This window comes from Hydractinia symbiolongicarpus, chromosome 9 (assembly GCF_029227915.1).
Source record: "Hydractinia symbiolongicarpus strain clone_291-10 chromosome 9, HSymV2.1, whole genome shotgun sequence".
Lineage (NCBI taxonomy): Eukaryota > Metazoa > Cnidaria > Hydrozoa > Anthoathecata > Hydractiniidae > Hydractinia > Hydractinia symbiolongicarpus.
In genome coordinates, this window is record NC_079883.1 from 24291038 (window position 1) to 24393999 (window position 102962).

The window sequence follows — 102962 nt, forward strand, 5'->3', positions numbered from 1 at the left end:
TTTTTATTGAGAATTGGAGAAGTCAGCCGAGTTTGTGGGATATTAAATCCCCGTTCTATAAGGACAGAAACGAGAAGGCAAGAAGTCATAAGGTATTCAAAGGTATCCCACATGATAAAAACTTCAAAGTTGCGGCTATTTTGACTTTAGCAGGAATTTAGTCACGTGAATGCGTTGTTTTTCTCTCAATGTTAACTTCTATGAGATTAAGGAGCTCATCAAAAATAATCGGCGGCATTCTTAAAAATCGCTTATACTCTGCAATTCTCTCCACGAGCAGTTCATGCATGACAATATTGTAAATGCCACGTTCAGTTCATCTATTAAACCACGGCTTCACCCATACATTTCCTTGCTTTCTTTTCCTACGTTCGGCTCTATTTTTTGATAACATATACACATGCTATTTCTTCTTTAGAGTCCATGTTGCTAAGAAAAACATGCTCAAGTTTCATGTTTTTAATGATAGTGTATTCGCGCCAAAATGTGTCATTTGTGATGTCATTGGAATGTATCATTGAAAAACGGTCATTGAAAAATGATAGTGTATTTCAGCTTTAAGATCGCAGGAGACCATTGCAATAAAGCCCTCTCCTTCGGGACATGATGAAAAAATAATCCTAGCCTATCTTATTTTTTGATAAGGGTGGTAAATGACCGATTAAACGTCAAACGCGAATAAACGCCCACCCGAAGGCTAAACATTGTTAATAAGCTCTCAGTTAGTACAGATATACGTGTGTCGCGTTAAATCCCTCTTAACCACGTCGCACATACTGGTGGAGCGCTCTAGTATAGATATATAGCATGTTGCATTTCCGTGAAGCACTCACGATGCAGCAATTCGTGTGTAATTTATATTTAAAAAAAAAACTTTTCTGCAGCTTTAGCTTAAAAATGCCACCTGGCCGTCATTCAGACGGCTAGCATTTTTTTGGCAGAATAAGTGCCTTTGAAAGTCATGTTTGACAGCGGGCTGAGGGCTTAACAGGCAAAACGACACATATAACACAGCTCCTCATCATCTTCAATGCTAACCTTTTATATAGGTTGGGGGCTTGGTGATAAGGCTATTATAGCCTTCTTCTCGCCCTGCCATTTTTTACCTCTCTAGCTAATATTTTTAGCATATGCAATCCTATCTTTAGATTATACGATATAATAGCTTAAGATTTGTATTTTATTCTTACGGAAAACTGTAAATTCTTCAACGGCAAAATAAATAAAAAAAAACAAACAAACAAACGTATATTCGCGTGATGTGGTTACTTTTAATTGCGCCTTTCTAAGGTGCATAAAACTTTGGTTTAAATAACAATACAAGAAAATCTGCTTTTGCGCCGCACAACTAAGAGAGTTATCCATTCTTGAACACAAAAATACTTGCATATCACCTAGCCATAGTGAAACATTACAAACAAATCACGAAGACTGTACATCTACTTAAATACATTTTAACACAAAAAACACAAAAACATCGGAAAATTTGGTAGTTTATATATATCTATTAGGTTTAGAAATCTTTCATTGTTGACTAGGATAGTTTCTGATGACGCCTAACCTAGTTAACATTCTCTTCTTCGAGCATATCCAAATTCAGTTTCTCTCATACGAAAGCTTAGACGCTAAATACAACCTCAATAAAAAAAATGGTAAAGCAAATCCCTAATTTTACCCTATTCATGTCGCGGTACAGGGATCAAGTGTAGTCCCGGGTGTGTTTTGCCCCATAACTTGTTGTTTTGTCAGCTGTGTTGTTTGGTGAGTTCTGTGCGAATAATGGTATATCATTGACTTTCTGCACTGTCTCTGGTGCTGCCATTGCTTAAGAAAGATTGATACAGACAGCCCAAGTTGCTAAAGTTATATCTGTCTTTGTAGCACTCTCAATAATTGTGTAGAGGCTGAAGTAATTTAGAATAGATTTCATTTAGGTGGTGGCTATAGATTAAAATTTGTAGTATTATCCCATTTTATTGGGCGTAAACTGGCTTAAGAAGAGACTGCTGGTGATCGATAGAAATTTTAGAAAAGGACATAAAACACTCCTCCAGCAGCTTAATAAAAGGAGTTGAATAGATATCCAGAATTTATATATTTTGGAATGCATAAGTTTTCGTAAAAAGTCCGAAATTAATCGCATAAGAAAGTTAGCCTGAAGTATTATAGGTCTCTATTACAGCTGTTATATTTCGCGCCGAATACCTGTCATTGTATCAAGACGGTTAAGATTTCGCTCAAGTTTAAAATACATTAAAAGGAGTAAGTATAAACCTTCTTTAGCCTATTTCTTAAAAATCAAAGTTGAAATAACTTGGATAAAAGAAGAGTTATTGATTTTGTTTTAGACCTTGAACACAGTGTAAAAACAATTTTGTACAAGAAGCCCTGGGGGCTCTAAGAATTTCCGCGCACTACCAAAATATTTGATAAAAACCTGCTAATTCGTTGTGTTATTGTGCCAAACATTCGAAGGGGTTTGGTGCATGAACCTCTGAAGATAAAGCACACCAGTGACATATCTTACAACAAACGCAAACAAAACGAAACGTGTCATAATAAACTCACATTTTAAAAGAAATTGCTAACAAAAAATACAGCCTATCATTCATGGTTGAAAGTCTTGCGATTGAAACGTTTATGGTCTTAAACGGCATTAGTTGACAAAAAATCAAAATTTTGATGTGACCATCATTTTCAGTATACTTTTTTTATTAACTGTGTCAATTTTTGTCGAAAATAAAGCAGTTTTAATTTTTGGATAAATTTTGGCCTGAAATGACATTTAGGTTCCAAAAAATCAAACTTTTGTACCATCATCATTTTCAGCATACTTTATTTGTTAACTGTGCCAGATTTAGCTGAAAATGAAGTGATTTTAATTTTTGTACTAATTTTGGCCTAAAATGGCATTTAGGTGACAAAAATCAAAATTTTATGTCACCATTATGTTCAGCATACTTTTTTTGTTAAGTTTGCCAATTTTTGTTGAAAATGAAGTAGTTTTAATTTTTGGACCAATTTTGGCCTAAATTGACATTTAAGGTGGAAAAAAACCAAAATTTTGATGTCACCATCATGTTCACCATACTTTTTTTGTTAATTGTGCCAAAATTTGTCAAAAATAAAGTAGTTTTAATTTTTGGACCAACTTTGGCCTAAAATGACATTTAGGTAACAAGAAATCAAAATTTTGATGTCACCATCATGTTCAGCATACTTTAATTGTTTACTGTGCCAAATTTTGTTAAAAATAAAGTAGTTTTAATTTTTGGACTAATTTTGGCCTAAAATGACATTTAGGTAAGAAGAAATCAAAATTTTGATGTCACCATCATGTTCAGCATACTTTATTTGTTAACTGTTCCAAATTTTGTTGGAAATAAAGTAGTTCTAATTTTTGGACCAATTTTGGCCTAAAATGACATTTAGGTGACAAAAATCAAAATTATTATGTCACCATTATGTTCAGCATACTTTTTTTGTTAACTGTGCCAAATTTTGTCGAAATCAAATACAAATTTTGGCCTGAAGCGTCAATACTAGACTTCCCAGTAGTTAAGGAGCTTGGGTACGAAGTTTACATCTGTGACGACGTGAAATCCCAGGGTCGATTTTTTCTCAAAAAATGCTCCGAAAAAAAAAACGACGGTTTTAAAGAATTTCCTACGCCTTCGGGCGCGGAAATTCAATTAGCTATACTTTCCGAGTTTCAGAATTTATGTATTTTCAAAATGCTAGAAAGTTTACATAAGCTTTTTTTTTACAGGATGACTATCCAGTATTTGTTCACTTTTAGTGGCTTAGTGCGACCCCTTTAGTAGGGAAAAAAAAAGTTTTGTCCTTTTTGTGTGAACTTATTTTGTTAAAAAGGACAGGCACAAAGCTGCGCTGTAATAAAAATAAGATTGTGAAATATAACACATAAAAACAATTATTCTACCCGGGAAAAAAGCATATAGTGCTAAACTTAAGATTAAATATATACAAAAAAAACCGGAAAGGAACAACATTTAGACTGCTACCTGGTTGGCTAGGCTGTCACGATGTACTTTTGTGGCCAAAAACTTTAAATCGGGAAATCGGATTAATCACATGTCCAAATTATGCAAAATGATTCTTCTTAATAAAACAAAGTTGTGTTGCGAGTTTCAAGTTCTAAGGATAGTCCTAACAGAAGTTATTAAATATCACCCTTTAGAAAGATTTCATAGAGATTGTTAGGGGTAGTTTCGAGTAATGGCCAATATCAACGTCTCTGAAAGGTATGGGACCTAAAAATTCGGCATTCAAGTGTCTAATAGATAAATATTGAAATTCAATAAGTTTCATGGCCATACAATATAGCAATAAGGAGTTTTTTAAAAAAAACCGTCGGGGGAAGGGGGGGGGGGGGCGGAATCCGCCCCCCGGACCGAATAGGGTTAAGATTTAACTAAGTCTTCAGAGTTATTAGAGAAAGTTTTTTTTTCTCTCTACAGAGGCCAATTTTTTTGTTCTGATAGTTTCCGTTGTAAAAGAGGTTTAACTGTATTTGCTTTTTTCGCAGATATTATTTTACAGACCCAATTCATCAACCTCGTACCTAGGACTTGCTAGGCGTTTTACAGTAGAACGCCTAAACAAGCCTCTGACGGCCAGACCACTTAATTGTAAGAAGCCTACAAAGTCTTGGGGATGAGGTTAAATACAAATCAAAGTTCGACGGTTTTACGTAAGAGTTTTAGGCAAGTATCCAGGACATTTATATATTCTGCAGGCGTCATTCATTGAACCGTCGAAAAAGTTGTAACGCCGATTACTAATAGTTACGCTGATGGTGTTTACGCCGATAACTGGTGGTTACGTCAAAACATTTGTTGCAAGGCCTTCTGCAGCTGCATTACATTAACTATATCTATGAGTTAACAGTGCCCGTTACCGTATTATGATCTTAGTTGTTCGCGAAAGCTAGTGTTGGTGTTTATGTTAAACCCTGTGTTTTCAAGGGTTGTTCATACGAATGATATCCATCATCATCTAGATGAAATTTCTCCAATGTAAACAGTCCCTTATGCTGAGGTGTGGTAAAATAGTGTATCCAAAAGAAATTAGGTACGCTAGCCTGCACTGTACAGATGCTCTAGCCTGTTCCCAAACAGAAAAATCCATATAGGTGAAGCAGACGAACAATGATGTGATGAACAAAGTAGTTCTTCTTTAATATGACTCATACGCATTATATTCGCCCGTCATGATCAGAGGTCTGATCGGGGTGAAGCATTCTCTGTTGAGAATAAAATACGGATGTGCTATGATAAGTATTCACGTATATGTACACACCATCCGGATAAACTATCTGAGTTCATCACTAACATATTGCTGCACGTAGTGTAGTGTGTTCGTCTGCAGCTCCCAGTTCTGGAGACCGCGGATCGAATCCCGCTCACTGCTTGGCAGTATGTTAGTGATGAACAAAGTAGTTCTTCTTCAATAGGAAAGTATTTAGTTTTTGTACCAACTAACTTTGAGCACTGTTGCATTTCCACATCATTTAGACAAAGAGATCAAATGGATTACTGAGAGAAGCTGTAAGGAGGAGAGTGTTTTGAGGAGTTCCTTATCGGTTTTAATTAGCAAATCATGTGTAATTGCTTGTCAGATGTCAGGGGGATGAACAAAAGAAAATTTAATCACATTTCAAAAGATTAATGTATTATATATCATAAATACTTTTAATGCTTACTTTAACATGTAATATGCTGACAAAAACCTTCTAATCATGTTTCGTTTCAACTCGTGAACAAAAAAGTTGTGTTTTAAAACTTCTCCGAACAACAACTAAAATGAACGTAAGAAGAAGATAGTGTACTTCGAGTTGGACATGAAACGAAAATGTACCACTTCGTTTTTCTTGTGTCTTTCAAGTATATTTTTAGTGTTTGGAATTGCCGGCCTATATGGTAGTATATTTGGATACGCTTGGTGGGTGGATGATTTAAATGATGATGGAAAGTTTGAATATGGAATTTTGCGAAACAGATTTAAGTATAAAAATGGTTCAACTTACCAAGGATTTGTAAAAAATCTGTTTAAGTTCAAAGTAGAACAGATAGGGGGTTCGTAATAATTAATTGATTGATTGTTCCTTTATTTTGCATATATTTTACATATAAAATTTCTTAAGTGTGTTTTATGCTATGTATAAGGGCTTGTCTACACGATGAAATTTTAATCTTGCGGTTAATCCTGTGGGTTTTTTTTTAATCAAACGTTTGCTTTTGTGGTTTTGTTGCCAGCAGCATTGACAACACTTATATAGAAATCAAATAAGGCTATGTGATAAAACTAGCTTCCAACACCGTCAGTTGATAATCTAACCTAGGCTTCTGCTTTTAATGGACTGTCACCTTACTTATTGGATTTTTGTTTTGTTGAGGCCTTTATTATTAAAATCTTATACCAGAAGCACAGTAGAGCTGCTGGTACAAAGAGCTTAACCTTGGGAATGAGATTAACCGCAATGCTAAAATGATCTTTTACTTTTTTAGTCATCAATGGACAGCAGCGTGACGTCATATTATTATGCCTCATTGTATCCGCCATGTTTGCTACGTTCGCTATCGTTCCCGTAGTATTTGGTATGTGTCGAATGAAAGAATCCTCGTGGGAATTTTATAGCCTAACAACAGCGTTTCTTACTGCAATGAGTGGTAAGAAGATTTATCCACAAAATTTATCCTTTTATACTCACTTTAACTGTGATGCTCCGAACGCTTGAAGTGTTTATTAAATTATCAGGTTTTCAAAGAGGCGTCTTTTTAAACGCCTGTTAGAAACAAAACAAAAAACACATTAAAACGAGGTTCCAAGCCTCACCTTCACGCTCCACTTCAGCATACAAACGGAGCTACCATGCGTTTATTGTTTTCAGAACAATATAATTAATCACACCGGGAAGCGTTTTCTAATCTCCAGTCACATCCATCACAAGCACAATGGAGCTAGTTTGTAAACTTCTGGTATTGTTCTTTTTAAAAAAGTATCAAATGGAATTGGAAGAGGTTGATACTTATCTTTCATTTAAAACTCATAAAAATAGAAGATTTTCAACAGACATATATTTAAAGAAAGATCATTAAAAGGGAAATTCCATTTCTTAGTGAAACAGGCAAGAGTTGTGGATGAGGAAATTTTTTCTCCACTTCCAGTTTCTCTTCAGTAGAGTGAACATAATTCCATTCCCTCTCCTTCTCTAGCTGCATGAATTTCGAGTTGTGCTTCTTCTGCAATTGGTCCATCTCCAAATTGTAGTTGTTTCTGTTGTTTATACAGTTCAAATGCATATCCATTAACATTAATAGGTTGAGAATCAACAAACTTTAACATGTTGCTGCGAAGAGTCGGCCATCTTGAATATAAAGAATTCTATCCTTGCGAACAAAAACTTTCTCAGTGTTTGTTTACGTTTTTGTGCAATTTGATTTGTCGAAAACTTAGAGACAAACTAATTAAGTTTAGTCGCTTCGACGAGACTGTGACACCACTACTATGCAAAACATCATTTGCAAAACAATGGATTGCTCGGTCGCTCCGCTTGCACTCTCAAGTGGAGGTGACCCTTCAGGCGTTCCTATTCGACGCATGGATTATATATAGCCGTACGCGAATATCTTGTTGATCTGTTATCAGTTCTCGTTGGTTATTATTAAGTATTTACAGCCAATCTTACATAACTATCTAACGCTGGCCCTGTCATTAACATTGGATTAAAATGCGAATAGATAGGTAAACACAATATACGAGCTAATGTATTAGCCTGGAGAACCGTGTCGCACTGTCAATGCAGTTTTAGCTTATACGACTGCACATGGACTTGTACAACAAATAACGATTCTAATTCAGTAATAGCGCTGATGCATGTTGTGCAGTGCTTGCTACCATTATCTGTGTTGAGAGCGACAAAGGTGGACTTCATGCATGTTGTTTTAAGAAATTGGTGGCACCAGTCAATCTTTTAAATTGACCTAAATGTTCTAAAATGAAAATTACTTTTTACGGACACAAAATTACAACCTTGAATGATTGTAGTTGTACTATTTTATTCTAGCAATACCTTCCATTGGTTCGATGGTGTACATCGAGGTGAAGTATCGAGACGTCTGGAAAAAAACAATTGAACGAAAAAACAGTTGGTCTTACATGTTGGCTTGGATCGGTGCCGGCAGTATGTTTCTCTCTACCGTGTTCTCCTACGTATTGCTTTGCTTACATCCGAGAAAACGTTACACAGTAAAGGCTGCATCCAAACCAAAGAAGAGCTCATTCGCGAAACGAAATCGTGCATACGAGCAAGATAGTCCTGACAAACCAATCAAAGTAATCGCTGTTAAAAAAAGCGGGAAACATGTGACGTTGGAGAGTTCAGCATAAATTTAATACGGTTAAAGTTAGTTAGATGATGTTTGTCTCAATCAGAATAGAATAAGAGAGAAATAGAAAATTAAGCAACGCTTCAGACGTTAGGGGGGAGGTATATATGGTCATTCTCATTAACACCAACTTTTGAAATGTCGAAGCGCCTTTTTGGTACCAGAGATGTTTTTAAAGATTTTACATTTTCTCTATTTTGCATCCAAATAAGCGTCTTGGTATTCAGAATGTTACGTAGGAGATGATTGGTGAATTTGTGATGACATTTTGCAGGGCATAGAAGGTGTTGACAATTTTGGCGATACGGAATTTTAAGAAGGGTTGATTGTCATGAGATGAGACATCATCTTTGTAAATTTTCTTTCGACAAAAGTTAATTGCTTCAAAACTACAAAAAGTTAATTTTTACTGAAACATCGTCAAAGTTGAAGTAAAATTGGGAGAAACCGTGTATATAATAAAGCGAAGGTTTTTCAAAAGAATAATGTGAACTTAATTTATAATTATAAATATATCAATTTTTTAAACAAATGGGTTGACTTATTTCTAATGTGTAATGCGATGATATTTTTCCGTAGCAAGATTCTTGGGTATAAATCCAAAATTAATGGCTATTTAATTCACCTGAAAAGAGGAAATGATTTCGGAAAAAAAAGATTGAGATTAGAAAAAACATTCCATGCAGGATATGAATATTTTTTAAAAGAGAAAATTTAAAATTTTAACCAATTAAAAAAAAATATGGTTCATTTTTCGAGAGAAATGGTTATTTGAGGTCTATTCAACCGTGTTCCAAGCGCCTGTTGTCTCTTTTCTATAACCGGAACGGTGAGACGAACATTACCCTGGAGGAGGCTTCGTCACGTGATCCTCACGAAATACGCATACAATATCGTATTTCGCAGTCTTGTTGTATTTTCTGTCTGTTATCGATTTTGTTTGTCGTTTTGCGTTGTCTTTTTGGTGTACGCCACCAAACAAACTGTGCTATTCAGCAACCTTATGTCGGAAACTTCATTAGCAACATTATTATTCTAAAGGTTACTTGATGTGTTTCAGAGTACCAAATGGTAATCGTACCACCTTTCTCCCCTTACTGGCATTTTTAAAGTTTTTTTAGACAAGTAATTTAATTAAAAGAATAAAGAGCAATGTTACACTGCAGTGGCTTGTTATTTAACTGAATAAAGTAACCCCTTTTCAGGCCGGTGAAGTTTGGTGTTCTTTTTGAGGCTCCGGAGGATTTTTTGTTTAACGGGAGAGCTGTCAAAGATTCGACTGTACAGCTCACCGTGGCAAAAAGCTATTTACCTATTTACCTATGTTCAAACTGCTATTCGAAACTTCAGTTCTATAACATTAGAAACCTGAATTTTATGACTTAGGTAGCTTTTACATGGACTCGACCTGTAATGAGATTTCAAACCGCAATAAATTTTTGTTGACATCGAGTTTTACATTTTGACGTTGTGTAAAATGCACATGCGCCATAACTTTGTACACATGCGCAGTAACGTTATACACATGCGCAGTAACTTTTTAAAAACGCGCAGTAACTTTGTACACATGCGCAGTAACGTTATACACATGCGCAGTAACTTTTTAAAAACGCGCAGTAACTTTGTACACATGCGCAAAAACTTTAAACACATGCGCAATAGTTTTTGTTCGGGTGATTCTTGTTTACATAAATATTTTGAGGATGAAATGAAATTAGGTCTTTTAGATCGTTATTTCGTCTCCGAAATGGAACTGCATGTAAAGACTGGTTTAATATTTACTTTAAATAATGTAAATTACATGTAAAGTACATATAAAACGCGCTGGTTGCGTATGTAACAAAGAAAATGGAAATACTTATGTAGAAAAGTATAAAACTGCTTATTAAAATAAATATATTTAAGAATTTGTATATGACCAAAAAACGTTAGAAAGTCAAAAAAATATACAAAGAATGTAAAGAAGCTAAAAAAGTAAAAAAAACTGCAAAAAAAAACACATCAAAAGCCATGACTACTTTGATATTCTTGTCAACATATTCTTAACTGTCCATGTAGCCTATATCGCTATATTTAATACAGATTGAAACGACGCGTAGGCAAGCTGGAATTCGTGATAAGTCAAAAAAATCTTAAAAGGGCTAGTTAAATGCCAAAGAATCATGAGAATTTACCTTTCTGAAACATAATTTTTTTGATAAATTTATATACCAATATGCTTTGAATAAATTCCTCATTCTCGTCCCTTTTAACAATTTAAGCAATAAATGCTGCCTCTATATGAATTCCACCTTTGAAAGTGCATTTTTTCACCGATAAAAACACTTTATAAAATACCATAAGTAATATCGTGTTCGTTGCTAACTAGTGTCGTATAGGAACGTTTTTCTTTCGAGTTAGGCTTCAAATTATTGTATCAAGAGGTCGAGAAAACGATATTGTTAATTTTATGTAATTTTTTTAAATCATGGGGCTAAGCCTCCCCTTGGCGCCCTCCTCCCCCCTGCTTCCTGCGGGAGAGATTTACGAAACAAAATTGAAAGACTCTCTCGTCGCAAATATTAAGAGTTTTTTGTTCGCACATTTTTGTTGCGTCATCGTATATATTTCTTTTTTCTTCTGTTTCTCAAAAACGTAAATGTTTACTTAAGAAGTGCTCACTAAACACAAATTAACCCGTGACTGTTGTGATAACATAAGTTAATAAAATAAGTTATACTTTTCATAGCTTTGTTTAAATTGAATCAAACTTGGTACAATTATAGTACATCACAAAAGGTACAAAATGGCAACAATAAATTTTTGCTTGCGTCAGTGCATTTTCTGTGACGTCATCAAAAGCTTGAAACTTGTTCAAAATACCACTATTTAATTACTTTAGTTCTAGAGCGAATTTTTACATTCTGTTTGAAGTTTCTAAAAGAAAAAGAGAAGTTATGTAACCTATTTTCCGGTTTTTACATAAATCGCATGAAAAGTTGCCAGAAAATCCTATTTTTTTTCCTATTATAAAGGTTGCTAAGAAATATCTTAAAAAATTGTTCCAATAAAAACGTTACGTTGATGATTTTTACTTTTAGACGTGAATAAATGTAGTACAATAAATGGAGGTTGTAATCAAATTTGTATCAATCAACCTGGAAGTTTTCTTTGTCAATGTGGACGTGGATATAGGTTAAGTAGCAATCCAAGAACTTGTTTAGGTAAAAGAATTGTTTATTTCTGTCGTGCTATACTTCGCGATGACGTCATTCTTGCGTTATCAGGCTGTACAAAATAGTTAAATGTATCGTCCAACGCGTCGGCGTATGAAAAGCTTTAGGAATTGTGTTACATATGTTGAAGAGTGATTTAAAACACATGTGTTGTAATAAATCACATTTACTCTCTACTCCATTAGACTTCAAAAGCTGCTAAGAAATATATATTATCTTGCTTGCCTGACCCACAAACCGGTCTGCGATCATTAGATGGCTCCAAATGGACTGACAACATTATATTCGAAGTGCGCCAACACCCTATATCAGTTTCAAAGTCGAGAAAATAAAGACAAAATTTGATTTACGTTGTAGGCTCCATCTTTGGCCTAAGTTTCTTTTAGGTAATTGTACCATGTATGAAGAATGAACATGAGGTTCTAAAGTGTTTACTAATTAACAGGTACGGATGTAGTTTATTTGTCACTGATCAAGGAATACCCGAAATAAAAACCTTGTGTCACCTGATATTGAACTTAGAACATACCTTAAAGCTATATCAAATTGGATATGAGTTATGACCTTATCAAGTACGATCTCATTTTTGCATTAATACGTTTGTTGGTTAACTTTTCTGTCCCGTAACAACCCTCCTCCTCTTAATATTTCATCCATTTTTTTATCTACATTAAAGATCACAGCACCAACAATAAATTTTTTATAAAATTTGCATTGATTTTCGAACATCTAAACCCCTAAATTTGCAAATTTTTCCCACTCTCGGGGTTAATCTCATCAGCCACACTAACATCCTCCGTTCTCCCTCCCGAAACGATGCTGCTCCTACGGGGGTGTTTTTTTACTTTGAAACTAAAGAATGCGTGAACAGCAATAAGGTTTATTATTATTTACGGTTGATCTCATCCGCAAAGCTTATTATTCACGCTATCAAAAAGCGCACACACGACGCACCAATGTAGAAATAATTTAGAAAAAATAGATGTTCTGATATTAAAAATACACTTTTTTTTGATAAGGCGTGCACTGAGACACGGCTAAGTTAAAGCCACTTATTAAAAATACTTTTTTTTTACGTTGCTATGTTTTTTTACTTCCGCTTCTAAAAAACGTGAATATTTACTTAAGAACTGCTGACTAAACAGAAAAATTGACAATCTCGTTTCAACCTCTCATTTGTTTCACGAAGCGAACACCCATATGAAATGTAAAAGACTTGGCACAAGGTTAGTATGAGGGTAAAAAAATCAATAATATCAGAGCTGAGTAAACAGTCAACGCAGTATATAAAACAAAATAGGGCGCAATATATCATTAGTTTTTTTTCGTAAACCGAGCGGTGATGAAGGGGATAACTTTTTTTGAAATTTTGGTGGTTTTTGGTTTTTATTTATATTATGCGCATGCTCAGTTGCGTCCAGGAGCGTGAGTAAAATTATTTGATTTGGTATAAGTATTTAATATTTACTACCAGTTAAAATTCTGATTTGACTGATGCTTCAGTCTCTTTTTATAAGAATTATCTGAGGAAGGTATTCGTGCTGCAAGAAAGCAACATATAATATTTTAATATGTTTTTATTGTTTTTAGTGCGCATGTCTGCAGTCGGACTGTTTCCTATAACACATACATAGCGAAGACATTTACACGAATCGGTTATGATAATTATCGCACATGTTGTAAACGTGTGTTACGCGCATGCGTGGACCGCTGCACAAGATACAGGTTTCTCTTGCTAATTTGTAGAGTACTTCTGGTGTTCTTTTGCTTAAAAAAAACACATAGATAAGAGGAAAGCTCTTTGCTGTATTTGATTAAATCTTTTTAGATCTAAAATTGTGTCATACACAAACTCTGTTCTCCAAATCAGATATAAGCCGCAGTACTACTGCTGTCCGAAATGGGCGAGATCAGGAGACGCTTGTACAATTCGTAAGTTTTTTTTTCGTCCTAAATCGTTTAAGTATTTGAAAACTTAGCATGTTCAAATGTTTATATTTATTCCATAGCTATATGCAACCCTGGATGTAAAAATGGAAGATGTACCAATCCTGATACCTGTTCGTGCAATGCTGGATTTCATGGCAAGTTATGCGAGCACGGTACGTAATTCCTGCACATCACGACGAAACAGATGATCTTAAATCTTAAGTCATTTTCTCGTGACTTATATACTATTTTCTTGCCTACAGACATCAATGAATGCGCTAAGAAGCCTTGCTCGCAAATATGTAACAATCTACCTGGAACCTACGCTTGTGTGTGCAAAGTTGGATTCGTTAAACCAAGTTCGTCCGCAACAGATGGTCGTTGCAACGGTAATTTTTTTTTAAAAAAAACAAGATCGACCATATCAGTCAAAGATGGCAGCTGCAAATGGCAACGAGTGAATTTCCGTAGATTTATCTACAAGCTACTGATTAGAATAATTGTAAATTTCTTTTTTTTTCTTTCTTTAGATGTTGATGAATGTAAAACCACTCCATGCAAATGTGCTCCAAACACAAGAGGTTGCTTAGCAACATGCTCAAACACAATTGGTAGTTTCGGATGTTCATGCAACGCTGGTTTTCAGCTAACCTTTGACCAAAAAACTTGTATAGGTTTGTTTGGACAGCTTCTATTTTTTTTGTCAGTTAATTTTTTTGTTATAACAAAATACGTCGACTTTAGTGACTTACACGAAAGTCGAGCTGGAGGCGGCGAAAAACAAAAATGGCTATTTTTCCGGCATGTATGTAATTTACAGACTCGAACATGTAGATACATCTAGAATTTTTATCTTTTCTAGCCTTAGTCATGTTTTCATCCAGAATGAGCCTTGCTGAAATATTTCTTTGTAATATACTTTTCGAAAAAAAATATTGAACCAGCGACCAAAGTGCGCTGGTCTGCTTAATGCGCAAAACGCGTTTGCCAGATTTTTAATATGTGCGCGGGATTTGCGGAATGTGAGCATTTTAACCGGTTCGTAGCCCCTTTAAATAGCTATTTATTGACACAGATGTTTTTTAGATATTGATGAGTGCAGTTCGTCATCGTTGAACACGTGTCAGCATAAATGTCATAACACACCAGGTGCTTACACCTGTTCATGCAACACTGGATATTTGTTAAACGCAGATAGCAAAACATGTCGAGGTAAAATGTTTAAGTTATTAGTTAGTCTGCCAACTTGGGTGCATAAATTTGTTTAAATAAAAACCTTACTTTGGCGATTTTTACTTTTAGACGTGAATGAATGTAGTACATTAAATGGAGGTTGTAATCAAATTTGTATCAATCAACCTGGAAGTTTTCTTTGTCAGTGTGAACGTGGATATAGGTTAAGTAGCAATCAAAAAACTTGTGTAGGTAAAAGCATTGTTAATTTCTGTTGTGCTATAATTTTCCCATGTCGTCTGGTTTCTGTGAAACTTTTGCTCGTATGAAGTGCTATAAAACAGCCTGAGAGACAAAGCTATCATTCAGTGAACGTTCATGTCATTTTTATGACATTGTCTGGAAATAAAGAATCAGGCTAAGAAAAGTCGAGAAAAAATAAGTTCAAGGTAATATTTAGTAATCTCGTTTCCCCGAAAGGGTAGCCACGATACAAAAGTGGCCTCAGTCGAATTTCCGATCCAAGTGCGATTTTATACCGCATTTGTTAAGTTGCCATGAAGATTCAGTTGAACAAGCAGAGCAGTTACATTTGGAAAATCCTTATAAATAGTAGTAACAAAGAATCTCCTCAATGATAAAACTGCGCTTACATATAGGTAAAAAAACAAAGAATTTCTTTCTTCGCATTCCGATACCTGGCGCGAATAGAAAGTAACGCACAAGCTCCCGTAACAAGATTGAGAATAAGAACGATAATTTACTGTCTGAATTCTTCACAAACAACTGACAAAAAAATGCAAATCTATTATCACTGTACACCCTGCTCTTGGTCTAAGTCCCGTTTAGGTGATTACATCGAAAGACTGGAAATGAAGTTTGTAATAACTTTGCATTACATTAACCAGCAGTGAAGTAGGTAGTTTAGATTTTTTACTGATACAGATATCAACGAGTGTACGGAACAAAAACCTTGTGATAACCAGCATGGAACTTGTACAAACACACCAGGAAAGTATACATGTGGCTGTCAAATTGGATATATACTAGGAACTGATAAGAAAACATGTTCTGGTAAGAATTCAATATTATATTCTGTAAGTAAAAAACGACAAACTTTTTAGATCTTAAGGATTTTTTTACACAAGACTCTTCTTTATTAAGTCAACGAATAACTAAACCTTGTCCCCAGGGTCTTGTGGCCCCTGGGCCGTTAATGCCTTAGAAACGCGGTTCAAATAACCAGCTTCCAGAAACTTGAGCCTCGGTTGGTGGACAAGGCCTAGATTGTTCATCTTTAATACTGTTGGTTTGTCCATTTAATTTTCTTCTAAAACAATGGAAGAACATTTCATGACAACCTAGTTCTAAGAAGTTATGTTGATTTCCCCCCGGCTTTTTTCTGTCCTTGAAGGGTAAAATTGAGATAATAACCATCCTTGTCCCCAGGGTTTGTTGTCTATGTCAAAGCCGCTGGCGCTTACTTGGCGTCAATGTCAAAAAGGCAAAACTCCCTGGGGAAGAAGTTGGGGAATAAGGCGTGTAGGGACATTTTGTTCAAACATTTTCGCAGTATTAACTCCAGAATTTCCAGAATTATTTTACAATCCAATTATCTAGATATTAACGAATGCGCAAGCAACACGACGAACGGATGTGCTCACAATTGTCACAACACTGACGGAAGTTATACGTGCAGCTGTAAGATCGGCTACCGGTTAAATAGTAACCAAAGAACATGCGATGACATAAATGAATGTACAGAAAAGACGCATACATGTGCACACAATTGTCATAACAATGTAGGATCATATACATGCAGCTGTCGTCCAGGCTATAAATTAGCATCAGACGGAAGAACTTGTATAGGTAACAGCGTTGTTCCTTTCCATCAAGCCTATCATAACTAAAATGGTTGCCTAAAATTAAATCTCTTTTCTATCAAAATCTAAAGAAAAAAAGTAAACAGGAAATGTTTTTTACGGTTACAAGAACTAAAGGGTGCTTCGTTGAAGCCCTTGAACCGTTATATCTGTAGATATACATGCGCATTAAAATTTCTATAGCTATAGCATCTGTTATGAGATTTAGTTAGCTTCAGAATTTGAAGGGGAGATGTTTATATCAAATTCTGTAAACGATGGCATCCTTAGCGTCATAAACGGTTTGTCATATTCAGCGCTGACGCCTAAACTTTCTGAAGTTTTAAAAATATTTTGATCGTAGCTGACTTTAAATAATACTTCTTCTAGCTTTGCCTTGTGAGACCATAACAAAGCCTCTTCATGGTCAAATGTCGTGCACCGGCTATGTTACGGATGAGCACTGTACATTCTCATGTGATAGTGGCTTCTATTTGACTGGGTCAGCCTCAAGAATGTGTCAACACACAGCCACGTGGTCAGGAACACCTTCTATATGCAATCGTAAGTCCACAATCTCTTAACTCTCGGTACCAAGAACTTTGCCTTTTTTATGTTAAAACGCCAAAAATTCCTGGTGACGAGGGTGTAATCTCCCAATATCAATGTTTTATGGTAGTAAGACAATTAATTTAATCCTTAAAACAATTGGACCTTCATTTTTCAAACTGGCTATTGTGATATTTAGAAAGAACATAAATTTTATATTTAAGAAGAACTACTTTGTTCATCACTAACATGCTGCCAAGCAGTGAGCGGTATTCGATCCGCGGTCCCCAGAACTGGGAGCCGCAGACATCCGTATTTCAGTATGCTAGTGATGAACAAAGTAGTTCTTCTTCAATATGACTTACACGCATTAAACTCGCCCGTCATGATCAGAGGTCTGATCGGGGTGAAACATTCTCTGTTGAGAATGAAATACGGATGTGCTATGATAATTATTCACCTATAAACATAAATTTTATTATATTTCACCAAAATAACCCTTGTTTGCTCCAAATGTTACCTTTGCAGATTTTATCGAGGATTCAGGAGCATAAAAGTCTAGCATAAATAATACTGAACTACTGACTCTCAAACCTCGCTATAAAATCGTAATAATAATATGTATTTATTTCAGGAAAACCATGCCCGAATCTTGCTCCGCCAACTCACGGTTCGCTTCTTATCCCATGTATTCAATTATTTGGTTCATCCTGCGTGGCCAAATGTGGTAAAGGGTTTTACTTAGTTGGAAGTAAATTTTCTGAATGTGTAATGAAAGATGAGAAAACAGCATGGCTGCCAAACAATGCAACGTGTAATGGTATGACATAGATTCAAGTTTCCTCGTTTAACCTCGTTTAAAGATATGTTTATGTATTTGTGAACTTAATGTGGTACCCAGACTTCTTAATCGAGTTTTTCAGTCCTTGTTAATTTAAAATTATTATCTTTTTCACTCTCAGCATCCATGCCATGTTATCCCAACCCGTGCCAACATGGTGGAACATGTAGCGAACAGTCAGAAAACTCATTCACATGTGATTGTTCCGGTACAAATTACGTTGGAAAAACATGCAACACTGGAATCGTCATAATTCCAAGCATCCCACAACTCATTGTTGGGCGACAATCTGACGAGTTAACAATCCTTGCGAAACCTGACGAAGCTCTCGAAATAAGACCTGTGGAGGAGAGCAATACATTAGTGTTTGAGCCTGCAAAGTTTATTGTCTACCCTTCAGATGGTGAAGCTACATTTAAAGTTAATGCAACCAAGGCTGGTGTATTTAAAGTTAAGTATAATCTCGTTGGCAAAAATGCTCCGAATTTTAACACACCAGAAGAGAGTACTGTATATGCATACAAAAAGTCAACCACGATGGAGAAAGCAGTTGATATTTCTACTGATTTTTACCGTGATGGTTGTGAGGAGAAAAAATTACTGCAATGCAACAGAAAGCTAACTTTGATATCGACTTGTGCGTGGGGGAAGAGTTCGTATGGATTTATAAGCGCTAAAGCTAATGGAGTCCATGTGCCTGTATCAACAATAGGAGTAAGTGAGACAGACATGGACAGATATGATCGGAGCAATGTATTGTATCCCCTTTCACACACGAAAGATTATTTGGAAAACAGAAAACTCCCCGGAACGTGCCCGAATGATGAAAAGTGCCCAAATGACAGAAGGAACTCAGAAAGTGTTAATTACATCGTCAATAATAATATCTTTCAAAGATCATATTATAGCGAAGCAAACAAACTACTTCCATCATGGCTCCGTGTAGCAGTAAACATGAAAGAAGGGTATTTTGCAGCTGAGAACTTTCAATCAGCCTTAGCAAAAGGAAACGTTGCAAAAAATATCAAAGAATGCAAAAATTTACCGATCAACGACAACGATGAATATTCTGTCTACCTACCAAAAACTATCACAATAATATCATTCTTGTCTTCTCAAAAGTCAAGTACAAATGCTGACTCAGCATTGTGTATATTAATCAACCTATGCAGCAAAGACGTCAATATTGCATTACCAAGAGGTCAAACTGCGAGTTTCAATGCAGATTTTGCTAGTGTTGGATTAAAGAATTTAAAGTTGGTTGTACGCGGCTTGGGTCATCAAAGTCGAACATCACAAAAGTGCGTTCTGATAGACAGCAAAAGACAATGTGTGAACGTGGATTTGTACCTCGATGCTTCAACAAACCTTGCGACAGCAGGAGCATCCCTCAACATGAATGGGAAATTTTGGGTAAAAGCAACAGATAACGTAAGAGAATAAAACTATACTTATTTTTGCTCACCTTCCTATCATCTCCATTATTATTATCTTCATCGTCACCAGTATGTACTTTTTAGGCGTTGACTGAAAAGCTGGAAACAAGGAGAGAGTTTATCTTCGAGGGAAGCGCGGGTGTCAAGTTGGATTTTAAGATGTTTGGTCGACGTTTGCAGCTTCAGGGTGACGATGAAAGAGCAACCAGCTATATTAGAGTCGGCGGTAAGAGACGCCTATTTGGCTTATTTTCGTAGTATATTTAAATTATTTGTTTTATAAATAAGCAATTTTATCTTTAGAGAGTGCGTCATGCCCCGCGTGCGACGACAAGGGACTGCAGCTCTCAATGAAAGTTGCATCTTCAGCATTTAGATATGAATCGAATAGATTAATGTTTGAACCAGAGTCCGACACAAAAATATACATGCCGTACGATATTGCTGGCGGCAAAATATCGTCGGTGAAAAATGAAAACGAAATCAAATTAAGAATGCGGCTTTATCAAAACCTTATTCCACCGCAATTTGTAGAGCTTAAGAAAATTATTATTAGTACAGGTCACACTCACGATGATGGAATCATAACCAAATATTGCGACAAGGTTTCAGCAAGTTTGACTGCGGTTCAAGCGACAACCAGCGGTAACCAGACGTCCTATATTCAACTTAAAACTGAACTGGACCAACTGAAAGAGAGTATTTACGATTGTTCAGCGCAATTAAAATCACTTCGAAATCGTTTCCAAGACAACAACCAAGTGAACTCGCTTATTAGAATACTTCAGTTACAATTGAAGCAAGTTGACTTGCTGACAGTTGAACCCAATCAGCAAGCAGTGACGAAGAAAGATCAAGGAAAAGTGGTTTCCTTTAATGGAAAAATCTGTCTACATCGTTTATGCTTTGATCATGCTGACGTTGCAATTTATGATCTCGATGAATCACTGTTAACAGACACAGAATGTTCCAGCGCTTGCCGGACCACGTATAAACAACATATTGTCAAAGACGCTGTTGTCGTAACGGCGAAAGTGCAGAGAGATATTCAAGTGGCGTCGAGAATAACGCTACGCAAAAATGACGGAATACGACTCATAGTAAACAAAAACACTGATTCGATCCATGGTTCATTCAACGCATCGGTAAAATTCTTCGGTGTAAATTACAGAACAACATTTATGATCAAGGATGATGATATCATGTTTGAGAAAGATAGTGTTGTAATGGCGTCTGGGTTGGCTTTTACGGTGAAAGGTCGAAGCAGTATATTGACTGCAAGTTGGAAGTCTATAGTGTATAATATTCGAGGGGTAAGTTATAGTTTCGCAAAGAAGCTGAAATCAATTGCGCAAGAGGTATTCGAAGAGACAGCCAACACAACAAGTCACAGGTTAAAGGGAGCAATGGAAAATGTCAAAAAATCTTACAGCAATCTGTTAACTGGTCAAATGAGTTTGGCCGAAGCCGAAGAGAAAGTGAAAATATCATCTGAAAAACTAAGATTATCAGAAGCTGCTTATAAGACTTCCATGAACTTGCTAAACACAAAACAAACAGAATTCGATTCGTATTTAAAAACCTTGGACCCGTTATTTATCAAGAAAAATGTGGAAACTGTTTGCAAGCTGGAATCGTGCAAAGAAACCTGTGTGTCAATGCCTATATGTCAGACATGTCAAGATCCGGTCATTGTTGATGTAAACACGTTGAAATGTGAACAAAAGAAGGAGAATATCAAAACGAGCACTGTACACCAAGTTGACACCAAATGCGATCTCACCAAGTACGCATTCATACCTTATTACACCGGATCGTGCAGTCCCGATCCGCGCATGCAAAAAATAGCAGAGAAAGAACTAGAGAAATCTCTCGTGCAGACTGGCACAGCTGTTGGTACTTTACTTGGATCTGTTGTGCCAGGCTTGGGAAACCTTATAGGTGGGGCTATTGGTGGATTGATAGGGTACGTAGGAAGTTTATTCAATTCGTGTGATGAGAGTTATGAAGTACAAACTAAAAAGTGGATTGTACAAGAACCTTGTACGTTACTGCAAACAAAGGTGACTACAGTGACTCGACCATTCTCCGTGTGTTTTGATGTAAAGAAGCGTGTTCAAACTAATTTTGATGCTCCGCGCACGTGCAAATGCAAAGTTAATAACTGCATCGCAAAAGCTAAAGAGATTACTTGTTTAGTGAAGAACCAGAATTGTCAAAAAAATCGTCAGTTGTTTTTGAAAGCTTCCGATAAAATTCCAAAGAAATTTACTACTCTTTATACAGAGATCTCAGAAAATCAAGACCAAGTAGCGACATTTTTAACAGAACTTCAAACTCTGAAGAATACAAACGATCACAATAAAAGAGAACTGGAACGAATCAAGAATGACCTTAGGGTGCAGAAACAAGATTCGATATTTGCTAACAAAAGTTATACTGACGCTGTTGGGCTTTTAAAAATGGAGACGTGCATTATGAATCATCATATGTCCAATAACAATGCATCCAGTCTCTTGAATATTAAAAATGTGCAGTTTAACATCAACCTACCCTTGGTAAACAATATTCGCTTGAACATTGACACCAAACATAAAAATACTAATACTATTGTACCATTTGTTTACGATTTGGAAGCTGACCATCAAGATATGTTGAAATTTGCTGCTCAAAAGGTTGTCGAAACAACTTTATGCCGGTCATCACGACGTAGAAGATCTGTCGAATCAGTTGAGAATGATTTAGCTTTCAAGTCTTGGGTTACTGATGGTGGTAATAGCACTGCTACAGCAGCTCAACTATCTTGTGCCACACTGAAGAAAATAATGGATTTCTTGAGAGATTCTCTCAACAAGCTTGATAATTTAACACACTCCGCGATGCGACTTCAACATCAAATAAAAGCCTCCAAGAAAAAACTTTTCCCTACATTAGTCGTAACCTTCTCCGCAGATACCAACACCAACGATACATCTGGTTCTTTAGTAAAAGCTAACCGTGAACTTTTATCCTCTGCTTCAAAAGAATTGTCTGACATTGGAAAACAAGTGATTGTAAAAAATGTATTAAAACTTTGGAAAGAAGAAGTAGAGGTTTTCACCGGGCTGAATAACATCACTGTCTGTCTTGGATATGAAGATTGCGTGAACGAGGCAATCACAACGTTGATAAATCTTCCTGCTATATACAAAGTATCAAAAGCTAGGTACGTGCAAGAAGTTATGGAAGTGAGAAATAAATTCAACTCTCTTCTCTCTCACTCAACATCCTTAGAAAGTATCGGCCGAGTCATCCACAGCTTACGTACATCTCTTACAGCTACAGAGCATTTAAGTTTACATTGCGTTTCTGCTCCCTCTGTTTCTCTCTTAACTCCGTCCAATATAACCTTGGAAAAAGGAGGAGTGGCTACCTTACGGTGCGCAGCAACAAGTCAGCTACCTGTCAAGTACTACTGGATGCATCACGAGACATTATTAGACGAAGAACACACCAGTACTCTTACTGTCACAGCATCGTCGAAAAGTGATGGTGTTTACAAATGCATTGCTAAAAGTCTTGTTGGAAATAGTACCGCAAACGAAACAGTACTCACCGTGTTTCAGCCTCCTAAATTTATTGAAGAGCCGAAAGATATAACGCATGTTTTCCCTGTGTCCGACACTGCAGGTCTTGCGCTAACATGCAATGTATCAAGTCACCCAAAGTCGACTATTGAATGGTATCATTCTTCTTTGACCTCCGAAGCATCTAAGCTATTAGTAAACGAGACAAGCACAATACTTACACTCGATAATTCAACCAAAAACAACAGCGGGTCTTATTTCTGTAAGGCTAGCAATAAATACGGTACCATTAGGAGTCGTCTTGCACGTGTTGATGTTTTACCATCAACATTAACTCAATCGAGGTTTCAAATTAATTTTGATGTAATCGAGGCTAATATTACCGACTCATCCTTTACAAATTTGACACGAGCCATAAAAACACAAACATCTGGATTTCCGTCAGAGTTTAAAGTGAGTACTCTTCAAAGGGAGTCAACAACAAAAGTGGAGATCAGCATAACAGTTTCACCAAGCATTCATGGCAAGAAAAACGTTAAAGATATGCTAAAATTATCTTCTGGAGCTCGACAAGCCATCGCAAATGCGGCCGCCGTCTTTGTTAGCAGTCTTATAAAAAGCGGATCGACACTATCTACTGACAATGGAAGAATGGTCCGTGTGGATAACGATACTTTGAGTTATGACTTTAAGCTTGATATTTGTCAAAAGGGATCAAGTCTTCATTCAAACGGATTCCTATGTGGTATGTATCTATCCAAACATGTTTTATAAGGGTTATAGTTCTAAAGGTTAAATTTCCACTGCAAGGTTAGTATCAAAGTCTCCTAATGATTTCTTGCTAAAAAAGATTTTGTGAGAAAATTAGGCATACCATCAAATCAAGTCCTGGGAACAACTGTGTCAAACATGTGACACTATAGCTATTTGTTATAAATAAAGAATTTTAGACTCCAAAAAATTCTCCTTGACGTCAACAGGAAAGCCGAAATATTGACACTCCATCTATTAGATAAAACTTGTAGCCGCTCGATCATAAAGCTTGCATAACAAAAAATTGAATTACCTTTTTTGGTGTTTTTGTGTCTGTCTCCTTTAATAGCAGATGAATAATTTAAGAATAGAGGTTGTCCGCGAAAAATCATTGACATACAAAATGTGTTTGGTACTCAGAATAGTCTTTTTCTAGTCACAAAAAAGTTGGGTGGTCTAGTACTAAAATTTCCTGTGTAAATTTTCTTTTTCTTTTAATAGGGAATAAATAACAAAAGGTGGTCTCAGGGCTTAGTCCCCAATCTTTTTATCGAAATGCTTATTAGAGAAAAGATTAGACAAAGTCTTTTGTCAAAAGGTGCTTAATAAGGGTTACTTTGTAGTCTAACCGTTTATCCTTGTCCCCAAGGTTTCTATAGTCCCTAAACCGTTATTACGGAGCGTCATTAAATCCACCAAAAAGGCAAAATGTCCTGGAAGCAATGTTTCAGGCGTACGTTAGCGTACCTTTTACGTTTTATAACTTCTTGCAATGGTTTTTATTTTAGTGGCATGTCCTCTTGGTAGCGCTGGTGCTAACTGCAGCTCGTGTCCTGCCAATACATTTGCTGACAAAGTCGGACAAGCAACCTGTACACCATGTAAGGATGGAGAAATTACGGAACAAGTTGGATCAAGAAGTCAATCCAAATGTATTGAAAAAAGTAAGTTAGAGATTTGAAATGTTTAAAAATATTTGACTCGATTTATTTGAAGCCGTAGTTATTTGCATAAATAAGACAAAAAATGGTCCGTGCGTTTTCATACTGCTTTTGTTAAACACCCATACAGTATGAAATAAAACGAGCTGCGCGATTAAAAGTTTAACGTGACGAAAAAAAAATCATAATTATTATTAGTAACAGATATAAACAATTTTACATATAGAGTATACTTCTTGTTTCTTGTGTTGATTTATATGTATAGGACGCTCAGCCTTTGTCTTTGGCGTTTCTTATTTCACTTATATGCGAGAATCAAAGACAATGGCTAACATACTCGTGTTCACATATATATGTATATATATTTCTTGTCCATCAAGCGTTGCGAAAGCCCTTTTAAGGGTCTCACACGCACCTCTTGTTATCTATATTTTTATGTAGTTTATTACATTCATTATTTATTATAAAGAACCTTTTTTTTTATATAGTATAGCCTGCAATTGTCCTCTTTGCATCAAAAGACAAAATGTAACGCTCTATGGGCGTAAAATAAGCTGTAATAATTTTTGGATATGTCGTCAACCTCGTCCCCAGAGCTAGTTAGGTCTTTTATCTTTAAACGGAATCTCACCTGGGGACGAGTTTGATATATCGCCAAACTTTTTGGTTTTGTAATGTTCTGGCAAAGCGCTAAATCATAGCATAGTCTTTGCATTTGCATGTAAAAATAAGAACAATAAGTTGATAACAAATTATGGTCATTGCGGCGCCTCAATGGAACCACACCTACCGAATTAAACAATCTCAATGAATGCATAGTTGATAAAAAACAATAACAAATAATTAGAAGAATAGAATTATTTAAAGGTAAAATTCTGTTGTATTCAAAAATTTTACAGCTTTTTTATAAACACAAGAATCTCTCTACGATGTTAATTCATTTACAATCTATTTTGCTGGATGTCAACGAATTAGCGGTAACTTTCACTAACAAATGTGCCTTAAATCTGGTGGAGATGTTACGTGCACCCGCAAAATTAGTTACTTGGCAACCAAAAAACGCGTGATGATGAGTAAACGAGGATATAAAATGTTGAATCAGAGAGTTGAAATGCTTTATGTACCGTTTTGGATTATATGGGATTAGAATTTCGACGATTACTTCGAGTTATCATGAATCTTAAAAGAATTTATTTTTGATTGGTTTTTATATTGAAAGCTTTCAAATTTGCAAAAGAAAGCTTCTGATCAGTCACATCGTTATCCTAAGTTACGTTAGCCGCATTTGTGGCAGACCTTGAAGCCAATCTCTAACCCTTCGTGTCAGGTGCTTCAACCCAGTATTATATTGACACTCTTTGCAGTTGTGAAAAAAACCCGTGACCCAGCAAACTTGTATTATCACAGCTGAATACTGCGAAAGCGCGAAAGTGCTGAAACAAAAACACAATATGAATGTCCTATAACCATCGAAGAAGGTTTCAACATTAAAATTTAACTTGTGTTTTTAAAATTCAGAATTGGCAACGCCTTTTTAAGTTGTATGTAGACTAAATGACGTCACGGTTACGGTTTAGAGATGTTAAACGAACTTATCGAGTTGAGACATATTCTTCTAAGCAATACAAGTTGTCTCCAAGTTCTTCCCAAAGGCTTGCTTTTTTAAATATGAACGTTTAAACAACTGCTGCAACAACTGCTTAAACAAGTCCTTGGCATAAAGTTGGTTGTCCGCGATGACAATAACAAACAGCAACAACAACATATGCCGTGCCACCCTGGTATCACACCATGTAACATTACCCATTGTTTAGCTGAAGTCTCCCTTTGCTAGTTTCAGAAGAATATCTACTTTTGCGTCGACTAAAAATGCGTTTATTATTTTTAAAATTTAGTTGACCCTTCCTTATCATAAAATCTCTCACGCAATGTATTATTATCATTCTAATGAACATATTTGAACTCTAATTGAATGTCTAAGCGTGTAGTATAAACTAGAAAATTATAAGTCTAATTTGCACGTTAGCCGAATTTGAATGATGATAAATTGTGGTATTTGAAAAAGTTTTGATTATTTGTGTCTTTTTTCAATCTAGGACTTCGACAGACTGATATTGTGTTCTTGCTCGATAAGTCAAGATCATTTTTAACCAATAATGCATACGAGTACGAGATCAAGAAATTTATACCGGCCTTCATGAAAGCTTATAATGACGTGAACAACACTAGATTTGCCTTGATTACTATTGATACCTACGCGGACGAATATGTCAGCTTGAATGAGTACCAAAACCCAACACAAATTTCCCGACTGTTGAAGTTCGTGAATATTGGAACCTACCATAAACACCTTTCGTTGGGGTTGATGTCTGTTAAAAACATGTTTGAGAAGGAGTCTGGAGAGAAGCGAAAGAAGATTGTTGTTGTTCTCACGAATGGAATGTCGAGACGTGAGTTTGACTTTTTAGTTGACTATCAACGGCTACCATTTTAAGTCTGGGTAATGGTCAAGTTTATTATTTATTCTTACAAAAACAAGAACATTTGAATATCGATATTTTAAGTTTTTTCTAATACTTTAAGTTTAGGGCAGGTGTCAAAAAAAATCATCTCTTAACATGTTTCGATTTTGCCCGATAAATTCAATTAAAAAATAAAAATGTGAGGAAAAAATGCAGAAATAAAGTTATTTGTCAACCATGGTTATTCGTCAGCCGTTGCTTTAGTCAAATTTCCATCCAAAGATTTAAAATGTTTTAGAAAGCTTGTGAAATTATATCCCATTCCTTCTTCAATTCTCTGCGTACTTCCTAGTTTCACATTTTTGAAAACCAAATACTCAAAAGTGTAAAAACTTCCTCGAATTTATTCCACCAGGTAGTCGATGGGGGGATGGATTTGAACAGAGTCGCAAAGCATCATTTGCGTTGCAAAGCATCAATGTCCATGTGATTGCAGTTGGTGTTGGAAGGAGAATCGATTTTGCTGAAATTCAAGCCATTGCATCGTATCCCAAGAAAATTAACGCTATTTTACCTAAAAACTTAAAGATGGGAGTTAATCTCGCTTTGAAACAGGTTGATGCATTTTTACTTGGTAGGTTTTCATAATTTTCTAAGTGACAGTTGGTAGGATAGGCATGTGTGTTCTCGTTCCCAGGTATCTTTTTACTTTACGTTTATGTAATCAGCACATAAAAGAAGCTTTTGGATGATAATTGTGTGTTTTCACGAACACAAAGTGTTCAATAACTTTTTTATTAAAATACTATAACCCTATACACAGCCAAGAGAACTATAAATTAAACAAAATTAGCTTTAGAAAGTAAAAACAGTGACTTTATATTAAAATATGCATCTTGCCAACCTCATTCCCAGGATTTCACAAAATGGCCACAGAATGAGGTTTTTTTTATCTGAAGTACAACCTTGTTCCCAGTATTTCTATTTAGTACTACATGAAAACATATATAATATCTTTATTATTATTAATATTATCTTTATTAAATTTATATTATAGGATCTTGTTTCAAACCTTCTCTTGACATCGGTGTTCTTATTAAACTCAACAAATATAGAAAATACGACGAGTACAACAAAGACGAACAAAAGCTTCTCTCCCTTCTCAAACGAGTTTATACATCCTTCACAAGCACTCCCTACTACTTCCTACCCCGACAAGTATCATACCACGACGAAGGTTTTGAAAAGATGACAAGATTAACGTTCGAACAGCATGTCATTGCGTCACACCGTCATCATAAATACGACAGAACTGACGTATATAAACGGATCGAAGATGCTGAATTGTTTGATTTAACCGAAGATTATCGATCGCTTTCTAAAATCAAAAGTTTGCTTCTCATCACGGAGAACCCTCTGGATGGGTTACAATTAAAACGATTGCAAAATTTGTCCCAAGATGATTTATCATTGGTTAATTTGGTTTTTAATCAGCCAATCATAGATCAGGATGGAGATGCGTTGACAGGTACAGCGGCAAATGAGAATTTAATTATTGGCTACAAACAGGTGGAAACGTTTCTCATGAAGATGGAGGACAAGCTAAACAGACAGTATTGTATTTAGTAGAATAAAAAAAAATGTTGTCTCATTAAAGTTTTCTCTTTTTCCCAGCCCTTGATTTTTAACAGAAAATGGTTAAAAATTTGGAATTACAAGACATTTATTGAACGGTGTTTACTAGTCATATGATTCACACAAACCTATTCACAATTTCAGTGTAGTAGCCATTTCTGTAACTAAATTTTCAACTCGAACTGAAGGAGCGAGCGGACTACTTCTGTACACTACTGAGCTACCTGGACCATAAAAACAACATCGGTTATTGGACTTGATCATTCAATCAAGGTGTTGTTTGATTATGAATAAAAACAACAGTGAATTAGATAATCGAGACATCAGCAGACGAAAAACTCTACTAGCACTTTACTATAATTCTATATCCACTTCCTTGTTATTTTACATATCTTAAGCGGTCTCTGTTACTTTCACTCACGACATGCATTAAACGGATTAATTCATAATAGGTGTAATTCTATTAGTGAGTTGAAAATCGTATTTTTCAAGAAATTCTTTTTTTTCGAACAACAACATTTGAGAACTTTAAGATGTTTAAATTTTTGGGATTGTTGGTTAAAGTTTTCGTCCAAAAATCTTGAATACAAAAAATGAAGCAAAAAACATTTTTTGCGTATTTTACGGAATTTCCGAAGACAAGTACAATTTTTATTAGTGTAGCACCACTCAAAGTTAGTGGTTATTCGTAGTGCGCAGTTGTTTCTGCGCACTACGAATACGCACGCACTGATTGGTTCAAAAAAATAGTTTAAATCATTGACTACATTAACTCTCTTCCGACTGGTTATATTACAGAGTTTAGCAAGATTTTGTACTTGCTCAAAAAGTAGTATTATTTTTGATTTTTTACTAAAGTGAGACAAAATAATGTCATTTTTTCATATTGGTCAGAAAGAATATCCTTCTTACGTCTGATGCTATGAACCCTAGTTCACCATTCCCGCCCTTCCACTCACCTACTACTGGGCGTAGGCAGAAGGGCGTTGGAAACGAATTTTGAGACAGGACAACCACTTTGCATAATTAATCAACTTTTTATCACCATATTGTGAAATTTAGTGAAGTTCTTCAAAGGGTAACCCAGTCTAACAAAATCCATAAAATAAATAATTAAAACTTTAAAATAATGAATAAATAATAATAGATCAATAAATAAAAAGTAATATCTAACATGTAATCACTCCTTCAAATAGAATCATAGAAAACTCGATTCAGTGTTTTTTTTCTCGTTAGTAACATCAATTGATCATTGACATCAACTCGTTATTGAAGCTTGCGACACGAAGATAAGCTTAGTGCGAAGAAGAAAAAGAAAGAGAAAAAAAAAAAAGAAAAGAGATTTAAAAAGAGGTATTCTGTTTATATAAAAATTACGTCGTGAAATTCAAATTATAACAAATTTTTAATCTAGGTATTATTTGTGTAATTATAAAATTTTACTTTTTATTTCTGACATCTTTAAATAAGGACGTTTGATAAGTTTCAATTTTAAGTTAACAGCTACCATTTTTAAAATTTAAATATATCTAAGTGTAAATCCTAGGCAGGCATGATATTCTAAAAAAAACTCAGAAATTAAGAAAAATATAAAATTGTTAATGGCATTACTAAAATGTGACCTTACAATATGGCCTATTAAAATATAATACACGCTTTTTCTTATAAAAATATCGAAATTCTGACTGTTTGTTCTTCCAATTTACTGATCTAAACAATATTCCTGTTGAAATCCCAGTTTGATATTCTTAAAAAGCATATTCTTATAAAAAAATTAAATTAAACAAAAATTTTGCCGCGATGATTCTTTTCTCTTCAAGTGTGTTATGAGGTTGATTTAACAAGTGCCTTTAGACCAGTCTCGTACTCAGATCTCTTTAAGGCTGATAATGTTTTTGTACAAATTCTGGACAATTGTTAAATTTATGTTGTTACCATCTTTAATAACTTCCACCACTTCTGCAAGTTCGACCTCTTTTTACTTCATGTTAGTAAATTAAGCCTGAAAAACAAATTTTTAATCTCCCTCTCGAAATATCTGCCGCAGAAAACATAAAACACTTAAAATTAATTTTTTTCAGACACAAAAAAACTCCTCTCTAACGGACACCGTAAGGTAAAAAAATACCACATATAGGAGAGGTAAGGCCTGGGACAAGGCTAAGAAGTAAGGTCTGATTTTCGTAAAAATAAAAACCCAACAGCAAAAATATGTAAAATATTTTTTTCTATAAATAAATAGAAAAGAAACGAAAAGTAAAGAGAACAAAGACATCATTTACCTTTCAAACCCTGCCACCCCTGGGTGGGTGATTTTGGTTAACATTTTTAAAAAGTTATATCTTTAAACCTTGTGATCGTTTTTTCTGAAAGTAGACTAAATTTTCCACAAGATCAATAGTTTCGAAGCTGCCCTACCTAAGTGTAACTCCACACACGGCGAAGCGACGCAACGAAACTTGTGAATTACTTTTTTTCGAAGATGTACGACTTTCCGGTAAAGAAAGGGTTAGCTCTTTTGGGGATTGGACTTGAATGACGCGATTCACATGCAATAAACTTTAACTATAATTTTGAGTCAGAAATAAATTTACGCGGTTGTATATTCTAATTATGTAGCTACATCATGAAATATTTTTGTCGCCGAGAGTAATTTATCGATATAATCGATAAATTACTCTCGGCGTGTCTTTGTTCTCCTTACTATTATAATATCTTAAATACTGAAAGGTAGCGAATTTTTAATTGCCCATCCTCGTCCCCCTCGTAGAGGTTTTTTCTTAAAGAGCTTCGAAGACGAGAAAAGTAATTGCCGAAATACCAACACAAGCGTAAAGAGATGCGATATTTGAATGTGTTGGCAAGTTAGTTAAACACAGGTCACGTATACGAAGATCCTCGTGTCTAGGGCTTTTTGCGAAATCACCACAAACAGTTTAAAACTCTAGCAACAATGGTGGTATGTATGTATAATAATATTGATCATATTTATGCACCTACAATCAATTTTCTGATCCTTCAAAAAAAACGATAAAAAATAATAACCACATATTGTATTTGTTCACACGTTAAGGCTGTCTCCAGGATCTGAGATTTCTCGAGGGGAAACAGTTAAAAGACCGGTGGTAGATCAGTTAAGTTAGGCATGCATGCTACCCTCCATGCTTTTTTATCATCGGCGTGAAAGTATGAAATAATATATAAGATTAGTTATAAGCAAAAAATCCACGGCAATTCATCCGTCATAAAATCCACAGAAATTCGCCTGCCGCTACTCACAACCACCATTTTTGCTCCGAGACGAAAAGCTGAGTATTACAATATAGACTAGTTTGTAACTCGTAATCAAATCCATAGATTTTTCCGTCCTTTATATACCACATTTTGTGTTTCGGTAGAACGACTTTTTCATACAGAATACGGATATTAATAATATGGAGATAATTTGTCAAAATCATTTGACCCTTGTAACTAGGTTATTGTTGAGTTCTAAATGATTGCAACCAGGTTATTGTTGAGTTCTAAATGATTGCAACCAGGTTATTGTCGAGTTCTAAATGATTGCAACCAGGTTATTGTCGAGTTCTAAATGATTGCAACCAGGTTATTGTTGAGTTCTAAATGATTGCAACCAGGTTATTGTCGAGTTCTAAATGATTGCAACCAGGTTATTGTCGAGTTCTAAATGATTGCAACCAGGTTGTTGTGGAGTTCTAAATGATTGCAACCAGGTTGTTGTTGAGTTCTAAATGATTGCAACCAGGTTATTGTTGAGTTCTAAATGATTGCAACCAGGTTATTGTTGAGTTCTAAATGATTGCAACCAGGTTATTGTTGAGTTCTAAATGATTGCAACCAGGTTATTGTTTAGTTCTAAATGATTTCAACCAGGTTATTGTCGAGTTCTAAGTGATTGCAACCAGGTTATTGTTGAGTTCTAAATGATTGCAACCAGGTTATTGTCGAGTTCTAAATGATTGCAACCAGGTTATTGTCGAGTTCTAAATGATTGCAACCAGGTTATTGTCGAGTTCTAAATGATTGCAACCAGGTTATTGTCGAGTTCTAAATGATTGCAACCAGGTTATTGTCGAGTTCTAAATGATTGCAACCAGGTTATTGTCGAGTTCTAAATGATTGCAACCAGGTTATTGTCGAGTTCTAAATGATTGCAACCAGGTTATTGTCGAGTTCTAAATGATTGCAACCAGGTTATTGTTGAGTTCTAAATGATTTCAACCAGGTTATTGTCGAGTTCTAAATGATTGCAACCAGGTTATTGTCGAGTTCTAAATGATTGCAACCAGGTTATTGTCGAGTTCTAAATGATTGCAACCAGGTTATTGTCGAGTTCTAAATGATTGCAACCAGGTTATTGTCGAGTTCTAAATGATTGCAACCAGGTTATTGTCGAGTTCTAAATGATTGCAACCAGGTTATTGTCGAGTTCTAAATGATTGCAACCAGGTTATTGTTGAGTTCTAAATGATTTCAACCAGGTTATTGTCGAGTTCTAAATGATTGCAACCAGGTTATTGTCGAGTTCTAAATGATTGCAACCAGGTTATTGTCGAGTTCTAAATGATTGCAACCAGGTTATTGTCGAGTTCTAAATGATTGCAACCAGGTTATTGTCGAGTTCTAAATGATTGCAACCAGGTTATTGTTGAGTTCTAAATGATTGCAACCAGGTTATTGTCGAGTTCTAAATGATTGCAACCAGGTTATTGTCGAGTTCTAAATGATTGCAACCAGGTTGTTGTTGAATTCTAAATGATTGCAACCAGGTTATTGTTGAGTTCTAAATGATTGCAACCAGGTTATTGTTGAGTTCTAAATGATTGCAACCAGGTTATTGTTGAGTTCTAAATGATTGCAACCAGGTTATTGTTTAGTTCTAAATGATTTCAACCAGGTTATTGTCGAGTTCTAAGTGATTGCAACCAGGTTATTGTTGAGTTCTAAATGATTGCAACCAGGTTATTGTCGAGTTCTAAATGATTGCAACCAGGTTATTGTCGAGTTCTAAATGATTGCAACCAGGTTATTGTCGAGTTCTAAATGATTGCAACCAGGTTATTGTCGAGTTCTAAATGATTGCAACCAGGTTATTGTCGAGTTCTAAATGATTGCAACCAGGTTATTGTCGAGTTCTAAATGATTGCAACCAGGTTATTGTCGAGTTCTAAATGATTGCAACCAGGTTATTGTCGAGTTCTAAATGATTGCAACCAGGTTATTGTTGAGTTCTAAATGATTTCAACCAGGTTATTGTCGAGTTCTAAGTGATTGCAACCAGGTTATTGTTGAGTTCTAAATGATTGCAACCAGGTCATTGTCGAGTTCTAAATGATTGCAACCAGGTTATTGTCGAGTTCTAGAAGAAGTGCAAGTTTATAAGATAAAAATTTTTATTAAAAAAATGTGTTTGAATCATACATTCACACTCAAGAGTTTTTGTACTTATGTTCGTGTGTAGGACACGAACACAAGTACAAGTACTTATTGGACGCGAAATTTTGGACAAAAGTGGGTGGGTTAGGGTCAGCGTTAGAAAAGGTTTGACGATGATAATATTGTTCGACGAATTGTGTATCCAAATAGTAACTTTAAAATTAGTCTAGAGCAATTTCATGCCATCATATATAAAGTGTCTATGAAAACGTAACAAAAAAATTTAAAATGTGACGAATAATTTTGTCCGACATTTTTTGGTGCAATGAGATGTTTTTATTTATGAAAGCTGCGACTAAAAACTTGTTGTAGAGTTGTAGCAACTAATGTATGCGAGTTTTTATTGCTTTTTCAGAGTAAGCTGACTGTTTTACCATATTTAAAAATTTCATAAACAAAAAAACATTCGTTTTGCGGCGAAATGTTGGCACCGCAAAGAAATTCATGTTTGGTGTGAATTTAACTTTACATACATGAAACGATAAAATAATGTTTTATTTTGTAACCTTGTCAACAGGATTAATTTTTTATGCTTTTCTTTTTTTGGAAATGTTTATATATGGGTCAGCGCTTCAAAGAAGATTAATTTAAAAAAATTCTTCAAGCATAAGAAATTATTTTCAGTTTGTTAAATGACTATGGTATTTTTACAAGTTTTTCCTCCACTGGAAAGTCAATTCATGTTGATAAATTTGTTCCTTCTCCGAAGATAACTTAAAAGTTATATTGCTGATTACTCCACTACAAATTAAAATAATATTATAGATTGCGAAATGTCTAAAACTTTACCGGAGAAACTTTGAATAATTTTTAAGATGGATGTGAAAAGAAGTTAATTTAATTTCCAAAAACGGAGCAACCATAGAGGTACAAATAATAATATTTCTACCTCCATGGAGCAGACTTCATTTACAAAATAACTTTGTGACGCGAACATAGCATACACTTGGGTACAGTTAAAGTCGTTATATTTCAGATATATTATCTTCTATATTCATATTACAGTAGACTAGTTGTTAGCCCATGGAAAAGTCCACGGGTTTGCGCAGCTAAGGCACCATTTTGGGTGACAGACAGACAGACAGACAGACGTATACGGGTTTTTTAATATAGACAAATCGCCATTTTATACTAGAGTTGCACGAAATAGAATATGTAGAACAGGCGTATATACGAAGATTGGAATATACGCAATTTTTCCACAGAATCACAAAAACATTTAATTTCACCAGGACAATCACCAAGAAAACCTTTATTACAAAATGAGCCGTTTGCAATACAAAACGCGTCAGCTTCTTCATTACAAAATTAGCCATTTTTACAAAACACGGCAGGTATTACAAAATAACCCATTTGCTACAAAACACAGCACAGCAGCAAAAACAATTTTCTTATCAATATTACTTAAAAGTTTTGTCCATTACAATTCTACTTTCCTTAGTCATCTTACATATTGTTAAAATTATGAGGAGTATTCTAACTGTCTTGATCTGACTGCATTGTACAGTTTCATCTTGTTGCCCTGTGTTGCGGATGCACTAAGAATGGCACAAATTCTTTTTTTCCTTTTTTCCTTTTTCTTTTTGAGAGAAATTTAAAACATTTTGGAATGACTTTTGTAGTAAGGATCACACAACATTATTTTTAAAAAAAGTTCAGATTAAAAAAAGAAAAGTGTCTTATGAACATACAAACCATAAGTGCAATGAGACATTCATTTCTGAAATCAGAAAGGTAATTTTCTTTCAACAAAGCAAGCGAACAGTATAAATATAAGTTGATAAAGCTAACTAACAGCCTACGAAAAAGTAAACATACCACAAGCTTTTGATTGATTTTAAATTAAAGAAACATTCTAAATTCTTTATCGACTAATACCCTAGTGGTAGAGCGTTCGCTTCCAGTGCAGGAGGTCTTGGGTTAACCTTGGTTAAGTCATGCCAGAGACTACAAAAGTGTGATTCTATCCTTTCTGCTTAGCGCTCAACATGAGATTAAATTGATATCTTAAGCGGTTGTCTAGTTGAGCGATTCCGGTGCTCGCACGACTTTTGTAGCTGAAATGGGAACTTTAAATGCACTAGGACCCCCATTGCAGGACCTTCTTTGATAGCAGTACTAATAAAAATTGAAGAAACTAAAAACTGGGTAAGTAAGTTCAGTAACAAAGCTAGTGTATGGTTAAGAAGTAAACATTTGCATCTCCAGCACGTGTTATTTTTATATAGGTCGAGAAAAAAAAATATAACGTATATACATACAAACTAGTTAGGTTATGTGTTGTCTGCTTAGGAAAAAACATTAGAAAACCATTCGTTTTGCGTAAGCGCTGGGAAGGAGATTACCTTGCAGATTTAATTATTTAGACATAATTTATAATTCCTAATTTTGGTTGTACATTTTGTAGGTGCAGATTGAAAAATGGTTGTTAAAATAGAAATAGAAGAAAACATTGACAAACTGACCAGTTAAGTTGCGATATAATCGAATTGTTGGTATGCCAGCAGAGCAAATGTGGGAGCCACATTATACCTTGTACAATAACATTCAACAGGCCTCAAACAGAAAAGAAGCAAATGGATTAAAAACCCGAGAAGAGCTGCAAAAAAAATCGGATGATATAAAAAATGAAAACCCTCCAAAAGCTGACAAAGCAGAAAACGCCTCGAACAAGCATGAGACTAAAAAACACAAAAAACCAAAATCACCGAAACGTAACAATAAAATTTTACCTTCAACAGACAAAAAAGAAAAGTCAAAACAAGAATCTAACGTGTCCGAAAAAAAATATAAAAATACTCCGGCTGCTGTTATGCCCGTTCAAAATAAGGCGGATGAAGTTAAACCAACGACTGAGATAACTGACAAAAGGGCGGAACCACTTGCAGGTAAGCCTGATGAGTCTGTAAAGAACAATGAGACGAAAACAAACGCAGGAGATAAAGTGAAAGCGACAGAGGAAAAGAAAGAGGGAAAGAAAACAGGCAAGGATGAAAATGATAGCTCTGAAAAGAAAGCGAGCGTGCCAACCAGTGCGAAAAAAGAACCAAAAGAGAGTAAGCCGAATGTTTCGAACTCTGGGAATGTTAAAAGTAATGACGCAAGAAACATAAAAGATCCCGATATAAAAAATAATGAAAAACTAACGGAACCGAAGAAAGAAAAAACGTCACCAGCTAAGACAAGTAAAAATAAAGCTGACACAAAAAGCGAAAAGGCTAGCGATACAAACCATCAGAAAAAAATTACGGAACCGGAAAAAGAAAAGTCGTCACCAAATAAGAATAATAAAACTGAAACTAACATAAAAAGTGGGAAGGCCAGCGATGTAGAGAATCAGAAAAAACTAACGGAACCGAAGGAAGAAAAATCGGCATCAGATAAGATAATTAAAGCGTACACAAAAAGTGAAAAAGCAGACGATTCGAAAAAAAGTACGGAACCGAAAGAAGAAAAAACATCACTAGATAAAACTGAAATTAACAAAACAAATCAAAAAGCCACTAATGTGGACAATCAGAAAAAAACAACGGAACAGAAAGTGTCAAAATCGTCAACATTCGTCGATGAAACGAATAAAACCAACGCCTCTAATAAGCATCTAACAGTGTCAACTCAAGGTAAGGAAACTAACACGCCTGGAAAAATCGATCAAAAGAAAGATAAAGTAATTAAAGAAAAGAATTACACACAGACAACGATCGGAAGTACTGAAAAATGCAAAACATCTCCTAGAATGCATTCAGCTAGAGTAATAACCGTAAAAGAAGCAGAACCTTCAGAAAAAGTTGAAGCAAGTAATAATCTTCACTCTTCTTTAACTTGGGAATCATCGTATACCCCTCCAACAAGAAAGGTGAGCTCCGCTCCTGTGAGAATCACCTCAACAAACGCGCGAGGCGAAAAGCCGCTTTCGCCAACAAACACTGGACAAGGTGCAAATGTGATTTTAGTTAAACCAGCTCCCAAACCAAAACAAGTTTGGCTACAAGCAAACCATATTGTACCTCCTACTCCAGAGGGACCAAAATTTCAACAGAATGGCTCCAGTTTGACGTACACTCATCCTGGTGTCCAAGATGACATGCTACAAAAACTGAACGCTCTTAGAACGACTGGTGAGCTCTGTGACGTTGTGATTAAGGTTCAGGGTATAGAATTTAGAGCACATAAAATCGTTCTATCGTCTTCTTGCGCATATTTTGCGGAACTGTTTAAAAACATAAAAACCGTTCGCATTGATCGATTAATATTAGAAGGTTTGACCGCGCATTCTGTGGCAGCAATGCTTGGTTATTTTTACCTGGCTAAACTTATAATAGATGCGGAAGATATTGAGGAGCTAATAGATGCTGCTTATTACTTTAAGGTAGGTCTATCAATAAAACACCAATTTTCGACATACAACATTTTTATAAGGATTCTTACAATGTATGTTAAATGTTCAAAACATATTTGGGTAATTCAATATTTTTCTTGTATTGCTCCAAAAAATAATTATAACAGACGCCGGTCTTGCTGCTCTAAAAGAGCTTCTTATACGTGTATTTTTCACTTTTATTTTTAAAAAACATTGCGCCTTTAAATCAAAGTGTTTATTTGAGTATTTCAGTGGACAGAATGTGCTATCCCCTTTGTTCGATCAAGAAAGACGTCATCTAACACATCTTGTCGTCTCGTCAACTGACGTCAACTAACTCCTCAACCTCGTATCCAGACCCTGCTATGCTTTTCATCAGGATTCATTCTGTTGAATAGCATTCTGTACAACATCAATAAGTTTTTATTTCTTTATTATAGTCTTCAGAAGTTATCCAACTATGTACGGACTACCTTCAGTTAAATTTGAACATACATAACTGTTATAACTACTACAAAGTATCAGCCAAACATGATATCAAAGGTTTGCGCGCGAAGACGTTTCGTTTTCTTTGTTGGAACTTCAACTCGATCGTAAAAGAACGACCCTTCTTAGAGATCGATGTGGAACACTTGATCCAAGTGATTTCCAGTTCGTCAGTAAAAGTGAAAAGTGAGGAAGAGGTTTACTCAGCTGTGTGGGAGTGGTATCGTTATAATATTGAGGACAGGTACGAAATTGCTCAATTTGTGAATTTAAAAATATTCTTGTTTCAAGTACAGTATGCTCTTGTTAGGTCGGGTCCTAGATAAGCAGGACGCCTGCTAAAGTAGGAAAAGGACACTTTCTCTCGGTCCCTTGAGCGTCTCACTGAACGGGAGTATACTGTATATATAGAGATACCATCAAGAATGTGGAAACATTCCCTTGGGACTTTTTAGGTCAGTTTGCGAAACATTTTAAGCATATGCTAAGCATATCTAAAGTTTTTAATTATAATTTTATAATATTTTAATAAATTATTTGAAAAACTAATTTTTTGCCAGTTGACTGGACTTTTTTAAAATGGATCTTTGCGCAAATTCTGAAATTTTAGTAATACAAAATATTAAATCTAAGCCTAAATAAGGGCATTTAGGCTTGGATTCCGTTATGGATATTTTATTGAAATGTTTTTTTTTAAGGTTGCGAGAAAAGAGAGCTCTGAAAACACAAACTATATTGTTTCTTTGTTTCCTATTGTAGAAAATTTCATGTTCCCAAAGTATGCATTCACCTGCATTTTGAAATTATGAGCCTCGAGTTTCTCGAAGAACGTGTTAAGAAAGAAATGTACGTAGCAAGCGAGTTGTGCCGGAAAAAAGTGGATGACGCAATCAATATGATAAAAAACAAAGTAGACATTGAAAATCTTAGTGCATACAGACAGGTAACATGATAGATTTTATATACTTACTGATAAGGTACTCGGCTCTAAGTTATTATAAATCAAAACAATTATTTAAATTAATTGCATCTGATTTTTTAGGCCTCCGACAATGTATATATATTCGACGGCACATCTGCGAATTGCAAAATATTGGACTTGAAAACATCTACGACGGAGGATGCGCCTGAATTCCTTTTACCGGCTTTAATAAACAACGAATATCACGTGACTATAAAGGCTGGTAAAAACCTCTACACTTTATCCAAACAGTCAGTGTTATTGTTTGATAGTAGCAGGTTGCAATGGGATCAAGTATGTGAAGGTCAGTTTGTTTTTTACATGCCTTAACTCTCTTGTTTTCAACAGCAGACTCTCTTCTTTGAAATTATTCTTCGAACGTTCCGAACGCTAAAAGACCCATTTGACTACATTTTCAATTTTAGCACAAAAAAACAAAGGAGTTTTTCGTTAACGCGTGGGCAGTCAGACAAAACTAAAAATAGTGTCTAAGTGCGAACGTGCTAACAAAAATAAACTCGACTCTTTACACTCCAAATTTTTCTGCCTGTTTTAGTGTGCAGCCTATTAGAGAAAAATTGGCAAAAAAATATTTGTTTTTAGTAACAACAGGGTTAAAACAACATTTAAACTTCTTGTTTGGAAAAAAGCTTTTTGGCGATTGTCTTTATTTTAGAAAGGTGTATTTAGCAGACCAGAAAATTAACCTATGAAAACCTTTTGGAACAAACAATTATTTTCAGTTTAAAATTATGAAACGTATTTATGTCGATAAGATTTTTGTCGAAATAAATTTTCCTTCTTTATTTTTTTTGTTTTTATTTATTGTTTTTTTACCTGCCAGAAGTTTTACTAAGATGTCGCACAAATTTTAACAAAATATTTCAAATTAGAGCTTTCGATTGTCACATTAGGTATTTCAATTGAAGATTCTGCAGTTTGTAGCTCAAAGAAATCAATTTTTGTCGTCGGTGGAAAAACAAATGGAAAACAACTTTGGGAACTGGATACCAATACCCTAAAATGGAATCGATTGCCCGACATGAAACATGATCGGAAATCTCCCGGTAAGAGAAACGCCTGATTTATTAAAAAAGCTTATTTTACCGATAAAAAATTGACCAAACCCTTAGCGATTTAATTGATGTGTTACATGGAAGCTTGAAAATGAACTGGCAGGCTAAAAGTTTCGCGAAAAAAGTCACGCGAAAGTATACGCAAATAGATTTGAACTTATGGTATGATGACAAATAAATAAAGAACAAAGGCTGAATCTACTGTAAATTTAGGAATGTCGCACTTTTAAGGGCAAAAATTTTGCTAGCAGGAAGTTTTATGGGAAAAACCACATTTTGGAAATTTCGCGGAAATTCATGCAAGCAGGGTTTTTTATTTCCGGAAAAAGAAATTTAAATTTTGATGCTTTATGCATGTCGCGGCTGTTTCACATCCCTTTGAACACGACCTAGGACGCCAAAAAAAGATGAACTCCTAAACTTTCCCCAGACCTCTCACACGCTTGAGTTATGTTGAAAAGATTGCGTATCATTGGCGTAATAGAGCCCTAGTAGGTTTGGTGGAGCTCGAGGAGCCTACATACTTAAAATGTAACCTTCTTTCTTTATTTAGCATTTTGTCGGCCATTTTGCTCTGATAATATTTCCTTAAATATTTTGATAAGGTTTTGATTTAAATACCTTATTGATACAAGGATTGTTGGACAGGCCAAAAAAAATATGCGCCCTCTCTTTAAATGTATAGAGAATGGTGGAAGTATGATGAAGAATTTGAGCAAAAAACATATCTGTTTTGTTTCTTCTTTAGCTGCAGCAGTTATGGGAAACACGAAGCCAAGAATCTTCGTAGCAGGTGGTTACTCAGTCACCAAAACAACTGTGTTAAACACAATGGAATGTTACCATGTTACTGATAAACAATGGAAACCAATCAAGAACACAATGTGCATGCCTCGTTTTCAGGCCTCAATGATAGTGAAAAATGATAAAGTATATGTTGTAGGGGGGAAAAACATGGAGAAGAGTTGGGATTCTGCAGAATGCTATGACAGAGCAACAGAAAAGTGGAAGTTATGTGATGGCGAGCTAACAGAACGAAAATTAAGAAGCCCTTTAATAAATTTCGAAGGAAAGATATACTCCATAGGCGGTCAAGAATGTACCTCGATTGAGGTTCTGGAGGACGCTGGTAAATCAAGCAAATGGAAGTACATTGGTTCGCTCGATGATTCAAACAAAGAGATGCAATGTGTGGCGTACCAACCGATATGACAAGTCTGTTATTCATATCAATTTGAACTTGACCGCTCAAATTAAAAAGATCGACGCCTTTTTTGTTTTTAGAACTCAAGAGAAAAAACACCGTAGGTTTGACCTTGTATTTATGTTCCTCTGAAAAAGGAAGTTAATAAAGAGAATATATTTATATATTAAAAAACATCCTTTCCTGTCGTTCTTTAAGAACTTATACTTAAATCTGGAGGCTATAATCAATATTTCGTTGGGATTCATAATCTGTCACGTGCAAGGTTAAAAGACTTAAAACCAACCAAGACCATTCTACTCTCGTGAATGAACTATTTTTAATTAATTGATTTTACAGCAAAATTTGAATGTGTGACACTGCGTAGTTCAAACATTTAGGACTAAAAATCTAATGAAATGCTAATTCGTTGCCACGGAAACAACCTAACAACGGACCAATGATTGCAAGCTTTTTAAGGTTATTTTTGAATTGTCTAAGTTTCTTAGTTAGTACGCTGGAAAATTAGAACGCGCAAAATATAGTGCAAATAGGGTGGATATGACAGATCACTTTTTTTTTAATTCATAATTCTTTTAATTTGGATTATTTGCTAGCTTTTGTGAAAAAATAATAAGAAACTTCGAGTCCTCATTTAATAACAACGTACGCAAAAATAACAATAAAAGTTGAATACGAAATTTCTTCCACTGACTCAAAAACTATCTACAAGCTTTCTTCTCATCATGTGCGTGATTCACCTTCTTGAACAATCACTCTTTGATTTCCAATACCTTCTCCCAACTCAGTGATAAGCGAGCTTAAATTCATCAGAAATGTCACATCGCCTCTTTTAGAGAGTTGGTCTGGCGATATACCAGCAGATTTACCGCCATTCGAGTCGACGAATACGATATTGGATAATAAGTTCTTTTCCTGTGGAGTTATTTGTGGTTGCGTGATGTTTTCCGGCTGAGACGCATGTGTGTCGACGTGCGAACGAATACTTTGTATCATAGACGGATTTACGCCAGGTGTCAATGCATCCGATGATGATGTGTCTACGTTGTCAATATGATACACTTCAACTGGCGTCCCTCCCTGACTACTTATACCTGTCGTTATAAAATCGCCATGATTCATCAAATCGTCGCCTAAAGTCGACGACAGAACATTACTTGCGTCATGCGACGAATTTCTTATTTGTAGTTCGAGATCGGTCAAGTCAGTCGTGCTCTCACCGTGTTTTATTCTCAAATGCTCGCGTAACTTGTGAGTAACTCTATAGTTCTTTCCACAATGTCGACAACTGTATTTCCGCTTGATGTTGTGAATATGACGGTGTTGACTCAAGTTAGCTGCTACTGAAAACGTTCGCGAACAGAAATCGCATTGATATCGCTTACCGTCATTGTGGAATTCTTTTCTGTGACGGAGTAAGCTACTATGGCTGTCGAATATTTTTAAACACGACGCACAACGTATGATCATTTCGCCGTTGGAATCGGTTTGATAAAGCGTCGTTATATTCGACGGATCCTGTTCAGCGTTTCGTAAGTCAATCTTCGGCTTTATTACTTCCTTAGAAAACTCGTCGCCATCGTCCGACTCAACATCCACGTTCATTTGATCCGATGCGACGCCGATAGGGCCTGCATCAGCGTTCATCAAATCCGCCGCCATGTCCGACTCAAATTTATTCTGATTATTAACTATCGGTGTGTCTGAAGACGTCATAAAATTAATTTGATTGCTGGCTGTGGCTATGTTGCTACTTGAAACATTTAGACCATGCTTTTCTTTTTGTCTTAAGTCATTTTTATTGGCAGCTGCGGTTGTTTCCAGACGTTCTTTAACTAACTCTTCCACCAATAGACCATCGTCGCGATGATACTTCTTCCCGTAATTTTTATTGCCTGTTCGAAGATGAAAGCTCATGTGATTGGTCAGCGCGCATTTATGCATAAACGCATGTTTACAGATCTCACAGATGAACTTCTTTTCGCGATGCTCTTTCCTCATGTGTTGTTTCAAATAGTTGTCGCTCGAAAATGTCAACGTGCAGTACGTACAACGAAATGGCCGCTCTTCACTGTGACGCGTCATGTGAATTTCTAATTCCCTTTTACGACGAAAGGTATTAAGGCACTGTACACACTTGAACGGTTTTTCACCAGTATGTGTTATCAGATGTTCTCTTAAATGCCACAAACTTTTTAAAACTTTTTGACAACACCCACAAGTTCTGTTTGTATTCAGCTGCATGCAATCGTGGGCGCAATATTGGCTAGTGTCTGGAAACTCCAATTTGCACACGTGACATATTAACGGTTTCCCGCCAAAGTTTTTACAAATATGCGTCTCGAGATCGTTAAGCGAGGCAAAAAAAGCGTAACACCTTTCACACTTGACTGACTCTTGTTCGTTGTGTGTTTTCATGTGAAGAATGAGATTGGTTGGTTCATCGAAACATTCCTTACATACGACACAAATAAATTTACCATTTACTGTGTGTCTGTTTGACATATGACTTCGTAGACTGTTCAAATGCAGAAACATACGCCCACATATACCACATTTGAAACGTTTCTCGCCAGTATGCGACTTTATATGGGCGTTTAGAGCCGACGCCCACGCAAACACTTTATCGCAACGGTCACACTTATGTTCAAGTTGATCTAAAAATGTTTTTTATTAGCATACACTTTCTTATATGATACATGAAATTTTCCTTGTTTTTATATTAGCTTTAATACACCATACATGGATTAGCATGCATGCTTAATTTCTAGTGAATCTTAGCCTGATATAATTTAGCAGTTTTTTAACACCTTCTTACAAGGGAGGCCTAAGCACTGAAAAAATCATTCGAGTTTTCCAGGTTTTTCCAGAGTCGTAGAAAGTCCCGAAAGTCTATGTCAAATTTGAGCCGACAGATCGCAACCCAAAGGAGTTTAGTATATATCTGGTTGCATTTTCACTAAAAGAATTTACGTTTTTAAATGTTTAGGAAAATAAGCCGTTAAGGGAAACCCACCTTTTGGGATGTGGATTATAGCGTGTCTCTTCAAATGAGACTTCGTTAAAAATGTTTTCTCGCATTTGTCGCACTTGAAAGGGCGTTCACCGGTATGTTGCATCATGTGTCTGTTTAGTTGAAAACGCTGTTTAAATGATGCCGGACAATACTGGCATTCGAATTGATTGTTTTCATTCTTTGATCGAATACATTTCCGCTTCATGTGTGCTTTCAAATAAGTGCTTGTGGCGAAAAACGCCTTGCAGCGAGGACAAACGTGCAGTTGACCTGAAATAGATAAATGGATGTGTCGTAAACTGTAGTTCTGAAAAACGGTAATAAAAAGGCTACGTATGTATAAAGTACATGTACCATAAATGTTTTTAAAATATATATGTAACTCGTGTTAAAAACAAACGTACTGGGATCATCGCCACTCACGGTTGCATCTATACTGCTTTGTTGAGTAGCGTCAATATCATCTTTATCTAAGATAATTCCCTTTTCATTTTCACTGATTGTACCCTAAAAAAATTGAACAACCTTTAGACATAAACATGCAAACTAACAACATAATCGAACAGGTCTGTAAACAAGAGACACATCTTTATAAGAAAAAAAACCCGAAAACTTAAAACCCTTGGTTTTATATGACTTCATGTATAAATTATAAAAATTAAACAACTTTAAATCAGCATTTCATAATTTTTTATCTTCTAATTTCACATACGACTTATTATATACATTGAGCATTGTTGTAAAACACATCCCAAAATCCACCTTGCAGGTAAAACTTCATTTGAAAAAGGGCAGTAGAGGAAGCGTTGATAATTAGGTAGTCATTGAAGAAATATGGTAAGAAGATTGTTGTCCTACTAGCTCATGTTTTGGTTGATTGTCTTCAGATGGTAACAACTGATCCTGCTGGGCAACCACATTAAAGTAAACAACACCAGATTCATCTACATGAATGTTGGATGGTAAAACAGGAATTTGGATAGAAGCATCTGAGAATGACACAGCGGTTAAATTATCTGCTGGCAAGTACTCAAACGTCACGTTACTTTCACCTCCTTCACTGGCCTAACATGTAAACAATTAAAATTTTAGTTCACACAGAATTTTGAATACCATTTTGTTAATTTGTTATAGCTTCCTGGTACCAACAACGTTCTAAAAAAACCAGACAACTTTAGTCACATATGTAAATAGTTTTATAAATGTACGTACTGTAGTAATTAGAAATCTAAAGAAAAATCTAAATAAAGATATATACCTGTGATATTGACTCTTTTAATGAAATATCATCTGTTTGGTTTATATTCATACTATCCTTATTCTATAAAGCAATATAAAACATAAAATAAATGTAAACGGAAATATTTAACAGCCCATTAGAGTAATATAACACCGGAACCCTAGTTAAATAAATATTAATTCTCTTCGCCATTTAGTATTTAAAATCAATATATATTTTTAAAAAGCAAAAGCTTTTCGGCTTACGCCATTATTAGTACTATACAAAGTTGTAGTTGTTTGTCTAGTTAAATTTGCCATTATGGTGGGGATAAAAAAATATACAACTATACCTTGAAAATTTTAGTATTGTTGTCTTCACTGTTTATTATTTGAAAATCTGTATGATTATCAGATGACATCTAAATAAAATATTCATATTTTTTTAGACTGCTTTATCACTCACAAAATAGGTGAGGGTGTTTAAAATGCAATGCACCGATTTACTTACACCTGCACATAAACATTCCTAATTGTCTACTTAAAAGCTCTTTCTACTTCCTTAAGGATACTGTAAGGGTATAGACACATATTCAGTATATTTATTACTTCTCAAAAATTATGTTTTTTTCTTTAAAATTATTTATTGAACATAAAAGCAAATTAAATTGTCTATAGGATAATATAAATATGATTTTTTTCCAGGTAGCCATAAATCCACACCTTTGTTTTTTTTACTAAAACGTCCGAAGCTCCCCTCCGTTTCATTTTCTTTCTGCATCATTTTTATCAATCACTTTAGCATTACCATAGCAACAATACTTTGTCACATTTTTTCGAAAAAGCGTTTTTGCTCGCTCTTTTGTGTTTTAACCTGTCTTTTTCTTTAAATAATCAAAATATACATGAAATGTGACAAAGTTATTTGCAGCAGGTATCGATGAGCACATGTGCAAAGATTTGTTGAGTTTCTCCGTCGTAGAGGGAAGTTTCGGACATTATAAGTCATGTATACAACGTGAAAAACAAAGGTCTAAAATTCCTCGTAAAAGAGTTTTTTCTCAACCTAACCTTTACAACAATAGCCTATTCAAAGATGTAAAGGTGTTAAGCGAACTACCGACAACTCATTAAATATTTATATTATGTTAGAGAATATCAATCTCCACATATTTTTAATAAAAAAAAAAAAATTTTTTATACCATTACAGTATCCTTAAGACCTTTAATGATTATGAATCCTAGAATGTTTTTATGTTTTAAGAGGCTCAAACATAAGAGCCTTGAGCAATTGAGAATGCCATTTTTATAAGTCTGTGAAGGTTCACATAAAATGTTCTCTTAGTCATTCATTTGGTTGCATTATTTGAAAAAAAAAATTTTTTTTATACCATTACGGTATCCTTAAGACCTTTAATGATTATGAATCCTAGAATGTTTTTATGTTTTAAGAGGCTCAAACATAAGAGCCTTGAGCAATTGAGAATGCCATTTTTATAAGTCCGTGAAGGTTCACATAAAATGTTCTCTTAGTCATTCATTGTTCTCTTAGTCATTCAGAGACGAAGTTTTCTTCTATGTGGTGTGAGTGTTCAAACCAATTCGGTTTCTTGTTCACACTTTGTTTTTTGCACTTCGCTCCTAACATTGTTTAGCTACTTAAGGAAAAACATCAACAACAAAAAAAAAAAATATATATATATATATATATATATATATATATATAATAAAATATATATATATATATAATTATACAAAATAATTATATTATTGGTCCACTTTATGAGATAAATTTTTGCGAGATAAATTTTTGTGAGATAAACTTTCACTAACTTGGGTGAAGGGTCTCCTTAAGAGACAAGAGAGGAGTTGAACGTCCTCCACCATACCTTAGTTTAAAGGGGCGATTGTGGAAGTCCCATGAAATGCCACATAGTGATGGTGTCACTTTAAAAAACACCCAGTCCGGTCTGTGAACGGTTGGCGCTAGGAAGGGCATCCAGCTGTAAAACAATGCCAAAACTCTTTATTAATGGCCGTAAGAATAGTTAATCAGACAAACTGCGTAAACGGGGCTGGAACTCTAAGGAGTGAAGGTGTCGCGCACGGTAGGACAGATGTCAGATGTGAGCATCGTCAGACCGTTACCCAGCTATCACATCACAAGGTAGATAACACTAGGTTGAGGATGGCTAGTGTAAATGTTGGTACTCTGAGAGGTAGAGCAGGTGAAGTAGTTGAAATGTTAGAACGTAGATCTGTTGATATGTGTTGTGTTTAGGAAGTTAGGTGGAGAGGAGCTTCAGTGAGATTTGTGGAAGGTAGGAGGGCAAGGTATAAGCTTTTTTGGATTGGTAATAGTGATGGATATGGAGGAGTTGGCATATTCGTTGCAGAGAAGTGGGTAGAAAAAGTAATAGATGTTATCCGTGTTAATAGTCGTGTTATAGTGATAAAGTTTTTGATAGGTAATAGGATTGTCACTTTTCTGTCAGTTTATGCTCCACAGTGGGGACTCAGTGAGGAAGATAAAGATAAGTTTTATGATGAGTTAATAGCAGTCACATCAAAGTTTGGAGACACTGAACTTGTCATGGTGGGCGGCGACTTTAATGGTCATGTTGGGAAGTCATCTGAAGGTTATAGAGGTGTGCATGGAGGCTATGGATTTGGGAGCAGAAATAAGGAAGGGGAGAGATTGCTTGAGTTTGGAATGGCAACGGACATGGTGGTTTGCAACACATCATTCAGTAAGAGACAGAGTAGGCTGACAACATATGAGTCAGGTGGTTGTAAGACACAGATAGATTACTTTTTGGTTAGAAAGTCAGACAAGAAAGTGGTGAAGGACGTGAAAGTTATATCGGGGGAAGAGTGTGTTTCCCAGCATAGGTTGCTGGTTTGTGATATTATCTTGAAGAGTGTCAGAGAAGCCAAGGGAAAGTACAGGCCCCGTCGAAAAGTCTGGAAGCTGAAGGAAGAGATTGTAGCAAGACAATTTAGTGCAAAAGTTCAGCAGTTAGCCTACAATAGTCAATGTGATAGTGACAATGTTGAAAGTACTTGGACTACTTTGAAGAATTGTCTTCTAGAAGCTTCTGATGATACCTGTGGGTGGACGAAAGGACCAGCTAGACATAGACAGACCTGGTGGTGCTATAATGAGGTTGACCAGTGTATAAAGGAAAAGAGGAAACTTTGGAAAGAGTGGAAGTCAGGTGGTAGTAAAAATATTTACTTAGAAGCTAAGCCGCGGGCTCGTACAGCAGTGTATAAGGCAAAATCAGAAGCAGAGAGAAACAGATTTGCAGATGTGTTAAGAAGGGAAGACCAGCGCAATGAGGTATTCAAGATAGCAAAGCAAATGAAGAAGACTAATCAAGATATTGTAAGTGAGAAGTGTATACGTAATGATGAAGGTGTTTTGGCTAGCACAGAGGAGGAGAAAAGGGTAGCTTGGAAGAATCATTATCAGAGGTTGCTTAACACTGAGTTTGATTGGGACGAGGATAATTTGTCTGATGATGATGTCGTAGAAGGGCCAGCCATGCAGATCAAGACAGAATGGGTAGTGGAGGCTATTGGGAAAATGAAGATTGGCAAGGCTGCAGGAGTATCGGGTATTGTTGCAGAGATGGTAAAAGCATCTGGATATATTGGAGTTGAGCTTATTACAAGTCTTGCTAACCAGATTATAAAGGATGGTGCTATTCCGAGTGAGTGGCAGTCGAGTGTAATAGTGAATTGTTTCAAGGGCAAGGGTGATGCATTAGAAAGGGGTAACTATAGAGGTTTGAAGTTGGTTGATCAAGTAATGAAAGTTATTGAAAGAGTGATTGATAAGTTACTTAGAGAAAGAATTGATATAGATAAGATGCAATTTGGTTTTGTTCCAGGGCGTGGCACTACAGATGCAATATTTTTACTCAGACAGCTTCAGGAAAAGTATTTAGGAAAGAGAAAGAATCTCTATTTTGCCTTTGTAGATTTAGAGAAAGCTTTTGATAGAGTGCCACGTAAAGTTATTTGGTGGGCTATGAGAAAATTAGGTGTGGATGAGTGGCTAGTTACGATGGTTCAGTCTATGTACAGAAATGCTAGAAGTCGTGTCAGGATTAACGATTCACTTAGTGATGAATTTAGTGTAAATGTTGGTGTACATCAGGGTTCTGTACTTAGTCCTTTGTTGTTTATTCTAGTCTTAGAAGCGCTGTCGATGGAGTTCAGAACAGGTTGCCCATGGGAGTTATTGTATGCAGATGATTTGGTTCTCATAGCAGAGTCGATGGAAGAATTAGTTGAAAAGTTTGAGAAGTGGAAGAAAGGACTAGAAGAGAAAGGGCTGAAGGTAAACACAGCAAAGTCTAAAGTCATGATAAGTAGCATTGCAGCCAAGTGTGACCTTGTAGTTGGAAAGTGGCCTTGTGGAGTTTGCAGGAAAGGGGTTGGTAGTAACTCAATCTTTTGTCAGACTTGCAAGCATTGGGTACATAAGAAGTGCAGTAGTATTAGTGGAAGGTTAAGAGCTGGCATACAGTTTGTATGCAAGCGTTGCAAAGGTGAGATTATAGAGAATGAAGTATTTCCAGCTTTAATGATGTACAACAGTGGCTCGTTAGAGATAGTTAAGAACTTCTGTTACTTAGGTGATATGTTGGGCAGTGAAGGGGGTGTTGGAAGAAGTGTTACTTGCAGGATAGGTTCTGCTTGGAAAAAGCTTAGAGAGTTACTTCCTTTATTGACTAGCAGAGTCCTGTCAATTGAGGTAAAAGGTAGGTTGGATGAGGCCTGTGTAAGAAGTGTTATGTTGTACGGTAGTGAGACATGGGCAGTGAAGCAGGAAGATCTTGACTGTTTAGAAAGGAATGATATGAGAATGGTTAGGTGGATGTGTAATGTCAGTCTGAGAGACAGAAAGAGTTCAGATGAGCTAAGAAGCAGGCTAAGTCTCTGTAGAATTAAAGATGTTATCCAGATAAGAAGATTGAATTGGCTGGGGCACTTGGAAAGAATGGAGGAGGATAATTGGGTAAGAAAGTGTAAAGACTTGATAGTTCCTGGGGCAAAGCTTAGAGGCAGACCGAGAAAGACTTGGCAGGAGGTTATAAGGACAGACTTGATAGAGAGGAAGTTGAGTTTAGATCTAACACAGTCTAGATCAGATTGGAAGAGGGTCATTATTATACCCCGTCCAACCCATGCTAGCATGGAAAACGGACGTTAAGCCGAGAATGATGATGATGATGATGATAACAAGGATTTTTCAGTTAGAAAAAACTTCTAAATTCTTAGCATAATTGAAAATGTTATAAATTTTCTTTCTTGAAATAAGATTTCTAAGTATTTTGTGCATAGCTTAGTGGATAAACTTTTGCGAATGAAGAAACTCGCACATTTTCACTAGATAAACTTTCACGAAAATAGCGAAAACCCGCGAATGTTTCTCTCGCGAAAGTTTTTCCAATTAAAGTATGCAAGATGCTTATTTGAAAAATAATGTATTGTGCATTTTATGATCAAAAGACCAAGCAAACCTCTTCTGAACCCTGAAAGGACACTAACCAAACATTTTTCTGACAAGCCTTGTTGCTAAATTGTTAAATTAACTCTGCCAGGAGGTCAAAAATAAAGTTGCGTGCAATTGTTTGTAGTGCAGAATAATTTGGTTATCATTGTTATAGTCTTCTTGAAAATGACTAATTGCATTACATAAAATTAGTTTTTAACTTGTTTCTTTTTTAAAAATAAGTTTCTAAAGGGTTAAAAAGAAAGGTTTATTTTCTTTCCCCAAAAATACTTTCAGCATTGGCATAGGTTTATTTTCTTTCTCCAACAATACTTTCAACATTAGCATGAAACCCCTCTCCCTTCCCCCTCCCTCCTTCCATTTTCAGCAAAGAGACAGTACATTGAATACAGTTTGCTGCAAAAATATTAACAACAAGAAGCAATTGAGGAGTAAGGACACTATTATAGCTATTTCAATCGTGTTTTAAGTTAGCTATAATTGCTAATGCTACTTGGAACTCTAATTTTTTTAATAAGAATACTATTTATAACCTTTCTCCCAATTGAAAACTGATGGACAGAAATCAGATCGAAGATCTTTGTTTACTTTCTCTGTCATGCACCATATGTTTGAAATGTGTGTGCAGAAGGTACCGTGGATGCTTGACTTCTAAGAAACGTCTCACGAAAGACCGTGTATATTCGGACGGCTGTGCATGTTAAAGATCAAATGCAAAAATAAAAAAACGTAATACTTATTAAAAAATGCTACCTTCTTACTCTGTTGTATTATTCCAAAATTATCTAAAAACCCGTAGAAATATCCACATCTGTTTTACGATGTAAAAAGCTCCACTATCTGGCCATGATGGTTCGTGTATATCGAGCTTGCTAAATTATTATATTCTCACTCCCCAAAACTATGGTCAGGGAGTTCGTTTGAAATTTAGTTTAGTAAGTTGGCCCATTATTTACAAAAGACCTGCCCAAAGTTTTTGATTCCAAGACAAACAATGGAGGAAGCGATAGCCCTAGATAGCATTCAAGCGATTGCTGCAAGTTTTGGTGCCTCGTTTGATGCAGAAAAGATTATCGATACCGTGCTTGAAAAGGTATTAGCAGATTATAGTTTGTAGCAGGTTTGCTGCAACTTCAATGTCATTGTTCCAGTCACGATACAGTTTCTGAGAACCCGTCCACTTTTTCATTCTGTTTCTTCACTTACTTGCAAGCTCACTAAAAATACCTTTCACTTTCGTTACTGCCAATGACAGGTCTGTATTCTTTAGGGTAGGGATTTAAGAAAAAACACATTGTTCACACTCTTGCAACTCTTAATAAACCCAGGGAGATTTAAAGAGAGAAGGAGATACATCTCAGAAACGTCCATTTAAATTCTATTCAAATTTATTTTGTTTATGTGTTCCTTTAAACCCATCACGGCGCCGCTTTTGCTGTATTTTTACATGCCAAAGTGAGACAAGTGTTTTAACGACAAAGCAGAAGTCAAAAAACGTATTAAGAACTATACCCAACATAAATAAAACACATGGCTCTGTTGAGCTATAAGAATTAATGCTGGAGAAGTTTATATTATCCCCACTTGCAAAACGATTCAGCTGGTATTTGGAGCTTAAAATGTGTAAATTGTTGCCCCCAGATATGATATAATTTTATATCTTGTAGATATTTCTGTATGTTCCCTCCTAGCACAGCGTCAGTTAAAAAATTTTTAAAAATATTACTGCAGTAGGGGTTGCATATTAGTACATATTTTTGTCTTCAAAGTAGATAGATAGATAAATGTGCATATTTTACATGGCTAGCCTCACAAATATCGAGGGATATACCCTGTCTATTATTTCCAGGAGGGGCCATGGCTTAGATGGAGAGTCCTAGAGTATTTAATGCTCATTTTGAGCGACGCAGACCCAATTAGGGCCCGCGCTCTACTAGACAACTCCCGGCAACATCCAACGGCCCACACAGTGTGCCATCTTCCCAATTTTCCTCACATGGCTTGCGTTAACCCGGGGCTATGGTAACATTCACTCGCCCATGTTGAATCGCCGTCAAGAGGAAATTATTGAAAGTTATTGAATTTTCGGTATAGAATCGGTGTTCAGTGGCTATTGTTTCTTTCATAGAACAAAAGAAAATATTATTCATTCGTTACTATCTCTAATTATGTGTTTTTATTTTCTAACATTGTTTTTATATATATCTTTATGTTACCATAATTTTCCACATATTCTGCTGTTTTTAACTTATTTTTTGCATATACCACCAGAAATGTTTAAAAACTGATTTTAAACGATCAAATACAAAGCAAACAAGTTTTTACCGCTAGTAAAATAATTTATGATTATGCAGAAATAACAATGAGCAACAGTTACTTTTATAATTTACGCGCAAGATTTTAAAAAATTTTGTTTACAAAACTGAATTTGAAAACAATAAACAAACCTGTAAATCGGCAACGGATGGTTCTAATAGAAACTGAGATGTATCTCCTTCTCCCTTTAAACCTTCTTGATAAAACACAGGCCTATCATTATTGTTCTATTTTTTATTTTTTCAATAAATTATTTTGAACTTGAACTATATTTTTATCTTTCCATCATTAGATCTTTTTGTTGTGTTTAATTTTCCAAATCATTTTATAGTTAATTTATCTGTGGGTAAGAAATTTTATTAAAATCTTTATCTTTGCTTGTTTGTTTCAATGGGATGTATCACACTTTAGATGATATTAGTGCTATGTACAAAATGTTATTGTACCCCTAAAAATATACTTTATGTAAAAGGACTCCATTAAACTTAAATTGGTGATTCAATATGGGCAAGTGAATGAATGTTAGGGAAATTGAAGAGATGGCACATTGGGTGGGCTGTTTGATATTGCAGGGAGTAGTCTGGTAGAGAGCGGACCCTAATTGAGTCTGCATAGCTCAAATTGAGCATTAAATAATAGGTATATATATTCCTCGATGACTCAGACTTTCTTGTACATGTTTTTCTCAAGCCTAACTATTCAGCTTAATATTGTAAAACGAAAGCAATTTCTATTCCATCATCAGGATTTTTTTTTACTATCATTTTTTGATAGGTATAGGAAAGGCTACTGAAGTCTCATTTAAATGCTAAAATTAATTCAAAACACTCTCTAACGGAGTCAGGGAAACGTCACATAATACTTCAAGCAAAAATCATTTTATCCAATTTTCCTTACCCGTGTCTTGTTGAAATTGTTAAAGCCCCTGGGTTTCTTGTTTAGCTTAAAACATACTATTGAATTTGCTATCAATTTGCTTTAATTGCTATCAAATTAAACCTCCTTGGGCATATTAAAAACATATGCAGAAAAAATTTATTATGTAATATGCAAGTGGAAAACAAATGGCTCCACAAGTACACATTGGATTTATTCGCTTCTTAGATGTGGCAATACAAGCGGAGACCATACCACAAACTATGGCAGATGATTTATGCTAAGTGCGTCCTCTAAACCAAACCATCCTTAGGGGTTCCATTTTTGCATTCTAAGAATCCATTAAATTTTTTGTATATGTTTAATAATGCTTAAAGTAACTATATATAAGATTATATTGAAGAAGAACTACTTTGTTCATCACTAACAAACTGCCAAGCAGTGAGCGGGATTTGATCCGCAGTCCCCAGAAAACATCCGTATTTCATTCTGTTGAGAATGAAATACGGATGTGCTATGATAAATATTCACCTATATGTATAGAAACCATTCGGATAAACTATCTGAGTTCATCACTAACATATTGCCGCACTTAGTGTAGTGGGTTCATCTGCGCCTCCTAGTTCTTGGGACCGCGGATCGAATCCCACTCACTGCTTGGCAGTTTGTTAGTGATGAACAAAGTAGTTCTTCTTCAATATGACTTACACGCATTATACTCGCCCGTCATGATCAGAGGTCTGATCGGGGTGAAACATTCTCTGTTGAGAATAAAATATGGATGTGCTATGATAAATATTCACCTATATGTAAATATAAGATTCTTTGTATGTATTTAATAAGGCTTAAAGTAGCTATATATAATCTTCAGTTACAAAGTTATTTAATGTTCCATGCTACAAAGTTGTGTGTGTTGTGCAGCTGTTTTTTCCTATCTGAGATAAACATGTGCCATACTTTTGTCTTACAGGATGGTACAAGATATTATAAAGTGAGATGGGTTAAGTATTCGTGGGAACCTGCAGCAAGTTTTACTCATTTGGAACATCTTATTCGTGAATTTTGGAATCAATTTGGCCAGACTCCTGAAACCTTACAAAATGTTGCAAACAAGGTACATGTACATGTGTAAAATGACAGAAACCTTTTGAATACCTGAGGGGATTAATTTTCGCAAATTTTACAATTAGCCAGTTTTACAATAATTTTTGCCGGAACTTGTGGACTTTGCAAATTTTTGTCCATTTTGCGAATATTAATTCCTGCAAAAAATATTTTGCGGGAATTAATCTGCTATTTCTGCTATTTTTTTAATTTTTTTAAAATAATTTACAATAATTTTTTTCGTCTGATTTACCTAGAAAGGCGTATAATATATAAGTGAAGCTCTATTTCAGCAATATTATTTAATGTCTTCTACATAAGGCCTGCAAGATTTTATTTTTAAAGAATTGCTCGCGATAGTTAGTTCTGAACATTTATCAACATCTACAAATAATAGCTTGCTATAAAAAGAAAAATATTTAGTGATTCACACAAGCCATTTGGAAATGTAAAAACAAAATGTTCGGTAACACCATTTCGGGGCTGTTCAAAATTTTAACGATTTTTGCGGAATATATCTCTAATGGTTTGTCCTTCAACAGTTGTTGTTGTTTTTTTGTAGAGACAAATCACGCCAAGTAAAATCTCGCTTACCCAGGAATTACCAACACAGGTGCAATCGTCAACAGATGAGCCAGGCATAGCATCAATTCTTACGTCGAACCCCATCGCCGATAACATAACACAAGTGCAATCGGCAGACACATTGCAGATTCAACCTTCTGCTATCCAAATCCCAACCTCGTTTACTCATTTGACAGCGTTATCAGCTGCTGTAACACCACAACATGTTGAGATCATGCCGCAAATTCAACAGATACCTTTGGCGGAACCAATACAGCAAGCCTCACAAGGTAGATTTATCTTCACTAATTTCGTGTGAATTGTGTCTCTTTTGCTTTACTTTACTTTTTGACTGACTATACACCTTTCCCGAATTAGTTTTCTTTGATGTATATACCACTGCTATTTCTCAACTTGTCAAAAAAAATGAATGTGATTTTTGAGATTATCACCCAAAACTTGATAAACTTTAGATGTATACAGCAAACAAACAGTGTTTTTAATTTTGTACTAATTGACTTCAGCTTGAAACAGAAGCTTATTCGTACAAGTAGAAAAATAAGAAGACTTTGACCGTAACATTACCACCAAAAAAGCATTTTAATATGCCCAATTAAGTTGAAAATTTATACACACACCAATTCAATGATAATGAATATGATCTTAAAGCCAAAACATCAAAATCGCATAATTTTTAAAAACATGCAATTCGGGCAACATGCATTGACTGTCTATCCTTGTTATATGTTGTTACGCAGGTTTAAATGATGGTAACCCGACTATGAAGATGATTCCAGATAAAAGAACGCGTGGTTCTGGCTCAACCAAGAAGCGACGAAAAATACCTGGAAACTGTCCTATTTGTGGGAAATTTTTTAAGTCTACCACAAATATTGCAGCACACAAGAAGCTTCACACAGAAGAACGACAGTACCACTGTCAAGAATGTGGGAAAAAGTTCCGACGGAAGTTGCATTTAAGCCGTCATCTGGAGTCGCATGCCGGCATCAAAAGTTTTGTCTGCGGTATCTGTGGTGCATCCTTTAGCAGTAAATGGTAGACTTCGTTGTTTCATACTTGTTTTAAATTTTTTCCGTTCTTTGTTTTTATTTTAGTTTGTGCCGTCTTAATTGTCAAACGTTGTGTTTTCATTTGTTCATTATTTCTTACATTTTTTAATGATTTTCTAATTATGTACTTTTGCGTGTTTCAATCGTTTGTCCTACCGATTTCTTATTTGTTCGTTTGTGTATGTGTTCTTTAATTAACTCTTGTTCTCAATTTTTTTGTTGCGTTGTTTCGTTTTTCCGTCCGTGTTCTCTCTTCAAAGTTCCATTTTTATCTTGAAAGCTGTTCCCTACTTGAAGAATCACAATAGAAAGTAACTAGTCGGTGGCCTGTGGATAAATTCACGGGATCACCCGTTCCTTGTTTACCGCATTTCGTGCGTCTCGCTACTTGCGGTACCATTTTGCGCAGAGACAAACTGAATACGGCTATTATAAATATAGAGGCGTTGTGATTACTTTTTAGGTACATGCAGGCTCATGCAGTTATACACACGGGAGATAAGCCTTTTGAGTGCGACACGTGTCAAAAGCGTTTCAACAACAAAGCTAATTTAAATAAACACAAACTCATCCATGCGAACAAACGGCCATTTGTTTGTAATATATGCGGCCACACCTATCGTCAGAGTTACGATTTGAAACGACACATGACCACGCATTCAGAAGCTAAAGACCATGCTTGTGAACAATGTGGAAAAACCTTTGCGCGTAGGACATACCTCCAGAGACATTTACTAACTCATAATGGAGAGAAAAAGTTTGCTTGCACGCTATGCAACCGAAAGTTTTTCCAAAAAGGTCACTTAAACTTTCATATGAAACAACATAAAGACAAAATTCGGATAAGCGAGACTAACATGTCACAAAAATCCGTTCTCTCAAATATATCAGTATTGAGTGTTCTGCAAAAAGTTAGTCATCCACCTGTAAATAATATATCTCATATAAACAACCAATCGCAGGGGAGAGAATTAACTAATTGTACTTCAGAAACAAGCACAGCCTCGTCGAAAAATAGTGATCAAGTAACTGAAATGTTCGAAGGAGCAGTCGACGCACAAGACCGATTAACAGGTGTACATTCAATCCACACTGGTGCAATCTCAACTGAAAGCGAGTCTAGTCTGATTACGCAAAAAGAGGGAATCGTAACCGTCGTCGGTAAGATTGATCACGTGGAAGACGGAAAGAAAAATGAGAACAACATGAACGCGTCTTCTCCAACTAATGGTCCTTCAACAAAATCAGAAGAAACGTATTTTACCGAACCGCAGAATGGAATATTGGAGTTTTCCAATTCCAATCAAGTAGTGCATATGTATTTATCGTAAGTTAAAATCGTAAATAAATAAAATATTTTCAATAATTTATATATTTATGGTTTTTTTTTTTGCGATTTAATATGTATTATAATTAATATATCCTTGTCGGTTAGTCTAACGTACTAATTTTTGCTAGTTTCGCAAAATTCTGGAAAAATAGTAAATTCAGTGCCGTGACCGCCGGGAGGAGGGCACATCCCCCCATAATTTTCCTACTAAAAAAAAGAGAGAGAGAGAAAGAAAGAAAGAGAGACAGTTTTAGTGTCATTTCTCCAAAAATTAGATAACCCAAGAAAACTACTTTTATTTCAAGTTATAAAAGTTACAAATGCTGTTAACGAACGATGTCTTTCAGCTTTGAACCGCATCAAAACTTACCTTCGAGCTACAACCACTGATACACGGATGGATAATCTGATGGTATTACATATTCACAAATCATACACTGATAATATGAAGTAGCTAACAAATTTATTAAAAAGAGAAAAAGTCGTTCAGGAATATCCTTCCCATAGATCATTATTATAAAAACCATTGAATGTTTTAGGGGGCTGGCAGCACATTTTAAAAAGTCCAAATGCGATGTAAATTTTCTAAAAAACGCCAGCACTCTTAAAATTTCTAGTGTTCTTGTCATCTTTTATATTGTTGTAATCGTGTAAGGTTTCTGATGAAAATTTTTATCTAAATTTTGTATCCAATTAAACAACGCAGCTTTTCTAAACTACTGAATTATCGAAACATTCATTGTGATTTTTAAGAATGAACCATGAGTTCATTTTTAGCCAATCTAGGAATGTAAAATTTAAAAATGTCCCACTCTTAGGCTTAGGCTTATAAATATGTCAGTCAATGAGTGTTCATATAGATAAAAAATAATATATACAATATAATAAATCTTGTAATAAATAATGATAATATTTATAACAAATTATGACCAAATTAATTAATTTTTCTTTACCTGCTCCATAGTTATTAAGATTCTTCCAGCTTATATTTTTTGTGACATTGGTGCCCTGTACTGAGACATCAAATGTATTCAAGTAGCATCAAATCAGGCGGCGGAGATCTTTATTTTTTTAGAAAAAAGCATCGGCTAGGTAAACAGTGTCTAAATTAAAGGCTTTGTTATAATAAGTTGGGATACTGAAAAAAGAGACACGAATTCACACAACAATAGCGTTGAAAAGTTTGATTACACTATTTTTGAGACTTATATATTTATTTTGTATATCATTTTTTTGTGATTTCCAACGCCTGAGCAATCTATAATCATCTATACTTGGACAAATGATGCGTTTGTACTTCGTCTGGGAGGTTAAAATGTCGAAATTGTCCCTTGCCACCCACCCAAAAATAATGGGATGGTCCTATTTTCTAAAAGCTGTTATTGTAGTTGTTGTTGTTGATGCCTTTATTACCTACAGTTTTATCACAGACTTAAGTAATTTGAATCCTTATCTTCAGTTTTATTGACGTAAGTCTCATTCAGGTAACACAATAGGGACCTCCCTTTTCTTCTCAGCAGATGGATATTGCTACGAAAAAGTAAATTAACTTTTTAATATAGGATAGGTTTATATTACAACTTAATCTTATAAAAGGACTGCGACGATTATGTTATTGACAGACATGTAATGATGCAAATTTTCGTAATTTCTTACTGTCATGTCATTCCGAAAACAATTTAGCGTCAAAAATTTTCCTAACAAGAAAAATGACGTGGGACACTGCAATTGTTAAAGTAAACCCATTGTAACTCTATATTAAGGGCCCGTTGTGATTCTTTATATACTTCTAATCACATATGTCAAATAGTGTATCGTGTATACGTCCTTTTAAAGCTTTTTATTTTGAAATTTTGGATTTAGAGGAAAATTGGTTGCTATACAAAATATTTTTAAAAAAATGACGTCAAGTTTAAAGTGCTATTGAGCATTGTAAAAATTTTGCCGGAGACAAGTAGTTTTGAGTCAAAATTTCGACTAGAGCGGTGTGTAGCTTACAAAAATCAGCAGTTGGTGTCTCTATACATCTTTCCCGGACCATGAGTCACACTTTTTTTAAAACTCGTAAAATATGAATAACATATTTGAATTCAGCATAGTTTGTTTAATTTATGTGTAAAGTTTAACTTGATACGCCAACAGAAAGTGCTATTTTGAGGAGACATATATCACAGTTAAAGTCTTAATGTTCAAGTTACCATGTCCCGCCTCGTTTTCAAAAAGAGGTTCGACATGCCACAAATCTTAAAATTAGAATAGCAGGTTGTTTACTTGCTGCATTGTTTCGAAATTTTCTTTGTTTATGACATTTTTGATAAGGAATTTAAGTCTGTTGTCCGTTTTTCATAAAACTCAACAGAAAAAGTTGCGGCACATCAAAAGAATAAGTCTCGGGAAAGGTGTTTTATGTTCAACATGTGTCGAAAACGCAGCAGTTTTAATTTTTCAGAATAAAAGAGAAATAGAGCATTACATTACATTTTATTTCTCTCTAATTTTCTCCATAAATCTTCCAAAACCGTGGCTTACCTGGGTATAAAAATGTTTTGCGAATTGACTCACTCGCTGTGAAATCGCTTTCCTCTGACGTTTTTTATGTCTTTACTGACAGGGTTGTTACAGATTTGTGTCTGATTTTGTCAAGATTTTTAAAATGATACAGGAAAACCCAGATAAAAGTGTTGTTTTTGTCGGAAGTCAGGATTATTTGATAATCCGTGATTTCGATAAAAAAAGTTTGGGAAAATGTCTGGAATTAGCTTTATAAGTTAATAATGCACGTGTTTCAGTAATTCTCTCGGAACCTATTACTCATTAACCTCGTTCCCAGAATTCTTCTACGCCCATAATATGCTGACAGGACGTCTCCAACCTTGCTCTTTTTCTCTTACTGACATTCTTGGGGAGCAAAATTGTCAGAAAGGGAAAAAGAGTCCTGGAGGTGGCTCGGTATTATCCTTGGCCAATCGAGAGCCCTGGGCTCTTTGTCTCTTTTTTATAACGGCCTTCCCTTCTACCTAAATCAAATCAAAAGAAGAAAAAAAGCCTTGGAATCGAAGTTGATCATTGGCGTAAAAAAATCGTATCAGCGAGGTGACTTTTCGCACAACAAACAAATCTTTTTGCACACAAATTTCTCCGGCGTTATTCAAAGATAAGGCGGAACAAACACGTAAATAGGATTTTGTAAATTTGTGTGGGAAAATAAAATTTTGTGTCCTGATGTAATTAAGAAATTTAAATAGTATTTAATTGGTTCACAAGCAATTAGCATTATGGATTGTATTAAATTTCTTTATAAACTTAATCACAAACTTAAGTGGGTTAAAAACTTTCCCACAGAGGTTGCTATTTTTTAATACTTTTATTTTCTCATGCTTTCTTTCTGGGTATAAACAAAATGTTCTCAAGAAGGCGACATTGGATTTCTTACCTTTAATTTTACCTTCATTGTACAATATGTAATAATTGAGATAGTAAATCACCCACAATCTCTTTATCAGAGCTTTTTTTTTAATTAGCGTCCAATACTTTGAGAAGCGAAGAAAGCGTTGGAGGTCAGGTTCGGTCGAACTTACCGACATAATCTAAACTTAGTAAACTCATGAAAAGGTAAAGTGAACCTCCTTTCATCCTTAAAGTTGTTTTTCATTGTAACAACTCTTCACAACAATAGAAAAAGATTCACACGTAACAGAAGAAATTCGGGGGAACAGTTTATGTATCTCCGATGTTCCAGGATTTTGGTTGACGCGAGCTAAGACTAATGAAGGAAAAATTTAGCGATAAAATCTATTCCTAAAAAATAATATACAAATATCCTTTTTATATCAATATAAATACATTTATAAATTATCTAACGTAATATACGAAATAAAATATTCAAAAATGCACACGTAGTAGAACATGCATGCACACGCATGCATAGCAGAACATGCACATGAAGATAGGATCTGTCTATCGGCAACTATACATAAAAGCTTGAGCCCAAAGTTTTTCTTTCGTGTAAGGTAGCCGTTCTGTTTCTTTACAGTCAAAATGATCAAAGGTTTTTCTTAATGTGTCAGGAGAATCGAAATTACGTTTTGATGACAACTGACCTCGCAGCGAGCCTGCGCGATGTCTTGATAGCAATGGTGATAACTGACTCGAACGCTCGCTGTGTCGCGATGACGTACGTGGGCGATATTGAATCACATGATCACTGCTTCTCAATAACGATCTGCGTACAAACTTAGGTGATTTTGGGTCATCAATGGGTGCTTGCGGAAGCTTCATAGGTCCACATAAGTTTTTCGCAGGTACTTTTAACTCATATGGAAGTAACATATCATCATTGTGTTTTCTTCGAAAGAAACAAGTCGCCATTTTGTTTTTTTCTTGTCGGTGTGCCACACTCTAGCGCAGTTGTTTACGTTATGTGTATAAAAATAAAAAGTATAGTTATATAATTTGAACTTCATACCGCATAATAAGCTGTTGGAATCATTAATTATTATAATCTGTTTAACTGCTCTCCAGTCGCTCTCCGTTGCAGCAGTTTTATTCGCAGGGGAATTTTTAATGAAGGGAATTATCAGAAGCACAGCATCAATTAGGGTATTATAAGGATAAAAAAGCGTTTTATTGTTCTTATTAGAGGGTAAAAAGTCAGCTAGTTTCGAAAGTGGGAAAACAAATTAAGCTTTTGATTTACGTAGAACGATGCTAATCCAAAATTCCCCTTTTTTGAATAAAAAATTTAAAAGTGTGGGCTCGAAATTGAAAATCAGAATGTTGCCGAATCAGTGGATATTGCGGCAGCTTAATCGTACAAACCTGATATTCAACAAGCTGTAAAAAGAAGAAAGAATTAAACTAAAAAGTTAATCTACAACCAAAACTGTTATGCAATCTTTTTTGAAAAGTTTATTGTCACTTTTTGCTCGACACGGGCAGAGAGAAGAAGATCAAAAAACACTGGATACTACTAAGAATGACTTCACGAACAGTAAAAGGGGTAAACTTAGCACCAAGAATGGAAAGGTGGTTAAGGGGAAAAAAGCAAACATCGATGCTACGAAAATTATGAACGTGAACGCCCATATGTTTTTTTTGTAAATGGCCAACTTGATGTGTAAATATGTTGAATAATATGTATATGAAACTTTGTATCTTTTTTTTTTCAAACTAATAAATATTCTAGATATTTGAAACTTTCATCTTTTATTGAGTTGTTAACTTTATGTATAAGTAAATTGAAAGAAAATATATGTGAGAAAAAACTTTCTTTGACTGCTATATTTTAGAAGAGATGGGTGAGAAACCTGGAAAACGTCGGTATTTTAATCTTTCAGGTTTCGCCAGCGGGAAACCAGAGTCAAGACACTAAAGAAAGATGGAGAGGAATGCTGAGTGTTTTTTATGAACGCAGTGCAATGTTATCATCTAGAAATTATAGAATTTTTACCACTATTTTGTTTTGACAGCCCATAGACTACGTTACATGTCATTGAGTTGCAGAGAACAATATACATCAGGAATAATGTTTATCTTGGATCTTAGAGTCTGAGAGAAGAACAGAGATTGCCTAATTTTTTTAAGATTTCATTGTTTTTCAATTTTAAAAATAAGGGGTCGAGACTGAATTAGGTTAATCTATTTCGTAATAGCCCTTTTTCACATATATGTCATTTGCGTTTACAGATACTGTCTTTAACAAAAAATAAAAAGTGCGCTTTTTATCGGCACAGAAAACCTTTTTTTTGTTCACCCTGGATTAATACTTGATACCATATGGCCTGGCATTGGTGTAAAGATCCTCGAAAAATTGCAGTCGGACATATTTATAGCTATAGTGAACCTGTAATAGAGGACTCTTTTTTCGTGAATCCAATCAAATCACGTTCAAACTCTCACATGTGTAAAACTTGCAAATTTAGTATTATTTTGATATTTCTTGCCCAGTCCCAAACATAAATACTTTTAAAAAACGTTCTTTGTTATTCTTAGATGAGTTACGCCTCTACAGCTTTATTTACGCCCCAAAAACGACGCAAGGAAATCCAGGTGGGTGTTGTACAAATACATTGTTATTTACGAAAAAAGCTGACTGTTTTTAAAATACTGGCGAGAATAGTTTTTTAAATGCTTGAAATGCATTAAATGCTTGTGAAGTCGGGTTTTGAACTTTGCATGATGATATAGCTAGAGCTAGCTAGCTTGCTAGGTCCTAAATGGTGGTATTGGTTGTAGCTATGTTACATTGCTGAATTCTTGGCGGAATGTCTAAAAACTACCCGTCATTTTAGTATGACCCGGAAAAAACCGATAACGATGACGAACGTAAAATAAAAGCTATAAAGCAAAGATCAAATAAAGTATTTTTAGTGTCACAAAAAAACTGCATAAAAAGAAAAAAAATATGTTTGCAATAATTGAAGAACATATAGAATCTTGCTTTTTTTTATAAGTTTACGGGGCCAACGATGACAGAAGTAAGTTGGAAGTGTCAAAGTTGTGAAAGGACACTTAAGGTTTAAGGAATCATCAACGATGTTGCAAAAAACATGATATTGCAGAATTTTAAACTGAGAAATATGATCGAGAAGTTTGCACAATTACCAGATAAACCTTTTATGGCAAAAACTTTTGCAAGACAAAGATAAACGACAACAACGCTTATGATAAAATGAACACGTGGCGGTGAAGTATTTTCGCCTTACAGAGGCTCTTCAAGGAAAGAATTTACAAAGGACATAAGGAGCCGAATAGAAGCTTGTTGCTCTAATTCTTTCACGTAAACATATAAGTTAAGGTGTTTGTAATGATCATTCCGAATTTTTTGTTACAACAAACACCCGACAAAACACCAAGCAAAGATAACAAGAAAGTACTCGCTGCTAAATACGAAATTGATGACAGTATTGCACCACTTATGGAATGCCGAATGATACCCTAAGCGAAAAATCCAGGCTTTTGTCGTACTAGAATAGGGGTATTTCTTAGACGAATTATAGGACGCTGTGATATCAATACTGCGAGACGACATCCTTAAAACATCTGGTTATAGTCTACTAGTGTATGCTGGCCTTTAGGCAGGTTTGGAAAAATTGCTATTCATGCAACCACTGTCATGTTTAACAGCAAACTCGTGGCATGTTTCAAATCGATGCAAACAACGCATTTAACTCAATAACAGAAAAGGTGTTCTTCAGAAAAAAACTATTTTTTGCAGACTTTTAAACTACTGATCATTTTTGGGTGCAGATCTTGATAGAATAAATTATACAGAAAAGAAACTAAAATATTGGGTGCAATATTTTTAAACCTCTTGAAGACGCTACCCCACAATTATTTTCCCGGCCTCTTTTAACACCTACATTTGCAGTGATTTGAAAGCAATGATTTTTAAGTTGTTTTTACTTCCAGCAAGATCGAAAGAAATAGGAATTTTCAATCCTACAGGAAACTGCTCATTTAAGCAAGAAAATTCTCATTTATTTACTGCTGACATTGTAGACAAAGTGTGTGCCCAGAGTAAAAGATATGAAGATAAGATCACACAGAAACAAAGCGCTACTTAAAGAGACTGGGTGAAGTAAAAGAAAAGCCCAAATTCTTTGGTTTAGCGCTAAGTAAACCAGCTTTCTGGCACTGTATTTACTCTTGCTTCGAAATATACCAGATGTTTGTCCAACAAACCATTTAATGTTCATATGCCCTAAATTCTCACAAAGGCGGTTTTATATAACGTGATAAGAGATTTTAACGTCTGAGCTTTTTTACGAATGTGATAACAAATCTTTTATCATTAGATGGGGAACGTATTTCACTAAGTGCATTAACCACCAATGAAGTTTAGAGCAGATATTGCTGCACAAGGAGTTTTAATTTAGAAGCAAATAGCTTTCTATGATGTGAAGGTGTTTAAAAACGGCTAAGATATATCTGAAATCCAGTCAGCAGTTCTCTTAGATCAACCGAGCAGCAAACAAGAAGTCGTACAATAGAGGGATTTTATCCAAAGGTTATTTACATTCTTTAGTGCTCACTTTTGCTTAGAATGTATGACAGATCGTTTCTAGATAACTGTGGTAAAAAAAACCTTTTAGCGATGTTCATTTGATAACCGCTGAAGCAAGATTAATCGATAGTTCCCATCTATATCTTAGCTGCATCTCTTTTTAATAAAACTAAAGTTGCTATTATATTAACTAAAAAAAATTGAATTATATAAAAAAAAAATAGATTCTGCAGTGTGTTTCTGAAGAACACTCTCCGCAAATCTTGTTTTAGCGAAAGCTTTTTGTTCTCTTTCCAGAACCCCCGTTTAAAGTGCTCACAGAACCCCAACTGTTTTGCCTTCGGTCATGACCTACTGCAAAAATCAGCTTGATTCACCCCTCAAGTTTAATGTATTGTAAAAAATAAGCTCGCTTGTTTTTTGAAAAAAAAATTTTTTGAATTTATATTCCATTCAAAATTATTTATCTTGTCTTCTCTCCAAAATTAATTTACTAAAAATTCCTTTTTTTTGCTGTTCCGCCAAATTACTTCAGTTTTCTCCCATCCAAAATTTCTTCTCTTTAATAATAGCGTATTCCGTCTGTCTGTTCGTGCATCTGTTTGTCTTTTTTGTTACGGAAACACGAATATCAAATGCAATACATTTTTATCCACTTTGTTGCGACGGGTAAATTTAAAGGACGGGCAAGCCCGTGGATTTTTCCACGGGCTAACGACTAGTTTCTTTATACTTAGCTAAAATAAAAAAAGTCAAAATTTAACAAAAAAGAAAAGCATGACAGCAAAAAATAAAGAAAGTTTTACTTCAAAAATCTGCTTGCACTTAATTTCACGTGTATTTTTTTTATTTTTATTTTTAGTTAGCTATACCTGACACTGCAAATATCCAGTATATAGAATTATTTATCTCTAAAACTCGCAAAGCCGGAGTGTTTTTAGACTTTTCCATTCTCTGCATGGCTAAAAACCGATAGGCAAACCAAGGGATCGGAATTTTGTTTAGTCAGCACAACTATAGCTGGCCCTTCTTTTGTCACTTATCAAAAAAAGGTTCACAAATTTACAATCTCGTCCCTTGAAATAAAAATCTGTGAAGTATATTTTTTGTAACATTACATTTGTTTTGGTATTTAATTATACACTTTTTCTTTCGTTCACTTCCACTAGTAAGAGATTACTAGTTTTCTATTTTTCTCTTTTTTTTCTTCAGTTGCTATAATATTCTGTATTCTGCTAAGGAGGTTTAAAGAGATACAAATACCGGCTGAATCGTTTGGCAAGTAGAGAAAAACTTTACTAGCATTAATTCTCATAGTTATACAGAGCCATGTGTTTTATTTATGTTCGATATAGTTCCTAATATGTTTAATATACAGACCGGAAACATTCAACAACAAATCGAACGCGCAATATGGTGGCTTTTTTTTACAAATCTTTACTTTCTTTATTTGTACTCGCAATGTAAAATATCAATTTGCTCAGTACGTTCAGTAGCATAAAATAATAAAAATGTTCTTCACATGTTGTTCAACATTTTTTGCTGTTTTGATCTTTGACTGCTTTGGATTCATTATTTTGTGCGTATATGGCTTTCTCTAATTCAATGATGTAATCGTAATCTCGGTTTTAAAATTTGGCCCGTATGGACAGAAGTGTACACAAGATGGCGGCAAGCGAGGTGGATTTGCAAACTCTGCAAGTTATCAAAAAGACATAGATGTTGATGTTGAAGTATTTTCCAATGTCAGTTGCTTGCATTTCTCATTGCATAAATTTAATTTTTGTTCCATTAATGATTTTTGTGAACTCAGTGTGTCACTGTCACTTCCTCTATATTGTTAAAATTTCTTAGCTCTCATGGTCATCATCCAAATCTTCATTTTCACTGTCAGTGGCTGAGAATAATCTCAAACGCTTACATGGGGATTTTCTTGTCTTTTTCATTTGTGGTGTTTTAAATGAAAATACACTAGGAACTGTTCCTGGTTTTAATGTCTTTATTCCCCTTCCAAGACTCACTCGAATTTCCTCTGGTTTGGAATTGAAATTCACAGACTTTGGTGTACTTATTAATTCGAAAATTATCAGCACCACCTCTTCTTCTATATTTGTAAATTTCTTTGCACCAAGCTCTGTGTAGTTCGTGCTTGGTGTCTTTATTTGGAAACAAGAACAGTCCAATATTTGTCTTTTGTTTCTTGTTATTGTAGAAAGAACTTCCACATTCTGGAACACAGCAATACATAGAACATCCTCCAGATATCACTTTTTCAGGAACAGTTGTTTGTGAAGTGGAACAAGACATTTTTTGTTGTGGCTTGTAAACAAGTTCAACTTCAAAAATTAGAGCTACACGTACTGTCGCTGCGCTGTTGTTTTTGTTGTGGTCCATACGGGCTTCGTTTTGAATTCGACATAAAAATTACATCATCGAATTAGGGAAAGTCGTATTGACCCGTGACCATCACAATAAGGAGAAATATATTCCACTGTTTCTTAATTTAACCACCCGTTTGCAAATGTGTAAAGATACTAAATTATAAAAAAAAATCAGCACTCACAAAGATGTAAACAGACTGTTTTATATTTTAGGTCTAGTGTGATGTCGTTCTGCAAAGTTTTAGGTGAAAATTTAGCGTTTTTATGTGAAAATCATCACATTTTTATAACCCTACGAAAATTTTCAATACAAACCATTTTAGTCTTTTTTTAAGACATTTTTTGTTATGATGGCTTGAACATGTAAATTAATAAATTAATTATTGAGCTGATTATGCCAGTCGGTCTGATCCTTGAAATCAACACAGTCATCACGAACTTTTATTCCGCAGGCGTGCCGTGCGCAGTTCGCCTCTTCTATAAATGGACGTTGGTTAGATGTATCTCCTTGACTTTCTAAACCTCCTTGATTCTGCCAATTACATTTTTTGCGGCTTTGTTATGTATTATTGGTTTCTTATTTCACATATTCTATTTTTGTAGCCTAAAAAGATTGTAACCTGCCTTTACAATTACATTCTTCTTGGTTTTTAGAACTCCCCACCGTAAATTAAAATATTTAAGCGATAAAATTTCTAGCTAAGCTTTATTTTCTCACGTGATTTGTTACAGCCAATTAAAAAAGTATATAAAACTTTTATAAAATTGGTATAAAGGATGTTTTATAGGCGCTTTTAAAGAAAATTTAAGCGACTTTGCTGATCACAGACGGGCACAGCTTTCGTATTAATACAATAGACTAGTCATTAAAACCTACTTAGATTTTTTTAAAGTTTAAAGTTGTTCTTATCACAAACTTTTTAAAACAATTTGACAAAAACAATGTATAATTGCCGCGCCTTTGCCCGTGTATCTTTTTATAACAAAACATATACATTGCTCGTGATTTTGAAACTTGTCACCGCACAATTTGAAATATAATAGCAAAATTCTTAGCTATTGAAGTCATTTTTTTATCACGTGATTCATTCTAGCCAATTAAAAACGCGTAGAAAACTTTTTAAAAATACAGACAATACAGACATTTTTATAGAGGATGCTTGGCTATAATCGCTTAAAGAGATTTATGGAAAATATAAAATCGGCTTTTCCGGTCGACGAGCACAACATTAGTATTAATATAATGGATTTTATATTATGATTAATAAGCCTTTAAAAGATGTTATTCATAACAGTGATGATAAGGATTTTATAAGTTCAAACAACAATACGCCGCTTACCTGAAACATATTTACTTGATCAAAAAGAATATAAAAATACAAATAAATCACACAAGTGGGCAAGATAATTCTGTAGTCTTGTTGTCTTTTTTGACTCAACACAAAAAACAGAAAATCCTGTCACCCACTCTGAACTTCTGTCAAGAAAAATAATCTTGATATCACCAGCAAAATATGATGTCATAAAAAGTGACATTAGCCACTCAAATCACACATTTAAGACAAGCAGTGAAAAGAAAACAAATATCGATATTATGGAAACTCTAAAAGTGTTTTTTTTTTATTTTATTTTATTTAAAAATTAGAAACACAAGTAGCATGCTACTAAAGGATTAAAATACAATGGCCGCAGCAAATAGAAGACGCAAATCGTCTTTTAAACCCCTTTAATGGTTAAGCTATTTACAGTTATTGAATTTTGTGAAAACGTAAAAATGTAAAATCACACCAAGACATAATAAAATCGAGATACGTCATTGCAAGGACGATGTTCTTTACAACCCTTTTGAATCTACCTATACTAATATTCATTTTAAATTTATGGTCTTCTGTGGTCTTCTAATTTTTATAGAAAAGCCACTTAATTTCAGAGTTGTTTTTGATATAACGAAATTATCTTTGGAATACCTTGTGTCGTATTTAGGATCAATGAAAGAAATTTATTAACAAACACCAACGCACAGAAAGCTTTTTTTATCTTGAACATGAAAACTAAGACTTGGTGGATATTGAGTTTGTAGATGTTTAAAACTCTAAATTTCATATAAAATCTCGGATGGTGTGTAGCTGTCTGCACCGAATACTATCCTACAAGGATATTTATGTTTGCTGAAGAGCTTACTCAGTTTAGTGGTTTGTGCTTGCTCATACAATATTCAGTATTGATTTAACTGTAAAAGTTAAACCGATATTTTAGAAATTTTACTTAAGTTTGTATATATAAGATTGTATATATTGTTTCCAAAAAGATGGTCTGGACGCCGGCAATGGCTCATTGTTTAGCCTTTAGCTAATTATTTAGTTTGCGCCCAGGCCTCCGAAAGTACACAAAAACTTGAAATGGCTGATTATTAGTGGGCTACTCCCATCGTTTCAAGCTCTTGTGCAATATTTGAGCATATTTACAAAATCCATGGTGTAAATTGCCCGATTTATGGTTGTTTTGTTTCTTGAAATCTTCTAACAATCATTTTAACAAGAAATAGAGAAGTGAACTATTGAACAATTTTAATGTTTTGAATTTAAGATCATAATCAGCATCATTGAATTGGTGTGTAGTAGAAAATTAAAAACAATGTTTTAACAGGCTTTTTGTTTGCTGTGTAAACCTAAAGATTTCAAATTTGATAAATAGCAGCGGTACATCCAAAAACCTAATTCGGAAAATATGTATTACGAAAGATCGTGTTGTTGACGACTTGATAAAGAAGAGAATTGATGCTAGCCAAGTTTATATATTTGAAAGACACTTCAGAGAAGACCAGTTCTGCATATATACCTACCGAGTATCCTTATTTGTAATCATCATTGTTAGCTTTTAAGTGTGTCTCCTCGACTAACAAGAAGCTGCCTTCTGTCTTTCTAGCTTATTTAGCTAGCTAGCTAAAACTAAAACAAAGACTACATGTCTAAAAAGTGCTAAAAGCTATCTTTTTATTAATTTTATATATCTGGCATGCTTCTTCCCTACAACCTGAGTTTGAATTAACTTGTATACATAATTGCTAATTTATTCTTTTCTCAATAGATTTTAACACAAAAATCGTATGCATTGTTTTCTGCTCGTCAAACCAACTGAGACTATTATCTCATACGCCATACTATTCAAGCTTTGCCACAAGAATTTCATGATCTATTGTGTCAAAAGCTTTAGAAAGGTCAATGAATAATCAAACAGTGAAAAAATTTCTAATGAATGCATCAGTAACATGGTTGACTGAATAAAGTGAAGCGTGATCGGTTGAGTGTTTCCTTTGAAACCCGCCATGTGTGTTGTAAAGCATTTTATTGTCAGTCAAATATGTATAGAGTCTGTTATACATAATTTGTTCTAACAATTTAGAAAAACGAGGAAGTGCAGCTATAGATGGTCCTGTAGCTTGTAACTTTGGCATTATGTCCAACTTGGAAAATTGGAGTGGTTTGCGCAAATTTTAATTTATCTCTGAAAATTTACCATTTTTAAATGAAAGATTGGAAACTTAATGAAGCGGAAACATGGTGATGTCAGAAATATACTTTATTACATTATACGCTAATGCCATCAATGCCTGCATTTTTTTATTATTTTGAGACTTCCAAATGCTGTTAGCATTCTTTAATAGTTAACTCGGATTCTATTATTGTTAAACTGAGCGTTTTGAATAAGGTTGATAGTTCTTAATTTGAGCCAACGTTTACAAAAAAATCATTTAAACTATTACAAATACCTGCTTTATTGTAAATAAACTTTTTTGGGTGTTTTTGGTAGGTTTTTTTTCTCACCTCTACTTATTCTAAAAATTTCTTTGATAATGTCTCAAATCTTTTTTGCATTTTCCCTACTTTTAATAAGAAGGTCTTAGAAATAAAAATTTTTAAAAACATTCTTGTAGCTTTTGTATCTGGTTTCAATATAAAATGACTTTCATATAAAAAATTTTCATATAATCTTTATCGTATTGCTTATAGAAAAGACGAGAATATGTCATACGCCTCATTGACTTCGCCAACTACGGTTGCCATGCTCCAATCAATATATTCATTAACTAAGAGGTTCTTCATTAATTTGTTGGCCGTAATTTTTTTAATTGGGTATCTTCAGTTGTCGTCCTGTCTGTTTAAAAAAGTTGGAAAATGATCAGTAAGGTCTGTTCTTATTATTCTTGTAGCTGAAGTTATAAATATTGTTGGATATAATATTATATAACTAGTCGATAAAGCCCGTGGAGAAATCCACTTAGGCAAAAGGTCAATAAAAAAAATTGTTTTAGATGTTTTGCTGACGTTAGGAGTGCAGATGGGAAATATCGCGAAATTTGTTTATTCTTTGTCTGTAATTTTTAGAGGTGAAATGGCTGATCAAAATAATGTACAGGATCATATGCTCTCGACGAACGCATAAGGAGATATCTTGGATTAAAAATTTTGCTGACGTCAGCAATGACCCGTCAAAACCCTTAGAAATTTGCATACCTGTCGCTTTCATCGTATAGATCTTGAAACTCTGATTAAGAAAATGTATAGCATCATGTACTGTTGATAAACGGTTGCAGAGATATTAGGGTTTGAAGTTTTTGGATGACGTCATCAAACGGTCCATTCCGAAATGGATTCAGGGACCCAGGTTTGGGAAAATCACCCAAATTGGTCCTAGGTTGACTATTTTTTACGGGGGGTATTCTATAGTTTAGTCCAATACTGCTTTATTTTCCATTCCACGAACCTGTTATGCTTCTTATGGCCTAATGGCAAAAAACATTTTGTCGCAGGCTGATCCTGCATTCACATTAAACGTTTCGGACAACACAAGGAATAATAACAACGATAAAGAGATGTGGCAGATACTGGAAGCAAAACTTCCTTCTTCAGAGCTGAAGAAGGAAGGGCTAGGAAGCTATGATACTACGAAGAAAGTTATACCGTTATCTAAGACTACGATAGAACAAAATCCCGAACCTCCTAAAGCAGAAATCCACATTTGTTCCTGCGGAAAGGTTACAAAGAGCGCCGGTGGTTTAAACAACACAAAAAGAAATGCATTTCTGCTGGAAAAGAAGTACATCAGCGGACAAACAAAAAATGACCGTTACAAATGAAGCTATTACACGGCAACCTAATAAGACGTCGTGCGTACCCATGGAAGATATTAGGAGATTAAAGAACGAAATTGACGACATATATGATGCTATTTGCCATTGGAAAAAGAACTTATAGCGGAGCTTTGGGTAACAGGTATATTCGAATTATGACATCTTTAATCCAGGAATGGTCAACCGACGTCAGTAAAGGGATTGCGTTGAAAAAGATGATGTCCATGCCCGCACTGCTTCTTCAAAAGAGTTCAAGCAGAACGAAAAAAAGATGATGTCCATGCCGCCACTGCTTCTTCAAAAGAGTTCAAGCAAAACGAGTGCCCAGCAAAACAAAAGCAATTTGGAGAGAAGATTAGACCAATATGATAGAGGAGAATTAACAGAACTCTTACAAGAAGAGCACTTTTATACAACAACCGAAGAACCATCGCAGCAACATATACAATGATGACGAATATTACTGTGGAAAGTTTATCATTTCTTGAACATGATAGTTTAGCAGGCGACGTTTCGGAAGATCCTTCTCCCATCATCGGGCAAAGTAAAATGATGTTGAGAATGTATTTATATAATTGCAGAGGGTCGGAATTCCTAAAAATTAACCAATCAGAAACGAGCTGATAATTGATTTCCGCCGGCGAAGGCGGAATCTTTAATATCGCCTTGGAAGATAGAGAGAGAGATAGAGAGATAGATAGATAGAGACAGCCCAGAGCCTGGACGCCTAAAACTTATCCAGGCTATAGCTTAAATCCTCGTTTTGACAGAATTTTTTTGAGAATAAGGCTAAAATGACTTTTAAGCCAATAAGAATCCTAACAGTGCAACAAATTGTTTTATTATCCAATGAACATTACTTTATTTTAAAGTTTATAATCGAAAGTTAAAGCTCGTGCAGTGTAGCATAATGAAGATCGTCTTATAATGCACCATCTTTGATGTTATATAATTACGCCATTTCCTTCTGTACTACAATTTTGTAAGCACGTAGACTAAAGCTATATTCAGCAGAACTAGTTAATTATCAATGCATTTTGATTTAAAGAGGAATTGTTGAGGCTGGATATTTTTGGTGAAAGATAATGTATTATAGCTATAAAATCTTGACATATATGTCGGGATTTTATATCTTTTTTAAGATTATTGCTAATGACGGAAATCTTTAAGCCGCAGGGCTTCTTGTTACAGTTAATTACGGTATTTAACATTTTTGGACCTATGTAGGTAACTACTTCTTCTGTAGGACTGGTAACCAAATCTCAGGAAGTTGATACAAGATGCTGTTTATGTGTTTGTTACGTGCTACACTGTTGATGGCTTCTTTAATCTTCCTGGCCGTTGTTCTGGATTCTCTGTCAATGATTTTCTTCTCATCCCAATTAAACTGATGACTTCTGCTCCAGCTGTGGTCCGCAATTTCGTTTTTCTTCACATCTGCGTTTCTCACTGCGCGCATATGTTCTTGTACTCGTTGCTTAAACTTTCTTTTTGTTTCGCCTATGTACACTGCATCACAATCTTTACACGGGATTTCGTAAATTTTTTGTCTTTTGGTTTAGACAAAGTGCTTCTTACGGTGTCTTTAGAATTAAGAATGCATTTGATCTTGTGTTGCCTTAAAACTCGACGAAGGATCTCGCTAGTACCTGGTACAAAGGGTAGGAATGCTGAAGCGATAAGTTCCTCTGATGTTTCCTTGTTGTCTCCGTTGCATCTTCGCTTCATTTTATTTTCTACTTGCGTGATGAATTTATGACTGTATCTATTTGCGATTAATGCATTTCATGCACGTCAAATTTCTTCTTTCCTCTCCTGTTTGTCACTGACTACACTGTTGGCACGATTCAGTAATGAAGATATGACTCTTTCTTTGCAAGATTTGTGATGGTTTTATTCGAAGCTAAAGTACTGGTCAGTGTGTGTTGGTTTGCGATACACTGAAACTGAAATGGAACCATTCTTGCGTTTGACCAAAGTGTCTAGGAAAGCGATACTTCCATCGTATTCAAGCTCAACAGTGAATTTGATTTGTCGATGTAGGCCGTTGATGTGTTCATGGAACTCTTATAGATGAGATCTTTTGATTATGGCAAATACGTCGTCAACAAATCTTTTCCAAACCTTTGGACGTCGGTTTGATGTAACTAATGCTGTGTCTCGTGTGCTTGCATGTATATTTCTGCGACTACTGATGATGCAGTGCCTCACATGGCAACTCCGTCTGTTTGAGTGTAGAAGTTCTTGTTAAACAGATACCATGTTTTGGTTAGAACAAGTTCCACCAAACGCAGAAAATCCGGTACTGGAATCTTCATCTTTTCACCGAATGCAGCATCGTTTTCGATAAGGTCTTTAATGATGTTTAGGGTGTCTTATGGGAACATTTGTGTAGAGTGATGTGACATCAAATGATACCACCGAAAATTCTTTTGAGTTTTTGCTGTGGTCACTTGCTGTAAATTTGCTGAGGATAGAAGCAACAAATTTTGATAGGTTGTATAACGGTGTTCCAGTGCAGGAGACTAGTGGTCGAATTGAATTTCCCTGTTTATGAATTTTTTTTGGTAGTCCGTAAAATCGCGGTGGTGGTCCGTCACAAGGTTTCAGTCGGTAATACTGCTTATCGTCGATGTATTCTTTTTTCTTCAACTCCATTAAGATGTTTCTCGCTTCTCGTTTGATGACTTCTGTAGCATCTTTCTTGAGAAGTTTGTAAGGCCCTTTGTTGATGTGTTCGTTGCACTTGTCGATGTAGTAAGGTGTATTCATGATAACCGTTGTTCTCCCCTTGTCTGCTGGTAGGATTATGATATCTTTGTCCTTCTTTAGATTCTTCAATGACAGTCTTTCAGATTTTTGCGAATTGTCCTTTGGTGTTTTGCTTTTCTGTAGCGTGAGACTTACTTTAGCTCGTACTGTGTCTGCATCTTCTTTTGGTAGATCTTTAATTGCCTCTTCCACTTTTGCAACTATTTCTTTCTTTGGATTTGAAGCTGGTGTCATACAGAAATTTATTCCTTTTGATAGAAGGTTTTCTTCTGTCGTGAGTTGTCTGTTGGAGAGATTGACAATCCATTTGCTCTTGTCTATACCCGTTTGTGTATCATCATTGAATCTGGTATTGATTTTGTTGAACTTTTTAAGGTATCTGTCTTTAACCGATCTCATTTCTTTTTCATACACGCTATCGTGAATATTTTTAACCTGTTTATATTGGTCGATGGAAAGTCTTGATTTGATAGTGTTGTCAAGATCAAGGATTTGGCGATGTAGGGTGTTACGTGTTACGTGATTTACGTGGATTCTTTCTTGCAACAACTGGCGGCTTGCGCGCTGTAAGATTTTTTTACTTCTTTCAGTCTTTACTCTGCAGGTAAGTCGAAGATCTTTAGGTGTTATTTCGTTGACAACGTAGAGAAAACCAAAGATGGTTAGAGTATCGAGCGTATTTTATTCTTGATTTCTCTAGCGATCTGACTTTTGCCAAGATGGATTCTCCATATTACTGTTTAATATTATTGATGAGATTATTTCGGTTTGTCTGTTCAGTATTCATATTACTGTGGAAAGTTTGTCATTTCTTGAACATCAATTTTATGAATTCCGATCCTCTGCAATTATATAAATACATGCTCAACATCATTTTACTTTGCCCAATGATGGGAGAAGGATCTCCCGAAACGTCGCCTGCTAAACTATCATGTTCAAGAAATGATAAACTTCCCACAGTAATATGAATACTGAACAGACAAACCGAAATAATATCTTCAATGATGACGAATGACTAAAACGTTTTCCAACTACATGAGAAATGGAAAAGTTAATGCAGCCCTGAAACTACTCAGCAAACCAGGAAAGGTGGTTTTCTACCGATGAACGCTGACACAATGAACCTGCTGGCAGAGAAGCACCCCAGGCCAAGACCAAAGAATGAGAATTTATTACTTAAAGGACCAGTAAATTATGTGCACGAAATCGTTTTTGATGAAATAACACCAGAATTGGTCAAGAAATGTGCAGCTGCAACGAAAGGGGCTTGCGGACCCTCCGAAGTTGATGCGGATGAATGGAGGCGAATTCTTGGTTCCAATATCTATGGTGATACTGGCAGTGACCTGAAAAGAGCAGTTGCACAAATGGTAAAGCAATTATGTATGATCGAAATGGAAAAGTTAAATCAATATGCGAGGATAGACGCTCTAATGTCCTGTAGGTTGATATCATTAGATAAATGTCTAGGACTGAGACCTATTGGAATTAATGAAGTCTTAAGGAGAATAATGGAGAAATGTATTATGGCAGTCCTGAAGAAGCAGCTGGTAATTTGCAGTTGAGTGCAGGTCAAAAATCTGGCTGTGAAAATGCCGTCCATGCTATGAATGACATCTTCTACAGTGACGATTGTGAAGGAGTCTTACAGATTTATGCCTAACTCACTCAATAGATCTGTGATGATTCATAACATTAAAATCATTTGTCCAACGATTGCTACCTACGTATTAAACTGCTACAACAGACCTAGACTTTTTGTGGTTGGTGGAGCAGAAATCTTATCTGAAGAAGGGACAACGCAGGGCGACCCAATTGCCATGGCTGTATACCCTTTTGGAATCACACCATTGATGTCAACGATAAACAGCTCACTTCTCTACACATCACATTCTTCAGATTCTTCAAATATGACAAAGCAGGTGGCCTACGCCGACGATCTAACTGGGGCTGGGAAGCTAAAAGAATTACGTCAATGGTGGGATGTGCTGGTTCTACATGGTCCATTAATTGGTTATTATGTTAATGAGAACAAGACGTGGCTTATTGTAAAGGAGGAGCATTTAGAATCTGCGGGAATTATCTTCAAAGATATGGGAATAAAAATCACCAAAGAAGGTAGTAAACATCTCGGGGTAACCATTGGTACGCAGACATTCAAAAACAATTTTTGTCAAGCAAAAAGTTGAAGAATGGGTTGCGGAAATTAAAGTTCTTTCACGGATTGTAAGAGTGGAACCACAATCAGCGTTATGTGCGTTCACACATGGCCTACGTGGAAGATACACCTACATTATGAGAACTGTTCCTGAAATTGAATCCTTACTTCAGCCGCTAGAAGATTGCATTAAGACAATTTTCCTTCCAATACTGATGGAAGGACACATTTGCAACTATCCTGAACGAGTGTTGTTGTCTCTACCTCCGAAGTATGGTGGTATTGGTGTTATCAATCCTATTCCACTCTGCAAAATAGAATACAACAACTCCAGAAAAGTTACAAAAGCGGCTTCCAACGATGTGTTTGAACAACAAGAAGTCAAGCGTAACAAAGAAGATGAAACGCAAAAAGTCAAGAGTCAGATTCAAGTCGATAAAAAAAAACGAGCCGTAAAAGCCATATCCGTAAACGTATCGCAAATGCGTAGACTTGATTGTTCAACAGAAAGGGGTGCATACAACTGGTTGACAGTTTTCCCATTAGAAAAATATGGTTTTACATTAGATAAAAGATCGTTCTTGGATGCTATTCGCTTGCGATACAGCCTAACACTTACCAGATTACCAGAAAGATGTGCATGCGGTTCACCATTTACTGTGGAGCATGCACTGAGTTGTCATACTGGAGGATTCGTTGCAAGGCGACACAACGAATTAAGGGATATTACAGCTCAGCTATTGTCTGAAGTGTGCAAAGACGTTGAAACAGAGCCAGATCTCGAACCATTAACGGGTGAGCGTATTGCATCCAACAATCAACAAGACGAGGCGCGTGTTGACATTGCAGCCAGAGATTTCTAGTGCTATGGACAGAGAGTATATTTCGATGTAAGGGAATTGAACCCACAAGCTCGATGCTATAGCAACATTTCTATAGAAAAAGCGTATGACACGAACGAAAAGTCGAAGAAAAGAGCATATAAAGATAGAATCATACAAACTGAAAATGGTTCGTTTACACCACTTGTTCTTAGCGCTTCTGGAGGAATGGGACGAGAGTGTCGAAGATTTTACGCTAAGTTAGCAGAGCATATATCGCTAAAGAAGAACAACAAATTTAGTGCAACTGTTAGTTATATACGAACAAGAGTTAATTACAATCTGCTAAGATCGATGATTCTGTCCCTCCGTGGATCACGCACGCACAAAAAGAGCAGATTTATGGAGATGCCCAATATCGAAATAGTGCAAAAAGAAGCGCATGCTCTCCGATAACTCAATCCTGATTACTTCTAGAACTGTAGTGTCAACCTTTAAATGTTTACTGTTATCTTTCCACCTTTAATATCTTCCGTTTCCATGTGTTTTTTTTCATTGTAATAATATGATTCTTTTTGAAATATATTTTATTTGATTTAAAAAAAGTCCTAGGTTGTACCTAGTTACCCACACGGTGAAAAATCAGTGACGTCACCACCTCGTTATCAAGTTTTTTGGCCTCAAATTTTAGGTGCATTCTAATGGCTTCATTAATTTAATATAGGATATTGATGTTAAAGTAGTGTTATTGACGTTGCGCCATAACGTCATAAAATTTAACATTTGGGACATACTTTTTTCGGCAACTTCAAAGAAAATTTCGGCGACCTCAAAGGAAAATAACGATATCCACTATGACCGTCACATACACTTCGTATTATTATATAAAATACTAGTCGATAAAGCCCGTGGAAAAATCCACTGAGGCTGATTAAAAATGAAAAAGAAGCGTCATTTGAATTTTGATGACGTCAGCAACATATCCACAAAAAAATTAGAACCTTGTTTTTACGTTGCCTCTATTGTATAGAGCTTAAACTGCTGATCAAGAAAATGCATATGATCATGTACTTTTGATAAACGGTTGCAGTGATATTGGGGTTTGAAGGTTTCTTAATGACGTCATCAACCCGTCCATTTCGAAACAGATTTGGGGACCTAGGTTTGGGAAAATTACCCAAATTGTTCCTAGGTGGTTCCTATTTACCCACGCGGTGAAAAATAACTGACGTCACCACCTCGTTTCCAATTTATTTGGCCTCAAAGTTTTATGTGCATTGTAATGGCTTCATTAATTTAGTAAGATATTGACGTTAAAGAAGTATTATTGACGTCGCGCTATTACATCATAAAATTTAACATATTAGACATAACCTTTTCGGAAATATCAAAGGAATATGAACTCATCCATTTTGCCTGTTACGGACAGACACAGTCTCTGTATTATTATAAGAGACTAGCACAATTTTATATTTTGTGACAAGGTACAAAAAGGTTTTATACGCATGTAAAGGTTGCTGTAACCCATTGCTTTGTGAAGATTATATCTCAAAGGATATAAGTTGTCTTTCCTTTCACAGGATTAATTAAAAAAGAATGTCTAATAACTCGTGCTGATTTGTTTATCGTTGGTATAAAGTTATGTTGACTAGTAGTATCTACAAGTCGTTTTACTTTATTTTTTTGATCTAAAAGATTTATATTTAGGTCGCCTGCTATATAAAAATGTTTACTTGTTTTAATAGTTTTGTGTTAAATGAATGATCGCATATGCTATTTGAATTGTTTAAAATTACCCACGGGTGTTCTATGCATGGTGTTAACTATTATATTTTTGGTGGTTTTATTAATTATTTTAATGTTAAGGACTCACAATGGGTGTCGTTGACGTTAAGATCCTTGAGTAATTACTATCTCGCCTGCGAGGACAGTTTTGGTTTCCAACACCTAACGGACTAACTATGTCAAATGACCAATTGCATCGTTATCAACGAGCTTTTTTTTACGCAAATTTTTTCGTTTTTAGATAAACTGCCTTTGGGTGGATTGGAACACACGACCTCTGGGTTCACGTTACGCAACTTAGCCAACTTAGCTATTACGCCTTGAGTAAAAATATTTAATTTGACGGTTTTTCTGTTATTAATCATTTGTGGAACCGGTTTGACGGCTGGCGAATTAACCCAAAATGATTAATTGATGCAAAAAACAACAGTTTTTTAGAAATTTTTTTGCGAAATAATTCCTTTCAGCGAAATAAAGTTGTGTTGTGACTTTCAAAAATAATCCTCTCATTATAAGGACTTGATAAAAAACTCTAAGCGGTGTTTTAGAGAAATGGCCAAAGGGTCTCAGAGATATGAGACCTAAAAAATGCAGGTTCCTAATAGATGAATATAAAAAGTCAGTAAGTATCCTAGCCATGCATCATATCCCTCACGCCAGAAACAGCAGTAAATCAATTTTTAAATTTTGTGAAATGACTCCGTTAGTAAATTAAAAATATATTGTTGCAGTGATGTGTGTAATTGAGATCGATATGCGAGATAGTTTATGCAGCCCCTGCATCTTGTTTGAAGTTAAAAGAATTCTCAATGAAAATACACAGACCACCTTCACTTTTATTTCCCCCTGTATGTGGTTTATGAACTGATGTATATCATGGTAAATGAAAATTCGAATTTCTTTCGTTTCCAAATCCCTAAAATCCGTAAAAAAATAACGCTTAATTTATAATTAATTTCGTATAACATTAGTTTAAAGCTTTTGAAAAATTTGACTAACTTAGCTATCATAAATAGATCTCGCATACTTGCCTTCTTCGCGTGCAGTTTTAATTTCCGGTCTTTTCCAATTCTGTCTGATAAGGTTTGCTTTCGTCGGAATAGTCTTCATTGATATAAATTCCGGTGGTCTTTAATTTGTTTTTTGGTAATTTGTCGCACATGATTAGTTCTTTATCCTCGTAGTTTGGTAATTTAAACACGAAAGATCGATTTTTATATTGATCGTCATCTCCTTTTATTCTTTTACTGATTCTGTGTGCTTGATAATAATGTTTGCAGACATATTTAGGTGAGTCTTTAGCAGATAATGTATCTTCTTTTCTGTTTGAGCACATTTCTCTATATCATTTTCTGCCATCCTGCGATTTTTGTTTCTACGGGTTTCGGGTGTCAATACCCATTATCAAGACATAGCTAATGACATAAATAATTTGTTTTGTAATCAGAAGGTTTCACGTTCGAGTCTCCACTTTGACGCACTTCAAATTTAGTGTTGTCAGCCCATTTGGTGTCATCTAGTGACTGCCAACTGGCTTGTGTGGCAGGCAAGCAAGTTAGAGCAATGCTATACGTATCTCTAGCGGTAATTTAACATAGTTACAGTCGGAGGACAGGAAGAGCCAGCCGTTAGGATGGATTCCCTAAGAACGGTAAAACTTCCTGTTACTTACTTACTTACTATATGTAGCTATGAACTGCAATAAAACGTAAAGAATAAAATTATGTTTTGTCGAATCGCTAGATTGTTACGTCTATTTCTGTCTTTTAAAACTCTCAATTTATCATAAATGGCTACGCTAGAAGTTTTTCTTCATTTGAATATTCGTCGAAATTTCTATCTCTGATTTTATTTTATCAGACATGTTTATGTAACCTCGATGCCGGGGTCTGTAGCGTTTTTTGATACAAAAATGAAACGCGTACGAGTTTCATCTTCACATCAAAAAACGCTACAGGTCCTGTTGTTCATGTTTATTTCATTAATTTTTTAATCCATCGTGTCTTTCGTGAAGACTCGTTTAAAAATTATATACTACTTCTCCAAAAAAAGAATTAATCCTTGTAATTTTAATATTTTGATAGTTTAAGTATAATATAGTAATATAAACTGGTTGTAAGGCGCCTTTTAAATGCGATGCACTGTTTCTTTCGCCCATATCAGTTTTAAAACGTATAACTCAATCACGTGAGAGAACAAGGAATAATTTGTGTAAGGATTTGGAAAGAATGCGAGTGTAACAGGATACACAGGCGATAAAGACGTTATTGGAAACCTAGGCTAGGAAAAGAAACTGGAGGTAAAAGTGTGTGAAGAGTGTTCAGAGTAAGCTAACGCCGAACTCGGTTTGAAAGTATTTTGTTTAATTGACAACTTGACGTAAATAGTATATTTTTGTTGAAATTTCAACAGATTGATGCTTAGATTATACCAGAAGAGATTGTGCAGGTAATCTGGTTGATTTAAAGTCTTAAATTCAAAAAAATTGAAAAGTCATCAGTATTGATTTTTATATGCATAGAAACATAGATATAAAAGGTTTATCCATGATGCAAACGAAGACTTCTGGCGGTAGGAAAATTTAAATGAAAGGAGTATATGGTTTAAGATTTTAATACATTTGTTATACAGTTGACTCTCTCTAATCCGAATCTTAAGAAGGATAACATTTTTATTCGGATTACAGAGAGATTTGGATAGTAGAAAGTCTGTCTAATTCGAATTTCCAGGTTTCAAGGGTGAAAATACGGATAAGAGAGAAAAATCGAACTTTTTTGAAAAAAATTTTAAAAAAAGTAAGGTGAGAAATAAAGACGAATAAGTAAGTTTTCTTAACAATTTAATTAATTTTTTTTTTTTGAAAAAGTGTTCAATCTCTATTTGTTTCTTGTTACTAAGATTGTCTAAATCAATGGTCCTATTTACATTTTTTAACAGAGATTCATCAAATTACGAAAAACAAAAACATTCGAAAGTGTTAATGGTATATTTGCACTTAAATTTTGAATTATTGAGAGAACTTACCCGAAGGGACCTGAAGATTAGTTCGGATTATAGATGTTTTCGGATAACAGAGATTCGATTAGTAGAAAGTAAATTATGAAAGTTTCTCAAGGAACATTGACGGTGACTTTTAATTTGTCCGGATTATAGTAAGTTTCGGACTGTTTATACTTTGATATTTCTACCATTTTGCCACATTTATGTACGCGTAATACGTAGTGGTACTAGTAGCAGTGAAATGAAATGCTGAGTGAAGATCCAGAAGGACTCCCAGATATGTTTTCTGCGGAGTTGACAACCGAATTGGTGTATTAAGATAGAGTAAGTGATAAAGCTGATGTGGATATGATAAAATACTTAAATGAATGTTGCAAAATGGTGAGTGTTGGAAAAAAAGAATAAAAATATGATTTGTAAGAGTTCTAAAGATATGCTTATCGGTGATGGCAAAGTGATGCTGCGAGGGTTCGAAGTTTTCATGGTATGAAAACAAACCTTCGCATTTGAAAATAAAATGTTAGGAATCTATAGAAGAACAAAGTTGATTTTATTATACATAGCCTCTTAGGTAAATTTGTGCATTCTATCTTTCTATTAATTTAGCATAAAAAAAAAAAGATTATAGAAATATTTTATAAACATATTAATGATCATTAAAATATTTATTTTTAATTCGTAATATTTCCACCTCTTGCCTCTAGGCCTTAGCGCAGGTTTTCATCACTCTGATGTTCATCAACATGGAAACGAGCCTTTACGGTCTAATAACAAACCGACATACAGTTAACTACCGGTAACTCGACCTCCAGGAGACCGAGGGTAAACAAAGCTCCAATAAGTCGAATTTAGTCTAAAATAAGATTATAGTTCAAGTTAAAGAGATTTTTTCAAGAGATGCAGTTACTGGGAATTTTGACAGTGATAAAAGGCATTCACGTCCCTGTGTAAATTGAATTTTCCCTGACAGACAACATCATCTGTCAATATTACATCAGGAGTTAATAAAAACTAAAAAATCTAGCTTTTGATTTCCTTTTATCGAAAAAAAGTTCGAGTTATCTGAAGAAATTTCCTTCAAAGGGGGACGAAATATTGGTCGAGTTAACGAACGTTCGAGCTATCCGAGTTTGAGTTAACCGGAGTTATTTTATAAAAAAGTATTAACGAAAAAGTTAATGCTTTTTTCAAATTTAAAAAAAGTTCGAGTTATTCGGTGTTAGAGTTACCGGGAGCTAACTTGATATTTAATTGTCGTTTGAGAACTCCGTTTTATGGTAAAAAAGTCAAGGGAATGGAATTTCTATTGTTCGTATTGTTTGTCTATTTTATTCATAATAATTGATTATTGTTCCGCTGGGTCCAATTATTATTAAAGTGTATTCTCAATTTATATTCGGAAGATGTGGATTAGTTCAAATTTCAGCATAACTAAAACCAGTTGTTATTATTATTAGTGTTTAAGAAATAAAAATCTTGGTATCAAGAAGCAAATACGAATAGAAAACCAGAGCTAAATATTGTGTCCAGCTTACTTGGAATATTAATCCTGTTATTAACGAATTTACAAAGAGTGAAGGAAAGAAGATATGACGTCGTCGGTTCTTCTGTTTTGTTTTGGTCGATGCAAACGCAAAGACGAAGAAGAAGTAAGACCAACATCTATCGTTTGCTTTGAACAGTTCTTAAAAGCAAAACGTTGCGTCATAAAAGGTAGCACCAACAACTTAAGCGACAAATTTGAGACAAGTGAAGAAGAGAAAACAAATATTGATATTTTGGAAACATTGAAAGTAAACGCATCTTTGTTTTTATTTTAAGTGGCCAACTTGGTGTGTAGATAATTTGAACTTTTAGTCATAAACCTGTATAATATTCTCTAAAAAGGGAATTGGTCTTCGTATCACTATCATCTCTTGCTACAGGTTGAGAACTTGCTTTCTACAAGTTTTTTTAGTATATTTTCTGCCTGTTTGCTTTCAGATCAACATGTGGACTAATTAGTTTGACTTGCTTATTAGTAAAGAACGCCAAAATAACTCTGATTTGAATAAAAAGTAAAAAATGTACCCTAAAAATATTTTATTTCGTATTGTAATAATAGTTATTGTAATTATTTTACCCTGAACATTAATCAACACTATTAATTGTAATAATTAACACTTTTACTTGTTTACGACTTTAACTTTTTTTGTAAACCTTACGACACGTTGGAAAATGAACAAAAAATTTCCCACATAGAGAATTACCTCCTCCCCACTTTAAAAATCGTGTCGTATGTTCTGTATTTCGTTTTTATTATTCATTGTTTAATGTATGTATATGTATATATATTATAAGGTAATATACTTTGATAATGGTATAGGATGCAACATGCTTCAATAAAAAATGCATAGTTTTTTAAATGTAATTATTCTTTCTTATGAAGCTCCAAAAAGGTTTTTATTGTTCCCCACGAAATTTAGAAAAGATTTGATTTAAAAATTTTACAGAATTTTGTTTCAATCCTTCAGTTTTCAGAATGACAAATGCACATGCGCAACGACTTCACTTTCAAAACCATCGGGAAAACATTTTCCAACTAACTGGCTAACGGTCGTCAAATAAAATTCTTAACACACGATACTTTGAAAATTTCCACAGCAGAGCAAGATTACCTCGCGACAAAAACCGTTCTTTAAAAGTGTTGTCAGATTCATACACGTTTTTGCCACCAAGAAAAATAAAAAAAGTAAAATTCCGAGGTCGTTTTATTAGAAAAAGTGTGCTAACAATTTTCTTAATTTTGACGAGGCCTATTAAAACATGATTTAGATAAAAAAGATAGATAGTTTTTTGCAGTTATTTTGACACCACAAAGAGACTTCATCGACATATATCATATAGTATTCTCTCTGATTAACTGACACTCTAAAAGGCGGACACCTCTGATTAGCGGACATTTTGGTCTTACACCGGCCGTTTTCTAATGAAAGTCTCATAAAAACTTTCAAAAAAGCAGGCACCTAATTAGTGGACACTCTAATTATCGGACAATATTTTTTGCACCAAAGAGCAAATATGGCTTTTTTTTCTCCAATTAGCGGACAGTCCAAAAAAATCAAAAGCGAGCAAAGAAAAATAGACAAAATTGAATAGTTTTTCTAACATTTATTTCAAACATTTTACAACTTTTGTGTCCAGTTTGCTTTTAATCTCGCCAATTTTCTTTATCAACCACTTTATCAGCTTGTCATGGCCAAAGAAAGCCATAAATAACAGGAACACCATAGCCACCTCCACGATTTAATCCCTTCCTAAGCTATTAAATGGGCGGGTAAAGCTTGGGAAGAGATTACTCCTAAAGCGAGTTAAAAACTGCTTTGCTAAATGTGGTTTTACTAAGGAAACATGTGATATCTAAGATGATGTTGTCGACGAAGAGTGTAATGAACTTTTCAATGAACTTGGTGCAGAATTTGACTCTGAAATGACTGCTGAAGAATACATTGATTTCGACATCGAAAAATGTACTTCAGTACGTGTACAAATCAGATGAAGTAGATTGGAATGTAAGCTCCCTAGAAAAATGTTTAGATGAATATATGCGAAAAAAGTTTGGAAATATAGAAGAGATCTCATTTGAAGTCATTGACGAAGATGGTGATAATTCTGTGATTAAAAAAAATAATAATATTTTCACAACGCTAGCAATGCTTGACGAGCTTATAGAACTAAACGAATAGAGAGGAAATAGAAACTCTCTCCTCCATTAAAAGGAAACTAGAGATCGTCAAGATAAATATCAGAAAACAACAATTAATTAAAGACTTTTTAACATAAAATCTTAATCTTTTGTTAAGATTTGTTTGAAAGACTTTAAAGATCTGTAAAGATTGGAAGTTTGGTTCGTTATCATTGTTAATATGATATTATTATAGTCAGTAACCCGTTGAAAAATCCACGATTTGCCCATCCTTTTAATAACTCATTGCGTGCGTCTCGCTATTTCCGGTACCATTTTGCGTGACAAACAGACGTATGCGGGTATTATAATATAGAGTCGTTAAACCGGTGAAAAATCTACGGGGTCGCCCGTCGCGTTCGCTCGTCCTTTATATTTACCCGCCGCAACAAAGTGGATAGAAACATATCGCATTTGATATTCGTGCGCATTTTAAAAATTTCGCGTTTCCGTTACGGGACGCTGCTTTCGCGGACACACAGACAGACGACGGCTATTATTAAAGAGATAGTCGTTGCCCGTGGAAAAATCCACGGGTTCGCCCGTCCTTTAAATTTACCCATCGCAACAAAGTGGATAAAAATATATCGCATTTGATATTCGTGTCTCCGTAACATCATTTTCTAACTCAGCGGGGGGTCCGCGCAGAGACAGACAGACTGGAAAAATCCACGGGGTCGCCCGTCCTTTATATCACGTATTTCGTGCTTCCGTAATACGACGTTTTTCTCACAGACAGACAGACAAAATACGGCTATTATTAAAGAGACTAGTCGTTAGCCCATGGAAAAATCCACGGTTTCGCCCGTTGCAACAAAGTAGACAAAATATATCGCATTTGGTATTGGTGTACATTTTAAAAATTTCGTATTTCCGTTACGGTACGCGGCTTTTGCGGACACACAGACAGACGGACGACGGCTATTATTAAAGAGATAGTCGTTAACACGTGGAAAAATCCACGGGGTCGCCCGTCCTTTATATATCGCATTGCGTGTTTGCGTAACAGGACGCGGTATTCGCGGACACACAGACAGACAACGGCTATTATTAAAAAGATTTGTTATTTTTCCTTTTTCCTTTCTAATTTGCGGCATAAAACGTAAATTTTCCAAAAGGCGGACACTTCTAATTAGCGAACAATTGGTCATACACCGATGGTGTCCGCTAATTGGAGAGTATACTATATATACAAGAAAATATAAAATAACGCCATGTCCACCTTTCATTCGTCATCTAAAATGGCGACTGTTCTGTTGAAATTGGCCATATTTAAATAGTCTTCCAATGTTTTAGAATAACCTACTCGATATTTGTCCAACTTCTCACACAAGTGTTATTGTTACTACGATGATTGATGAGAGATATGTGAAAAAGTTTCTAACTTAAAAATTTTACAAGTAGTAAAAGGTCTTATTTTTTTTGGAAGGCGACTAGTCAGTTTTCTACAAAGAAATTTCTTCTATATAAAAAAAGTGTATCAACATAAAAACTAATGTCACCTTTGCCATTATACGTTAGGAATAAGGATGTAAGTCTTGTTAGTAGCAATTGTGGGCAACCTCGATTCCAGGGCCTGTAGCGTTTTTTATAACAGGCCATGGGATTGAGGTGGAGTTGTGGGGTTAATTCTAGGCATAAAATCATGCTCAACCAACACGGATTCTACAAACTGGAGATTCCTGACCATACACTGTTATAATAACTGCGTAGTCTTGTTACAATTATCTAAGTGGCCATATTGTATTCTAAATTTTTCAGAAACAGTGTATTTTAACTTCCCATATTTAAACAGCCATCATAAGAAACTGAGTTTAAAATAAGGTCTAATTGTTAATGACCCCTCTTTTTTAGGATAGCTAAGCTTAGTATTATTTTCATCATCCTAACATCGTAAATAAATATCATTGTAGGAAAGCTGAAGGTTTTAAATTTGGAAAAAAAATTAAGTTAGCTACAACACGCTTGGGCCTCCCTAGTCAGTATATTTCCCTCAAGTAGTTTGCCTTAATGAATCTCTTTACAAACGTAAACAGCAACTTGAGACCCAGGACTTTGGTTTAATAATAGAGAGATATGTATAAAAGGATTTTTAACTAATCTCTTAATAGTTTAACTCACAATAAAAATTGTAATAAGATATTTAAGTTAATAGCTTAGTTAAAAAATAAAATAGAAACAATTTTAACAGACATGTTGTTTACTGGTGACAGTGTTGTAGTAGCTCGCCTAATTTTCGCTTAATTTTAATGTAACAACAACAACAACAACAACAACATTAAGAACAACAACATCAACAACAACAAACAATGAATCAGCTTATGTTTTACATTTTTAACAAGAGGCGCAAGAAGGAAGTAAAAACTCTACAAAAAGCTAGCACAAATCAATAATTTAAAACCCTGTCCTAACTTCACAAACTATCCAAATGACGTCAGTATGGCCAGGGATGAATGTTGTAACCTTAGCAACGACAGCACAAACGCAACAGGGATGAATAAAAGAAAGAAAAAAAAGAAGAAATGAGTTTGAAAGTTTGAAAAAAAGAATTAAATATTAACTTTGCTGTTCGATATTTTGCAGAACCAAGCCTGCACATAAAAGCTACTATTTTGAAGGGCGACATCTTCGAAAAGACATACTATAAAACGTTCTGAAAACAAGAATATTGTTTGGATATGCGTTGGAAATCACCTCTAACCGTGAAAATAATTTTCTGAGTTAAACTGGGAAAGGAAAGATATATGTTAATATTTGTTAAACTTTTTCTGCAGACTTTCTTTTAAATCGCGATGAACCAAATCTAACCAAGGAATCCATTTTCTGTTTATGTTGTGTATTCAGCTTTTTTGCCAGACCGATACTTAGCTTGGTTAACCATATTATAATTATGGGAAGATAAAATGTTGTAACTGAATAAGCGAGTAAATTTAACATCAATATATTCTTTCTAATTCTATATTATTATATACAATGAAAAGTTGTTTTTCCGGTTTCAAAATAAAGAATGAAAATACAGTGAAGTATAAATATATACAAATCTATATACAACAATATAATATTGCATAGCAATTTCTTGAAATTAAATGGGTCTATACTTCGTTATTTTTTAGTCGCATTATTTTTAGTATTCTTTTCCTCAAAACAATAAGTAAGAAAATTCAAATTTTTAAAATTTTCCAAACCAGAATTTTTCGTAAAACATATTCCATAAAGAAATAAAAAACGTATTCATAAAAACAAGATTTTAAATTTTCTATATACAAAACTGTAAGAAAAAAACAACAACTTTTCTATCAAAAGTAATGAAAACAACATATTTACAAATTTATATACGTATACATATATACATCAAATGTATACCAGGCATATATGGATGTGTACTATATAACATACTATACAATACAAAATTGGTATATGTACAGTATTTGCATGCATGAAACGCACTATAGTGCTCGCATGCATGGTATAGATATATATATACAACTTTATATATGTTCATAAAAAATGTTTTTCTAAAAATTCTCTAAGATCTATATGTACAAAATGTATGCTGTATATTTAGGTTAGGTATAATGTAATGGAATATTTGAACATCTCGAGCTGTTTATTAACAATCAGAGACTGCAAAATCTTCTTTCGATATTTTGTCTTTCCTGCAGCGGTCTCGATGAGTCATATCTGTTCGTGTAGTATCGCTTGTCTTGATGTGTTTCTTAGCGTTCGTGTATCGATTGTGTAAGCATACGATAAAATCTTCGTTTTCTTCATTATCATATTTCGAGATTCTCATCGTAACTTCTTTTCGTTTTTTCATTCGCAAGCAATCGATACAGGTGAATTCATTCTCGTTTCTTTTCGATAAACGCGACTTGTAGAATTTTTTAAGAGTTTCGATAAGTCTTGTGCGTGTCCACATATGTGCTTTGTGATATGCAAAAACTTTTCTTTTTTTAAATTTTTGTTTGCGACTTATCTCAACTCTTTCTGCAGCTGAACTAATTTTTTCTTCTCTGAATGAAGTTCAAAGTCTAAGCTGGGCACTCGTGATTTTTAACTTGAATGAAACTGATAAAATATGAATGAAAATTATCTACTATGCTCATTAAAATTTGATAGGTCTTTTCAAAAAATGGTAAAATGGTGGGGAAGATGTTATATTTTATTTATCGATTTCTTTTGTTTGAACATATTAGGAAAAGAAAACATAAATAATATATTCAAAAAAAATTATTTCGTATTATAGTATCAAATTTTTATGGTTGCGCTCTGCAACACTTTGCTGCAAGGTTGCACTCAAATCAGTTTGATGACGATCCGCTCGAATTACGTCATTCAACAAGTGTCAAAAATCCGTTGCAGTCCGAAATTCGTGTTTCTCTGAAATGCCTAAGATGTTTTCAAACCACGTAGGACGACAAAGTCACAAATAGAACAATGAATAAATAAACAGAACTTGCCAAAAAAGGGAGTTGATTGTGAGAGTGGAAATTGGTTGACCTTATTTATAAAATATTTCCCAGCGTTCCTTTCTATCACCTGACCTAGATTTCCCAATTTGTTACCAGTTTTCTAGCTAGCGTCGTGTACCAGTTTCCTTTAGGAGAAGCAAAAAGGATGTGTGTCTAGGTTGACTTGCGCTATATTGTAATGATAAATGCTTCTCTCTGAAAATAACGTTTGATCAACTTTTTCAAAATTTTTAAAGCTAACACATTTAACAGGTTTAACATGCACATAGTCCTTACTCCTCTGTTTGCTTTTCTTACCTAACATAAATTTGGCATAAAGATAGAGCAACCTCGTCTTCAGTCCTTTTTTAGATTGTGATTAGAGGACTACGAGAACTGCAAAAGGTTATTGTAAAACTCGACTTAAATGTCGACAGCCTCTCTGAGACGTTAATGTTAAGCCTCGCTTTCAAATAGAGAATAAATTATAAGACATCAAAAAATAGTTGTAGCAGTTTGATGACATGTGATAAATATTTACGCTTCCCATCCTTGGAGAAGCGTTGTGTGTTCTACGAATGCACTGCACTGTTAACAAAGGCATTGTTTTGGTGGAGTGCAAAAAGGTTTTATTCCAGTGGCGGATCCTAAATAGTTACTCATTTTTCCAACCTCGTCCCCAGGTCTCTTTGTTCTCAACAGCGTTGGGCTTTCTATTAGTTTTTCGTTTCGCCTCCGCGGCAAACAGTGCTGGGGTTAATCTTGATTATTTTTTTAACTCTTTTCTATATTATGTTTAGTTTACGAACACGGATATCTTTTCTGCAACTGCCCCAAATGAAAACCTCTACTTTCCATACAGTGGACTCTATCATTATTATTCTCGTCTCAAGAGCTGTTTTATATAAACCTTTAATATAAACCTCAAAGAGCCCTGGGCATGAGAATGCTCCATCATTCGGTGTCACGCAACAGTTTTATTCTAATCTAATGACTTCTTTTTTCCTCATTTCTGCACAAACAAAGGTGAAGCACATCAACTTTTGTCCTCTTCTACATCCTCTCAGCTAATCCAGCAGCATAAACATTCGAAAGGCAGTAGCAATGATAAATGATATAACCTAAAATGATCCTAATAATTGTGTGTAAAAATCTTCGATCTCAAAGCGGCATCCCAATACCGTGATCCTACAGCCTCTACAGTGAATGTTCTACAGGCGCTTTACGTTCCATTTAGATTTATGCCTATAGAAAATCTCTGGATTTTTATCAGGGAATATCGAGCAAGTAATGAAGTTGATGAGTTTATTCACAAAAGCTACACACGCATTGGAAGTCCTTTTGACGATTACGTTTAGTGACACATGCCCTGCCTAATTTTATTGCTGAATAACGAAGTCACTTACTTTTAGAAAGGCTGAGGACGAGATTACTGTTGAGCACAAAGTTTATATGTTTTGCGCAAGGAATATCTTTTTTCTTTTCGCTTGTTGATGACGACTCCAACTTCGAATCCAGTACTTTTCCTTCGTCTAAACTTGTAAAAAGACGAAAAAAACATCGGAACGAGGTTTATTTTAGTGTTTAGTGTTTTCAAAATTGCTGTTATGAAAGTTTCCATGGTTTAAAATCTTTATCATTTAAAAATCAACATACTAATTCCAAACATTTTTTCACATCTTTTGCTAATGAAATTGATTTTACTTTTGTAACCTAGCTAGACATTTCCGCTTAGGTGAACGCCCACAACGGGTCTCCCATTTTACTTCAAATACACTATATGCGCGGAAAACCTCAAAACATTTTCCGCAAAGAAAAATAGTTGAGAACCCGAAGTTGAAATTCAAAATTACCATGACGATAATAAAAGAGAATTGGTAATCAATATATTGACCTTTGTATCCGAACGAAGCGACCTACATTTTTTAATTTTACACCTTCAAAAAATGCCTAAGAAAAACAAGAAAACATTTCATGTTGTTTTCAGCAAGGCTTTTTTGTTATATAAAAAGTTTTTTGTTATCCTTACTTGGTAAAGATTGATATTTTTTACATAATCGGAAATTACTCGGCAATTGTTCGGCACATCCTCGGCCCATCCTCATAACAACTCGAGAATGCTTTCATAATTTGTTTACAATAATAACATATGAATTTGTTTACTATTATTTTGTGGTTGCCATGGGAGTCCAAACAGGACGTAGAAAGTAATCTGAACAGAGCTATTGAGATTATCCGAGCTTAGAAGCTCGTCCCCATCGTCTCAACCCAGTAAATCCGTTTAGGATCTGAATGTGAAACTTATTTTTAGAGAAATCCTCGTGAGAAATCTTTGTGGGAAATCAGACCGTTGTGTTGCGACAACATTCCATAAGAAAAATACCGCAACAACTTATCTTGATCCACCTTACATAGGGCGAAGATTTTCACACACGATTATCCTGGTTATGAATACATGAACTGATCACATAATTGGATGATGATTGTACTTATCAGTCAAATATGACGTCAGAAGGAGGGACACCCTTTAGAATTTTTAAAAGTTACGCAGCTAATTTAGTTCAGGTTGTGTAAGTTTAATAGCAAAACCATTTGGTTTTAAGTGTTCTTTTATGTATATAAGCGGTTCTCACAAAGTACAAGAAGGATTGTTTTTTTGATCTAATAATGCCCTTTGAAAATTTGCAAAAGCAACGACTTTACTCTTTTCAGTTCTTTCGAGTTCGTCTATTTGATTTTTAGTGACTCTGCTTTCATTCAATTTTCTTCAAATCAATTGAAACTGATCTGCTTACAGCCTTGTGCTCAGAGAATTTTGACTTTTGATGACTTTTTTTAATTTTTTTTAAACAGACCCTGAACACGACATATATCTTTGTACGTGTCCGCTATAGAGAGGCTCAAAAGATTTTTACGATATTAGAATACGATCGACTTTAAAATGCAAACACATTAATACTGCAACATTGCACTCCTGATGTATATGTTGCAATGCTTGTAATGAAATTAGTATTAATTAAATGTACGAAATGTTTTCACTGGTTTTCACAGTAAACCATTAATACTTTAATAACAAAATAACACCCTTAAGCATGCCACAAATCACATGATTATGGTTACATCAACATTCTACAACTTTGGCTTTAGTATTTACGACCACATATAAATATCTTAAATGGGCTGTAATGAGTTTCATAATATCGATACTCATTGTCATGAAATTTCAGCTTGGGTATCTGCATCTTAAATGAGCAGCTGTACTGCATTCTCTTCATTCAGATTTTTGCCTCACTAAAGTATCCCTGACATCAAATTTTAGGTTTTAACCGTTTGAATTGTTTGAAGCTCAGCAAAGGATTATGGGTGCTTAGTTTTTCTAGACAGCTTTTGTGAAAATCCCAGGAAATCTTAACGGATTAATATTTACTTCATTCAGAAGATTTAAACTAACAATAAAATACGGATACGTTGACAGTGAGGAAATATGGACAGGATGACAGATAACACAGATATACAGTTTTGTTTTTCTGTTTGCCAGATAGACAAAAAATTATCTTTTTTTATAGTGCTGTAACATACGTTATAATTAAAAGTGCGTTTCTTCTAATCAACTTGCTGACGCCGCGTTTTTTTAGTTGGTCATCGCGATTTCTTCTTTTATTTTCAAAATGGCGGGCTAGTATTGTTTATGATGAGTTATTGTTCATTTCGTTGTTTATCATCGCTTCGTCTATGCAAGATAAGCATATTAAACTATGGGTAGCTAAGACAACAATACGGTCATGCGTTCTTCCTTTAAAACTGCGACCCCGTGGTCATTTCATCGGCAGCTATTCATAAAAGCTTGCATCCATACTTGTTCTTTATACGTGTAATGTTCCTCACGTTCCTCTTCTTTTAATGCTTCTTTAACTACAGCACGTAATTTCTTCATCTTCATCTTTAAAGTTTTTAACTTCAAAAAAGTTAATTGTTTCTTCATATAGTATTCCGGCATTCTTCGATGGTAGTAAAGTGTTAAAAATCGTCGAGTTAATGTCCTGTGCTTTACTACTTAAAGTGTTTGGTGTTATTAAAGCTTCTAACTTGTTTTATTTATATAAGTAGATTCAATTTGTTATGAAACTTTCTTCTTGTTATTTTTAAAACGCCTACCGACCGTGTTCATAAGATTCTATCTTCAAGTGTTGTCATCGAATCTTTAATTGCTTTTATATACAGCGTGCTTAAGTATCTGTCATCTGTTAATGACTAAACACCGGAAAGTGAACGACCGTTACACAGAATCGCCGTCCCTTTTATTCTAATTATGTATTTTTATTTAAAATGATAACAATAAATCAATAAATTAATTAATATTTATTGACAAGGTTTTCGAACTTCTATTGAGATGTTTGGAAATAGGATTAGTAAAGTTTGAGAAACTTTATAAAATATTTCTTTATCTGATGCCAAAGGTTTATTATTGCAGATATTTTCCCAGGGACTTTTATCAGGGTATTAAGAGGATGGGTATTTTATAACGTCACTTTCGTGTATCACGTGTTTTTATCGAGTTATTACCGTTCAGGTATGCGAAAAAGAAAAGACATATAATGTAATAAATAGACAGAGTATGCTGCGGTTAGCTGTTTTCGCATTGCACATCAAAAAGGAATGCGACATATATTTTTGCGCGACGTATTTGTCGTCAGTAACCTTTTATAGCATAAAGTGCAATTCTTTCGTATAAATTATATCTGTTTTATTCATCGCTGTTTTAATAGACAGCGATGAGATAGCGGACCTACTACGTATGTTGTGATAATGTTTGTGTGTATTACGTTATCGCACGACAACTTCGTACTCAGGTTACCAGAGTTTTCTGTGATTAAACTTTTACCATTTTACATAATCTGTAGATATGCAGTATTTTCTTATTTTTTTTGTGGTAACAATTTTTTACGTCCATATTTATAGGGTTTTCTGTCAACACGATGCTTTGTTAATAACACGTCCAAAATAAGACTCGTAGTCTTATTAACTAACCACGTGTTATGCACACGTGGTTGGTTATAAGTGATCAAAATTATATTCAAATCACACCTCTCCCTTAATTCCTCCTCGTCTTTTTCTTCGGCCGACAATTTAAAATATATATAAATAAAAACATAAAATATATATTCTTTTTTAATTTCACTGATTTATAATTGATTTTTTACAAAAATTTAGTACTGTAAACAAAAAAACAAAAAAATGCTAAATTAACAATAAATTTTTACTCAGAATTAAACGTATAAATTTCTACTCGGTGTTATTCCTAATCAGATCAGCCATTATTAAAGCTCAAATCTGGAGTGCTATTTAAAAATCTAAGAGCGTGGCAGCGTAAAGCGTGGAAGAATTTATTACGGGTTCTTTTCTCAATTTTCAAAATATTCAAATAAGCGTCTCCTCTAGCTCTGGTAAAATATTCAAGTAACTGTCCCAGAGTTCTTTGAGGTGAGTATTGGGTTTATTTAAAAAAAGAGCCCTGGGGAGAGAATAAAAAAGGCGCCTAATCGCATCAGTAAAAACGAAAAATCGCAATAAATTCAAATGTAACTGTAACAGTTTTAAAGTTCTTTTACAAGCAAACAAACAAAAAAATTTCTTTTTGAAATAATTATGTTGTTATTTTTATTTATTTTTTTTTCGAACTAATCATAATGTTGAGGTATCTTCCTTCCTCTTCACTTCTCTTTTACTTATCTCCTTTTGGATTATTATTTATGAACATTAAGCGAGACAAAAAGTTGATAAACCAAAATAGACTCTCGGCGCATATGAAAAGCTAAGGGATGGGAGCTAAAAAGTAGCCCTGAATTTAAAAGAAGAATTTTTTTATTGGATTTTCGTAAAAGTAAATTATCGGATTTTATTTCATTGTTATTTCGTCAAATTGTAATAATTATACTAATGATGTGACTAACGTTAAAAAAATCTTCGTAAGCAAAGTTTTTATAACAAAATATGTTTTTGTTTATTTAAATTCTATTTCTTTTTATTTTATTTTTTTCTTAGCTTTAAGTAAAAAAGAGTGAACACATCATTCCTGACCGCAAATATCTGAAGCTGTTCCTGGACACAAAGCAGCTAAAGGCGGAGTGGGTAAACTATGCCATACATTATCACAAATACAAACCACAAAAAGAAAACCTTAAGAAAAGCAGTGCAAACATTGACTCTTTATGTGCATGCTTATAGATCTAAGTTAACTGAGCACTGAAACATTCGAGAATCAGAATAATGTAGCTTCGAAACTGACAAATCACCAGACTATTCTTATCCTTGTGACCAAGTTATATATATTAAAGAAATAATGAGAAATCTTAAACTATTATAACTACGAGTCTTCCCACGATTGTAATAATAAACTTGTCATTAAGTCGATGTGAACTTTGAAGACTATAGGATGTCGGCATGCTATTGTCATGAAGTTGGCTATTTACAATATACGACGTCATCCATTTCTGGCTGCTTCTAATTGATTTTTGGATACAGTGAATATAACACGAATCCCAAAATTATTTAACGTCCTTTTTATTTTGTTGAAAAAGTATTCAAAGCTTTTTATAATTTTTTTTATTCGTTCCCAGATTCTTTTTTAGCACTCACGCCTATAGATACAATGTATAGGTATACCTTTTCTGTATAATGTTGTTTGTTCTTATTATAATAGTAATTTGGTCCACTTCGGTCAAAGTTAACCACAGGGTTTTCTTATTTGAAACAACCCCTGGAAAAAAGGTTGTGAATCTTCTGTTAGAACAGTAGACATTTATTTCAACTTCGTCCCCAGCGTCTTGTGACCGTTATTACGAAGCAAATTTATCAGAAAAGCAAATGCCCAGGTAACGAGTTTACGAAAGAAAGGATGCTTAGAGAAGTATAGTTGTTCTTTCATCATCTCCACACTTACTGCCTTAAAATATGATAGTCATAGAGGAGCTTTGAGAACGAGGTTGGCAACACATATTACATGTGATCAGGAGTGTATTAGTCTAAATAAATTTACATCTCAATCGCGTTGGATACTAGTGAAAGATCGTCGATATTACTAGCTACGTAAGTCTTTAAAAATAAACAATAACATTGATTGTTAAATTTAGTTTTCAATATATTTCCAACAGGTCATGAACTTTATTACTATCTTTAAAAAGGCGGAAGAAGACGAAGGATGTACCATATTTAAACACTTTTTTACACGTTCACATCTGAAACCACAATTTTTTCTTTCCAATCATCTGACGGATGTAGCAGCTGGTCACACTAAATGACATCAATTGATAATGTTTGACCATAATTTGATTATGTTGAAGACAGAATGGTCAGACACAGGAAATTTGTTGTTTTCTTTTTCTTAACAAGCCAATCCAAATCAATTTTGATCACTTATATATCTTTTAATGAGAAAGTTCAATTTCGTTACATCAAATTCTGTATACTGTATATCTTTAGACCGTAACTGTACAAATTTCCAATAGAAGTTATCAGCACAAATCATTCTTCTTCCTTATGTTTCGTCACCTTCTAAAGATTTTGTAACCAAAGCAAATAAATAATTTGGGGCATTTTTTAAAATTTCGTTATTAAATTGAAAAAGTCGAAAACAAATTATGATCAGGTTGGTTGATGACACTAAAAAATGAAACTTCGTAGCTTGAAGGCTGTAAAAACTACATTACTACGTTAAAAATGCCTTAGCGGCAGTTTTGCAATTTCCGTATAAACAATCCACGCAATGACCAGCTAAGGTCGAAAAAGTCGATGAAACAGGGGAATGCTGATATTAAAAAAAATAAGTATAGGTTAAATATTTTGAAAGTAACCAGGTAACCTGAGATTGTAAGTCCTGATTCCGTTTACAATCACTGGCAAGTGAACTTTGACAAGTTCGTAGTGCTCGTGTCTTTTATTGACAGTGTTGTGTTATGGGATATTTTGGCAGTATACGTTCTGAGATATCATAAGACGAGAATAAAATGATAGGTAGATATGATGGAACTTTTCCGTATTGCTCTTCATTGCTCTTACAACGGTAAACTATGTATCGTTGATCAGCATTCTTTCTGAAAAATCAAATCTGCTTCATTGATATTACATGTCTCTGACAAAGAGTTTAAGGTTTTGGTTCAATTTGAGCTCTACCAGACCAGGCATTGTATTGCCTATCAATCGATGTGAAATAAAGATTTTAATTTCTCTGCAGCTCTATTCAAAAGAATTAGCCAGCAACTTTATATACTATATATCCATTATCGGCAACAAACTATGACCTTCAACCTCGTACCCAGTGCATCTTGTTTTTTTTCTGACATCGAGATGGCGATGCAAACATATTGATATTGCCGTCCCAATGTTAGAAAAGACACAAGATGCCCTCGGGACAAGGTTGCATAACCTTAATATTTTTGCTGATTTTTTTTTAGCTAAAAATGAAATAAAGCAATCATCGTACAAACGAATCTTTTCCTCCGACGAATCAAATTCTACCTTTAAAAAAGTTACGATTCAAGCATGAAATATAGTAAAATTATAAAAAGATCAAGTTGAGATGGAATGGTAACCAGGTTGCCGAGCGTTTGCTTCTAGGGTAATATTTCGTAAGTACGAACGACTCAGCCAATGTAGAATACTGTAAAAATCTGGATTGATTTGCTGTTTCTGATCAGTATGAGAAGAGGTATCTTAGGTGGTTACCTCACATGAGAGTTTTGAATTCACTACACAATCCACTTTCTCAGAACCCTCATTGATAGCAGTACCAATAGATCATTTTGGGTAAAAAATTTTAATAAATAAACAAAATTCTGCCCATTCTTGTCTCCAGATCTCCAAAGTATAGAACGAGCTGTTTGTTTTTGCTAAAGCCACTGAATAATTGCTTTACTGAGGCCGCTATACTCGCCAAATTATTACAAGGATTTTTCTGAGAATTTCTCTTATTATTTGGTGATGTGTTCATGTATACACTGATTCTGTTGTATTTTTTCTTATTTACCCTGCTTGCAATGCTAGGAGCTGATTTTTTGCAAGATTTACATAATGTTTACACTTTTAAACTAATAAACACATAAAATCTTCTGGTAAATATGCTGTTAATGTCGTGCACAATGAAGGTGTTTCGCAACCTTGTGCCCATGGCATTTTGGCTTGTTGATAAAGTTGATAGCCTTCGTAGTAACGGCCACAAGACCCTCGGAACGAGATTGGCTGTTTCGTTCACGTGCCTACAGACACTTTCCGCTAGTGCATTTTTGTTTTGAAACCATGACTAAGCTTTGAAAGCAAAAAATAGTACAGATTAAGAAAAATCAGTCCAAGAAAATTGATTACTTTCTATGCCTCTGATATGCATGTGTACTCACCCGTATGTCT

At 34.8% G+C, this 102962-nt stretch overlaps 5 protein-coding genes across 6 annotated transcripts; 4 read left to right on the forward strand and 1 right to left on the reverse strand.

Moving 5' to 3' along the window:
- Window positions 1-5664: 5664 nt before the first annotated feature.
- On the forward strand, window positions 5665-9576 carry LOC130657254 (uncharacterized). The gene is made up of 3 exons (XM_057460232.1): window positions 5665-6098; window positions 6531-6692; window positions 8090-9576. Exons 1-3 carry the CDS (start codon window positions 5864-5866, stop codon window positions 8410-8412), a joined length of 720 nt encoding a protein of 239 aa, XP_057316215.1. The 5' UTR covers window positions 5665-5863; the 3' UTR covers window positions 8413-9576.
- A 3317-nt stretch (window positions 9577-12893) lies between these two features.
- Window positions 12894-28794, forward strand: LOC130657427 (uncharacterized). Its single transcript, XM_057460410.1, has 19 exons — window positions 12894-13051; window positions 13217-13351; window positions 13455-13558; window positions 13636-13728; window positions 13819-13944; window positions 14086-14229; window positions 14642-14767; window positions 14858-14980; window positions 15674-15802; window positions 16349-16597; window positions 16981-17154; window positions 17774-17959; window positions 18102-19411; window positions 19501-19642; window positions 19720-23727; window positions 24524-24679; window positions 26773-27126; window positions 27554-27772; window positions 28196-28794. The coding sequence occupies exons 1-19, from the start codon at window positions 12969-12971 to the stop codon at window positions 28762-28764; spliced, it is 8430 nt and encodes a 2809-aa protein (XP_057316393.1). The 5' UTR covers window positions 12894-12968; the 3' UTR covers window positions 28765-28794.
- Window positions 28795-29870: 1076 nt separating this feature from the next.
- Window positions 29871-42490, forward strand: LOC130657429 (kelch-like protein diablo). Its single transcript, XM_057460411.1, has 7 exons — window positions 29871-30126; window positions 36635-38596; window positions 39028-39317; window positions 39833-40016; window positions 40116-40338; window positions 40949-41101; window positions 41859-42490. The coding sequence occupies exons 2-7, from the start codon at window positions 36725-36727 to the stop codon at window positions 42320-42322; spliced, it is 3186 nt and encodes a 1061-aa protein (XP_057316394.1). The 5' UTR covers window positions 29871-30126; window positions 36635-36724; the 3' UTR covers window positions 42323-42490.
- Window positions 42491-42982: 492 nt separating this feature from the next.
- LOC130657430 (zinc finger protein 665-like) lies at window positions 42983-52950 on the reverse strand. 2 transcript variants are annotated; one of them, XM_057460412.1, is made up of 7 exons: window positions 52829-52950; window positions 46902-46970; window positions 46589-46651; window positions 46189-46395; window positions 45735-45837; window positions 45331-45600; window positions 42983-44971 (listed from the first exon to the last, which is right to left on the reverse strand). In XM_057460412.1, exons 2-7 carry the CDS (start codon window positions 46968-46970, stop codon window positions 43038-43040), a joined length of 2646 nt encoding a protein of 881 aa, XP_057316395.1. In that variant the 5' UTR covers window positions 52829-52950; the 3' UTR covers window positions 42983-43037. The 2 variants fall into 2 exon arrangements, with proteins under 2 accessions (XP_057316395.1, XP_057316396.1); XM_057460413.1 differs by lacking the exon at window positions 52829-52950 and adding an exon at window positions 52609-52753.
- LOC130657431 (fez family zinc finger protein 2-like) lies at window positions 52922-60248 on the forward strand. The gene is made up of 5 exons (XM_057460414.1): window positions 52922-53168; window positions 56238-56381; window positions 56934-57225; window positions 57694-57991; window positions 58469-60248. Exons 1-5 carry the CDS (start codon window positions 53070-53072, stop codon window positions 59334-59336), a joined length of 1701 nt encoding a protein of 566 aa, XP_057316397.1. The 5' UTR covers window positions 52922-53069; the 3' UTR covers window positions 59337-60248.
- Window positions 60249-102962: the final 42714 nt, after the last annotated feature.

Bases quoted from the DNA above. Each gene is read 5' to 3' on its own strand.
- LOC130657429 (XM_057460411.1), top strand. From the start codon at position 36,725: ATGCCAGCAGAGCAAATGTGGGAGCCACATTATACCTTGTACAATAAC. The intron at 39,318-39,832 runs GTACGAAATTGC...TTCCTATTGTAG, and splicing joins CGTTATAATATTGAGGACAG to AAAATTTCATGTTCCCAAAG. The intron at 40,017-40,115 runs GTAACATGATAG...CTGATTTTTTAG, and splicing joins ATCTTAGTGCATACAGACAG to GCCTCCGACAATGTATATAT.
- LOC130657427 (XM_057460410.1), top strand. From the start codon at position 12,969: ATGAAGGGGATAACTTTTTTTGAAATTTTGGTGGTTTTTGGTTTTTAT. The intron at 13,729-13,818 runs GTACGTAATTCC...TCTTGCCTACAG, and splicing joins TGGCAAGTTATGCGAGCACG to ACATCAATGAATGCGCTAAG. The intron at 16,598-16,980 runs GTAACAGCGTTG...TACTTCTTCTAG, and splicing joins AGACGGAAGAACTTGTATAG to CTTTGCCTTGTGAGACCATA.
- LOC130657254 (XM_057460232.1), top strand. From the start codon at position 5,864: ATGAAACGAAAATGTACCACTTCGTTTTTCTTGTGTCTTTCAAGTATA. The intron at 6,099-6,530 runs GTTCGTAATAAT...TTACTTTTTTAG, and splicing joins CAAAGTAGAACAGATAGGGG to TCATCAATGGACAGCAGCGT. The intron at 6,693-8,089 runs GTAAGAAGATTT...ATTTTATTCTAG, and splicing joins GTTTCTTACTGCAATGAGTG to CAATACCTTCCATTGGTTCG.
- LOC130657430 (XM_057460412.1), bottom strand. From the start codon at position 46,970: ATGTCATCTGATAATCATACAGATTTTCAAATAATAAACAGTGAAGAC. The intron at 46,652-46,901 runs GTATAGTTGTAT...ATTGCTTTATAG, and splicing joins ACAATACTAAAATTTTCAAG to AATAAGGATAGTATGAATAT. The intron at 44,972-45,330 runs GTGGGTTTCCCT...AAACATTTTTAG, and splicing joins TATAATCCACATCCCAAAAG to ATCAACTTGAACATAAGTGT.
- LOC130657431 (XM_057460414.1), top strand. From the start codon at position 53,070: ATGGAGGAAGCGATAGCCCTAGATAGCATTCAAGCGATTGCTGCAAGT. The intron at 57,226-57,693 runs GTAGATTTATCT...GTTGTTACGCAG, and splicing joins AATACAGCAAGCCTCACAAG to GTTTAAATGATGGTAACCCG. The intron at 57,992-58,468 runs GTAGACTTCGTT...ATTACTTTTTAG, and splicing joins GCATCCTTTAGCAGTAAATG to GTACATGCAGGCTCATGCAG.